The sequence below is a fragment of the Rhipicephalus sanguineus genome, chromosome 5, assembly GCF_013339695.2.
Source record: "Rhipicephalus sanguineus isolate Rsan-2018 chromosome 5, BIME_Rsan_1.4, whole genome shotgun sequence".
Lineage (NCBI taxonomy): Eukaryota > Metazoa > Arthropoda > Arachnida > Ixodida > Ixodidae > Rhipicephalus > Rhipicephalus sanguineus.
The window spans coordinates 27,804,267-27,926,162 of record NC_051180.1 but is presented as its reverse complement, the minus strand read 5'-3'; the positions used below and the strand labels follow the sequence as shown (position 1 = coordinate 27,926,162).

Sequence of the window (121,896 nt, the reverse complement as noted above, 5' to 3'; positions counted from 1 at the left end):
AGCATATTGAAAATCTAGGGACCACTTCCAAACGGACGTTGACTGTCTCTTGGCTAAGTCCAACCGTAACGGACCTTGAAAGGCAGCTTTGCCGCAATACGGGGGTGTGATGAGGTGAAGCATATTGAAAATCTAGGGACCACTTCCAAACGGACGTTGACTGTCTCTTGGCTAAGTCCAACCGTAACGGACCTTGAAAGGCAGCTTTGCCGCAATACGGGGGTGTGAGGAGGTGAAGCATATTGAAAATCTAGGGACCACTTCCAATCAGACGTTGACTGTCTCTTGCCCGAGTTCGACCGTAACGGAGCTTGAAAGGCAGCTTTGCCGCAATACGGGGGTGTGATGAGGTGAATTATATTGAAAATCTAGGGACCACTTCCAACCGGACTTTGTCTCTTGGCTAAGTTTGACCGCAACGGAGCTTGAAAGGCAGCTTTGCCGCAATACGAGAGTGTAATGAGGTGAAGCATATTGACAATCTGAAGGGGTCACTTTTAACCAGACGTTGACTGCATTTGTCTTTGGGAAGTTCGAATAGTTCGAATAGTAAAATTTCAGTGCGAATCGAATCGAATAGCAAACACTATTCGAAAAATATTCGAAATTTCGAATATTCGCACACCCCTGAATATTAGTATTGCGCAATGTGACTGGATGACGAACAGATATGAGAGGTCATGCATTGTAAACCAGAATATACGTTTCAGCAGCATGGTATAAAGCAGATTGTACATGCATGCATGCATGACAAACATGAGATAATGAACTACATGTCAGGGCATGAATGACTCCATTTGACTCAAAGACAAAGAAGGCGATGTATGCAGCTCCTTGCTAGCTGCTTCGCATTACACTGATTCCCACAGTATCACATGAAAATAATGATATGCATGTCACATACGGCATGATTTACATGCCACGCTCATGGTGCACTTGCGGCCGTTTCGCTAGTTTGATATGCACCAAAATTAGTATTGCGTGACATGACTGTATGACGAACATAAATGACAGGTGGTTACCGGTAGTGGGATCTGCCGGATTTTTTTTTCTGTGGTGCGGTTGGGGCAATTTTGCGGGATTATTTTTTTTTTTTCTGTTCATCAACTCACCTAGCTTGCAGTTTTTATCTAGTTTTGTGGCATATAAATAGTCCCTAACAAACAGGCAGAGTTGATAGATGTTCTAACATGATGCACCTCATCTCTTACATCACAAAAAAAATATTGCACTAACATATAAAAACACTATGAAAACTGGTCTTGGTAATGTGTGAGGCTCCTTTAAGCAGAACAGGATGGTTCAGAAAACAAATGGTTGAGGCAAAGAATTCAGTGCAGTCACCCCTCAAAATCATATAAGCTTTGTAACCCAACAATAAATTATAGGCTGTATGTGTCTAGGTGTCATGTAATAACAAATCTGAATTACAATTCCTAAATCTGCTCAAGTGTTTGACATAGGAAACTGCAGGTGCGACGGTGATGTTGTGTTCAGTGACGCTCTCAGTGAGAAAATTAAACAAACACACATTCTTCACTGGTACCAGCAATTAATTTGGTCTTTAATTACACATGCAGGATGGATGAATGTACAGCTGCTAGAGGTGGGTGTCATCACCACCGCCTTCCCTTGTCGATTCGATGCCGAGGCTCTCATTTGCCAGGAAACTGCACTCTTTTATTTCCAATATCCCACGGTATGTGTCCTCTAGAGTTACTACTGATGGTATCCTGTGAGTGAGTGAAGCAGTTGTTGGTCACTCCACCATAACTTCTTCAGAAATGCATTTCATAAATGTTCCTAATATGGCAATGACCATTTTCTCACTGTCACAACAAGTAAGTTTGGCCACCATGGTGTAGAAAGCAAAATTACTATATGTCAGGAATTGTGTCAAAGCAAACTGTCTGGCACTATCACTGTTATTTCTGCCCCCTCCCCCCCCAAAAAAAGAGACAAAAGCAGACAATTAGTTCAAAGCCCAATCCCAATCTCATTCCTGTTCCAGTGAAGCTGCTACAAACAGTCACTTACTGTCACTACTACATAGACATAGTTATAATTATGAATAAAACAGAGCTTGAAATGGCCAGAACGAAAATACAAGATGGACCCTGATGTTTCTTTTTATATTTCTTAATGTCACTTGAAGACCTCATTATTGGGATGAAACGTAAAGTTTATAAAAATATCTCATCACTTTGGTTGTCATCTTTTTGTGTACTTGATGAACCTTCTCAACCAAACCATACTATGTACATATTGACTTGTGCAGATACAAGGTGCTTGCACTTGACTGAATGACTTTTTGGCAAGTGTTTAGTTGTTAAACGTGCATTAAATAATTTAGCACGTTAAGCTACCAGTTGAAAACTACGGCAAAAAAATTACGATACTTGAAGTTGTAGGAAAGAGGAAGTGAAGTTTACAGCACCCAGAAACCACGATGGATGATCTCAGCAAAGAAACTGAGTATTACTGGGTAAATTACAGAACGAAATGGAAAGTACTTATCAGGAGGAGTCACCCTGTACAAAATAGGCAGACAGTTAGCGTAATAAGGCCACATTAACTGATACTGCCTGATGCAGACCAAAACTGGCTGCTGCTGTCATGACTACATTACATTCAGAAAGATTCCAAGCAGATGTAGAAGGACATTCAACTCTATTTCCATGCAATGATGGAGTACCAGGTAACATGCATATGTCCAGGCTTACGATTGGAATGCTCCTGTCCAATTGGAATGCTTTGATAGTGTCAGAACCGGCAATGACTGCTGGATGGATGATAACAGATACTACAAAACACTGCTTCAATTCATACACAACACAGTCCTTACAGCGCACATATGATACACACATCAAGAATTATGCCATAAGGGCAAGTCTTTATCGCAATAGAAATACTAAATGAATTCTGCCCCTGCCACTAGGGCTAACCTACTCACCTTTCATTAGAAACCCTGTTGAAGGCCATGTTCAGTGCACTCCTCATCAAATGTGTCGCAAAGTTTTTACAAGCCTGCAAGTCAAAAGTTATTCGTGTAAAGTTCGAAGCAATGAACAATCACCTTTACGTTCAGCCATCTGATTTCACCATCAAATACACAGTTGAGATGATACAAATGCCTGACACTCTTTATACGTTACGTATATAAAGTCCACATTAAAGACACAACAAAATTGTCTCATTTTCTGACGTCCTTGTTAGGAACAAGCTAATTTGAAATGAATCTGTTGTCCTTTTTTTTTTATAGACTTACTCAAATACTAATACAGCTACCAGAAACTCTTATCTTTTAACTAATTATATGCATATACATGAACTATGCGTTCATGTGTGCTTAGCATGTCATGTATGTCAACCATTCTTTTTTCTGCAAGTTCATAGAATGTAGTAGTAGTGGTAGTAGATGTAGTAGTTATAGTAGTAGTAGCAGTAGCAGCAGCAGCTTAAATCAGCTTTTTTATAAGTTCGGCACTTCCTATAAGTTTAGGATTAACGAGAAACACTGTAGTGAACTACTTCGCTTTTATGAGAATGGGTTATAGGCACACCAATTATGAATCTCATAAAAAAAATTCACCAAAAAGCACTGGACACACTTACGGAGACAATCATTTCCTCCACAACAGGTACATCGATTCGAGGCTCTAATTCACAACTGCTGAGGTGGACACCGACCTGTTGGAAATAGGGCACGCGCTTAGATTTTGCTGTATGCGAAGAAAACAGTGAAGGAAAGAGTGGCAGCAGTTCCACTGCTGAGCACATTTTCCTGGGGCCCATAATGGTGCATGCATACACAAAGACAGCACACCAAGTGCCTTAAAGGGGCGTTCAGATGCTAGGGTGTAAGTGTGAAATTCAAAAATGATATTTTGACCTTCATTTGCTCCTCCATTTATAAACCTATGACCGCTAACTTAATGACAACAGGGTTCTCAAAGAATAATTTATCAGCCTGAACTGGCATAGTGCCTCACTCAAGTGTCCGTTTTAGCTTTTAATGCTATTTAAATGGTGCTATATGAATAAGACGACAACATTCACTACCCAATGGTTTTGTTACCAACCATTTGCCCACAAAATACATATCCTCTTTCATGCAGTTCACAGGTCAAACACGATACTTATGCTGTGTTTGCCTTGTGAATTTTTATGCTGAATAATAATATGTCAAGTGAAAAAGTATGCTTTTGCTTAAGGCAAAGTGCAAAAGTGTTCATATACTTAAGATTTAGGTACACAGTAATGAATCCCAGGGTGAAATCAAAATTAATCCGGATTCCCCCACTACGGTGTGCTTCTTATTTAGACTGAGGTTATGGCCCTGTAAAACCCAAGAATTTAGGTGCAGTTGGGTACCTCAGAGGCAGCTTCTCGGACGAAAGCAGCTTTCGGAGACAGCGGTAAGTGAACTTTCGCTTTGCGTGGTAGGCACTTTTCTGGTGAAGAATCGTTGTGCAACGTGGTATTCTGTTTCAGTGAAGATGATCCAGCTTCCCTTGACCCGAGAGCACTGTCAACTTCATCAGCTCCATAGTGCCCCAAAATGTCCACATCTTCCTCAACATTGCATGAATCCTCGTGGGCACCTTCTGCAGCACTGGCAAGCTGGGAGATCAGCTCGCTTGGCTCCGAGTAGCTGTTGCGTGCACCAGCATCCACAGCTGTGGGCAAAGAGTCACAGTTGGGTCGATACTAGGGATGGGCGAATAGTAAATTTGAGGTTTGAAGCGAATAGTGATTCGGGTCAAATAAATTCGAATTGAATAGTTCTGATAGCATGTATCACATATAAATAAAAATGAGCATTTTTGTCACGACCCAACTAACTTGCACACTACGTTTAAGAACTGAAATGAGGCATGTGTCGATGTCCCTTTTTCGGTTCGAAGTGAAATGGAAGCCACTTTGAATACTAGCGAGATATGAATAGTAGTAGGGTGCAAGTTATAAGCAGTAAAATATATTACGGTTTAAAATTTGCTATACTTAGCGTATAAAAGCCCGTATAACAAGCTTTTAAACTAAAAAAGAATAATTAATTGAGGTAAAGGCAATATGTACAGGTGCTCCGAAAATAATTCGGAGCGCCGGAGCGGTGGCCGCTCGTTGGCGGAGCGCGCCGGCGAAAAAGTAGTGCCAGTGCCTGCGCGTGCGCGGTTTCCCTAGCAAGCGCGCCTCATTCCCCACAGCATCTAAATAGGTGTTGGTTTCCTCCAGAAGAATAGAGCTGGGTGCTTTCGGATGCGGATGCGGTCTCAACGCTCTGTGCGCGCGTATGCACGCCGTGGAGCATACGTGCGCGTGCATGCGCGTTAATGGGCACCAGTGCTTTTGAAAGTCAATAGTTTAACTGGCTCATTAGTTGCGGAATGTGACCATCCCGCCGCTCGTTTTCGACACCTGCGGTAGCAAAAATCAGAAAGCGGCATACTGCACCTCAACCGTTCAATAAAGCACGTAAAAGTGTATTAAGCACCAAGTAACTTCGAGTAATTCAAAAGTCCAAAGGCTAATCTTAAGTAATTAGGGTAATTAGGAAGACCACAACACGGACACCACACGAAACATTTATTACAGCTAGCTAATATGTTTTACTAGGCAAGTAAACGTAATTATTAATTAAATGTTTTTGACACGCGCACGATAATACAAAGAATGAAGCATAAATTCCAGACTGCGTGTTAATACTGGTCACGCCAAATTAAAAAAATATTACGAGTTCCACTAATTACAATCGATTCAAGGCTCCGCAACAGCGAGTCCGTAAATTCAACGATATGACGGTCAATCAATAGTCACAACTAATTAACCAGAATGAAGCAATTGGAAACAGAATGACAACGACGCGTAACGTTTTTGCCGTCAAAGTCGTTTTGAGAATCGATAAGAGGGCCTATACAGCTTTTTTTTTTCTTTTTTATTTTTGGCGATGGCACTTCCGTCTCTTCAGATACGCCTGCATGATACGTTACTATAGATTTGCCATGCGTGACTGTGTGTAGCGCGGCGAAAGGGGCACTTTCATCCGACGTATTCGTGAGCAATTTGCGCGCCCGATTGATAAGATGTGAAGATATAAAAACCATCGAACTGTCGCGAAATTTAGCCCTTTTCCTGTCGAGGCAGCATGCCGAAGAGAGTGCCAATCGATGAGCGGAGAAGGATAGTTGACCTATCCATTCAAGGTGTTTCTCAACGCGAGATATGCCGCCTCACACGGAGGTCTATGAGTGCCGTGAACAGAATTATTCAGGCCTACAGGTCTGAAGATGGCCGACTGAAAGATGCTGCTCGACCAGGACGCAGCCGATGCACATTGGAAGAGTCCGACCGCCTCATCGTTGCTGCAGCAGTTGCGGACCCTTTTCAGAGCGCCCAGCAAATTAAGACCGCTCTCGACCTTCAAGTCGGTGTAGAAACAATAAGAAGGCGCCTGCGAGAAGCCGGACTTCACGGGTTTATCGCCGCCCAAAAACCACACCTGACGGAGCGGCAAAGACGTCAGCGCCTTGAATTTGCTAGAGCGCATGAGCATTGGACGGTGGAAGATTGGAAGGAGGTGATCTTCTCAGATGAGAGCACATTTTGTTCAAGGTGGGACCAGGAGCTCCACGTTTGGAGGCCATACAAGTGCAGGTGTGTGTCTTTTGATGGTGTGGCCATATTTCTTCCAGACGTTTCCTACGTAGAGGCACACCTTTTTTTTTCGTTTTCTTTGTGCAGATACGACCCTGGATATATTTCCGAGGTCCACAGCAGCGGCCGGTGTGCTGTAAACGTCTGGGGAGCAGTAAGCAAAGATGGCCTCGGCCCGCTAGTGCGGTTGTCACGATCTTTCACAGCTGGGGCCTACTGCGAAATCCTCGACAGCCATCTGCTTCCGTATGCTCTGGACGGGCCATTTAAAGACGGGTGCTTCTGGTTTCAGCAAGACCTCAGCCCAGTGCACACCGCCAGAACTGTTCGGAATCTCCTGGAGGAACGTGCTGTTCCCACACTTCCGTGGCCTCCAAAAGGCGCTGACTTTAACATCATCGAGAACGTGTGGGGACAATTGAAGCAAACCATGTCCCGCATGAATCTAGGAGACGCCAGTGCTGACGAACTGTGGTTTGCCATAGCTGGCGAGTGGCAGCGCCTCGGCGAGAGAAAAGACTTTATAGAGTCACTCTACGAGTCACTTCCACGCCGTATGCAAGCTGCGATTCGCGTGGATGGTGCATGCACGCGATATTGATGTTGTCACCCAACGTGCCTATATTTGTCCATGGTGCAAGCATGGTATTAAACTGCATAGATAGGCCACCATATTGCCACGCGCAGTGCTTTTTGGTTTGTTGATTATGTGTTTACTTGCCAGCGTCTGGCAGCGCCCGTTTGCCTAATCAACGTTCAAAGCAAAGTCAGTGTTTCCAACTCTATTTGTAGCCGCGCGAACAATCTGATTTGATAGAGAGAGTGCTTCGCACTTTCTTCACTAGAGCCATGTTATCGGCACAATTATATGGTATCAAAAAGAATAGCGCCGAGGCATAAAAGCCCACCAGAAAAGCGCCATGGCCATCTTCTTCCCGCCGACGCTCGCCTACGCACGCCGCTCTGTCACCTTCTTCACCGCTTATTTTTGTCATTTTTGGTCTATTTCAGAGCACAAGTTTGTTTAAAGGGCCCCTCACCAGCCCGCGTTCAATGACGAGACAGTTTCCTCCTCGCCTCCGCTACCCTTTTTATAGGTGATATATCCCCCTCGCCACATTTTCTTTTAGTAGCACGGGAAACATGTCAGCACTAAGCGGTCGATCTCCGTTCTTTTGCTGCGCTAAAAATGTAACAGGGGACGACACGAGAACACAGAAGTGCGCACTTCTGTGTTCTCGTGTCGTCCCCTGTTACATTTTTAGCGCAGCAAAAGAACGATGCCGTACCAACTAGCCCCCATTGAATCCTTATTCGGTTGATCTTATCAGGATTCCGCGCTGCTCGCTACACGCTGTTATCGCAGATTGCGCAGACGGAAACACACAAACTGAAGTAAAATCAGTTGATCGCACACGATAGTCATGCGAGACAAGGAAGAACGGATGGGCGGCTGCATGGGATGTGTTGTCGCAGCGCTAACAGGGACAAAAGATATGCTTTTAACGCAAGGCAACGCCTATATACATAAACTAGGGAACGAATCTTGCTTGCCAGGGACGCCACGCATGCGCAGACCATGGCTGTATGTTTCCGCGCGTGTGCTCCGCCGACGAGCGGCCACCGCTCCGGCGCTCCGAATTATTTTGGGAGCACCTGTACATTTAACCTTGAAGTGTGGCTTCGCGGCAGCGTGGATTTCCCCTGGATAAATAGTTCCACGACATAGCGCCCTTAAGCTGCAGTGAAACCACCTTTACAGGGGGTTACATGCATTCAAATGTATGGCTATTCATTCATTTCAAATAATTTCAATTCGTGTCGAAGGGAATTTGAATACTGTAATATTCGTCAGAATATTCACCCATGCCTAGTCGATACCAGCTCATGGTAGTGGCATAGTTGAAGGTGTCACGACACCAAAGATTTGAACTTGAATCGTGCATTGTGCGCGAACCCATACATGTCCCACAGCAAGCTGGCAAAATTCGAGTGCATTCAGTGCGCCAGAAAATTCGTATTTGAATGCGGCAGTTGAACTCTGCAGCAGCGTGGCAACTACAAGCGGCGGTAAAGTGAACTGACATCTCTGAAAATGACTCTTTCAGTAACAAGCTATGGTCTCAGAGGCTGTGCTTTTGTTTTGTATGCTGTAAAGAAGCAAGAGCTGGAAATACGTCGTGGTCGCCGTGCACAGTTTTATGTTTTTGCGTTGCGCTTTGCTGCAGCGAAAAAACTGCGGGTACAATTCAATGGTGACACCCTTGCTGTGCTGTTGGACATCACAGTGTAAGAAGCAATACATCTAGCTTGGCACTGAACCGTTTCAGAGCTGATGATGCAGCAGTCACACAGACGTGCACCGTGTGACCTCATGAAACGAGGTCACACAGCACACACCAACACTGGTGGGAGGAGTTTAGAGGCAGCACTTTTGAATTGAGATCTCAAGTTAAAATGTGCCATCACAGCCAAGTTTTCTAGTGTGACTGACCATGCTGGCTCATCTACTCCCAGCTACAAGAATAAACTGAGAGTATGACTCATAGTAGTGTGAGTTGGGTCTGCCAGCAGCTCCTAGCAGACCCAACTTCGTCGGAGGGGCGCAAGGCAAAGAGAGTTCTACCTTCAATGAATTAAGTTGACTTAGAAACTGCCCTGATTTCAGTTCATGGTGTGCCTTCCATCGCATACCCTCATGCTCATCTTTCCCTCTGTTCCTTTATTCAGCATGAACTGTGCACTAAAACAACACAGGGCTCCCATACAGGCTGTGTTGCTGACCATGACGCCAGTCACCACTGCCACAACTGTACAATCTCCCTTGCCGACCTCCAACATGGAGAAAGTAAAATGGGATGTGAGGAAAAAAGCAAATTATGATTTACTGCCTGACAAATCTCTATAATTAAGTTGTCAAAGATCAAGTAACACTCACTGCTGATTTCAGCTTCTTCAATTTCACCACCAGCATCTGCAAAACACACAGATTTTGGAAAGCCTGTAAGTCACATTCAATATGGACATTGGCAAGGCTAATAGATGCTTCCATATGAATTTAAAAAAAAATTAATGATGAGTGAGTGACTGCTGAAGAACTACTGCAACAGACGTTCCCAAACAAAAACAAATGCCAGAGATTGTTGTTCTAGACAGACATCATGAAATATTGTGCGCAATGTTTGTGCAAGAATGAGCCAACAGTTTAGGTGAAAAATCTGTTTCGAGATGCATCGCTTTTTTTAATCAAAAACACTCAGTTTGACACCTCAGAATTCCGATTCAGACAGAGGATTAATGTAAAACACATAGTAGCATTCTCAATTCACTGAAGCCCACTCAGTAAATGACTCATTGTGATATGTAGTTAATTTTGGCTCAACAGGCATCTCAATGTGTCTTCATTTTGCATTAATGTTTGCATTTTGCATTACATGTTTACATTTTGCATTAATTAACAGAAAATGGAAATTGAGTGCCGTATATACTCGACTAAGGGCCGCTTCCCCCAACTTGGCAGTCCGAATCTTGAAAAAAAAAAAAATCTCGCTAGCGAACGGCAGCGTCGTTGCGTCTCGCGTACGGCACATTTCGCGGGAGCCATCAGATGGCAATAGCTGTCCGGCGGCTTCGGGCACACGGCACTATCTGGGAGATCTTTTCACTTTTCTCGCCAGCGCCATTGATCCTTTGTGCCGCCGTTCATTTTGATGACTGCCTATAGCACAACCACTTGCGATTGTGCTATAGGCAGATATATGGCACAATTAAATAGGTTCTTCCATACATGGATCGAAAATTGAAGAAAAATTTCACACTTCCGTGGAAGGGCCACACCCCATCAAAATCGCAAAAAAAAAAGTGCGGCCCTTACACGAGTGTATACGGTAAGTTATTTTATTTTCCTTGACGTGGAATGGTTTTTTGGGATATGTGGGGTTCAAGCAACATTTTTTGATGTCATTTTGATTGCTTACAAATATAAGACACCAAAACAACTGAACATGGAGTGTCCAAGGAATGTCTTCCTCAGACACCAGCCATTATGAACGCACTAGACCGGATAATTTCACTAGGAATTTTACATTCATCTCTCTGCTTCCTCCTTACCAGGGTGCAGGGGTGTGAAGCCAAAACGACGACAGAGCAGGACGATGGCTCGCCGAGATGGGAGACGCGACGAAAACCAGGATGGCTGCTGGCGTTCCACCAAGAGCTGAAGAGTCCGTCGAACATCACAAGCCCGCATCCACTGTCCAGTAAGATCCGCGAGGGGGGGGGGGAGTCGTGCAATTGGAGATTATAAAAAAAAACAGGCTAGCATAAATTGTGCGACGACAAATGTCCACAAAAGTATGCCATGCTACTATCATGGCCTGCGAGCTGTGAAATGTGGTGGATGTTTCGTAGCATGGCAGATGCCAAGATGATTGCAATGAAGTGAGAATGAGTGTATTTAGAAGGGAGTGGACTTTCGTTTCACTGCAATGTCTTTCACGTTAATTTTCTTGCATGCGTTATAATCATGTAAATTATCATCGTAGAAATAGTTTGGTTATTAATAGATATGAATCAGAGGCTAATACACAAAACTTTAGATGCAGCAAGTGACATCTTTCAAGTAAAAGCACGAAAGCAATCCGGGATCATAGCATCAAACATCAATGCGACTTAAATAAGCCTGTCACAGCAACTAATGTAAAATATAACAGCGAGAATAGGCCAAGCAAATTTCACAAGAAGTGGATTACGCTCACCTCTGAAGCACGCTGCTTGGGCAGAGGCCATGAAAAGTATGTTGCACCGTCAGTGGCAGCATATGGAAAGCAGTTAACCTCTGAAAGCACGAAAGGCACAAAATCGTGTTAAAAAAACTGAGAATAAATTCATTTAATTCAGTCTGACCATTGCTAGTGCACCACTGCTCCAACCTGGGAAATGTTTTGTAGTCTTTGGTAATATGAGATAGCATCTCTCATAATCATATCGTGATTTTGGGACGTTAAACCCCAGATATTATTATTATTAATATGAGATAATAGTAATTATTAGAGTATCAGTTGGGAAGTTTCCAAAATCAAAGTGACGTATTCTGATGATTGTGGTACAGTCTTAATGAAAAAAAAAAATGAATCCACAAGTGTTATGCCATTTGATTCGCTTCGACATGTTTCTTTGAAAACGGTGCTACAGAAATTAAAGCAAATTTCAAGTTGCCCAGTTAACTGCTTGTGCACAGTTAATGAGCCAAGTAAGAAAGAATACATCCATGTTTATTGCATTCCACTGATGTACCAGTGCTTATGCCTCGGCATGAAATCCACGAAATGAAAGCATGGCATTCAGTTTCTCTTCTAGTAGCCAACTTCTTTCTTACTGCAAAATCAATGAAAATAATTTAGAAAGACTATCTTATAAGTCTGTTGGTGATTCATCCACATAGGCCACTCTTCGGAGTGGTGCAACCATGTTGATCACGAATGTCTTAACATGCTCATGTTTCAAAGCAACCAGTCACAGATTGTCACAATTGGTCACTTTTGGTTGAAAAGCGCCTGTTTTGGCTCACTGCTTGATTTCACAGTCATGCGACTGCAAGACAAGCAGGGAGCGACTGATCCAAAACATTCGCTTTTCAACCAGCAGTGACCATTCGTGACTGTTAGTGACTGGATGCTTTGTAACATGAGTGTGTTAGAACATTTGTGACCAAACCTGTCACATGACCTAAAAGGCGCTGGTGTGAATGAGTCCTTAGTACTGCTCTTTAGCGTTCCCTTTAAGTGACAGTTTGCGAAAGCCATGAAGCCACCATGCAAGCACAGCCCCATGATTCTGAATTTGTCAAATAAGATACAAGTGAACCAGAAAAAAAATACATAACAATCAAGCTCTAGACATTGGCCACTTACTCTCGAACTCTGTGACACCGACTAGGGGAAAATGAGCAACCACCGCAAACAGAGCCTCTCTCATATCCTTGAAGTCAGAGAGCCTGCAGAGAAAAAAGAATGATACTATCAAAATCCATGTCTGCACCCTGCAGTCTGGTTCTCAAATCACAACAAGCATTGCACACATCTGAGGCAGAATGTTCTGTCTGTGCTGGACCACTTGCTTTGAGCCAACACGCCCAGGCTGCAAGGGAAAAAAGTCTTTGCGGCACCCAGTGGTTCTCAAAGTTTTTTCATGGTTCTACACTACATAAGCTTCTTGCTTTTTGAGTGAAGAATCTAAACCACAAATGTGATATTGCATGCAGTTTCACAAATGCCAGTTATATATATATATATATATATATATATATATATATATATATATATATATATATATATATATATATATATATATATATATATAGACACAAACACACAGTAAACACTCGTTAATTTGAATTTCACAGGACCGGTAAAAATGTCCAAATTAACCGAATGCCACATTATTGAAAGTATCAAGAAAACAATACACAAGCGTCAATCACATCAATGCATTTTCATTTTCATTATGAATACATAAATCCAGTACTTATTAACGGGAGTCGAATTAACGAGCTTTTACTGTGCGCGCGTGTGTGTGTGTGTGTGTGTGTGTGTGTGTGTGTGTGTGTGTGTGTGTGTATATATATATATATATATATATATATATATATATATATATATATATATGTAGAGATGCTCGGTATTCTTGATTCTTGCAAAGAACCAGCGGTGAAAGAGACTTGATAAAGGATTGAGGCAAATTGAGGCAAAGTACTCGCACTTATAAAGTAACACTGGTACTGTACAAGCTTATCACATAAGGGACCTGAGAGCAGATTTTAAATACTAAAATTAAGCCATATGAAATGGAAATGAAACACACAATCTGATCGTTAGCAAAGCAGCACCTTAGCCACTAACTATTACAATGGGTGAGATAAGCCCTGAATAGACCTCCAAACAAAAAGGGAGCTGAAGCAATATCTCTAACCTAATAGCATCCATCTTGTCTCGCAGCTCCTTCACAGGATCCACTTTTTCAGGCTGGGCCAACAAAGAGGCAGCAGGATATACAATCTTGTGCACACTCTGATTCCCCGGCGAAGCAGGTGGTTGAGTTGATTGCTTTTCTTGGGCAACTACTGGAGTTGGGACTGTCGGTGCCACAGACGCTGTTGGAAGCAAGACAACCTGGCCTTGACTACCCCCAGCACCGGGTAGCATGACTAACGTATAAGTCGATGTGCTCGGCGCAGATTTCACCTTAGAAGTAGACGGCATCACTGACTGTGCCACCTGCGGCACCACCACTGTAGTTCTTTCGGAGGCAGGTTTGCTACACATGACATTTGCTGCTGCGGGAGCAATAGCAACAAGCTGCTTCGACACACCGCGCGCAACGGGGACAGACGTGCTTGCACTAGCGACAGCCGGTTTATTACATATGATGCTGAGTAAATTTGTTCTGTTTGCCGCTGTTGACACCACTCCACTCTTGATGCTCGGGAGCACAGGCACCGCACACGCTGCACTGGAAGAAGTGTTAAGGAGCACCGCACCACTCGTACCTACTGCGGCGGGAGGAAAGGCAGCACGAAGGGTGCCGGCAGGCACGGCTGTCCTATTCACACCAACAGCAGAAAACGGCAGGGCAGGCCTGATCAGTCTCACCGCGGAAACAATCTTCTTCACACCGGCACTGCCAGCAGCACTAGGTGCAGCGGCGAGGCCGCGTTTGGGAAGTGGAAGAGTCACAACGTTTGAAAGAACATTCGTAGCTGCTGCACCTACCACCTGAGGCGTGCTAGATGGAACGACGGTGATTGTAGCAGCCTTCACCGGTGTTTTGGATAAAGACGAAGCCGTTTTCTCATGAACCACTCCAACGGCAGTGCCTCCTTTGGCCGTGGAAGCCCCTGATGTAGCCGCAACCGTAGTGACGTTCACTGACGATGCACTGGCAGCACAATTGCTGGTACTTGCCAGCATGAAGCCCAAAGGTTTTGGAACAGCCGCAGAAACTGCAGTGCCGATAGAAACATTTGCATCACTGACTACTGTTCCTACTCCAGCAGCACTACTGGGCCGTAGAAGTGATGACTGCTGTGACACCGTTGCCTGCTGTACAGGGGAAGTGGAAGCTGACAGGAGTGATGTTGCTGGGATGAGGAGCACCCTGCCGAGGGCATCGGTGCATTTCACGAATGTTGGTGAGATGACGCCATTCGATCTAACTGCCACAGAGGCCTTTGGCAGTACTGGCTTAGGTGCAATGCTGACAGGCGATGAAGCTGTTCCGGTCAATACGATCGGTGATGGCATTTGTATGACTGCACTAACAGTTGGCGTGCCAGCGCTGCCCTTTGCTTGTGGTAACTGCGAGGTATCAACTTCCGCTGATTGTGTTGTACACGAATCAGTGTCTGCAGGGTCAGTGCTGACTCCAGGCTCAATTTTCGTCAGTTCAGCCGAAATACGGGGCTGTTCAGTCGACAGGGCTGATGACACAGCGGGCGCATTTTCTGTCGTGCTGGAAGTTTCTGAATGATGCGATGCTGGTTCATCTGGCAAAATATCTTTGCAGTAACCCGTGCTAATTTTAGGCTCATTTTCCACTTTCTCGGCAACAATGGTTTCATTGCTTGATGTTGAAGCTGACTCCATTGCTTTCCTGTCTCTCCCTAGTCTTGTGTTATTCATGCCTTCGTTAGAAATACTGAGGTCATTCGCAGCAGTGGATGAGTTCTCGGGCCTTGTTGCTGAGGCAGGCAGCCAGAGATCAACAACCTGCAATATAAGAAAAATGCAAGAATTTCATGCGGCTTATTTGGTTACTCACTGTGAGCACTGAACTCTACCTGATTAAATTCAAGTGGGTGAGCACAGCAATGTCACTATGGTTGCAAACCACAGACAGAAGCACTCGAACAATGTAAGACAAAGTTTCCATCTATGCTTCAGAAATGTTTACGAGTGCTTACTGGAAGTTGGCAAACTGAGTTCTACGGGCAGAGAGAGCTGATATGACCGCACAAACTGGCAACATGTCAAGTCATAAAACGTACGACCTATGGGTTGCGATTCCATGGAGCATGTGACACTACATCAAGAGGTGTCACTTTTTACCTGCTCTTCAAAGCTGCTTTTGGCAGCTGTGGCTTGCACTGGACTAGTGATTATAACAGAGTTGTTTGTGAAGTGCTCCTTAGTCTTCAATGTGCACAATCTCACTGAACGTCAAGAGCAACAGCACCAAGGGGCCATCTAATGGGCCCATACAGGCTACATGTATATACAGGCATGTACACTCTTGTCTGCTGTTAAAAGGAATGCACCATTTCAATTCTGCCATCAGTTATTGCTAGGAAAGGCTGCAAGGAACCAAAGACAAATTCTTAATGTGTGTAGTCGGATGCAACTTAAGAAGTCCGAAGAGGCCCCCACCCATACGGCCGAAGCGCGGCAGCCGATCGCCTCCGTGACTGAAGAAATAGTCCCGCTCATGCTCTCGGCAATGTTCTTCGAAGGCGGGGTCACCGGCACTACGGCGCGTGATGTCAGTCTGGAGTGCGCGCCCATTGGTGCAGGCATGTGTGCACACGCCTTTGAGGAGAAAATGTTGCGGACTTCTACAGTTGTATACAACTATATAAACATATGTCTAATGAACTGTACCAAAGATCTTTTATATATAAGGGTATCAACAGTATTAAACTATGTTGCTTCTATTAATGTCTGAATGTTCCCTTTAACAGGGAACCAGACTGCATGTATGGTCTAAATTTAATGTTATTAATATGCAGGATGAAGAAACACGAGATTGCTTACTCAACATCTCGCCTTATTTCAATGAGGAGGTGTTTTAACCACACTATTTAGCATGTGTGCGCTTAATGTGCCTCATCATATTTCCACAGGCTCACCGTTTCTGCTCCAAGTGTTTGCAGACCTGTGTAAGTCTTGTCCAGCTATCAAACAAAAGGGAAAAAAGAGGAATGTAAGGGCAATGCATACATGTCATATATACAACAGCAAATTTCTTTTAGTTCTTGCCATTTCCTCACTGGTAATTTAGATTTGCCGCTACCGCAACTTTTCTAGCTGCAAAAAAAAAAATTTGGTAAACTGTGGCCAAAGACTGCAATTTACCAAATTTTTTCATGTAGATGTAGTTGCTACGGCTGATATTCAATCCATGACCTCGAGCTAAGCAGTGAAATGTCACAGCCACTAGGCTGCTGTGATTGGTAAAGAAAGAGAGAGAGTGAAAGGTCAATTACCTTGAGCTGGTGTATGATGTCGACATGCTTCGTCCAGCGGTCATGAAAATGCAGCTGCACTCGCAGTGGAAACTCGCCCCAGCCCTTGCGCTGAACTTGGAAAGGTGGCTCCCTAGAATACGCCCAGATGCGACCATCGTTAACAGGGTATTTTGATGGCCAACGGGAGAGAAGTACTCGAAGCACTGTAAAAGCTGTCAGATTCCTCAAACTAAGATGCATGCTCTGCACAAAAGTGCAGATGATGTAATGCACGTTTGCTATTATGACGTGTCATAACCTGTCGCCGTGCTATTACAGCCAGTTCACAGAAAAAAAAATACAGGGATGTCAAATTCCTGTCATCTATAAACTAAGCTCAGTTGAATACAATTCTGACCAAAATCTTGCGTGTTGCTACTACTTGCCTCCAGCCAATATCGCGTGACCATCCTACATATTGACGCACACTGTTTTTCAATGTGCTACTATACTCTGCTCCTGTTTCAGCACATGCAAAGCTAGTCGAAGGTGATAAGAGATCGTTAACGAACGACTATAAGTCCCTGGCTGCCTCGTAACGACAGCCTCAACTCCCTTAAAAGTTGTATGTCCAGGCACATAACTCCCTCAAGTTGTCTATGCAAGTGTATAGCCAATGGCTTATGCTCTCAAGTATACAGGGTGTCCCAGCTATCTTTAGCCAAGGGTTAAAAAATACTATATTAGAGGCAGGCGAGTGAAATCACTTCCAAATTAATGACATTCACCTTGCGCACTACAAACAATTTTTTGTTTGGTAATTAACTAGTTTGTTAATTAGGATTATTTAATTAAATTGCTAAATATTGACTGTAGGCAAGAAATGCGGCTTGCAAAGTTCGAGAGCGTCTTCAGAAGCCCCAATTCCATTATTTGCGATAAAGAAAGTTTCACATATACCATTTTTTCCAAGCTGCAAAGAAAGCCCGCGAAATACAAAAAGAACCATCTAGCGCATTCGGCCGCCGCGAGAATGCTGCCCTCAGCCATGGTTTGAGCGAACAAAATCAGCTGCGGCTGCGACTCGGCGGCTCTGTTGCAGCGGTATAGGCCGATAAGTTGACGGTGGTTTCTTGGCGCGCGCTCGCTACAACTTGCATCGTCACGCGCGCCAACTGGCTGACGTGGGCCAAAAAAACCACCGTCGACTTATCGGCCTACCGCTGCAACGGAGCCGGCAAGTCGCGGCCGCCGCTGATTTTGTTCGCTCGAACCACGGCTGAGGGCAGCATTGTCGAGGCACGCGAACGCGCTAGTCAAGTGGTTCTTTTTGTATCTCACGGGCTTTCTTTGCAGCTTGGAAAAAATGGTATACGTGAGACTTTCTTTATCGCAAATAATAGAATTGGGGTTTCTGAACACACTCTCGAACTTTGCAAGCCGCATTTCTTGCCTACAGTCAATATTTAGCAATTTAATTAAATAATCATAATTAACAATTTAGTTAATTACCAAACAAAAAAATTGTCTGTAGTGCGTAAGGTGACTGTCAGTAATTTGCAAATGATTTCAGTCGCCTGCCTCTAATATTGTATTTTTAAACCCTTGGCTAAACATAGCTGGGACACCCCAACGTTACTAGAACAAACTCAGTTTCAGAGCTCCGTATCTCCGCCAGCGGAGGAGGGTGGTCCGAACGGCGGTCGCGAGAACTAGCGGCGCTGCAGTTCCGTCTTGCTCCACTATCGGCGCGTCGTCTGCTGCCACGGCATAACGCTGCGGTCCGCCGCGCAGTTGCTCGCGGTAACTGCGCGGCAACTTTCTTATTGTACTAGTTAGGTGGATTACTTAGGTGGATATGAATAAGGTCGTCTGTATGCATTGGCCCGCGTGCGTTGTTCATTGATTGGCTAAGAATCAATGTTCGGTCTATATTGCCACGCCCACTTCTTGTTTTATTTTGATGTATTCGGGTTTGACCAGCAAGGACGGTTATCAACGCTCGACGCTGTCCGCGAAGCAGTGTTCGAGAAGCTTCGCGATTGTAGTAGATCGTTTTGTTAAGATTGCACGCCGCACGCGAATGTTCTAGCTTTGTCGAGAGATAACGCCGCCACCAGCGATATCGCTGGAAAGTTCGATAGCGCCTGTATAAAAGCCGACGCGCTTGACCGCTTGTCAATTGATCGACGGTCGACGCTCTGTTCGCCGCTATCAGTGAGTGTATTGCTGTAGTTTGACTTTGTTTCCCGGCCACAAGTTCGGCCAAATAAAGAGTTTCATCTCGGACCTGCTGACTGCTGCCTTCGTCGACGTCACGACCCTGTGACAATATTTGAGCTGTCTACATTGCGCTTAACTTCCAAGCATAGGAGTTTCTAAGCGAATGAGGGTTTTCAGCGTAATTTTTATAACTACCACCACAATTTTAGTACTTACTCGAGATACAAAAACGTTCTAGAAAAACAGTACTCATGTTTCTACAATTTATTGAAAAAAACTTTCTCGAAAAACATCACCAATGCTTTGCAATGTTTACAAGACACGTTTTCGCGACGGTTAAATGGATACTGACCCAAAATCGGAAAATTTTACGAGAACTCGGTAAATGAAATCTCAGTGTGCGATTACATCGAATAGATGTCGTCTCTGAGCAATTTTTTCAGCGGATAGTTGTATTTTCGGTGTCTCATCTTTCTACGTCGCATCCTTCTACGGTACCTTAAACAATTCGAACAGATCGACCGTGATGTGAGCACCGAGCAGTTATTCGCGCGTACTCTGTCGCTAGAAGAGTCGTCAGTATTCAACTGCAGTTTTTCAACTTCACCGAGCAGATGTTCCATGCCCGCAGCACTTCTTACACTGTACGACAGCCATTTGCGTTTCGTGCTGTAGCCGTTCACTACGCAGTTAAACTGCTCGTCAACTACAACTATCTTTTGCACAAGTAAGTCTCCATTCCCGAAGCAAAGTGTGGGATTGGGCTAGTTGGTGTTCCATCATTAAACTGCTCAACGCAAAAAAATTGACACGGTATACACATAGAAAAGATGAGGACCAGCGCTGGTCCTCGTCTTTTCTATGTGTACCGTGTCAAATTTTTGCGCTGAGCAGCCCGTTCCCGAGGCGGCGAGTGTAAAATATTTCGCACATCTTGTTCGATACCTCGTCGTAAAATCTCTCGAAAATCCACAGCTTTGAAGGCATAGCGACAGCTGACAACTGGCGGCTCCTCCAAACTGGGCACTGGGCTTTCGCGGGACGCCGTGCGTTTTGGGGGGGATTTGCGCCTAAACCCCGAACATTTGGGCTTTGAAATGTGGGGTGGAAGTGCTGGGAACAAGCGCGGCACGGCACCGGGCGCGAGTTCCCACTTTCCACGTGGGATCAAAACTTCTTGTCCCGCAACGACACGACGATAGTGCTTTACAATGTCATCACTCTCAAAATGAACGTCACAGACCTTGCATTTCGCAGTACGCTTTCTATCTTTGCGATGCGAAGCTTAAATGGCGTAGGATCTTTTGGAGGTCCGAAGAAGTGTCATGAAGCGGAGTCGTCGTTGCGGTAGCCGCTCTTGCAGCCCGGCGCAAAGCAAGTCGGCATACCGCACTGTGAATCTGTTCGCCCTCGTTACGCTTCGTACATCATGCACGTGTCTTCGTACAAGACGCTAAGCCTGGTCAAGAACAGTCGCAAAAATGACGAGCTAACAAAGCGCAGACGACGCTGTAACCAACGTGCGCTCGTACATCGGCGGCGCAGATCACAACAAGCGCCAGCCGCGGGTAGCCACCCTACCGCGGGAGCTAGACGAGCTAGACTAGGGTGCCTTGATGCCCGCGCGCTCCGCTGAGGGTGAGGACAGGCGCGTCGTCTGCTACGACGGCCGCCATTGCGAATCCCGCCGCAGCTCGGCAGCATGCGAAACGCGCTACACAAAGCGCTTGCGGTGCGCGGATACGTCCGGAAATAACTGCACGCTAGCGAGCTTTCTCTTTTTCTTTTCTTTTTTGAAGCTTGAGCAGCTTTTATTGCTGTTGTTGCCTAAATGTTTATTAAGGAAGCATGTAATTCATGTAAGCTGACGGCCTGTGCATGTGTTATGCGCTAGAGGTAGACGTACACTCTGTTATGTTGAAAACGAATCCTCTTCCTTACGCCGGAAACAGCAAAGTCTAAAGCCATACTTAATTTTCACGTAAGCTCTGCATTCCATATACACAAATAATCGTTTAAAGTATTTGTATACATGTCAGCACACAATTTAGTGTTGCGAAGCTACCTAAGCGCGATTAAGCTGGCTCATTTTGCTAAGTTTGCAAACAATTTTCTCGTTTATTATAAATGGCATCATACATATTGTACACAGAATAAAGGGTCGAGGGGCAGTACGGTGCGAATATCCTGCTAAAATGAAACGAAAGGTTCTTTATCATTATTATTGCTGACATTTCTTGCTCACAATCTGTAGCCGCTACTGTATCGGCACTCGAGTTGCACCTTGAGTTCTTATCAAAACGATGAATACGTTTTTGAGTAGTATGCCGTAAAACTTTGCATGCGCGCAGTATCAGTGCGTTTTCCCTTCTTTTTGTATCTGCAGTTTCTTTTTCTGCAGGTTTTCTCGCATGCCCAATTGCATTCACATTTTATTGAGTGTTTCCAATACTGTTTTACACTTTGTGCGGCAGATGCAGGGCGTCGTTTATTTGTCTCTTCTATTAATATCTGGGGTTTCACTTGCCAGAACCATGATATGATTATGAGGCACGCCGTAGTGGAAGGGTCCATGAATTTTGACCATCTGGTGTTCTTTAACCTGCACTGACATCGCACAGTACACGGGCTTCTAGCTCACGACGCTGCCCGAGAAATCGTCCACCGGGCGCGTCACCCGTCATCAGAGCAGCTACCCTCCCGACGAGCCGAGCAGGCTGAGGACGAAGAAATCGAATCCTGGTGCGGCCACGCGAAAGAAAGAATGGTCGCGTATGGTGAAATTGTCATGCATTACCGTAGGGCAAGATTGAAGTACCCACCCCCTGACAAGTCGCTAAATAAGCAACAGTCGACAACATGGCGATTATTACAGACGCGAACATTCCCTACACCCGCGCTGTACAGTCGCATATACCCGGACGTTTACACACCACAGTGCAAAGCTTGCGGGATGGCTCGCGCCAACCTCGACCACATTATCTGGGCATGTCCCGCAGCGACACACACCACCAAACACAGCAAGAACCCTACACTTAAGATTACCACGCCCGAGCAGTGGGAGGCTATGCTGCTCAGCGCGTGCCCGGATGACCAACTCTGGGCAGTCCGGCTGGCCGAAGACGCCGCCAAGACCCAAGGTCTGGCCGCCGCCTGAGGAAGGGGGGCTCCGGTAGGGCTAGTCTCCCGGCCCCCGCCTCCCTTGACCCCAGCAAGGACAAAATAAAGTTATGTCTCTCTCTCTCTAGCATTTCGCCTCCACCTAAGTGCGACCGCCGCGGCCGGGATCGAACCCGTGACTTTCGGGTCAGCAGCCGAGCTCCGTCACCACTATACCACCGTGGCGGACGTAATCTTTAAGGCGAAAGCCTTAAATGCCTCATCAAACGCGAAATTTGACCGTCGGCGTCCCGCGTCTACCGCGTCAGCGTATCACGACGTCGGGGACGAGGGATGCAAAAAGTCATTGTCACGTGATGACGTCACCATATGACGTCATCATGGCTTCACAAATTTTGGCGTGACGTCATATGATGCCGTTAACACATGACATCGTAGCTTGGTCAAAAGTGGGCAGATCACGGAGGCAGTGCAAAACCAGGTGAGGTGCGTCCAGTCTTGGAGGCAATGCAAAATCGCGCTAGGTGCGCAATAAACTAAGAAGAAGATGGCTTTCGCTTTCGAGCCGTCTTAAGCGAACGCATAAGGGACCCTGTGAGTTTTTATTTCATTAACTGGTTTTTCATGACGTACTCATTGTACAACTTGACTTTGTTTCTTGTATTTTTTTACTGACATAACTTGTCTACTGTAAACGATGCTTCCCCGTCTTCTTGTTGTTTTCATGCGTCTTCTTTGCATAGGCGCTTCGCGAGAACTGTTTGTATGCGCATTCCTGTATGAGCCTTCAGGGCTTACATTATTAATAAATAAATAAATTATACTTGCTCAAAGAAATAAAATACCGAATATATATATATGTGTGTGTGTGTGTGTGTGTGTGTGTGTGTGTGTGTGTGTGTGTGTCTGTGTGTGTGTGTGTGTGTGTGTGTGTGTGCGTGCGTGCGTGCGTGCGTGCGTTAATATCCAGTGTACAGGCCATTTATTTGTGCGCATTAATGCTGCGCTGACAGAAGTAATTACACAAATAAAACGCAAATTACACAATAAAACACAACTGCCACTAGTCGCTTCACAGTGATTGCAAATTATTAAAAAACAGGAACTGCGTAATGATTTAAGACAGGACGAAAATGTAACCTTGAAACACAGAAACAGGGAAGGATAAAAGGCATTTAACTGCAAACATACATATATGGGCATCAGACCAGCACAGAAGGCGGACTTGAAACACGGAAAGGAATGTAAAAAACAAGAACCCGCCGTGGTTTTCGTTATGGTGCTTGACTGGTGACCCGAAGGTTGCGGGATCGAATCCCGGCCGCAGCGGCCCCGTTTCGATGGAGGTGAAATGAAAGAGGCCCGCGTACTTAAATTTAGGTGTACGTTAAAGAACAATAGATGGTCAAAATTTCGGGAGCCTTCCACTATCTACGGCGCCTCTCATAATCATATCGGATTCTTGGGACGTAAATTCTCGCAAGTAATTATTATTAGGAAAAAAGAAGGATTCGATCTGCAGACAAACACGCATAGTATATTCCATGATACATTTCAAATCACAAAAATAGCGAAAGCAAAAGTCAAAGGCACATACAGGACCAACCAAATGCAGTATAGAATGTTTGCGAAGAAAAATGCAGGATTCATGCACACATGAACCAAAGCATTTTAAGCATGTAGCTGATATCACTATGTCCATTTATTACGCAATGTTAACACCGGCAGAAGTTATCCTTGCATGTGCATTCGAAATAACGGCCGGAAACTTACGCTGCAAGTGCATAATGTGTTCTTCGGATGCCGCTTGTCCCGTTTGATTTTTACTGTCCAAAGAAACCTCGTATCTTCTAAAACAATACAGCTCCCAGCGTTTCTGGAATGATTGGCGCACTGCGGCACGCAACACCCGGCCATGGTGACGGTAGCGAGCGCATAAAACTGGAGAGAAACGAGCGCCGACCTAAAAAAAGCACGCGCGCCACGCACAAGAGACCGGGCGGGGGATTCAAAATGGCGGCCACGCTGCCGCCAAGGCCGAGGAGGCGGCACCTGCCCTTTCAAAAGCTGACACCACTCTAAGCGGGGGCGCGCGCATCGAGGCACTCTAAGCTAGACGTGACTGCAGCGCCACTAGTTCTCGCGACCGCCACGGGGACCGCCTCTCCGGCGGAGCTTTTAAACTGAGTTTGTTCTAGTAACGTTGGGACACCCTGTATATATAGTAGCTAATTACAACCTAAGAATAAATGTAAGCTCCGCCCACAGCCATTGCTGTGCCACCCAGAGTAAATTTGCACAGGTACCCTATCCAATTGCATTTGCTCATTTCTATGATGTCAAGCACCCTTTGCGTATTTCAGTTGGGTGATTTTCCCATACAGCCTTGTATCCGTGTCGCACACTGTCCATTTTAAAAGTGGACAAACAGCAGGAACGGAAGGAAGGATGTTGACAGGTAATCTTTCCTTCCGTTCCTGCTGTTTGTCCGCTCTTACAATTTATTTACGATATGTTGCACCAACTGGCCTGGCATACCATCATCTTCGTGTCGCTGGTTTTCAGTCGCAAAACGTGAACTTCCTGGCAAGTTTCAGCAAAGATTCTGACATCACTCTAGGGGAAACATAATATTTTGAGTAGGGACGATGAACTTTTAATTATTAATACGTATGTATGCATAATATTTACATTAGCAGTGGAAAACTACTTATGGTTAGAACGAAAACCACATAGTACGGCTCTCTTGCACAGATGATTGGCAGGCGCACCGCAGTTCTGGGGGCAGAGCCTGTATTTATTCTTAGGTTGTAACCAACTATAGTATATTCACTAACATATCCAGTAAGGAAATAATGAAGGATGTGAAACCCCAGAGAAGAAGCAAGGAAAACCATTCAATATGGACCTGTTTCAGATTGAAGAAAACACCGTGCCAAGACACGAAGGCTTCTGGAGAGGAGAGCAAATGTGCCGACACTCACGTGATCTCGACCAGGTCGTGCGGCCGATAGCTGGGGTGCAGGAAGAAACGCACACGCTGCACCAGATCACCGATGGTACAGCGCTCCTCCGGTGCTGTTCGAACGTAGGCTAACCACTTGTGGGTCGCCTGATCCCCGCCACCGTCATCTCTTCTGTCGAGTGGAATGTACCTGCGCGTGCACAGAGCAGTTACTTGTTAGACTGAGAGGTACACTAACTATCGTTGCATGTGGATGTCAAACAACCCCAGGTGTTAAAAGTCAATGTAGACTCCCCCAATATGGTGTGCCTCATAATCACATTTTGATTTTGGCATGTAAAATCCCACAAGTTAGTTATTCATAATTTATCACCTTGAAAAAACAATGCTGATAAGTAGTTAGCAACACAGTACCAAACAACAAGGACAGGGAGAGAACTACACGAACGTAGCACTCTCCCTGTCTTTGTTTACACTGCATTGCAAGCTATGGAATACCAACATGCGCAATGTTTTAATAAACAATGGATATGAACAAATCAATGTTTGCTAGCAAAGAAAGAAGGGCTCTAGGTAGACACTGTTAGGATAGGGAGCAGGGAAGGGACTAGGATCAGCTGTACAGAGCTGCAGAACTTACTTGGAGACGTTTCCAACAATAACCCGGACTTTGTCCTTGCACCGAGGTCCCCTGCTTATTCTTGCAGTGGACGTATCTTTTCCTGTTTCCGCCTCTTTCCCAGAGAGCTGTGGGGGAGGGGGGGGGGGGGAGAATAATACTGTGACACGCAATAACTTCATTTTGTAGAGAATTTTGGCTTCTTTTACTCTGCATTTGCTGCACTGTTTCTGAAAAGGCCTAGCTCTTAACAGATTCAGTCATATGCTCTGCAAAGAAGCGTGTTATGCAGAGTATGCCATCATCAAACGCAACATTAAACTTCTTTATAGCGAAGCACAAATACGTTGCACACAAACACACACCTGGTCAGCCTTGCTGAGTGATACTAATGGCATTGTATTGTACAGCCTTACGTGATAACCTTGCAATGCTTATGAAATTATGGTGATAGTGAATTAGTGTCCTCCACAAACCTAAACAAGAGGTGTGATACCACTTTGCTTGTAGGTCTGCATTTTTCTTGGCTATGTTGAGAACGCTAGAGAGCTGAAAAAACAGACTCACAGATGCACGTCAGATGCATGTTAAATTATTGAAAAGTATGAAGAGATTAAACGAAAGGAAAACAAGAGAAGTTGCCACTGATAGAAATTGTGTATGTCTCTGCATGTAACCTCATCTATTATATCTATAACAAACACCTTAAATCTACCTCAACCATCCTTATGCAGAAAATCCTCATGCCTTAGTCTATTCCATAAATTCTATATTAAAATATCACCCATGTTCACCTCCTGACATTCGGTATTCTCAGAGTGATCACTGCTTCAAAGTGCACTTGCCAACTTGTCGCAGTAATCTCCGCACCGATATATTTTTTTTTGGTCAAAAACCACTGCTCAATGGAACTGCCTTCCTGCCTCTGTCGCCAACATCATTGACACAGGAAACTTTAAGATCGCATTGCAACATGTTTTGTAACACTTCACTACTGCATACTTCTGTTCAACAAACTGTCACTCCTTTCTTTAGTGCCTCCATGCTTTGAATTTGTGTTTAAATCAACCAAACAATCAACCTACCCAGGGTAGTGTTAGCCAGCATAACTCACTTTTTGCATGCACAAAGTGATAGGCAGACAATGGATATAAGCCCAATATACTGCTGAACAAGACTTGCCTTTGTGTCAAGCCTGGAAGCAGTTCCCTTCCCTTCCTTGAAGTCCTCAGTGACCAGCGTGAGTGAGGATCTCAATTCTGCATGATTCTGGTGTTGACCTTCGTCAGACTTGTTCGTGGTTTGCAAGTGGGCAGGTGGCGCCTTCCCCAGGAACTTGCGAACGGTCGGATGTACACTGGCCAGGGCTTGCTGGCTGTCCTCCCAACCTCGACGGTTTGGCGTTCCACACTAGGCGAGGCATGCATTGACAGGTGATCAGCATGAGAAGGCACACACTGGTAAATGCAAGAAAATCAAAAGAAAAAAACTATAGCTAAAAAATAATTCCCAAGATGAAGGCCAGTTTCAGTGGCAAGCTTGCCACCTGCTATCAGTGGGCTTCCGTGCTATGCAGACCGCTGAGAAGGTTTTCCAAAAGGTGCAAGCAAACAGTAGCTGAGGACAAGCAGAAGCCTGCTGTCATAACATAGATTCATACAATCTCACACAACATCATACTGTGCCAAGTATTTTAATGCTCTTGCCCTGTGTTTTTGCAGTGCACACTAAGATCAACTATACCAACAAACCCAGCTAAACACCATTTTGCTGCATGTTTGCACTCTACATGATTCCTACATTTCACCAATCATGTCAGACATGATGCTGACAGTACCTTCTGCAATTCAAGAGTCATGCACGGAGTGCCATGGTGGAGCTTCAAGTATTGCAAATGCGGCTGTAAATACCGAGAATACAGTTAGGCAAACAAGTAACGATGTCCGGCTCTTCTCTCACACTTTAAAGAAGTTCAGATTTAACACATGCTGTGCATAACAGAACTGTACAAGTGGACCATATGATATGGTCACACTGCAAAGATGTATGGATAGTAAGTACGCACACTTTCAGTGGCAGCCTGCCCACCGGTGGCATAGTATTTGGTGATGATGCCTACACGCAGACGATCCAGCATCATCTGGGCCTGGTAGATTCTCTGAAAGACCAACAGCAATACACATGACATTTGTATCCAAATGCATGGCCCCGCTGCCTGCTAAAGGTATTGTTTTATTTCTGCAAATAGTGTCATGTGCAGTGACTGACACCAATGGTAGGAGCGGACAATGCAGACTCCCTAAATGCACAGCCAGAGTATTCGCAAAGCTGTGCAAAGTGGTGAAGTGTGAATAAGCAATACCCAGCACGCCTAGAATTCACAGTGAATTTGTTTCAGAATTGACAGGCATGAACATAAGAATACCAAAACAATGGAATTCATTCCCAGACAGATAAGCTATACTGTTTTCCTGTAAATCCTTCAGTTACTGTATGCCTCATTGCCATCAGGAAAATTGTGTCTCTCAGCACTAAATCAAGTTCACTATGGATAAACAGCTCCCCAAAATCACCCCACTGCATTTCGGCGAAGTGGTGTGGTGAGGCAGCATAATGACTCTTGCAGTTCTGCAATCTGGGTTCTGATTGCATGCATTAATGGCGTGTTCTGTAGGTTGCTATGATCTACTTTAGTCTGTAGTTGACAGATTCCGAAGGCACTCAGTTTCCAAATAGGATATGTGTTGTACCAACCAAACAGCTGGCCGCATTACGGAGAAGTGGAAAGGCAAGTCAATAAGTATCATCATTCAGGTATGTTGGTATTGCATTTTGAACCATCTAGTTGTAGTCTGAACAATGCACATGGACAAGAGAGGGCATTACTAGCAACCATAACAGATTAAAGGGCTTAGAGCGAAAGCTGGTAAAGACATCCAGTGGATAAACCGACAATCCAAACACTACAAAGACTCCAAGGATAGCATCCCCAAAGCAGGAACTCTCACAACTAGCAGCTGTAAGCCAGAAAGTTCAAACCTTGTTGATGAGATCCAGTTCGGCCTCTCGGGCTGAAATTTCACTGCAGAACTGGTTTCGCACGATCTGCTCAATTTTCTTGACAGCGGCATCCTTGGCTGTGGAAGTAAAAATACAAACAGATGGTTGACATGGCTGCATGCATGTCAGCGTGACAATACATGAGGTCTGCAGATAATTAAAGATAATGTACGCTTCAGGTAAGGTTAAACAAGAGAACACTGTGTTTACCTCATGCGCAGGTTTATTGTAGTGGTGATATTATACGGACCCTGCCCGTATATTATTACCGATACGCAATACATTTCATGGATATAAGAACAGGCTTTCGCAGATGGGCCACCGCATGAACCCATGATCGTTCCCCACAATGCAAAATTTAGCGACAAAGCCAAACCACGGCACGAATGAGAAGCTGCAACAGCAAGCATTCCTTGCGAAGTTGACACCTCGATGTGACGTTGATATGCGCGTTGTCTTAGTCCGATGACGTTCCAGCCATTATGACATCGTCTTCACACAAAATATTGCGTTTCTGGACCACTAAACGCTAGCACAACACGCTGCCTCCTTTCTGATCGTCTCGCCAGAATACACTCAAGTAGTGCAACGACGTCGTACTTCAGCAGCATGTGATGCGCCGCTTAAGTCGATGTCACAAAGAAGCAATCAAGTGTATCCATCACAACTATCCTGCACGAATGATGTTGGCTTTTTTTAGCGCATCGCCTCATCGTTCCAGTAGCTGATCAACTCACCATCTTGTTCGTGCAACTTAAGTCTCTTCTGCTGTGCCTGTAGAGGAATAGACTCATAGTCTGGATCCTGATCGATGGCTCTCTTCTGCCCCTGTGACATGCTGCGATGACAGGAGACGAGAAGGAGAAAAGTAAAACATGAAAACAAACGCGATAGCGGTCCCTGTGTCACGGATCAAGAGCGGGGTGGGAGGCCTTTCGACTACGTTCTCTCGACAAAAAACACCTACAAACGCTGAGTCAGCTCACTAAATGTACATTAAAGGCTCATTTTTCTTGTCCATGTGACTTGAGGATACTTTGTCGAGCGAAGTAACAATAAAAAACCACTTTGAACGCTGCACTTTTTAATGTTCATTGAAGGAGTTGACATTGTGCTATGGGCGCCGCCATGTTTAAAACACACGCGATTGGTGCGCCATATGCGAAGCATTGACGCAACTAACACAAGCAAAAATTATAACACGCTTTTAATTCAAATAACGAAGGTTGCGTAAGTTTATTAAAATAATACAATTAACTAATCTTGAACATTACATAGACTTCGTGCGCTGTTTAAGCGCGTACTTGACGGTGCTGGCCCATAGTTGCTCGCGTCGGTTTACTTGCTCGAGCCTCGAGCAGCTCGTGAGGTGTAGGTGGCGCGGCGGGCGCTACGGGAGAAAATTTGCCACCGCGCCGACCATTATTCGTGTGCAGGTGTTTGTGGATTGTTTTATGTTGTCCGCGTTTTGTTTTCTTCCCCCCAACAATGTCCTGTTTAGCCTGAAGCAACGGTGTTTTGATTCTACGTCTCAGCACCGAGCCCCTTCCTCAGCAGCCCTCTGGCATGAGCCGCTGTGACCCTTAGCAAGTTACGCCACCGTGCTCGCCAAATCTCCCACCCCCATTTTCTTTTTTCTCCGTTCGACGACCCATCATCGGCGAGATCCCACATCAAATCATGTCCGGCAGTGGAATCGTGAGCGCGCAGGGCACCGTGGTTTTCGGTTTGCCGTCCGCTCCAGCGGACCCTGAGTTGCAGCCCGTGGCGCAAAGGTCTACGCTGTCTCCCGACGCGTCACCCTTCGTGCCCAAGAACTTCGCCGTGTCCGTGGTGGCAGCGGGAACTCCGCAGACGCCCTTCGCTGCTGCCTCAACGTCCCCAGCCGCTCCGACTGTGGCTGATAGCGACATGACGTACCCACCGCCGCTGCCTCCTCCGAATGTTCAAACCTTCTACATCACGTAAGCGTCTCTTCGCATTACCGACCATCGCGCTACTCCTCTGCCGAGGCGACCTTTCCCCGAATTACACCTTCTCCTTTGACCTGCTCGCTCAACCTAGCCCGCTTTTCCTCGTTGCCGACTGAATCTAGTGTAGAGAGCCGAGCGAGTCGTGAATTCGCGCTGAAACGCCAGCGTAACTGAGGGCAACGGCACGCTAGCAGCGCCCGCCGTTTTGTGGGTCGTTGCGCTGTGCTTGATGATGAATTCCTCTCTTTTTGTTGTTTTTTGCGGCGGCCCTTCAGAGCGTTTAAAGCAAATGCTCGCCCGTTTAACCGCTAGCGTGGGACACTCGCTCCTGTATCCGCACACGTGTGCGACGTGGCGTTTTTATGCATGGCGTCTTCTTAATGCGGTGGACGGTCGGGCGTCCGAGCGTAGTAACAAGCATGTCGATTCATTCGGCATATCGTTTACTGTCACCCCCCTCAGCCTCGTTATTTCACTGAGTGGCGTGGTGAGAGTTGTGTGGAATAGCAGCCGTAGTGGCCAGAAAGTATTATTCCGGAAAAAAAAGATTAAAGTGCGCGCACGCTTTCGGAGCCAGGAAGTGTGCGAGTTGTCGGCCACTTGTCTGTGACGGCAGCCAAGGCCTCACGTGCGCGTCGTGTGTCGTAACTACAGCTGATAAGGAAGCGAGCTTTTGCTGAAATCTTTGAAGGCTGCATCGCGACTTGCTTCGATTTCTGGCGCGTCAGCCTCACAACGACGTCTTGCGTCCGCGTGTAATCGTCGCGACAACAGAAGTTGCGAAACACTTCTAAACAAAACCTCAGCCCGCGCCATGCTTACTCTTGAAGGGTAACACGCAGTAGTGTTGCGATGTGTGCAAGCAACCGATGTCACGCGGTGCCCTTTCACTCGCGATCGGAATCGAGTTTCTCGATCGCGATTGGCTTAAACGCGTAAGACTCGAAAAGGAGCCCAATCGCGGTCGAGAAATTCGATCCAGATCGGGGTTCGTTCACAATCATAGTGCCCGTGTGACGCATTTATTCTGCCTTTTCTTTGTGTGTTCACAAAAAAATTCAGGCTGTGGAACTCTTCAGTTGTATGCACAGTAGTAAAGCTATGCAGCCCAAGATTGAGGAAATATATATTCGAGCATATTTTTTAGCAACCTTTTTCATCACTTCAAAGCATAAATTTTACAGCAAGCTTGGTCAGGATTAAAATTGCAAGTTCGAGGATATCAGCACTTGTGAATGAAACTAACCTGACCATGTCAAAACAGTATCAATTGCATAATAGGTATTACTGCACATTTTCCTGTGTGTCTTGTGTTAGGAGTAAATGCCAGTCTTCTTGATGCCTGTATACCATAAAAAGTGTCCCCCCCCCCCTCCTAATCGAGCCACAAACATTACTACTGTCCCCTTGAGGAGGTTTTTTGAAGCATGTGACAGTCATATTTTTTCCCGTCTTCTCTATGCTCAAAACGGTGTGATGATTTATGCATAATTTACACAACTAAAGGAAAGTCTCCTGAGGACATTTGAAGGCAGATCACTGTGAAGTTAGCTGCTGATGATGAAATAATGTAACTGTTTTTCAGTCACTGTTCATACAGTCACAGAAATTCCCCAACCATTGTTTTTAGATTTTCCACCAAATGATGTCACCTCTGTAATAAATGTCTATCATTTTTATCCGCCCCTGTATCTATGATTTTCTTTCCTTTACATCGACTGTCACTTTAGTTACTGTAATGGAGTACTGTTATGTAACCAGTAACAGTGTGAAAGCTACAAGTTAGTCGAATGACAGAGTAACAAGTTACGATAACAGGTTGCCTGAAAATGTCAGTAGTTGTGTTTACCACATAGTTTTACAGTAAGTGGTTGGGACAGGGAAAAAAAGCTGCATGAAAACAGCTTGACAGTGCCCCACGTCCCAGGTTCACTGTGGCAAACACGATGGCAAAAGCAAAGTAAATTTAAGCACAATTCAAACCAACACTGCACATGCTATACATTGAAAAAAAGAGTTGTACAAAAAGGAAATAATAGTACGGACATATTTAACAAAGCATATTTGAAATAGACGAATTAGAGAGAATACGTACATTTTCACGATTAATTTTGAAACTATTTAGAGTATTTGGCAAACAGTAACACAGTGCCTCAAAACCATAGTTAATGCGTGGCCTTGGAACATACCAATGTTCAGAGTGTTGGTTTAGGCGCTGGTGCTAAAGTTGCTGGTGACAAAAAGTAGTGGTAACTGCTTACTGCCTGAGAGTGCCTGGCACTATAAAGAATTGCAATTGTTAGCAAGCTGAATCGTGAGGAACTCGACTGCTAAATTTGGGCACTGCATTGCCTCTGATAAGTATGAACAAAACCATGAATTAAAAGAACGGCACTGTATTTGCCCACAGTTGCCACTTCACATTTTTAATTCCCCAATAAATGTAGTTGTGGTTTGTCGCATAGTCCTACAGCTATGTAGAATAAAACGTGCTGGTACTTTACACAGAGTAGCTACTGTGTGTAAGAGGCAGATATTTTGCATTATGAGCTGATTTCTTTATGCAGTATGTATGTTGGATTTATTATGGGATAATGACACTTCAATATGCACTCAAAAGAAATCTCAAAATTCACTGCCGCAAGTGCTGCTCTTACAATATGTTCGACATTGTCTCAAAGGTGTTCTGGCACGATGCACGAGGTCACAGGTTCGATTTCTCGGCTGTGCGACCACGTTTCAGGGTAGTATAACAGAAGGATACCTTTGCACCAGGGGCGTAGCCAGAAATTTTTTTCGGAGGGGGTTCAACCATACTTTATGTATGTTCGTGCGTGTGTTTGTATGTGTGCATGTATATATACACATGCAAAATTGAAAAATTTCGGGGGGGGGGGTTTGAACCCCCCCAACCCCCCCCCTTGGCTACGCCCCTGCTTTGCACCCATCCTTAGATGCATGTTAACGGATTTTATGAAGTAAAGGATGATTAATCCACAGCTGCTATATATTCTAGCCCATGTGCTGCTTATAGAGTAATGCCCACTCTACACCATATTTCTGACGTAAGCAAGGAGCATTAGCCTTCGTTTTATTGTTGTGAACAAGAGGCTCGTAGGGGCCTTGAAATGTTGGCATTTGCCTAATTTTTAACCTATTTTGGTGAGAGTGTTACTCCGGCTTTAGTATGTATCCTCGCCAAACGGTATTCCGTTGGGGTAATTGAAGACCCAAAGACTCTATGCTATCATTGAAGCAGCACACGTTACTTCTGTCAGTTTAGATGATTGATTTTTTTTATCAGATGCAGTGTCTGCGCAAGTCTATCATATCCGAGTTGTCGAATTGTTTTTTTTTCTGTTACATCTTCGTTTGCTGACAAGGTAACTGCTCTGTTGTGCGTACATGCAGGGGTCTGCCTGGATACTACGCCCCATATGTGCCGACACCAGCAGTGCCCTTCTACACCATGCAGTATCAGTGTCTATACCCACCCACGCCACCCATAGGTGTCTGCTGCCCTATGGAGGAGAGCATGCCAGCAGTTGCTGATGAGCCACCTATCACCACCATGGTCGCTCCTGCCACCGCAGCTGCTTCTGTGGTGAGCTCTTCACTTGGCTATGATGGGGCAGAGGGTTTTTACTGAATTAACCTGGACAACCAAAACTGTTGCAGGAACTAACTTTTTTTTTTGCTGCCAACATTGAAAAACTTTATATACATGGGAGTGCCCGCACCACACCTTGTGTACAATTACCTGCTTTTACAGCTTGGCAGCTAAGGCATTGTAATGCTAAGCACAAGGACATGGGTTCAATTCTTAGCCACAGCGGCCACATCTTGATGTGGGTAAACCACCAGTAGACTTATGTGCATGGTAAAGGACCTGTTTGTATGTGCACCCTACTGTAGTATTTTGGCACTTGCAAGCGTCAACCAGTACTCACTAGAATGTTGGTGACAACCAGGCTTCCTGGCTTATCCAGAGTGTAGAAGATGTCCTGTACCAAAATATTGTAAATAAAAACTGCACATTGCCATTTTTCTCTAATGCTGTCTGGGTGCCATTTTTGGAACAGGAAAAAAAAGGAATAGTTTGTTGCCTAAATGTGGACGTATGTAACATTTGTGGAAGTATGCAGATCAGTATTAAAAACATTCAAGTCTCTTTTCCTTTAGGTCAGTGTGTAAAGTTACCGTGTTCGGCGTATTGAATATGCGTTAGGGCACAGCACTTCATTACATGTCTGTTTATTGAGCATCACTGAGAGTACATAGTCAAGATTAGTTATAGTACTGTGCACACCCATCAAAACTTGGTGTCTTGCTTAATATCCAAAGAAAGTTTCTTTTTTTTTTAAATACTGGAATTGCGTTATGTGTATGTTTGTGTCAGTGATACTTCTTACTTGAAATTTAGAACTGAAGGAGTTATTTTGCCAGCAGCGCGCTTGACCCTGTGATGGTGGCAGGTCTACACCGTTGGCAGCTGCATTCCTTTGCTATCATCCTTTGTCTCCCTCTTGCGGCGCGGATGTATCAGCTTTCGGTGTGTCTGCTTACAGTGCTTCTGGTGTCTCCTTTCCTCAGGGTTCTTATGTCCTTGTGTCTGTTTTCAGCAGCAGCAGTCCTTGCAGCAGTTACAGCAGCCCATGATACAAAATGCCAGAAGAAACAAAAAGAAAAGCAGAAGTGGACGCCGGAGAGAAAGCGCCTCACACAGAGATCCTAGTAAGTGGGTTTCACTCTTTGTGTGTGTGTGCATGTGTCTTGTCTACACTTCAAATCGCCATACAAGGAATGATGCTGCAATCAATGTTTGGAATAGGGGGTCCTGTCCTCATGCGAAAAGATTTGGTAACTTTCATCACTCCACATACTTTTGAAGATTTTTACACCCTTAGGGATTTGTCTTGATCTCAAACGATAGCAGCGGTCATTACACTTTCAGTTCCCTTGTTCATCTCGATCTTCCTTATGTTTTCCGGTCTGAAAGGCTATATTGTGCAAATATATACAGTGCGGTCCGCTTTTGGAGGGAACAAATGAATGTGTGGTGCCTGCGTATTGCTGCCCTTGGGGAGCGGCGCGAATGTGACACAGCATGCACATATGCTGTAAGCGTCTCAGTGTGCTTATCCATGTCGTCTGGTACGGAGCTCTGTTGCCACTTGGCATGTCTTCGCTGCTTCGTGGGTGCACTTGCTTGGAAACCTTGTACAAAGAAAAGTTCCTTGCTTGGGAGCCTTCTTCTTGCTCCTCTGATGGTAGGCAGTTGGCAGTGCCTCAAACATAGTTGCGGTTATATATTCAATTACAATGTGCAGGCGATTACGGGGTCCATTTTATTAAGGGGAAAAAAACTCGGACGATGCTTAAGCTTCACCTTCAGGAGCGGAACGCGATAGTGTTATTGGGCCCTGTTTTGCATCGCTTGCTCATTTGCAAGCCATGCGTCGCTTCTTGGTCGACACCTCAAACATGTTGTGAGGGAAGGAATGTCTGTGCGCGTGACGTTGGCCGTTGCAAACTCTCCTAGGGTGACTACTGCAAGTGCAGTAGACTCTCGTTAAACAGAACCTGAAGGGACCAAGAACATATGTTCCATTTCCTGAGAGATGAACAGGGTTGCATTATTCAGGTACGAAACCAATCGTAGCGGGAGCAGTTGTTCCATTTAGGCAGCAATTCTGTTTAACTCTTTCATTACCATGCCTATTCAAATTGATCACCGGTGATCGATGCCTTGAATCGTCGATTTTGGCATGTTAAATTTGCCTCTCGTGTACCTAGCACCTCCTACTTAGTTAGTCCAGCCACTGAACTTTCAGAATCAGTTTGAATTTGGTTGTTTTGGCAACATTGTGATTTTTGACGGACCTTCGCGTGAACCAATGTGCATGTGTTGTTGGGAAAATACGCTTGGCTGACAAACGTGAAAGAAATATGTGCCGCTTGGGGTTATGCTTCAGTAACATCAAGGTTCTGTAATCAAAAGAACTTTTGCAAGTCAAATATCAAATTATGGTGTCAGCTTTGCAATCTGACAGTGTTGAGCGGTAATAATGGCCTAAAATTTATGCCAGCTGTTCACTAGAGAGCTGTTGTTTGAAGTCGAAGATTTATTCTACCAAAAATTATTTCCCTAGGTCCACCGCATGTATGACGTATCGACATGGCCTTTTCAGCCAGTTTCCAGCAGCTTCACTTTCGCTTCTATTGTTACATCAGACACAGGGCCGCATCCCGAGTCTCTAGTCGCTCCTATGGCACCTTTGTCAGCGCGCCATGGGTGCGCACCTGCACCGCGATAGACGTGCTCCGCTGGACGAGCTTTGGGTCCGAAGATGACAGCACCTCAGCTTCAAGCTCTGATGATGACGATATTTTGCATCAGCCTGGGACATCTGCGGCCATTCAGGGGTCGGTTTTGTTTACGGCCTCAAGTGGTCTCCTCCAGGGGTGCATGGGTAGCTGCTGACCTTTGTGCACAATCTTGAGCTGCTCTGGTTACGTGCCAGGTCCACACATCGCTGGGGCGCGATGTGCTGGTGCCGGCTGCGAAGCTTCTCCTCTCGACACGAAGGCCCCGGGAGTAGATCTTGGCCCCGCACTACAGAGCAGCGAGAGACGTTTTAGGACTGGACATAATTTAGTTCTTTTCTTTTATTGTGATAGCAATTATATGGACAGTCTCGGCTGAATTTTGCCGTCGCCGTCGCCCGTCATGCACTGTATATGTATAAGTATGTATATACAGTGGAACCCCGCTGTTACGTTCCTCACTGCTGCGTTTTCCCGGCTGTTACGTCGTTTTCCGCCGGTCCCGGCATAGCTCCCATAGGATACAATGTATTGGGAACCCCGCTGTTACGTCGTAACTGTCGGACCGTTCCCGTATGATACGTCGCGAAGTGCGCTCGGAGCCGACCGAGTGACTACCAAAGAGAGCGGCCATGGTGCATTTTCACGCAGCTTGGCCTCGTTTGACCGTAATATTAGCCGCATGAGAGGCGCAAGCAACAGAATCTTTCAATTGATGCAAACAAAAGCATGGCCTTCGAGATTCAAATTGCAAAGATGGCGTCTATGACGTAACTGCTCGCGAAAGCAAGGCCTTCGAGATTGGCATTTACTATTGACAAAAGCATAGCCTTTGAGATTTGTATTGCACAAACATGGCGTGTATGACGTAATTGCTTGCGAAAGCAAGGCCTTCGAGATTGGCATTCACTTCTGTCATCGCGTTGGCGTAGACTCATCATCATCGTTTTTTGTCGGAGAACGGGAGGAGTTCGCGCTGGTTGGAGCTCGCATGGTCGTGCGTGCGGTTCGCGGTCGGACTCGCAGCGCCGGTCGTGATTGCGTGTGCTTAGTTCTTTCATGCCTACAGCTGTTGGTGTTAAAAAAATCACATACGTTGATTACATTTCTGTGGATGAGGCAGTCCTTAGCTCCGCGTTTCTATCCATCGACTAGATCGCGGCTGAGCGCGCCAATTTTCGTGCTGCTCGTAAGAATTGAAATAAAATTCTGTACCACTAAATATTTTGCCGTTTTTCCTGTTTTTCGTCTCTTACGTTTATTTTCTACGGTCCCTTCAAAAACGTATCAGCGGGGTTCTACTGTATATATAAAAGCCCCAAAGAAAAATAATTCAGAAAAATGCTTCCGAAGCGCGGAATCGAACCAGGGACCTCTTGCTCCGCAGCGAGTGGCGCTATCCACTACGCCACGAAACACACATCCTCCACGTAGCTAATGGCGAGCGTTATATACACACCATTTACCGCTGGACGGACTCAGAGACGCGAGGCGCTTACAAGCGTTTCTTCATTACCAGCGAGATGGCGTTAGGAGCGCGACGGGTGGATTTAAAAGTCGTCGGCGAGCGCGCTCGCTTCTTGTTATGTTTGCGCAGGGAGAACCTTGCCCTTCCGCTGTCTGCTCGCGCGGTTTTCTCGTGCTGACAGGAAGAGGGATGTTTCACGCTTTCACCGTGATGTCCGCGCTCATGTTACGGAGCGTACGAAAGTCACTCGAGCTCAAGGGACGCCGCTAAACGAACAAACAGAAGATGAGCGCGAACTATCAAGTGTCACAGCTCGACACTTGAAGCACTCTAGTTTCCTTCGCTGCTTTGGCGGCCTTTGCAACAGGAGCGCTGTTCAAACTGAGAGTATCCATTGGCGAGCCTCACTTCGTATAGCATTAGTTTCTTGCTATCGCATTCATTGCTTCGCCCTTGCGGCGAAGCTGTGACTTTTTTTCAATACTGCAGTCGATCCTGGATATATCGAACTCGAAGGGGATCGCGAAATAGTTCGATATATAGATAATTCGAAATATAAAATATGCGTATTTAAGGCTTATATTAATGCATTGTAGGTCTCGAAACAGTTTCCGGAATTCGTAACAAGCGCTAACATGACGATTCCCTCACAACTAGTACGCTAAATAACAAGGTGGCAACTTCTTCTTTTGCAAGTTACCGCATTTTTTTTTCGCACGAAAAGAGTCCGTAAACTTGTCTTGCTTCTTGCGCGCCGTCAAGTTCATCAAGTCATCCTAAATATCATTGAAGCTTTCCAAATAAGCAAATTTGGCACCTTCCGCCACAACAGCGGTGACTGACGTTGAACGCCGATGCAAGCTCTGGAGCGCGGTAAGAGGTTGTTTAGCGGCAGCGTTGACTGAGCGGCGGTGTTGACATTTTCGTAACCGCACGGGTCCACTTCCGCGGCACCGGCAACGTCAGTCTTGATCGCGGCATCGATGCAGTCAGAAACAGCGATGTCATCTGCACCGATGAAGTCGCTTGCTGTACTCCCGTCAGAGAGCGCGCCCGGAAATGCTAAGTCGCAATATTCACTGAGGCACCGTAAGCCGTTGTCAGCGGTCATGACGAACCCAAAGTCGTCACCTGGCACCAAAGCCAGCAAGGAAACAGTTCATGACGGTGCTTTGCTTGACGTCGTTTCAAGCACCAGTCATCATTTTATCGCTACGAGCGGGTCAATGTTTAGTTCGACTCCCGAATGAGGATGTGTCAGGAACAAAGCGAGAAGTACACGGGTCTTCAAGCCGCAAGAGACAACGCAGCCCGCAGCCCACAAACAACGAAGGAACAACAAGTTGGCACCGTCGACATCTTGGCGATGGCGATGGCACTTGTAGCTATGTAGCAAGCAGCTGTGGCTTTGGCGCGAAAAGCAAGAAAAAGCGTAGCCTCCGAGATGTGTGTTTTATAACCGAAAACGCCAAAAATACGTCACGGTGTTGCAGATCTCGAAGGCCATGCTTTTCGGGCCCGCATGCCATCGTGCGCGAACAAACGGAAGAGAATGCGAACATTGCGACGAGGCTGCCGAGTATCTCCGCATTCATCTCATTTTGGTGCCTTCGGCAATCGGCCCCTTTGAAAAACACTGCGCACGCGTTACAACCTTACAGATTGCACATCAAACAAGCCGGTGCACTCTCAAGCGCTGCGGAACTAACCATATGAACTTTATGCGACGACACCGCCTTTTTGTCTCCTGCGCGCAAAGAGTGATCGGAACTTGACAGAACGCGGCCGAAAATGATCAACATTTGTTAGGAAAAATGCACTTCCTGGAGTTTGGCGCGGCGCAGTGTTCAATATACCGGATGTTTCGCTGTGCGGGAGTTCGATATAGTACGTGTGCACCAGCCCTACACTTTTGCACGGGAAATTCAAAGGGATTTCTCAACTGTTCGATACAGCCAATAATTCGATATATCCAAGTTTGATATATCCAGGATCGACTGTATCTGCAAAAATACGAATCAATATGCTTGGATGCATATTTTGGAACGCCAACCTATGCGGAGAGAGGTGGCTCATGGAAAGAGGTGACGCCAGACGAACTGGTGAAGTTCATTCCACATCTGATTTATATAGGTGTTGTTCACATCGTGGGAATCCTATATTGGAACACCAGCAGGCTATTCTCATAAAAAAAAAAAAAGAATTATGCCAAAAGTGCACCTGTGTCTCACGAAAACCAGGAAATGCTTCACCGCATTGCACGGGCAGCGAAGCAGTACCTCGGTTCAGATTTTTTAGTATATTTTAATAGAAACATTGTGTAGAACATTTATTATTTTTTATATTATCCCTGGGTCATTTATCTTCAAAATGTGTATTCTGAATTTTCTTTGTTCTGAGTGTTTTTGCATATATAGTGTTTTTATTGCTCTGTTTATCAGCCGGCAGGAAGAAGTTACACACTTTCAAATTTTTATGCATTCCACGATATTTTTGTTGCTTTACAACTTATATTTTTTGGGAAGACCATTTCATTATGCATAATTTGGTATGCTGCAATGTATGCTGGAATACTTTTCAAACTGGCAAAAAACTCTTCCCGAAACATATGAAAAATAACGATTTTCTCGCGGTAACGAAAGAGTTAAGATACCCTGCTTTAAATATATATTTCTTTATTTTTGAACAGATTTTGATGAAACTTTCACAGCTTATGTATTTTTAAGTCCTGATTTCAAATATAGAATTATCTTTCTAGTACAATTTGTAGTTTTTGAAGTATCGGACATTTCATGTACCTTGTTAGTAGCAAGATTTATTTCTAAACTGGCTTACTTATAACGCAAATCAACATATCACAATAACCTGGAATGAATACTGTATATGGTAAAACAAGAACGGGTGTTCTAGGCCCATTTGAACAAAAGTTAGGGTATATTGAACTTCCATGAGCAAAATCCCAGCTTGTCTCCAACTCACTTGCAAATGTTCAACGTACCATAACTTTTGTTCATATGGGTTTAGAACATCCATTTGTGTTTCACTGCATAGAGCATTCAAATATTCCAGGTTGTTGTGATATGCTGATTTGCTTTATAACTTTCTCACTTTAGAAGTAAATTTTTCTCCTAACGATACAAAAGCTATTTAATATTTCAAGAACTACATATTCTGTTAGAACAATAATAGCATGTTTGAAATCAGCAGATAAAAACACAGAAGATGTGAAAGTTTAATAAAAATCTACTTAAAAAATAAGCATGTTTTTGAAGCAGGGTCTCCCCTTAAATGGCAGTCTCATTCATTGTGCTGGTTGTGTGGCTATGACATTGTGCTGCTAATCAAAAGGATGCTTTTTCCTTGGCCATGACGGCAGCATTTCGATGGAGAGGAAAAGCAGAAATGTGAAAACTTTGGGTGTACATTGAAGAAGCCAAGGTGGTCAGAATCAAACCAGAGTCCCCTACTACGGCATGCCTCATAATCATGTGATTTGGAACATAATAGTACCCCATAATTTAATTTTATCTCATGACACTCGCAAATGTTACTTTCTTTTCTTTGTGCATTCACAGTGGTTGACGGAAACACCAGCATCGTGCCAGACTTTGGGCAAGCTTCAGGGAGGAATGGTGGTGCTGTTGCGGCGAGGGTCAATGCTGTCGACCAGGAAGAGTGGCAGGGAGGGCCGGCCAGCCCGGACTTTTCCAGCAGCTCAGAGTTCCCGTCGCTGCCCGTCCAGGACTTTCCGCAGCGGCAGTCGCCCTCGGGCATTAGCTACTCCACGGCGCTGCAGCAGCAGAAAGCACCCCGACCGCCTGCAGTTCCCTCAGGGGCCACAACAAACAGGGAAACAGAGGAGCTGGCATCATCATCCGCAGCGGGAGTAAACACGCGAAGCGGCATGCAGCAGCAAGGGCGTCGCGGTGGTGGCAACAACAGCGGCAACAGCCCGAATGATGTGAATAACAAGCATCACAAAAGAAGCAATGGGTCACGCAAGCACCGGCGTGGTGGTGGTGGGGGTGGCATGAGCGATGGGGTCAGGCGTGCGGAAGATGCAGAACCGTCGGCAAGGCTGCAGCATCACCAGCAAGAGAGGAGGGGTCCAAAGAGAAGCGGAGGAGGGAAGGCAAATATGCCGGCCATTGACGGAGGTGCCGAAAAGCACCAGTTTGAGGCCCCTGAAAAGGACAAATCGGAGCTGAGGCACGATACAGAGGCCATTGTAGCAAATGTACCTAGGTGAGCATGCCATCAGGTCTGCCTAAGATTTGACGTATGATTGGGAATTCGGTTGGTGGCTTCTGCGGTGTTGGCTGCGTGTAAATGTGCAGCACCAGCAGCATATAACACAGCATAATTACAGTAGACTCTCGTTAAACTGAACCTAAAGGGACCAAGAAAATATGTGTCATAGGAGTTCCATTTACTGAGAGATGAACAGGGTTGCATTATTTATTTACGAAACCAAGCACATTAAAGGCAGTTGTTCCATTTAAGCAGCAATTCAGTTTAAGAGATTTCCGTTTACTGAGAGTCTACTGTATATAACATTTGATAAACTGTCAGTATGTGAACATCTTGGTGCCTATTAGTCAATGCAGAATGGGTGCTATGTTTAATAGTGCCGCACAAGGTTATGTGTTCAATTCCTAGTCATGGCATGAGTGTTTCATTGTGAAATGAGAAATCACCAAAGTAATTAAATGTTGGTGCGTTGTTTCATACGAAGTGGTTCCAAGCTCTCATATTGTTTCAGTTGTTGTTCTTTTTCCTGCATCTCTACCTGAGCATGTATGTATTTTGCATTGACTTTGCTTTGCATGCACACTTGTGCAGCTTGACAGCACATTGAAATTTTGTAACAGCTAGTGAAGGGGAGCATAACTTTTACACACTATGGTTCTCACATTTGCCCTAATGCTAAAGATAAAAATGGAAATACTATAAGTCAAATTTAACAGTCTATTTAACACACTGGAAAAATATTGTTGGAGCAGGCCCAACTGTATTGTCAGTATCAAAAAACTGCATTTTTCACTTAAAAGTGGTCTTTGCTCTTTTAGAAAGGAAATTCCACATATTTTCTCTCATCTGGAGCAGCACTGTCATGCCTATTTCCGGTTAATTACTTTGACAGAAACCCTTCATGCTTATGTGACAAACATGCCAGAAAGCAATTGAGCGATGGCTGTTTAGCAGAATGTAGGAGACGTGTACGCTCATGCTCACAAACAATTGTGTAGTGTCTGTGGGTTGTCGTGCAGGCCTTTAACATAGGCAGGCCATAATAGCTGTTGGGGTAGTGGAAAGGTCTGTTACGCGAATTTGTGGGCTTCCTACAGCATGCAGCGGAATTTCTTACTCATGTTTACAGCAGCGTTGTCTACAGTGTGTGTTAGAAAACATAGCAGTGTTATTGTGTGTTCTAGTCAAGTTAGCTTAAAGCCGGTTTATAGGCAAATCGCAATAGTCGGCTGGACTAGGTTAGGGCACATTGTGGGGCTATAAACCATAGAGTTTCCTAAAATTAACTAGAGGGGACTCTGGTGCTGCGATCGTTCAGCTACCATGGGAATGATGGGTAGTACACAAATTTGCCTAGTCTTCGTGCTTGCGGCTTCAAGCGTACTTGTGGCTTTGGTTATTGTTGTGTTTTGGAGTTCGTTTCGGATAAAAGAATAGACCGTTGTGAACTTCGTGACCAGGTTTGATTTGGTTAGCCTAAAAAAGTTAAAGTGGTGAAGTGGAACTGCTGACTTTTGCTGAATTTAGTTTTGCGACAAAGCGGATGCAGCTGACGCGGAGCCAAACGGAGCCGAAAGAACGAAGTTTAGACAAATTTGTGTACTACCCATCATTCCCATGCTGGCTGAAGCGTCATGCGTTCCAGCTCCCATAGACACTAGCGCCAGAGTTCCCTCTAGTAAGTATTGTAGGAAACTCTATGCTATAAACTGGTTAGCTGTTCCTAGTCCAAGTGAGATGGGAAAGGTGGGAGGGAATGATCTGGGTATAGGAGCTGAGCTAGTTGGCATGTATTCATGTTAAAAGGCTGGGCGTACAAACATGTAACACACCACAAACGTCTGAGTTTGTGGTGTCTTGACTTCTCTCCTGTGTCTGCATTTGCACGCTTAGTCTTTTAACATGAATGACTTGGGACTTACTCGATTCTGTTATAGTAGTTTATTACTGCTTGTAGATGCTAGCACTAATCAACTCCTGCCTTGTGTAATACAGAGAACGGATTGGCAGTGGTCGTATGCCTCACCAAAATGGTGTGCGAGTGAACGCTGCACGAGGACGGCGGGAGACGCGCCACTCGTCACTGCTTCGTGGAGTCCTGAAGGGAGATGGGAGCAGGCAGCACCACCAGCAAGGCGGACGTGGCGGGGGAAGCCGCAAGGGATTGGACTCGGATCGCCACGTGCCAGTGTCGGAGGACGGCCAGCATGAAGTCGACAAGCCAGTACTGAGGAGGAGCTGGAACTCTGGAAGCCCTGCCAGGCAGAAGGATTCAGTGGATGAGTATCCGCCACTGGGCAGCAGAGGCACTGAAGACTCGTTGGAGCGCTCGCCAGAAGCACGGATGACAAAAGCGGACACCAAGGTGTGTTGTGGTTGGGACTGATGTGCATTTTTTCTGGACCTAGACCAGCTAGTTTAACACTCAGCAGTCTGAAAACTTTCCGTCGGGTCAGAAACTGGACAAAGCCACTCTCAAGTATAAGTGGACTTGTTTTTTTAAAAGATGGAGCATAATGCCGTGAAAAAATGCGTACCTGAATCAACCACGAAAGAGCTTGTCCAGCACTGCCCGACAGTAGACCTCTGCGGCCGCGTTGCATTGTCGGGAGGGACCCAACAATAGAGTGCAAAGGGTCAATCAGCTAGGCTTTAATAGTGTAGTCTAGTTCTGGCCTTGTTAGAATTACCCACTAGATCTATAGCTTGAAAAACGCTTGCCCTACCAGGGACTCCTCTAATGGTTCTCTACAGTCGACGACCGATAATTCGGACTCCACGGGGAACATAAATAAGTCCGAATTATCGAAAGTCCGAAGAACGAATGCGTCAGAAAAAAATACCTTTATTGACACTTCAGTGTCCCGGTGGCCGAAAAAAGTTATCTATGCATTGCTGCACGCACTTCCGCTTACGTGCAACCAAGTCCGCCTGAATCTCCGCCAGTGTGATATGGTCGCTGTATGAAGAAGAAAGAACAGCGAGGGCTCGAGACAGGTCTGCATGCGACGGCTCCGGAGCACACGGCGCGTCTTCATCATCAGAGTCAGAGTCGCTATTTGGCGGTTGCAGAACCTGCTCAATTATGTCGTCGTCGTTCAATTCGGCACACGACGACACCGCACTGTCGACGTTTGCAATCTTCAAACGTAACTGTGTCGGGAATCGGCACACCGCAGCCTCGAAGGTCGTCAATAACGTCCGCACTTGAGCTCGTTGCGCTGGGCGGCAGGTCCGGTTCTTCAGTTGCAGTGTCGGGTTCTTCAGCTTCAGTGTCGGGCTCACTACGGAACGTAAATCCAGCGTGCCGGAAACAGTTGCTGATGGTGCCTGCCGACACTGCCTTCCAGGCATCAGCAAGCATGCTCACGGCTGACATCAAGTCAACGTTGTATTTTATCTGGCTCTCTAGGCACAGCAACACGCGCTGCAGCATGCGTGAACGATACAGCACCTTCAAATTCTTGATGATACCTTGATCCATGGGCTGCAGAATACTAGTCGTATTCGGCGGCAGGTATTCTAGCTCGATGGCTTTGAGACAGCTGATCGGCGCATGGGCAGTACAGTTATCTACAAACAAAAGGACCTTGCACTTCTGCAATTCAAACTTTTGTCCAATTTTCGCACATACTCTTCCAACAGCTTTTGCGCGACCCACGCCTTCGTATTGGCTTCGTACCAGACAGGCAAATTTTTTTTTCCCCGTAAAACATCGAAAGTTTTTCGATTTCCCAATCACCAGCAGTGGGAGCTCTTCCGTGCCGGAAGCATTGCTGCCGACGACGACAGTGACTCGTTCCTTGCTGAGTTTTCCTCCGTGGCAAGGTTCTCCAGAACGGGCGAGTGTCTTCTCCGGTAGTAGCTTATAAAAAAAGCCCAGTTTCATCGAGGTTGAAGGTGTCATTCGCTGAGTAGCACCGAAGCAGCTCCGTCAACTTGCCACCACGGTAGTTCGCTACCAGTGTGCTATCCACGGCACCGCTCTCACCGCACATTTTTTTGAAAGCGAGGTCGTACCGCTTCTTGAAGTTCCGGAGCCAGCCATCACTGAACTTAAATCCATCAATGCCAAGGCGAAGTGCCAATGTCTCGGCTTTTTGCTTCAAGAGGTGGCCGGAAACGGGAACCTGTTGGGCGACGCTAGCGTTAAGCCAGATGCTCAATGCTTCTTCCAACTGCGGATGAAAACCTTGGCGCACCCTCTTTTGTTCACTTCCGGATGATCTCTCCGTCACGCTCAAAATCTTGTCCTTATTCTTCGTGTAGTCCGATATGGTTTGCTTCGAAATGTTGAACTCTCGAGCAACTTCGACTTGCGGACGACCACTGAGCACTTGCTGAATGATGGCGGCTTTCTTCGCCATGGTTAGCGTTGTATATCTGCCGCGTTTCGTCGTCGTCATCGGCGCGGCCTTCGGCGCTGGCTGTGAGGGCACCGTTGGTGCCATTTGACTCGGATCTTGTGAGACAGCAGGGCATAAAATAAAGAAAGTCTCAAAATAAAAATAAACGCGCGCAGAATTTAGCAAGACGCTGTACTGCAGACACATTCACAGAATGGCGGCGATAGCAGCGCAGCGCAGGGATACAGGCGTACAGGAACGGGAATGTAGGATGTTCTCGATGTCGATACGATCCCCCACAGTTGAGCAATGCCTCCAAGATTGGCATTTTCAATTACAGTACAAATCCCTGAGGCATGAAGTTGCGATCGAAATAAAGCCTCATAGATCCCCAATTAGCTTTCGTTTTGATCTCTGAGGCCATACTTTGCTTGGTATGGGTGCTCGAGGAGATAATGGCTGCCGATTCGGCGTGCGCGACAGTCTCGGACAGGGTCCGAATTATCGAATTTAGATCTGGCAGCTGTCCGAAATATCGGTCGTCTTTACTAATTACTTCTATGGGACCACCGGCGGTGCCGCGCGACGGTCCGAAATACCGAGCATGTCTGAATTATCGGTCGGCGACTGTACTTATAGAGGTCAATGTAAGGATTCGCTGGGATGGCTGAGTGACTACGTAACTGCACTGCTAAGCATGAAGGCGTGGATTCACCAGCCATGACAGCTCCATTTCGGTGTGGTCAAAATGCAAAGATTCCCATGCACATTGGTTTAGGTCCTCGTTAAAGGACCCCAGGTAGTCAAAATTAATCCATAGATTGCCACTTTGGCTTACCCCATAATATCATGGTCTTGGCTTGTAAAAGTGCAGAATTTCGGTCGTTTTATTCCATGCTAAAAATTTTACTACGTTGAACAAGAGCTTATCAGTTGGCACTGACACCAGATGAGGACTGGCCACAGGCCACAGTCTAGATAACGCTCAAGATTGCAAAGAATGCACTTGGAACAACCTGTGTGGAGACGTTTACAGTCAAACCCCGCTACAACGAAATTGATGGTGCTCGGAAAAAAGTTCATTGAAGCGAACATTTCGTTGTAGTGAAATCGAAAAAAATATGGCTGACCTGAGCTAGTAGAACAGTGAAACTTTTATTTCCAATATACAAAAAGTGTCTGCTGCTTCCTTTGCGTCCCCAGCAGCGTTACGACGCGATTCTCATATATGCATAGCGACGCCACGTTGAAAAGCACGCAGAAACAACGGCTTCCGCGAACTAATCAAACAAGCACAGGCGCACAACACGAACTGCACAGTTGCACCAACACGCCAACACTAGCTATTCGCCGACAACGGCGACATGCAGGCGTGCTATCGCGGAGCGATGACTTACGCCTTATTCTATGCTATTCTTATCCACCACTCGCGGCTGGCTGATCCCGTTGATAACGCGGACGAATTGTTGCTCCGACCACCAGTCGCACTGGCCAAGCGCGAAAAGCACGAAAAGCATTGGCATTGGAAAAGGCACCATTCCGCGACTGCACCCCAGGACTGCTCACGTTGATAACGCGGATGTGGTGGATGTACCGTCGCTCTGACCACTAGCGAAGCGTGAAAAGCACGAAAAGTATTGGAAAGGCATCGGAAAAGCTATCGTTTCGCGATTGCACCCCAGTGTCGCCAACTGAGCTTTGGCTTTGGATTGTCTGCGACTCGGAAGCAACTCAAGCCAGTTGCGAAACCAGGGCAGTCTGATCGCCGTCGCTATCAAGCAATGGCGGCCTCCATGCTCAGTCAACAACGGCGGTTTCTGGTGGTTCCAACACGCAATTCAGACTTTGAATTCGTATTTTTATGTTCTAAAATGCATCAAAATGTCAGAGATTGTGTTTATTGCACGGTAAATTAAATTTTTGAGCCCCGAATGACATCGTCAAATTTCGTTGAAGCGGAACGGCAGCAGAAAAAGTGTTCGTTGTGGCGAGCATATTTATGCATTGACTCCTATGGACTGTTGACGGGGAACCGAGAATTTTTCGTTGTACCGGAAATTTCGTTGAAGTGGAGTTCGTTGTAGCGGAGTTCAACTCTATTACCACTGGGCAGGCCCATGACTGTGCCATGTGGGAATTGCCTTGAAGGAACATGGTAGACCTTAGACTCAGATAATTCAATTTTTCAACTAATTCGGTCCCAGCTGATGGTGACTCTAACATGTAATAAAGGGTATCTTGTTTGCTGAAGCATTCATTTCAATTAAATTCTTGCAGTCATGTTAAATGAAAGCGACATCTCCTCCTCCCTTTTGCCTTGAATGGTTTTCATAGTTTTGACAAAAAGGCATTGCGGGAATGCCTGTCTGTGATGTACTCATCCAAAGTGTTTCATTGCACTTTTTTTGTTCTGCATCAGGATGCCATGGTTAAACAGGGAGACAACATTCCAAAGCAACAACCACAGACACCTTTCAGGGAGAAAGGTGAGAATTAACCGTTGATAAAATACCAGGTTGAATCCCTGAAGATCAGTAGAGGTTTTTGTTACAACTACAGTAGACTCTCGTTAAATGGAACCTGAAGGGATCAAGAAAATATGTTCCGTTTAGCAAGAGTTCCATTTACTGAGTGGTGAACAGGGTGCAAAATGGAAGTATGAAAGCAGTCGTATAGAGGCAGTTGTTCTGTTAAAGCAGCAGTCCCGTTCAAGACGTTTCCATTTATTGAGAGTCTACTGTAGTTGGTCACTCATGCTGTTCAACAATATTCAACATTTTTTTTATTGGTGTGTCGATTACTTCCACATGCCTTTAAGTGGTTCTCAGAAAGGCTCTGAACGACCTTTTTCAATGTTTCAAACGCTTTGGAGTGATTGGTGTGCATACCAAAAATACATTAACAAAATAACTTTTTTTAAAAAGACCCAGTATGAGCGTAAGTGCAAAATGTTTACCTTTGCCATCTGTGCTCAAGCCCCTCCGGAACGGAGAAGATTTTCTCATGTGGTAGCTCTCATTAGGAATCTGCCATCTGATATCGGTTGACTGCCACTGGTGGCCGTGCAACAGCGTTTCTAGTGTACACTTCACTTGTGAACTTCCTGCAAATGCAAACATTTGGCATGCTACAGTCAACTGCCGATTTTTCGGACGCCCGATTTTCCGGACATGCTAAATAATTCGGACACTTTTGCGGTACTGTCACCAGCCCCATAGACTGCAATGTATAAGAGCGTCTGAAATTTCGGACACTGAAACTCCTCAGCGTCCAATTTTTCGGACTTGCTGCCCAAATTGCAGGTCTTAAAGGAGTACTGACACGATTTTGAAGTGCAGCAAAACGGACGTTTTTGGTTTCCTTGGCATGTAGTGTTAACACTCTCCCCACACCACATCCGGGAAGCACGTATAAATATTTAAGTTTGATTTTAAAGTTTTCATCTCCCAGCATCTGCAAGGCAGCTTCACCGCATGGAGAGCCCTATGACGTTTCAAGTCAGCTTACTTGGTTTGCGAAATCTGGGTTTTGCATGCAGCCTAAATCACAGAAATGGCTGTTGGAGGCACTGGACGACAGTTCACTCATCATGAACCACGTTCGACTGACAGCAAAGGACAGCAGGTGCATATTTCGTGGGTTGCAGTCTGCCCGTGACGTCACGGGCAGACTTGACACGTCGCTATGAAGCCGCCCTCTTGAAACCGAAACCGAAACTGCTGGTTGAAAGACGCGGTATTAAAAATATATGCAATGCAGACCCAGGCACCAAGACACTTTTTTTAGGGTTCTCGACACCCGTGCTTTCATTTAGAGCAACAACCCGAAAAATTTTAAAATTCATGTCATTAATTGAAGCCCCACCTCTGCTACCTCTATCATTTTGTAGGTTTGAACCAGCGCTTTCGCGAGTCGATCTGCTTGCGACAGTAGCAGAGTCCTAAAGTCAGCTTTGCCGCAATGCTGAAGTGTTATGGGGTGAAGGAAACCAGAAATTCAAAAGGGCTGCTATCATGGCATCGTGCGGCGATGGCTTTACGGATAAGCAGCGGAAATGCAAGGAGGTATGATGGCGGCAGGTGGCATACACGCCAGTACAGCTTAATCGCTAACAACCCTTACTATAAGCATCTTCAGTTAACTGCTCAGCAGTGCATGTGGCCTAGAGCAGTTGCATGCATACTGCACGCATTTAATAGGCAAAAACCCAAATGCGCCGCGTCGCCATTCATGCTGTCTTTGTGCGAGACCGCTAAGTGCGAACGCACAGATGCATTGCCTTCGCGAACGAAATCAGCTCGCCATTGCCACGCCCTTCTGCTGTCAGGAACCGAGTGGGCATCATGAGCCCTTTCATGGCAAATGCGTGCGTATGGTACAGCAACAGTACAGTGACGGCATCAGTTTAGTTGGCAATGCGCTGCACACAACTAGAAACGATCGACTTCTCACGGTAGCAAATGCTGCGTATCGGCGGAGATTCGGCGATGTGTGTGCACATCGGTTACGTGCCCACAAGCCTCGAGGAAAGCTGGACGAGTCGTCCTCTCTTCCGCCACAGTTTTTGTGTTCTGCGTCATCATTTCCAAATGCTCCATGCTAGAGAGCCGTAATCTATTCTGCGCTTTGTTGGTATCAGTGGCGGTTGGCACGTAGTTAAGCGGGTTCGCGATAGGTACCAAATCTATTTGCGAGAGCTTGGGCACGCACCAAAGTGCCTGATAATGTACTCGGAAGGGTTAAAGCTATTTCAGACAGGGCTGTGACGATTTGATTGCTTGAGCGGAATAAAGAAACATGAATTCGTTTTTTCAGACGATTTTGTGGTCCTTAAAGAGTCCGAATGAACGGACGTTGACTGTATATTGTTTCACTGCTGCATGAAGCTGAGCGGTTTCTGGCTGCAGTGGCTGCAGTTTGATGAAAGTGTAATGCTAGCTTAGGTGCATGTTAAAACGTCCAGGTGGTTGAAACAACTTGGAGTCCCTGCTCTGGTATTTGTCATAGCTTCATTTTCACAAGTATATTTTTCTGATGTCTTAAACGAAAAATAAAAAAAACACAGGTCCCTGTGTTGATCAAGAGTGTTTGAACTATATGATTCTCACACACTGCCAATGCTTGCGGCCATGCAGGGAGCAAGCCTGTGAAGCCTCTGGCCTCGACCAATGGGGGCAGTGCTGGGCCCAAGCACAAGACAGCCATAAGCATGGCCATTGCAGATATCATGGTGCCCAAGCAGGTATGTGTACAGTTGTCTTTTTTTTTTTTTTTTGCGGAAATGTGGAAGGAAGCTTGAATGGTAACAAAGTAATCAAGTGAAGGATTTCTTTTTCTATTTTAGGTACTACAGGTCGCTCTATCAGTGCCTACATTTGGTGAATACATTTATGATGCTACCTTCTAGGCCTCTTTAAAGGGACACTAAAGGCAAATATTAAGTCGACGTTGATTGTTGAAATAGTGGTCCAGAAACCTCGTAGTGCTGCTTTTGTGCCAAGGAAGTGCTTATTTTGAAATAAAATCACGTTTTTAGTGATCCGCATCGCGTTAGCGTGCTTCAAATCTCCCGCCTGAAAATACGACTCTCATACGTCACTGCTGCCGTGCCCAACGTTGCCCGCTTTTACTGTGCGGCCGCCGACACTAGTAGCAGCAGAGCGGAAGTAGCGGGACCCACAGTAGCAACAATGGCCATCGAAGCCATCGAAGCTTGCCGCAATCGCCGCAATGGATGTGGACGGAGAAATTGACAACGAGACATTGTCTCGCGACGCTGGGCTCCAATTCAGCGACTTGAGCCCCGATGAACGCGGTATGCTGCTGAGGGCTCGTAGTGCCGCCGTCGTTGCGTACTACGATAGCAGCCTCGGCAGCGACTCGCCCGAGCCCGAAAGCAGCGAGGAAACCAGCAGTGCAGTGTCGGGCGACGAAGCTCATGCAGCATTTTGTCGAACTTTCTGTCGGAGCGACTTTCACGAGCGCGCAAAACACACGCGGGCAGTACGCGATCCCGAAACTACCACTGAGACGGGCGAGGCGCAGTTCGGCGAAAACGGAACCTTTGAACCACGCGCGCTGTTCCCCATGGCGACGCCACGGATGTTTTTTTTTTCATGAATCAAGCGGAAACGAACAAACAGCATTTTATTACGTCTTTTGATGCTCGGAAGGTTCTTTTTTTACTGCTGCTAGTTTGATTACTAGTGATTTATTGTAGGCCGACTTCCATACGTCATCGGGATCACTTCGAAAATGTCCCACTCGTGGCGCTCATCATGTGATACATTTAGCTTAATTTCTTGGTAAGTAGGGCACTGCTGTAGATAATATTGCTGTTTTAGAAGTTGTCATTCATTGGACTTTCACTCTGACATAAATTGTTATTTGCCTTTAGTGTCCCTTTAATCATATCTCTATATGTGGGTGGTGGTGAAATAAATGGGAGCATTGGTTATAACTTGCATTAAGTTCTGCAGAGTTATTTACAAAGGCTTTCGAAGGATCCTTACAAGGATCTTTGCTTGAAGTCTCAAATTCCTGGGAATGAATAAGATGTCTCGCAAAAATATGTTGAAAATTTTTGAAAAGAGAGCTAGTACAACTGAAGTAGTATGTTAAAGTACTATGTACACCTTCCCCATCTGCACTGAACTGCCTCCCGTTACAGAGAATAGGGACAGCGTCCTGGACCTTCATGATACTCTTAAGTCTTACATTTCGTCAGTGCATTTCATCCCTCTCAGATACCGTATTTACTCGATTCTACCGCGCCCTCGATTGTAACGCGCACCCGTTTTCCGCGACCAAAAAAAAAACAAAAAAAATTAAGACATCGATTGTAACGCGCACCCATGTTTCGCGAGAGAAAAAAACAAAAAAAGTCCGCAGGAGTCAACCTTCGCACATTCCGTAGAATAAGTATTTGGGTTTTAAAGAACTAAAGTTTCAAAAAATAAAACAGTCAAACAGCGGGCCTTGCCGCTAAAGCTGTCACCACTACGGCGGCGATACGAGTCGCGTAATGGATCAGTCCTCGTCGATGTTGGACCACTCCTTGTCGCTGTAAACGCTCTTCGATTTCGGGAAACCGGCCCTGCTTTGGTCCACTGAAACATTTTCGTGAAGCTTTGCTGTAAAAAATATTCTGCTTCTGTTTGCGACAGTCTCGCACGCACGTTTCGGGAACTCCGAACGACCGCGATGCGGCCCCATTTCCGTCCGTCTCTGCACATGTAATAACTTTTCTTTTAAATGCGGCATCGTGGTGCACTCGTCGAGTATTTGGAGTCGGCATTTCCATGCCGTCGATGTGAACGCAGAACGGGATGGCAAACTCCTCAGTGCACGTACGAACTGAAACAATGGCAGAAATAGCCGAGGTAGCCGAGGCGCGCCGCGCGTAGGAGGCGGCCATTTTGAAATGCCGATGGCAATATGATAACCGAGTTTTTTTTCGGTACTCGATTCTAACGCGCATGCGATTTTTGGACTCGTTTTACCGAAAAAAAGGTGCGCGTTAGATTCGAGTAAATACGGTAGGTGTGGTGAAACGTGATCAGATAAGATTTGAGTTTTCTCGAAATTTTGTTCTATAAAAACTGCGTATGCAGATTTTCCACTACTGCAACCTTCTTGTTTAATTGCATGCGTCAATTAATATACATGACAACAGTGGGAATCTCTCTGGTAATCTGCTTGGTGACATCGAGAAACTGCTGCATCGCAGCGGCGGGCGTCACGCAATACTTGTGTGGCCCCGTCATATGCTTTCCACATCAGTGCTTGCACGTGTTTCACCATTGGTCGGATGTTCTGCCACTAGCAAATTTTTCCAGCTGTTGCAGTCTTGATCACAACCGTGGGCACCGCTCAAGAAACTTCTCTTGGGGCTCATGCCCCAAGAGCACTGCGCCACTTTTGGAGCGAGATCGCTGTCATGTGAAATGGGCTTTATGCTGCAGTGGTTGCACTTAGTATTTGCACTCCATAGTGGCCAATTTGCTTTTGCATAGGGATTTGCATAGTGACCAACTTGCTAATCATTTTATATGCAGGAACTGCTTTGTGATCTTGTTTAGGTTCAGTATACCTGGCTTCAACTGCATATGTAATCTTGTTTAGGTCCAGTATACAGTGAAACCTCGGTGATACGATCGCAGCTCATACGAATTTCGGGGTGATACGAATTTTTCATTGGTCCCGGCTAAGACCCATTGGCCTGCAATGTAATGGAGTACGGGTGTTGCGAACCGATTTTCACCCAGCGACGTTTGATACGAACGTACGCCACCGCCCAGGTATGAAGAGGTGCTGTTCGCGCTGTCGCGGAAGACGCGCCAAGCACGTGCGAGCGCGGGAACACAAGCGTGGGCATGCGCACCGCACCACCAAATCATCAGTATGACGGTGTAAGAAAAACACTTTTCTTACAATCAGGATAAACCTTCAGAGACGCGTCACGGCCTCCAAGATCGTGTGTGCGAATCTTTGAGGCTCTTATGTGCCTCCGTGTGCCTTCGCTTTTAGATTACAGAGGACATTAGCGCCCTGCTTTTTTTTTTTCTAACGCGTCGACGCAGGATGCTGTCGTTGTACTGTGTTTACACGTGCCTGCCTCGCGCATCAGACATCCTATGAAAGGTGGACGAGAACCGAAAGAAGGCGAAGGCGGTCTTGTCGAAGGAGTCAGGCCTCACAACGTCAACATATGCGCGACCGTTGAGGTCGCACTTGTGCGGGCACGGCCGTAAATCTCCCAAAAAAACATCCCGAACACCTCTGCAATAACAAAATTATAACACAGGACCGTGGTTCTGTAATTTTGTGGCCTTGATCCATCGCGTCAAAGTGCTTCTTTTGTTACTTTCGCTGCAGTACTCTGGTGTCACGAAAAAACCATGCTAAACTTTGGAAGGGGCTTCTGCTGTCGCGGGTCACAACGCACCTGGTTCAATAATTAAATACGTGCGTGCGGGCCGTACATTTACGAGTGGTGGTATGATTGCCGACATATAAAAACTTAACTGACAATCATTCAGAGTTCTTCCTGACGTTGCTGCGGCCCTGAAAAACAATAAATGAAAATGTACGCCAGCTTTCTTTGGTCGCATGCTAATTTTCCATCCTTTCTGGTGATACGAATTTTGGATGATATGAATATTCTTGGTGGTCCCGTGAGATTTGTATCACCGAGGTTTCACTGTACCTAGCTTCAATTGCATATGTAATTTTGGCAGTAGCTTCAAGCAGTGGTTGTAGTACAGCAGATATTCTTTTTTGAGGCCCACCGACTGTGGGGAGGGATGCTTTGTGATCTTGTTTAGATTCAATACACCTAGCTTCAATGGTACATGTAATTGTGGCAGTAGCTACAAGTAGAGGTTGTAGTACTGCAGTTTTTTTTTTCTCACGAAGTGCAGTGACTGTTAGGAGGGCAGAAGTTTGAGGGTAATCATAGCTGTGACTGTCGGGTCACATGAGCTTGTGCTTGCTTGCGCGGTTTCAGGAGCCTTGTTTCGACTGCGTTCGTGGCCGTCGACCTGTTCCTGACAGAATCAAAAGTGTGTAACGCCTCGTCAATGCGTTCCTTGGCCATTTTCGTCGCATCCCGGACACTACTGCAATGACGACTGACCTGTGACTGCCCATGCTTGACAAAGAGCTGTTAAAAGTGCTCTCAAAGCATTCTTCTATCTAGAGACATTTTTAAAAAATTTTTTTTAAATGTTAACGTTTTCAAGTTACGACTTGGTCTCGCCACTTCCTTTCCTGTTTCCGATTGGCCCATTATAGCATTATGCTATTAGTCAATTTTATTGGTTGCCCCTGAAAAACTTTAAACTATGTCTATCCTATTGGCATTCCAGAAGTTCTGCTGTCGATTAGCTATGGTCGCCAGTCGTGTTACGCAACCTGGACTTTGACCCAAGTGGCCTGTCTGTGCAGTATATTCTGTGCCTGTTTTAGTCCGGGTTCATACAGCTGTCAAATGCTCCATCACGATGTCAGCGTCAATTACGATAGTGTTTTATCGTTTCATTATCCTTAAGCAAATCTGATGGTGGCAACATTCACATCAGTGGCATGTAATTATTTAGGATGGGCACCAGTGCCGTGATGGTGGGCTTGACGGCTATATGAATCAAGCCAAAGTTTCTTACAATCGCGTCATGTGTTAGCACATTGGAAATCTCGACACATGTCATCAATGCTGTGCTGGGCTCTGCTTTGAGCAGCGTTTGTTTGAATGGCATCGTTGTATTTTGCTCTCCTCTCCAGAGGCAGCCCAAGAAGCTTAAAGAGAAGGAGAACCTGCTCGAACGAAGCAGCAAGAAGCCCGAGGTAGGCAGCTGGCAGCCTTGAAAAAAAGTCCCACTCGATCATTCCAAGCAGCAGGGGCCGTACGTGTAGCGGGGCGCTTGCTTGTGTGTCGACCGCCGCTGCCACCCAGCATCGTCTGATGTCGAATACGCTTGTGATGCCAGCAGACGTGTGGCTGTGCCCCAACAGGCCATTAGTTGTGCCAACACGAGGCACAGCCATTGTACAGTTCTCTCTCTTTCTCTCTAGATGAATGACGCAAGGACAAGATGTTGAAGTGTGACGTGTGCTGTGCTTTGGCAGATAGCTTAGAAAGGGGGAAACAATGATTGTTTGGCTTTCTTTGTCCTGCAGTGACTGCAAAACAACTTGCCTTTTATTAGACCAGGCCGCTTTGTCCTGTATGCTATTGAGTGATGTGTTAATGTGTTTGTGCTCTATACACCAAGGTCATGCCAGTTTTGAAATGCGTTCTGAGGCGAGGCTCGTAGTTCTCAACATGCTCGGCCTCTTTTGCCGAGTCATGGAGCTTTCCTAGAGTTTTCAAAATTCATGCTGTATCAGTAGTGGCTCTTACATGAGCAACCTATTGATCATGTTTCTGAGAAGGCATGCCGTTTTGAAGTGAGATGAGTGTTTGCTTGCCTTGTGCAGATCCTTTATTGGTAACGTGAAAATTGAATGTTGTTGCTGTTGTCTGTAGCTCATGCTATATCCCTTGTTTTGCCTTTACTGCTGTTGCTCGGCATGCTTCCTTTTAGAATTTTTATTTATCTAAGCTGCAGTTGGCCGAGCGCAGCTAATGTTTCAGTCGCAACAGCGTGCTGTTCTCCCAGGCAACTATATCATGTCGGGTGTTGCAGGCCCACGTTCATTAGGTTTTCAATGTTTGGTCTGACTCTTCATGCAGGCTGTACACATTGCTTTACGAAATGGATTGACATGTTTTCACTAGACACTTTTTGCGCCGTCTTTTTCTTTCTTTTTATGATGAAATCATGAACTCGTTTGTCATGAATGCAGTGCTGTTGACCTCTCAACTCTAGGTCAGCAATTAAGTGTAATGTGTTGGTAGGATGCAAACAGTACCGAATTGTTGGTTGTTTGCTGCATAAAATTATCCAGTTCAAGCCTCGTTCGTTCTGTAATGTGTTTAGGTTATGTTGCTCTCAGTGTTTGTACAAAACAGCCTGAGCTGCTGCTTGCCACTTACCCATGCTTCCAAGGTAAACTGCTGACTCATTGTACTGAAATGCTCGCCACTACCTGATGGACATTTTTAATTGTGCCCTCCCCGTGGCGTTTGATCTGTGCCAATGAAGCATGTATGTTTTTGTATGCTGTCTCGTGCACTTGTTGCAGCTCTATAACCATTGCAGGAGTGTTTCAAAACATGCCATAGAAGGTACAACTCATTTCGTGCAAATGTAGTCATCACAGTAGTATTAGAAACTTATCTTTTGGAGAGACTTGCCATTATTGTGGGCAAAAAGATGCGCCGGCTGTCGAATTAGGTTTACAACATTCATGGCCACCCGTGTGTTATTGTGTGTTATTAAGCCTTTTTGGAAGAACATTTTGTACTTTATCGCCGTTTTTTAAGAATTGTACGTCCTTGTCCTCCTTACTTTTGCGGCATCGTTAAATCGCCAGTGTCAGCTGCGCATTGTAGTAAGCAGTGTGTTATGCTAGGCGACGTCTTTAGCTGACAATACTTAGTCCACAATACATATGGTTCATTACTGCGCCACTGATGTTCGAGAGATTCATTTGCCCGGCTGGGGCAGCGCTCGAGCTTGCTTCCAAGTACGCTGGGTATGCTTTGATACATGGCTTAGGAAACCGGATTTTGTAAACCAGCATACAATAGTTAAGCCATGTTGCATCGTCTTGCTGCTGCAACACCATTAGCAAGTATTACTAGTATTGGGTGTTGTTTGAGACTAGTCGTGTTGTGCCTGCCGTGACTGTATTTGTCTGTGTACATATGAACAGTTGTCTGTGTTCTTTGTTGACCATGCTTGCATGTAGAATGACACTGCTCTGTGGCACCCCAAAGACCTGTTGAATTAGTAAGCCTGTCTAGCCTGTTTGTAATAAAAAGAGCCCTATTTTTCGGGCACTCTCAGTCCCATGCAATAAAACGTATTTGGCAAATTCTAGATACGTCTGTTCGAGCTTCAGCCAATGCAGAAACTGCCCTGTTGGGGGTTCGGTGCGATTCTTGTTTGATGGCGTAATAGTGGATTAGTTACAAATTTATATTGCAATGGTCTTTGCCACATGTCATTCAGTGTTGCATTATTCTGGCTAGCAGATGGCTAGATTGAGCTATTTAGTATTCCCTAAAAGTTATTTATTGATCTAGCTTTATAATAGCCTTAGCTTTTGTTCTAACAGCTTTGAAATGGGATTTATTGCTTTCTACTGCTTCCTTTCTGCTGAAGTTTCACAAGTGCACAGTTTGGTCCAAGTCATCATTGTCGATAAACAATAGCCATCATTAATAGATGCTCCTTGTCATGTAGTTACCTCATTCATTCAGGATTTTCATTAAAGTGGCCGTGGCATTTTCAAATTGAACAGAGACCACTTCACTTCTGCAGCATTTAACTTCTGCTGTGATGATGAGTGCTAAGAGTGGCAACTTCTAATTTCCACTACAAATGGGCAAGCAAATTCTTGCACATTATTGAACAATGTTGACCAGAAAAGATGTTGTTAAACAAGAAGAAAGCATTGGTATGCTTGGAGCGTAGACTCATGAAATGAGCAACTCTACAATTCAGTGCAGTGCGCTTTTATATTCGTGAGACTTAGTGTGTGGCTGGAGGCTTGGAAGGTAATAATCCTTCGGATGCAATACGAAATTATGTAGCTTGCAAATCTGTACACATTTACATTTAGTCCTCTTTGGGTTTACAACAGGTTTTTAGTGCTTTCAACTTGTTCACCACAAAAAAGATCAGTAGATCTATGGCCTCTTTCATGTGGGAAAATGAAATTGGACACAGCGCAAGCACATGCGCTTTCCAATCGCCACCAAACTGGCTTTAAAAAAGCACGAACTGTTTTTACAAGTAGTTCGCTGCTGTTTTTGGGATGCCACTGTAGCACTGATAGTGTCGTTGGAAATTGTGCTCTCAAATCTATGCTGGTAGAGAGCTATATAAGGTATTGTGAGTTGCAATACTGGACAAAAGGCAGCATTTACACCTTTGTTTATTTTGCTTTGCCATGACAATTGTGGGCATCGCGCCGCTGTCGGCACTTCGACGTGAGTAATAACTGTGTCTCGACTTGTCCCATAGCAGCAATACTATGTGGAAAGATTATCTGCAATGCGGCTGCCACTGGTTTCCTGACCAGCAAGCGCGCCCTTACCCACTCCCTGGAAATGAAGGCGCGTCGTCTGTGTGTGATTGTGCGTGCACTTTCCTTGTACTCTGATTCAGTGATGGTGATCAACGTTTCGCACCGTGTGTCTTCTACGATGGACACCCTTTCCCTCCTTTTGCACGGCTGTGGTGTGTTTGTTCTGTGAAATATCAAAGACTGCGATTGGGAAAAGTGGTGCCACCATTTATTCTCTTTTTGACTCGAAAGCTGGACCGGGCACCTTGACTTCGATTTAGCCTGGAACCCCCACTGATTGTATGCGAGCTCTGACATCGTGACTCTCTTTTCATGCTTTATTTTTCGTTACCTCTGCACTCAGCTGCACTTAGACGTGTAACAGCAACATTGCACTGCAACTTTTCCACTTGTCAAAGCGATTGTTTTATGCAGTAAATAGTTTATTTTTCAGAGGCCATACTTGTAGCTGCAGACAGTAAGAGACTTTCGCTTAGTAGCATTTCCTCCGTTTCGCGTCAACTAGCTTGCTTCAGTTTCTGTGATTGTAAGATTTTATCGACGTGTTTCTGTGATTATCGGCAGCAACTACTGAGTTAGGCAACGCTGTTCAGAATATTTTGTTATCTTTCATACCATTACTTGCCCCTCCCCCATTTCTTTTGTCATTTGTACATGCCAACCGGTGAAACCTGAAGACTTACCCAGATTGCTGGGAGTTCGTGGTACTCTTGAGACTGCAAGGCTAGGAAGTGCAGTGAACTCGGCATCTTACATTTTCTTTCTTGGGGGAGGAGGCAGTTGAGCCATGAAATGCCATTCCACGGTCATTCTGACGTACCGGAGCAATCGCTTTTTTTTTTGTGTACAGGTGTGTAAGTGAAAACGTTTAGCACTGAAAGTGGGTATACTTAAGTTATTTGTACTGTTGGTACTCTCTGGCGAGAATGTGTCCGCATTGTGTGCTGATCTATGCACAGTTGAGTTGACCTGAATGTTTTCATCTCTTACATTTCATTTTCTATTGCCTTTTTTTTTCATATTTCTCAAAGTTTTGAAGTGTCTTTAGCTGCACGCGAATATCGCGCCAAGGCCATTTGCCTGTACAAACTTAGCAACAAGTCGAGACATTTTGCACTGCTTGTCGGGGTGTCTGCCTTCTACTGGCTAATACGACTGCCACCCAGACATTGTACATTACTTCCCTCAACTTTGATAGCTATTGTAGTTGGTCGTTTAGCAGACCTAGGTTTTTAATGGATCATAACTAGGAAGTAGTTTGTAGGTGTGCATTTTTACACGTTCAAAGACATTATGCATCGCGGAAATGACAGAACCTTGCGGGAGTCTTAGTCACTTTAGAAGTAGCGCGGCAACTTTTTTGGGCCGCTGGACTTGTAGCTGCAATGGCCGACATGCAACCAACAAGGTTTTCAATCGTTATTATGACACAGAAGTTGCTTTGCTTGGAGCCGCACTTGTTGACAAAGCATATAGCGTAACACACTGGCCGTAAGCTTTGCGGTGACCAAGCAGCCAATGGGCTTTGTCGTTCTGCGAGTTTGTCTCCCTATTAGCCTTGACTACCTAGATGGATACCATTACCTGAAATCGACACATGACTAGCTTCTCTGAAATGGAAAATGCGAGCTGCAAGAAATGAAACGTGGTAGTAACATTCAGTAGTTACACGAAGGCTTGTGGATGAATTACATACACATCCCGATGGCAGCTGCATACTAATACGATGCTCTAAGCAGAATATTACCAGAGTAGGAATTTCCACGGGCAAAGCCACGGCGATTGCCTAGTGCAGTCCATAAAAGGTTTCAATGCTGCTGCAAGCGATTTTTACTCTTCATTATGCCTATATGGTTAGGTAGCGCACTTTCGACGGGGACAAAAGAAAAAGAAAGGACACGACACTCGATTTTTACTCTGTTGAGGCTTGTACTGGTGCGTCTCCAATACTGAAGTTGTTGCACACAGCCTCAGGCTTTGGGGGGTAGTTCGTATTGACATATTTGGCACACTTCCGAAAGAAAAACATTACTGTTCCATTTAAAGAAGTCACTGTCACTTCATGAAGCAGCCAAGGCTGCTGTACAAAATTTACGAGTAGGGGCATAGACGCCTTGAAAGTTGTTTGAAAGTTCCAGCATGCACTCTCTTCGAATGCATTCTAGTTGTGGATATAAATGCTTGGCTTTTATGTTGTAAAGAGGCATTTGCCTGCACAGTCGGTCACCCACTTGGTTTGCATTTACTGTGGAGAATGATGCGGCAGGGTTGACAGTGCTTTGCAGCTTTTCCGAGCGTTGAAGTACTTTGCATGCTTACGGGGAGTTTGAGTACTCTAGATCTGCTGACTAATCCTTGTCACTTGCCCAGCTGCTTTGAAACTTTTTGGCGATGGGCCTTCCGTATCTTAGGCATTATTAACTGTGTCAATGGCAGGAGGGCAGAGTTTTGCATGCCCTTTAATATTGGCTTTGAAACTGCACTGGTGTGCATTGAACTTTGTGCACAGAGCGGCTATTTTTTAAAAAGCCTTGTGTTTGAATGTTTGCATATATATGAATTATGAATGTGGGGTTTAGCTTTCTTTATACACAAAATTGCTGTTGGATGGGCAGAGGGCTAGAGGCGACTAAATGTAATACAAATTTTATCCTTTTTTTTTTTTTGGTTGGCGAGAACAGCAATATTGCAAAGGATATATTTATATTTACAGGAACTGTCGCAATATTTAAATGCTATATAACTGTTGTTTCAGATTGATTATCGATGGATTGTGGCTATGTAGATGCATCGGTGGCTTGAGAGCTTTGCTGTAGTGAGAACTGTAGAAACCCTTGCATCTGAAAGAAGAGCTAACATATCCTCATATTACCTTTGGCTATAAAAGGAGTCATTCCATTTCTCTACATCCAAGATGGTAAAGTACTGTTTTTTTTTTCTTGGATATTATGTCATTCATTATATTAGATTTTTTTTTCCAAATTTGTAGCTTGCTTTGGTGAGAGCTGAACATCAGCACCGTAGCATGGCAAGGTTCCTCACAAAAATGAATAAAAAAAAATTAAAGAAAAGCTGATATGGTGTGAAACTGTCTGCTTTTTATGCAATTTTTTAATGTAATGTTTTGCACGAGTTGAGACTAGCATGTGATGTAAGTTTATATACATACATATTTGATCACCTGTATTGGATGTATGCTGTTGATTTGTCCTGTCTCTGCACTTTCCATGGTTTGTTTGAGGGTGCATTTAGTATATCTGTGTATTCCTACATGTCGATAGAGAGGCCCAAGTTATTGCTAACTGTGTCACTTCTTCACTTCAAGTGAAATTAATTAGTCATGAAAAAAATCAACAGTAAGAGCTTAATGTGACTGAAAATGCGCTAGGTTCTCTAAGAACGGACTTTCAAGTTGACGCAATAGTTGTTAAGTTGCCATGGGCTAACAGAGCTGGATTTAATATGTGCACACTAAGTTTCTAGGTGGCTGTAGATTGTGTTGTTAACTTTGTGGCTGCCCTTAGCGGTGTTATGAAATGAGTGGTTGCTTTTTGTTCGATTTGCACTTATTCTTTCTAATCGTGTTTGTCAACAGTTGCCTGTTTTTTTGTGTGCATATGCATGACGTGTTTTTGATGCGTGAATTTTTTAAGAAAGAAAATATCCAGTTTGTTCAAATACTGGCTCTGTCTCAATTGCAGCTGGCAATCTAGTTGCGGGCCCGTCATGCCGCAGACGCCTGCCAATCTTGTCGCAAAAGCTGTTCGGAATGCAAATAGCAAATTGCTGCAGGAATTGCTGACCACTATCTGTTTTGTGATTGGACCTATGGTAGCCTGAAGTTGTGTGTGGCAGCTGAGAGAAATGGATTTCACAATTTACCCAACACTGCTACAATTGTCTCGTGTATATTTCAAAATCTGCAGTGCAAAATAATAGTGTTGACATGGCAGGAGTGGTTCAGCAATGTCTTGTAGCATTAAATCTGTAGCAGTATGACACTTTGAAGAACACAGACCGTGGAGCACAAGGAAAACACCTCTGCAGTTGTGTGCAGTGACGTTCTGAAGCAGCTCTTTTACCCCTGTGTGCTTTACCTTTATCTTTTTCCCTACAGCTTCCTTGCGAGCTAAGCTACGGGATCTACGAAGGAAAGTTGACACAGTTATGAAAATCTGTGATAGTGATATTAATTTGCGTTCCAGTAGTTATATGTCTGCTTGCCCAGTTGTTTAGGCTTGTCTCTGAATGATGAGGAGGAGGTTTGGTTGAAAAAACATGGCTGCCAGGTTTTGCATTGGAGAGAGAGAGAGAGAGAAGGAATGTAGGAAAGGCAGGGAGGGAGGAAGTCTGAGATCTAGGACTGGTGGTGGCGGCGGTGGAACGCTCGATCTCTGGGATCTATGCCCCCTGCTTTAGTTTACGGCCCCTGCTGTAGTCGATGGCCTAGAGCGTGCTCTTTAATACCCTGTGTCAGTGTGAAAAATCTCGCAGTGCGAGACTGGTCTTTTGCTTTTTTTAAGTATAGCATTCATGCAGCCATACTTTCTTGTTTATTGTTTTGTAAATGTGGTCCTAAGAGGTGAGCTTGTAGCCAGTTATGGGCAATGTTAAGAAAGACTTCAAGCTAGGACTTGCACATCTGTTCAAAGAGAACTTGACAAATATTACTCTATTGCAGCAGTATGCTTTACAAGCAGGTAGTTTTGGGAAATTACTAACTGCAATCTGTGATGCTTCAACCAGAACAAGTTTAAAAAATGAAATGCCGGGGGGCATAACTGTATAAAAATAAAGCAGCTTTATGAAGGCTGTTTACGCACAAGCAAAGAAACATGTCTCAAGTAGGTTGCAAAATATTTCTGCTGATGAAACGTATGGAGGTGAGGACAAACTGGTGCCACTAGCAACTTTTTCAACAGTAAATTGTGGGCAGCGCTCAAGTTTTGATTCACATATTAGATGGTGTCTTGCTTGACACATGACTGGGCATCACGGCTTTTTTAGTTATAACACTGAAAACAAACTGGATAAAGTTCTTGTGTAGCTGTGCCAAAAGGAAAGCTTTTCGAGTGGTATGCTAGGGCTTGGCATAAGCAATTTAGTACGTTTCTTGGTTGAGCTTCAAAGCTTATCACTCGCTTCACAAGTAAACTGGTCAGCATGGCATAGTGCTATAGCCTTTTCACAAGCTGCCACTATGCTTCATCGCTGTTTTCAGCAACTGGCTAAAGGTCAGTGAAGCCCAAGTCGACAGCTCCGAACAAGCTTAAGCAGTGCCAACGACCCTGTGTGTGCATCATTTAATGTCATACTAGGAACAGACCAAAAGGGTTTGTGGCATTGTAATGTTGCTATAAACGCGTCACACTCCTCACTTGTCGCCCCATCTTTGACATTTAAACTTATTTAACTGCCGACCTTTGGCGCCAGGTCACTAATGTGTCTGTTCATTTAATTTCTAGGCATTTGCTATGCTTAAATTTCACGTCTGTATCTTAGGCATAAGTCTAGGAAAAGGTGGAGGCTTGAAGAGATGGACATTCTTGAATAGTGGTGTGGTGTTTCTGGAGCCAATCTTTCAACAAGTGGTCTTGTCTTCTTCAAGGCAGCAACTGCCTTCAAGAACTGTTGCCTTAAAGAGGACAAGACCACTTGTTGAAAGATTGGCTCCAGCAACCCCCTGTTTAAGAATATTCGTCACATCTGTAGCTTGTGTTATAGGGCTGTCGTGGTTGCTCGACGGAAATGCACTGTTTTGCGCTGATAGCGTGTTTCGCTGTCGACTCTTAATTTCAGGTGCCGAGGGTAACATCTCGGTTGATTCAGAACTTTCCAGTGTCTTAACTTGGTGGTGCTGATGGGCTGGCAGCGAATAGCTCTAATCGGAGCACGTCTTTATTGCTGGGGAGAAAAAGGACAAGATATGCCAGTCTTGTTCATGCAGCAGTGATGGCTAGTGAGATTGAGTCTTTGCAATTGAAAAAAAAAATGGCAAATTGAGTTTGCTGGAGCTCACTAACTACGCGTGTATCTCTAGTCAGTTGCAGCCTATGAAAAAAAAAAAATGTCAGCTCCGCTTACAGCCATCGTTGTCCCTGTCACACAGAATTTGCATAAATGCTCCATCCAATAGCGCTTACTCATTTTCGTGACGTCAAGCACATCTCGAGTGTTTCAGATAGTTACTTCCCCATACAGACGTACGACTGTGTCGTTGGTTTTAGGATGAAAACTTGAACGTCCTCGTAAATTTAGACACTGATTCTGGCATCGCTCTGAGCCGAACGTAATGGTTTAGGTAGCAACGACGAACCTTTATCTAATCATAAGCGTAGCAATTACATTAGCCGAGAAAGTATTTACGGTTTGAGCAGAAATAATTAGTACAGCTGTCACTGCTGAAAGGCAGGCGCACCGTGGTTCTATGGGCGGATCTTGAATTTTGTCTTAGGTTGTAACTAAAGTATAAAGCAAGAACTCTAACTGCGTCAGGCACCGGCACTGACGGTGGTTGCTTGCCGTGGCGGCGGCGGCGGCCCGTTTTCTCGTAGGTGGCCAGGTGTTGCGTGGTGGCGAACCGCCTGGATTCCTCTGCACCCAGCAAGAAGCGGGGCAAAGAGCGCGAAACTCCAGCCCGCAGAAAGCTGTCGGTCATGAAAAAAGTAGGCAAACGCTCCTCCTCATCACACTTGCTTTGTCACGAACATACCATAGCACGCATCAATGTTGTCTGCAACTTTGAATGTTGGCAATATTGGCGCAAGGCGTGCCCGCTGATCAGGCTTCATGCTGACCAGCTCAAGGGCAATTTTTCGGGCACGTGGGTAGCAGACCAAAGCCAGCGTTGGTGACTGCAGCACACGGACACGCACTGTGAGTGAGGCTTTCCGGTGAGCCAACACAATCTGCTACAACCACTTTTTTTTATGTATACGTCACGCGCACGCAGTGATGTGCAACACAGCCCTGCGGTCATCGTGCAACATGCGTGCTGCCAATGTTGACGCACTTGCTTATGAGTGCATATTTCTTATCATGGGCAGCAGCTTTCGTTTTCCCTCTCGCTCGTCTTGATACAACGAAATATCTGATGTAATTAGGGCTTTGCGGCATTTCTGGTGCCGTGAACAGCGGCATTGCTAACGGCAGCATAAAGAAGTCTTGTTCTGCTTGCGAATGTTTCGGCATAACCTGACTGACCCACATCAGCGCCTAGTCGAAATTCCCGAGCCTGGAAACCTGAAATCCGGTGAGTACGATTTAATGGCTCAATGAATGGCCTGGAGCTCTCGTGCACCGAATTTTTACAGCGGAATCCTGCAGTGACGGAAACTCGCGCCGTCGCCGTGCGGTCCCGACTTCGAATATGTGCTGTTGCAGGTCACGTGGTCTGTTGGGCCCGCCGTGGTTATCATGAGAGGGCGGTGGCCCTCGGCCTCGAGGGGTATCAAACCACATGATCACATTTGCAACCTAATGATTTCGCCACATTCAACCTCGGTGAAGGCACGTTCACACCAGGCGCGGATCCGGAAAGTGGAGAGGCGGATCCGGAAATCGGATGCGGATTATCCGCAAAAGCGGAAAACCCGCGGCCGCTTGCCCGGATCGCTCCCAGACCGGTTTTCTCCGCGCGGAAAAGTTGGCCGCAGCCAATCAGGGCCCGAGAAGCGCGCGCGCAGTATTGCGTAATTCCGCAAGATGGTAACACGTCCGCCGTGGATTGGTGGATTGCTCCATCCCCGCGGCTGAGCGGGCAGAAGGCAACGCGGTCGATCTGAACAGCCGCGCGGCCTCGCTGCCTCTCCGCCTTGAAAATCCGCTTGCGTGCTCCGCGTTCGTTGTGAACGTGCCTTGACGGTCACTAACGAGGTCCAGTACCGCATTTTTACACACAACCCACACATGCATGTAAGATGTTTTCCCAAATGGTTTTGTAATGAAGTCCGCTATGCCACCGAGTCAACTAAAACCACCGTGTAGCCGGCGTCGACGACACGCGGGCATCATTTTGGCGGCCGCGCACACAAAAATAGCGACACCACAATATAAATACCTAGGAATGCGGAATAAATGGAAGAATTAGGTGGAAATGCAGGAAGGAGCATTACTGCTGAAACCCAAGCTAAAATGCAGCCATTAATAAACATGGAGTCCTACAAAGGCCCGACATATCTGACGTAGTTAGAAATGAGTGTTAGAAGGTCCCTTAGAGTGAACGAGAAAAATGAGGCACTGTGCACAGACGTGGTTTGCTGTCCTTCGAAGTAAGTACGGGAGACCCCAGAAAAAGATGTAGTTCGAAAATAAAAAAAAAAAAACAAAGGTAAACACTAGGTACGTTTTGGGAACCCGTATATGGGCGCGGCGAGCAGCGTCATCCAAATTAAAGTAGTGTCGTGACTAGGGCGGCCAGACGTTTTAACGCGATAGCGTTACAGCTCACGCCCGTCTGCGTCAAAATTAGAAAGGAAGAAATACTCCATTTTTTGCTCGTTTATTTCCGGAAAAACAACTTCGTTAAATCGGGTCTAGTGCCGTGATAGCATCATTAATTCAAGTTGATAACATTTATTCCTCTGGGTACCTGCCGGGGAATCGAAATTCCTTCTTTAGATCGGGAAATTCGTAAAATCAGGTTTCGTTGTATCGAGTTTCAACTGCACTGTCAGCCCTTTTGGGTAATTATCACAGTCCGCCTCTTGACACTTTCTGAGGTGAGCGGGGGGTGGGAGGTGGCTCATGTTTAAACACCCCCCACCCCCCGGCCATCCTAGCTAGGCAACTGTTTCGTAATAGCGCGGAGAATGACAATATGAAGAAACTGTGTCACACATGCGCAACGATGCCAGCTGCAAGTTTCCAACTTACATGTTGCATCGCAAGTTCAGGTTCGCAGTCGCAAGTCAGTGTATTCTATACACTTCTGGCAACATAACAGAAAGCAGGGGCGCAGCCAGAAATTTTTTTCGGGGGGGGGAAGGGGGGTTCAACCATACTTTATGTATCTTCGTGCCAAGGGGGGGTGTTGCACCCCCCCCCCCTTTGGCTACGCCCCTGACAGAAAGCATCCTCTTCACGTGCGTGTACCGATTATGACGATTACATCATTTGAAGGCTGGATCTGGCGACGTGCCCACTCACGGCACTTCGCACAAGTGGCGTCACAGCACAAACGTTTCAGAAATGCAGGGTTACATTTACACTGCGGCACTCGCAGATAATTCTGAAGGAACGCGAGGATCGTCGTCAGCGTCGCGAGAAGCTGCGGCTCCTTGCGGCCGCCAGGAACAGTTGCCTGGCAAACTCAGCAGCTGAAGTGGTCGTCGAGCTGACACAGGACCCAGCAACGGAAGGCCATGAAGAGAGTGGCCTGGAGACGCCGCTTCCGCGGACTGTGCCGAACGTGGCAGCAGAGCCGCAAGCGAAGCAGTTGCACTCTACCAGATTCAGGGAGTAAGTAATGAATAATAATTTCTGAGGTTTTACGTGCCAAAACCACTTTATCATTGTCACGTACGCCGTGGTGGAGTGCTCCGGAAATTTATGCCATCGGGTGTTCTTTAAAGGGCCCCTAAACCATCTCCTATAGTTTAACATTTCAAGTAAACGCGCGCGTCGAGTTCAGAATGCCGTCGTGATCAACAATGCCAAACGTGACAGTTGTTGTGGGCGCGCCACAAATTCCAAGAAACAATCCCTTGTGTTCTCCGGGCCTTTCGGTATCCCCAGCATTGGTCGTGACGTCACCATTCGCGTCTAGTTATGTCATTCACGCAAAGAACCTGCTTTTCTGCTCGCAGGTACGTGTGCTCACCGCGCTTCCTCCTCGCCTTGCGAGGAGGAGCACTCGGCTAGGAAGGAAAACGAACCGATGAATGGAGCTTAGCGAAGGAAAGACCGAAGCGAGCGAGGGCCGCTTTTGAATACTCAGACGCGTGTGACTCCGCTATTACGGCACCGTTTTGAAAAATTTTCGCGACTACGTGTTTGTTGAAGACTCGCGACGACAACTGCAACGCCACAACTAAGTTTCGACCTCAGGGTGGTTTAGGGGGCCTTTAACGTGCACTTACATCGCACAGTACACGGGCTTCTAGCATTTCGATGAATGCGAAATGCTACCGCCGCGGCCGGGATCGAACCCGCTTCCAGCGGGTCGGCAGCCGAGCACCTTAGATTTGCATCGATGTGGGAAAAGGCATGTATGTACCTAACATAACGGTGCTTGTCATGATTAAAAACTTCAGCATAACGTGATTTCTTTGAACGTTCAGTGATACGAACTGTTGTTTTCCCGATGTTATTAGTGCAACGGACGCGGCTTAATGAATATTTCAGCTATATTGGAAAGAGCTACAGAATTGTCGAATTCTACACTGTCAAAAAAAAAAAAAATTCGTACCTTGACGGGCAATGTGTGCGTAAAATGATTTTTCTTTTCGAAGAAATATTGCGAAATCCACCGTGCGATTACGGAAGCTGCTCTTTTTTAAAGTATTACCAGTGCCTCCTCCAGGCACTGGTATTACGAAAATTTTATGCGTAATAATACAGCGACTCCTGTTCGTTATTTTTTAACTGACAGAAAGTAAAAAAAGAAATAGGGTGAAACTTTCCGAAAAAGTACGGAAAGGGGCTGATTTGGGATTTTATTGCTGACTTTGGGATTTTATTGTAAATCCCAGGCCGCGTGCTGCGCTATAATGTTTGGCTTGCGTGTTCTCGGGAGCCTCGACTAGCGATCGGCAGCGTTTCTGACCATGCTGAAAAAGTGTTGCAGGTCCCCTTTAATCTATCTTGTTAGAGACTTCTTTCCTTCCCGCGGGAGTCTATCCACACTAGAGCACTGCACGGGCCGCGATTTGCCGCCCGGGCCCGGCACTCGTTGAAGTTTAACCGCCCGTACCCGGCCCGATGACTCAAAGCGAGACCCGGGCATGGCCCGAACCCGAGAAAAGATTTCACCTACCCGGCCCGGCCGACCGCAGATTGGGTCCGATAGGGGCCCGAACCAGTAATCTACGTGGTGTTGCCCGAACATGATATCGACAGCAAGGCGTTTTAAGTAGCTAATTCCTACGTTTTTCCTGGCACATGCGTCGCCAACAAGTAGCCTTTAACCTGCGGTAATTCCTTGTACAAAAGGGCTTCACGGTGAAAATAGCTGAGTGGACATGCCGGGTACTACGAACGTTTGTTCGGCAGCGGCATACTGTACCCATGGGCGTTGGCAGGGGTGTGCAAAAAGGGCACGTGCCCCATCAAGCCACCCCAGGACTTGCCTCCCGCCCATGCCCCAACAGCGCTCTGCCCCTCCCCCAGCCGCGATGCAGCACGGGTTTTGCACACTCCAATACAAAAACCTGCCGACGCTCATGAATGTACCTATTTTTTCTGCAAATACAGATCAATCTCGTCAGGAGCGTTTTGTAGCAGATATTGTTGCAAGAAAGGTAACTTGCAGCATGACTTCAGTTTCAGTAGGGAGCGCAATGAAAACATAGGGTACGGAGAACAGAACGCTCTGTTCCCTTTCCGTTTTTGTCACGCTCTCTATTTAAAGATAAAACATTGTCTACCAACAAACCCAATCGTACGCACTTCTGGATTTGCAGCACTTGACTTCAGCGTAGTAGCACCTTGCCACAGCAAGAGAAATAGGAGGAGGAGGAGGAGGAGGAGGAGGAGGAATAAACTTTATTGTCAACCAGCAATTTAAGCGCCTTGGCCTAGGCCTCCCACGTGGGGACGTCGAGGTCTTGCCTCTTCGCCGCCTCGCGGGCTTTATTACCTTTACTGTAAATATGCTAACCTAGATAAAATTATTACGAACCGCGCGCACCACGTGCACTTTTCGAAAGACGTATGGACCGTCGGAAGAAAAAAAAAAAGCTATTTGTGATACCATTCTTTTGATGTATCACAACAGTGCTAGTAGTTAAGTATATGGCAGTGGTTCACAGACTGGGACCCCAGGGGGCCCGCGAAGCCATTTTTGGGGGTCCGTGAAACCCATCCTAAAAAAAAAAAAAACGCGTTTTTTGGACGCACACTGTCCCATGACAGCGGCCCCTTCTGATTTCTGGTATGCTTTACCGCATTCCATTGCGGCGGAGCTGATTTATGTTTCAACTCTCCATGAGATGGCTGTAAAGCTTTTGTTGCAGTATTCTACGACATATGCACGCGAGCATACTTTATCTAGGCATGCATATTTGAAGAGTAGACATAGCTCGAAACAGGTTGAATGTGCCTGCAGACCGCACAACTTATTGACAAGCTGTTGAGATCGAATTGACGTACTTTGCACTTTAGTTTGACCATTCTTTGCAAGTGAGAAAGAGCACCTATTTCACGCTGCATATTGTGTTATGACGTGAGGAGGCCACGAAAAAAGAATGTTATGTGGGGAAACACCGCGCAGACCTTTTGTTTTAGTGGACGGCTAGAACTTCCAAAAACGTTTCCCCGTTCTGGAGCTGTGTGATCGCTCTTGCGGTGATATGTTTAGGCTTAAATTCATCATATTACACTTAGTACCGCGGTTACAAAATAACATTTGGAATACAAAATAATAACGAATGCAAATAAAGCAGATATTAACGAGTTGCTCACTATGTAAGCATCGGGTCTATTTACTTTTTGCTCGCCCGTTTCACATAAATCATCTACCTGCATTCAATAAGTAAAAGAAGTTCAGTACGCGTCCTCATGAAACTTCTTCAAATAGCTTGCCCACGTAAAAACCGCGTTTCTTGAGAAAAAAAAATAGACTGAGCAAGGACCAAGCCTGACCCGAGCCCGCCGCCTCAAGCCCGGGCCCGGGCCCGACCTTAAGCCCGGAGCTTCAGGCCCGAGCCCGGCCCGGGCCCGCCGTGAACACTACTTTACCCGTCCGGCCCTGCCCCTGGGTCGGGCCGGGCCCGGGTTTTCGGGTAGGCCCGAGCCCGTGAAGTGTTCTAATCCACACATTTCACTCATGCGTGCGAAGTTCAGTGCTTGGTGGCGGCTGCATTCAATTATTTTTAAATTTTGGTCTGGTTGATTTCATCTGCTTAGTGAGTTATGTCAGTTGCATTTTTTGTATTGCTGTTGGACATTTTTCGCCTGTATGTTGCATAGTGCACTCTTGCGATGTGTTGCCTCAGTACTGGTATACTTTTAATTATTTTGCCTTGTACTCTTCTCCATGGCATAACTGCTTGCATTGCATATTTTTGTTCCTGTTTGCAATATCATGTGAAATCTTCAGTATGATGTTTTGTGAAAATTATGCAGTAACCTCAGCTGCACTGGCTAATCTACTTTTGTTGCTGTAGCTTGTAGCTTTTAGTTTTCCGACAATTCCAAGCTTGTAGCTTATAGTTGTAGCTTTTAAGTTTTTCATCATATATTTCATTTCCCTTTCCAACCACGAGCAGCTACTGCGACCACGTTCAGAGTCCCGAGATCAACAAGACCACCAGGACATTGCTCACCGACTTGGTGTTTTTCCAGGAGCGTCTGTACCAGAAGGACCCCATCAAGGTACGTAAGCGGAATTTTATTCACCTGCAGTTTTTATTACATTAGTACATACTTTGAGGGAAGATGAGGGTCTCGAAAAAAAAGTTTTTTTTTTAATTTAATGTCCTATCGTAATGAAAATTAGCCTGCATGTGTATCATTGAATGGAGACTTCAAATCTGAAAACAGATTTCAAATATCTAATTTGGAAAGAAAGTAATGGCAAATTTTCACACTGTAATTAAGCAATTTTTACAGGTAGTTATGGTAACTTACAGTTCAATAAAGCACTCATTTGGGCTAGTTGGTACAAGTTTAACATAGGTTGCGGAATATTGCGCTGCATGGGCGTAATAGGGGGACACTAACGGAGGCACAGTGTTTTTTTGTGCCTCCGTTAGCATCGCCCCTGTTACGCCCATGCAGCGCAATATTCCGCAACCTATGTTAAACTTACAATACAAAAAGTTACTTTTCAAAACTCATGGTTTTTCTAAAAGGTCCACCGCACAGGCTAAAGCAAATTAAATGTCAAAACACCTATTTCTTTGATCAGAAATAATTTTTGAAACTTGGAAGGTAAAAATTAGCTTCCAGTAATTAGCTGGTACTTATCAAATAATTACAACTGCGTCAAGGTTGAGAAAAAAATAAAAGCTTTAGCCAGTAGTTCAGGTGCTGCTGGGAAGAATGTTGCCAACTTTGTTTAAGTATGTTCACAGAAGCTTGCCGAAAACTTCCGTAAGGCAGATTCACCTCACAAAAATAGCAAAGCCGAGATAATCTCGTTTCATGTTTTAAAAACATTTGTAATTTAACCCGTTGAGCATGTAATAAAAATAATTCTATTTTGCCATAACATAATATTTTTCCATAGTGTAATTCGGACACTATATACTTCGAAATTGTGATTTCCGAAAATATACCTCTTTTACGATTTTTTGCTATTTCAAGACCCCCCCCCCTTTATTATGCATGATGACGGTTAACGCACCTTCATTTGTGGCAACGTATTCGTATCTTTAAGGCGCTAGCGTCTTGTAGGAGGCGCTCGCGGTCCATGTGTCTTTCAACTTAGAGAGCTGTGAACAACGTTATCATGAATTTCCCGACTCGGAACATTCATCCTAAGATGTGATGGATGTACCGATTTTTTCACTACATAGAACGCTCGCCCCTGTGGCCACTGGCCAACTAGGATTTCCAGGATTTGGGAACACACACGTGGCCGCGGCGCCGCACCGCTATTGAACAGGTGATCTGTGAAAAGAAGTTATATCTGACAAACAGAAATAGACTAATCGAAATTGACTCACGGTTCTATATAGTAGAGACCCACTGGAACATTCCGGTGGAATTCCGGTGCCGCACCATAGAAAGCGCACGTTCCCATGATCCCGCCTCATGGCCGCCCCATTGTAAAATAATATGTCCTGAGAACCTGCGTACTTTGTTCGAGGCTACTGGAATTTTACCAGAACGTTCCGGTGGTTCCCTTCTATAAAGAACCATCAGTCAATTTTGATAATTAGCTTTGTTCGTCAGAACATGGTCATCACTCTGTTCAGTCTCTACTGGAGGACGATAGCCCTTCCTAGAGATCTGCAATTTTGCCCGTCTTGCCCGAGCTGATTTGTGCCTACGAAGTCCTTTATGCCTACGAAGTCCTTAATTTCCTTAATTTCATCACCCTACCTAACTCTGCCGGCGTCGGCTGCGTTTCCTATCCACCGGTATCCATTCCGTAGTGCCCACTTACCGTCGATTATCCACCCTACGCATCACGTGATCCGCTCGTGTCCACTTTTCCCCTTGATGTGCACAAGGATGTCAGGTACCACTGTTTGTTCTCTGATCGACCCTGCTCTCTCACTATTTCTTATATGTTACGCCTATCAAATATGATATGTTATTCTATTTCCCATTCAGCTGCGGCGGGGCATCGCGGCCGTCGCCAAAAGGCGTCCCCCTAGGCGTGCGCATCGTTTTTTCGACCGGAGGGGGGGGGGGTTCAACCGTCCTTTTTGTATGTTCGTGCGTGTGTTTGTATGTGTGCGTGTATATATACACACGCAAGATCGAAAAATTTCAAGGGGGTGGAACCCCCCCCCCCAACCTCCCCCCCCCCCTCCGACTACGCCCCTGGAAGGGGGCGCCAATTCTTCCCTATACTTTTGCTCAGCTGGATCTTCCACGCCATTTTTAATTCGCAGAGTTATGGCTGAGCATGCGTTTGGCAACAATGGCGACCGTGGACCCCTGATGTTGCATTCAAAGAACTGTTTACTTCCCACTTTACCCCCGGGAAGACAGGGACGAATGGCAGAGCGTTGTGAGGAGCAAGTCATCGCTTCATTTTCATTTTTGCATCCATGGCGGAGCTTGTTTTCTTTCAGACTTGACCAACGGGCCAAAAGGAGGGGGGGGGTGATGTGAAATTTGCCCCCCCCCCCCTCTCCTATTGACCCTGCGCACGCCTATGCATGGCGCCACGTGTACATCTGCAACACGGTGACCGTGGTTGAAGGGGCCCCAAGCTTGAACGGTTACTTTAACAAACGGTAAATTGGTCTAGAGAATACCAGTAACTGAAAATGTGTGTACTTGAGTAATTTTGCTATGTCGGCACCGCCTTGTAGTGTTGGCGTTACTTTGAGCACTTGGGCGTGTTTGTACACGTCCCCCGAGTCCTGGTCACGAGGCTGTTGCGCGGGAAGAATGGTTGTTCTTTGCAGCTAGATTAAGCGCGAATAGTTAGTTGCACTTGTAAAGTTTTTTTAGAACCCACTGTCTCCTTTTGCTCTCTAGCTGTCCTTTTTTGTTTCTTCATTCTCTCGCATAGGCCCGATCTAAGCGGCGTTTAGTGTACGGACTGAAGGAAGTGCGCAAGTACCTGCTGCTCAACAAACTCAAGTGCATCGTCTTTGCCCCGGACATCGAGGAGGTGAAAGGTGCAGGTAAGAATCATAAGTGGGCAAAAAATGTGGAGCTCACTCAGACTCACTCATGAAATATATTTTGCCCTTCGTACTCGCTCGGACTCGCTCAGACTCACGGCTCGATCTGAGTCTGAGTGAGTCGACTCATAAGCGTGTTCGCCGACCTATGGTAAGAATCCATGCTGCCTGCCTGTCGACGTGTTGTGCTTTGTTAATAAGCCCGCCGCGCGCGCCGCGCTGCTACAGTGGTTGCTCGGCTGCTTACCCGAAGGTCGCGGGTTCGATCCCGGCAGCGGCACTCGCATTTCGATGTAGGCGAAATTCTAGAGACCCGTGTGCTATGTCAGTCAGCGCACGTTAAAGAACACCGGATGGTCAACATTTCTGGAGACCTCCAATACGGCGTGTCTCATAATATCTTGGTTTGGCACGTGAAGCATCGGATATTATTAATAAACCATCGCATCCATTCTCCTGCTGCTTCTATTGGCTTATCGCAAGACCTTACTGGCCAAGCCAGGTATGCTGCAATGCATTTTGTTCATTTCCTTGAATTTGTAATTCTGGTTTGCGAGAGGCTGAATTGCCGATTTGATTATAATCAGAACGCGTACATCTCGACCCTTACCAACACGTTTGTGGTTTATGGAAGGGTACACAGTGCACACATAAACAGGCCTACAATGTTGAGATAAGCCTGTAAGTAATATAAATGTAACCATATCTGAGTCTATAGTTGTACTAAGAAACTGCATTCTTGCACGAGCAGGGGGCCTGGACCACTCGCTACGCGACATGATCGAGTACGCACGCGCGCACTTCGTGCCCACGGTGTTCGCGCTGAGGCGCCGCCACCTGGGAACCCTTGCCAAGAAGAACGTGCCTGTCAGCTGCGTCGGAATCTTCGACTACAGCGCACGGGAGGTACGCATGCTGTCATTGTTCCTGTTCATGAAAAAAAATCAACAACAAAAATGCAAATAATAGTAACAACGAAGATGACACCTTGGCTCTTGCAAATGCCTTTTTTCTTCTTCTTCACAGTGCAGACTTAGTAGGTCGGTTGGGTGATTTGAAGGTCTTTAATTGCTTCCTCGACTACAGCTTCGATTTCCGAGATCCAAGACGATTGGCGTACGGGAGTTTGTAGCCACTTAAATGCGTGCACGCATTTTTCGTTTTTCGCAGCCTACAACAGCATGTTTCGAGAATGTTTGGTGACACTTGAGGCACAGAACCAGCCGAAGTGTGCGTATGCCAGCACGTGTATCGCTGTCAATGCCACGACCACCTGCTATTCATTTAATATGTAGCTTTCGTATAAGCCTTTAACTGGCTATTTGAACTTCGTAAACACGTTTGGGCAATGAGCTGACATCACAGTGCCCAGTGTAAGCAAAGGCGTTTGCGAAATACCGGTTGGCCGGACGATGGTATCGACATCTAGTCAGACTTCGTCTTACCGTAAATGTGCATACGTTTTCTTCTTGTTCGCTGTGTAAATTCTTTACGAAAAGAAAGTTCTAAAAATTAATATGTGCGCGATTGCGCCGCTGGTGGAAAAGCTTGCGCGCATAGTTAGCATTTTGTGGTTGACCAGATTACCGGAGCCGGTGTACAGCTCCGGTAATCTTTACGATCATTATTAGAAATTGCGTTGTAAAACACCGCTTATAAGCGTGATGTGTTGTGTGGAGCACTATCATTCAGGTTACACGAATCCTTGCTATTGAGTTTGTCGCCGATCTTGCTTGCGATTTGGGGCTTTGAATAATGCGAATATTTGAACTGCGCACACTCTCCCGTCTTTTTCTTCGTCCTATGCCCATCATACCATTTCCTGGCGCTCTCTGATCGTCACTGGACCTTGCGCCGTACAACACTATACATCATCATCATTCCTCACCTCACTCGAGTAACGTACACCCGTGTCCTTGTTTGCTCCCCATCGAATGTTTCTGCAGGTACTGTTCAAGGAGCTTCTCGAACTGGTGAGCGCGGCTAGGGAGACCTACGCGAAACTCAAACAAGGACTGGCCCGAGATGACTCTAGGTCGGGTGCTGGTCAAGTGGTCACCAGTGAGCCAGAGTCCGCCGGGAACGCACGCTGCGAGGCCGGCAGCACTTCTGCAGGCGTCGTCGTTGACGACGGCTGGGTGACCGCGAACGAGGAGTCCGAGCCGGAGGACCTCGAGAATCCGCTAACGACAACCAAGTTAAATACGTCGAAAAATGCCGACTCGCTCGCCCGGCTCCTGGCTATGACGCTAAGGTTGGCTGGCCGCGAATCGTAGTAGACGATGTGCTTGTCTCTCTTGTGAAGCGTACGTGTGGTCCTCTTTTGTGTGAACGCATCCGGACGACGTAAATGTGTTCGTGTGTGTGCGTGTGTGTTGTGGTGAGAAAGTGTTCCACAGACTTGCAACACTGTAAAATTTATAAACTAGTGCTTCCGGGGAGTACAAATGTACAAGTGACAGGGGATGCAAAGGAAGCCACGTAGCGTCATCGACATACTTTTAACATTGTAAACTCTAAAGATAGTGCTTCCGCTGAGTACAAGTGACTGGGAATGCAAAGGAATCCGCGTGAACGCGAGCATGCAGCGTCATATTTGAGCCGTTGTTCACTCTCGCAAAATTTCACACTAAGCGTGTACATTCTAGCAAGCGTTAGTTGGAATCTTAGACTTAATCCTTGTGTGTAGTCAATTTCTTTTGCGGATTATTCCATTGGTATGAATACGCGTATACTTCATGAAGATGTGACCTATCTTCTTGCCAAAATTACGTCGCTTTGTCTTGAAAACAGCAATCGTGAGTGAGCTCCCTTCTACCTGACTACCTGAGCGCACTTTTCACTCTTCGAGAACCACAAAACATGTGTGCTGCGTGAATGGGAGGTGTCGTGGGAAGCGTGCACACGCTGTATATTGGCAAAAAACCTCGTCAGCAATGACTGACTGCGAGTCGTGCGGGCCTCGTACCAACGACGGAATGTACGTGCAATCAAAATTGAATGGTAATTAAACCATGACATAGTGCAATAGGCATAATGTGCCGTCCTCTGCGAGCCCTTTTTTTATTTCTACTTTTTTTTTCTGTTCAACTGAAAGAGCTGCGTTCCACTTTTCACTGGGCATTGTACTGACAGCCACAGTGTTCTTTGCTCTGACGTGTTTGAACGCTAGAAATTGCCAAGTTCTTGCACCTTAAGGCGCACAGATTCTGACTTACGTTAAAGTTAGTTTGAAGATAAGTTTAACTAAGAATAATGATAAGATCCTCATGTGGCGACTAGTCGCTAAACAGGAACACCTAGGCGAAGTAGTTCTAACATTCAGGGTGTGACGTCCTGTTATACGGCAAAACAGGAGTTGTCTGCTATCAGAGGTTTATTCAGACGGTTCGTTATTTGACTCAAAATTAAGTTAAGCCCTTCTCGACAGACTATTTAAGTATCCTGGCCGCGTTGAAGTGTGCCGCATATATCAGGCAGTACCACATATAAGTGTATCTTGCGGGTCGTCACTAAAGAAACAAAATCTGAAGGCGACCCTAATCTGTGACTTAGGTGTCTGGTAGTGGCGCTCACACATCGGCGTTCGTGCGCACTGGTGTAATGGGTTAACGCTGGGTAAACGTTGTGCTTCGTCGCACTGCCGAAGCGGATCTCGGAGGCCACATAGAAGGAAGTGCGTGGTTGAGATCTTCTCCGCCAGGTTGCGCAACGATCCCAGCTGCTCATTATAAAACCGTATGCTAATTCAACGAACTCATTCAATTAATCTTCATTAATTTTATGACGGTTAATATGATCTTAAGTAAAGTTATGATACGACATTATGTGTATCCAATATAGCTCTTAAATGGAGCCATTGATTTCGTACGATTTTTATTTTCTAAACACATATTCGGAAAACCGGAAGTAACTGCTCGACCGGAAGTGCTTGGAAGAGAAGCAAGAGCGTCACTCGCTGCTCGGGCCACTGATAAGCATGATAACATTTGAAGCATGTTTGCGAATTGTTTTACTCGTGAAATGCTTTGTTAAAAGTACAATTCATTGTCGTTTGTTTACAGGGGCAGAGTTGTTCATACTGTTGGGGATTCATTGGTATATGCATGTGTAGGGTCTATTGTTTCGTCATGTGGTGATAAGGTTCTACTATGTATATAGCTTTATTATTGTAGTGTCTCATTACAAGTGCAATAACTTCAACCATCGCTTGTGATTGTTCGCATTGCCACTTTTGATACACTTAACTCTCATGATAGGAAACGTTTTTTTTTATAGTTTCTAGGTGACTTGAGCATTTTGAAAGTAAGTGCATTTACTTAATCGCACTTTTTCTGTCAAGTAGAGAGCTAGATGCGCCCACTCTTTGGTGCCGCTTTCACTTATGGACTAGTCTATGTAACGTCACCTTGTCTGGTCTTGTTGACATACTGTGTGTTCAGTGAAATTGTGAATAATCCGAGCATACCAAACTCGAAGGAGATCTCGAAATAGTTTAGCGTAGCGATATTTCGAAATATGCCTATCTGAAGATTCGCAGTTTTTTTTTTCTTCTTTTCCTTCAAGGCTGCATCGAGCGCGTAAAAGACAGCGTACTATTTATTAATTTCATTCGTCTTGTGGAACGCGTGTATCAGACCAGGAACCCGTTCGCATTCTTATAGAGCACAGTGCTACATTTTTGCATGCGATTTTTAAGGCGATGTTGCATCTCTAATGTGTAGGTAATAATACTGTATATCCGAGTTTGTGCTGCTACATGGTGCACACTCTTTAGAAGAAGGGGCTACAAAATGTTATTCTGGAACAAGAATGATGACGTTCGTCAAGTTACTCCGCAGACCTACTCCACCTTGCCCCCTTTTGGCCGAGAGTCCGAAAGAAAACAAGATTCGCAGTAGATGCAAAAATGAAAAATGAAAATTGGGTGGGAAATAAACGGTTCTTATTGTAATGCAACATCATGCAGTTCCTCACTCGCCGTTATTGTCAAAATCTTGCATGGGCATAACTCCGCGCTTCACACAATGACATGACAGCGTCTCGTCTGAGCAAAGATATGGGGGCAAACATGGCGCCCCCAATAGGTCACTACTAGGGGAGCCCCCCCCCCCCCCCCCCCCAACCGTTCCCCGCATTTGTGGTGACATTTCGAAGGAGAGATCAGGCGATTTTCGGTGCTTTTCGGCACGAAAGAGTAAATTTTCCGCTGCGTAGAGTGACTTGCATGTGCACAGGAGCCTTGCTACGGATCCGCAACTTTTTTTTTTTTTTACTATGTTAAAATTGTCGCTGTACGCATTTAAAATATTGAAGATATGCGCCTATTTCCTTGCTTAATGTCTACTCCTGATGTAACCCCTTTCTTTGAGTTTGAAACTTCTTCACTAATTAGTATTTGTCCCGCACTTTCGACGCCTATGACGTAACTTCGAAGTCTCTAAACACCGCTTTTCCATTGCGTAGGGCAACAGTCTGGTACATGTGTTGGCACAGATGTTCTTACGTCGATGTGGAGCAGAGTCAGACTTAAGTAATTGAAATAATGCAATAAATGTTTTATATCATGAAATATTTGCTGCAGTCGCATACGCGATACTTCATGCAAGTGAAATTCACCGCCAGTTTTATTGTATTCGTTAATTTTTGCTGACGCATTGCGGTGTCCAGAGTTTCGCACGCGAGGGCTCATCGAGCAAAGTGCAAACTGGGATTTACGAAGTATAACGTTGGAGCTGCTTGTTTTACGTGTTTATCGATGGCTTTCAAGGAATCGTTTGCCTATTTTTCTCTGCATATTTGTGGCGCCTTCCAGCAGTATCCAGAACTTCATTGGAAGATGGAGGCATGAAGTGATTAAAAATCGTGACGGAGGCTTGAAATTATATTTAAAAAATTGTGGTTAGACGTGACGAGATGAAGAGACGTTGTGGAGACGTTGGCTCCAGCAGTGTTTATTTCTACATGTGTAAATACAGACATTAAAGTTGAATTGTTGTTGAAATGTGTCATTGAAAAGAAAATGAAAGTGAAATAAACTTCGTTGTTACGTGGAACTCCCATGGCGCGGCCTGAAGCTCTTTTGGCCACCAAAACACAATTGGATGCTACTTGGACGACACGAACTTTTGTGAATGAGCGAATTTTGCGAATATTGTACTTCGTTTCCAGAGTTGCGTTACATGCATTCACTAGCTTGATGTGACAACTTTGAACACCTCCTATCCTACAGAATTAGTTTTACGCTACTGACTCGCAGTATAGCGGTGGGCGAATATTCGAAAATTTTGAATAAAAAATCGAATGCCGTTCCATTTTCGAATGGAATGGAGCGGCCGCCAGGCACTGGCGTAGCCAAGTGGGGGGAGGGGGGGGTGTCAAACCCCCTTTCCTATTTCTTAAAAATTTTTGTGTGTGTGCATACAAACACACACAAACGCACGCACGAACATACATAAAAGTATGGTTGAACACACCCCCCCCCCTCCCTCCGAATAGAATTTCTGGCTGCGCCGCTGGCGCCACGTATTCCCTGTCGGTCCCTACCAGTGTTGCGGAGTTGCCACTCCGGAATTGGAATGACTCCGCAATCATTCCACATTTTCGCGACCCCGGAATAGAATGGGAATGGTATGCGCGCAGCTTCCCTTTCCACATCTTCGCCTGGGGCCAACCTCGTTTTCCCTGCGTGGTTGTCCACTGCGCTCCACTAGCCCAACTTGCCCGTCATGGATGTGGCGAAGACGCGAAAACGAGCGCATCGCTACAGCCGTCGCACCCTCACGCATCTTTGCAACCCCGAAGAACGTTACCATAGACCAGTCGTCAGACCACGCAAGGCAGAGGCGGTTCTCCTGAGCCGCACTAAGTTGGTACGCTGCTCTCACCAGCGATGCTTCAGCTAATCAACCGGAATACCTGTTCGAGTGCCCAATGTCCAACTAGTCCGTCTAAAGCCAGAGCCGAACATCTATATACGGTCGTTCCCTGCATTTAAAGCCGCCCGGGAGAGGACGTTTCCTTCCCTCAGTGTGCAACGACCTCCGACATTACGCGACTGGACTTATTCTCTAAACCTTGGACCACCCGATGCTCAAAGGTATTGGGAGTCCTGTATGTAGTACTGCCGGGAACCATAGGGGTCCGGCCAGTATTTCGCCTATAGGACTGGGCCAACAAACATCGATGAAGACTGTGGTCCCTCTCCCCAACCACCCTAATTCCTATTCCCTAAATTTCTGCAGCAATGATTGTGCCTACCCGTTCAAGGCAGAAATAAACACGTATTAAAGAAAAAACAATGACGAGGTGAGAATGGTTGCAGAACACAGCACTCGTTGACAATGGTTGCCTATCTGTTTCATGACAGTCCTGCGGCGCTGCGATTTTCTTTCTTAAACGTAAAGCTTCGTTGTATCACGTTCTTACTATGCTGCAGCTACATTGCGCTAGTCAATTCTTTCTTCATCTCGTAATAACTGAAGATGGAGAATACGGCTGCATTCAGCTTCGGAAATTCAATTTTTGTACACGTTTACATAAATAACAGGCGTAAAGTGCAGCGCTTCTGTAGTGTTCTTGCCGGCCCAGTACTCGACAGGTTAACCCGCTTGCTCACCCGGTCGCCATGAAGATACGACACCCACCCCTCCCGGCAAACGGGGAACTCTACCTGATGGGGCTCTGTGGGCTATGTGGCTTCGGCTGCGTGCGTAGGAACGGTGACGACAGCCTGAATACGCTACGCTCGGGCGCAACGCCCATTCCTTTTCGAGGATGAACAAGAAAAACTTGAAAAAAAATCTAAGATGATTTTTGGCGCAGGCGATTGTTTTGGTCGGGCGGTGCACGACGGCAGGAAATACATTTCGGGCGGGAGGGGGTACGCTCACCGCGGTGGCACCGTAGCAGCCGAAGAGGGAGGTGCATGCGCACACCAATACAGCGTTACCTGAGACAGTAACGGTATGATATATAACTCTCGAATATGGAGAGACAGAGAGAGTGAGCTTTAATATGAAAGAAAAGCTGAGAGGTCGGCCTGAATCAATTTTCTGTGCTGCTACTCAGCGTTAGGAAAGGGGAAGGGGCAGAAAAGAGAAAGAGAAGATGATGAGGTTGAAGGTGGTGATGAAACAAAACATTCAATGTCCAAAAAATATTTAGTCTCTTGTCTAGTTCCGTATCGCGCAAAAACTTGTTCAGAGCTTTTAGAATATTGCGCTGATGACGAGGTGGAGGTCCCAATAAATTTTTTCCGATGCTTATTGCTTGACACACGAATATAGAGGAGTCTAAGGCTCCTGTTTGATACCAACACCAACAAAGGCTTGCAAGCCCCACGCCAGTACTTGATGCACGACCCATTCGGTGGACTAGAAAAGTTCGTCTAGTCCAGGGCTCTCAAGCTCGCGGGCCGCAGTCACGAAATTTAGTCCCGCGGGGGCTGGAACAGTGAAGAATGCTGGAGCAGGGGGGGGGGGGGGGGGGGGGGGGGGAGGGGCAGCTGGAACAAGATGCCAGCTAACGTTGCCATTTGAACGAAGGCCTTTCCCATGTCTCATTTCTTTCCCATATCTCTGAAGGGCGTTTCGCGTCAGGATTCAAGACACATAACGATACCGATTTCCAAGATGACTGAAATCTGTACGCCGATTCTGGAATATACAGTTCTTGTTACACGGTTGTTTCAACACATGGTGACCGCATGGTGTCTCTCACGAAATAAATGCTTGAAAGTAGGCATGTCTGGGTAGCTCGTGAACATACTTACTAAGAAAAAAAGACATGGGACGAACAGTCATGTGCGGGCCGCTAGCTAAAGGTCTGCGGGCCACGTGTTTGAGACCCCTGGTCTAGTCAGTGACAGTAAGGGTTGAGCGAAAGAAGTGCATCTCATTGAGTGCACGCGTCGTGAAAACTTATGGCATCTTCATGAAATCACCCCGGTGCGCACCGGGGCACCAAGCCGCTACGATGATTGGACGAAACGGCGCACCGGGGCGCCCCGGTGCGCACCGGTGCGATTTCATGAAGATGCCATCAAATTGATTTTATGTGCTCTACATCACGCTGCGAGATCTGCGGGAAGTTGTACATTCTATAAGAAAATGATAATGTAAACTTAATGCCGAGGCACGCACACAAGCAGACAATGCAAATAACGTTACTTCGGGAATGAACAAAAAAAAAAGTTTATTGCAAAAGCATCAATGACGCAGCTATCACAGTCAATGCATTCAAACGAAATTCAATCACAATAACAAGTATCGGATGGAACTTTAGTACAAGTATACAATGGGGCAACGAAAATCGAATTACAAGCTATGAAAACATGCAAAATAGAGCGAACTTGGGCATGTTGGTGTAGCATAGTGAAACACACAGCGCGAAACTACGACGCGGACACAGGAAGGGACACAGGTTAGCGATGTGTGTGTTTCCTTCCTGTGTCCCCGTCGTAGTTTCGCGCTGTGTGTTTCACTATGCAAAATAGGCAAGGAGTACCACACGTTAACCGAGTTGGGCGGTCTATGGGCTGAAAAAATGGGTACATTGTTCGGGCATGGCTACGCGCACGTACTGCTACGAGGTAACACTTCTATCCTTAAGAACTTGTACAAATTGCTATACCTGGTCAATCACCTCAATAGGTAACATTGATGTGAAGGCGTAAGGCACTGGACATTCTGAATTCATTTTAGAAAACTAGTGAGTGAGAATATTACGGGCGACACAATGTAATAAAAAAAGGTAATGTGTACGTAAACTACAGAGTTTTGAAGAATGAAATACAGCTGTGATGTCGATATCTGATTTAGTGATCGATAACAGTTTCAGGAGGGGTCCTCCTCCCTTCACACACACACACACACACACACACACACACACACACACACACACACACACACACACACACACACACACACACACACACACACACACACACAAACACACTTTTCGCATAGAGCAAAATTCTACTTAAGCGTCACTGCTCCTCACACGAGAAATATTAATGAGCGTATGCACCAATTAGCAGGATCTAGACAAATATCTGTCTAATTAGCTATCTGAGGGCACATAGCGCAACCTGCGACCTTAATATGCTTAGACCATGAACTCGCATCGCGCAAATTTTATGACAAGATATGACCAGTGTCACACTTGAAATTGTCCTGAAGTGACCGAAGCAACTTGTACAAAGAATTATTATAAATAAAAAAAAACTGTACAACGTGCAGTTTTTCTAGGGCTTAATTGCTTCAAAATCTGTTTTTTTTTTTCAGGCGTACATTGAGAAACCGCAGAAATGAATATTGCAGTCGCCGCATGTGCCTTAAGATATGTAATTAGTTCAAAAAAATCGTAAAATATTAATACCTAGGGTCGTGTACGTTTGCTGTATTTTCTCGACAAAACAATGTCCGCTACCTTAAGAAATCTGCTTAAGACAGTAGAACGGTGCTCCCTTCTGATTTGAAATGTTTGAAGACTACAAAAAAAAGAAGAAGAAAGAAAAGAAAGAAAAACCTAGGATGAAACCTGCTTTGTACACACAGTGTAAACGATAAAAATCGGTAATCAACGCTGCATCTCCTCTGTTTCTAGCTTTCACGCAGCTACAGATAAAATACAAAAGCACAGTCTCTAGCACATACTGGACTTGTCCTCCACGTCCGTGACACTCCGGTATCGCCGAATGGCCAGCCAACAGTCCGCAGGCAGTATGTCCAAGCGGGTCCGGCATTCTGTGTTCTATGCACACGTGACACTATCCCAGTCGATGGCGGTGATGCCCATGACGGCGTCAAGGTCCCTCAGCTTCCTGATTGTTCGTCGTATCATGTGTGCAGCTTCGCACTCGCTTACGGCTGCCATTTCGCTCACCCGCAACGGCAGCAGAGGGCTTGAAGCCACCAGCGCGAGATCTTCGGCGTCAACGATGTTAGTGGAAAGGCCTGAAACAAGTCGCGCTGCTCTCTCCAGGAAGGCGGCATTGCGCGTGGCCGCATTCTGGATGATCGCCCAGTTCTTACTGTTTTCTTTGCGCTCGTATGTGCGCACCGACACGAGGGTGTAGTTGCTTTGAATCGACGCGGATAGCCGAGAGACGAACGCTTTCTCTGGAACCTTGCTTTCACAATTGTAAGTCAAACTGTGATACCTCTTGCTGGAACAGACTAAGTCGGCAAGAATCTGCGCGCTCCATTGGCTCAGGCACCAATTCTCCACGCAGAGAATCGTCATGCTCGTGTTTCGCGCGATGGAATTGAGAAGGACCTTCTCCGAGTCGTGTTTTGCACGTAAGTTCAGCGTGGCCACTTTGAGACATCCCGTATTTTGAAGGTACGCGGCCAGAAGTTTAGCCGACGACAGCTGAATGATGTCTCCTGTCATCACTAAAGACAAGTTGCTTACGTGGTCGAGCGATCGCAGGTCTTCGAAGCATTTGTTTACCGGCGGTTTCTCGTTGCACAGGGGATTTGCTTGGACCATGAGGATTACCTCTTCGAGATGCGACCCTCTCGGTATAGCGGTAAAGCTTGTCTCGTCAGCGACAACAGGGGTTGAGCGAATCCGGCTGGCGGTGCCTGTTTCGTCGGCGATACGGAATAACTCGCTTGGACATCCACGATTTGGTGGCTTAACGTGCACGTCTTCGAGGAATTTGTTTGCAGCGAGAGCCTCAAGGAAGGCACGCTGGTCTTGTGTGGGGAAACGAAGCAGGTCGAGCTCAAGGCTTCGTAAGCAAAGAAGCTTTTGCAGAATGTAGATGTAAGGTTCAATGTGCGTGGACGTGCGTCCCCGTGGGCCATTAGCTTGTGTGTATATGTGCTCAGTTGGTAACGAAAAGTATGGCACGCTGCCGGCGAGGTGGAGATCTCGTACCGTTTGGGCATGAACCAAGTTCACCGCCAACATCCAGGCGTCTGAAGTGGGCAAATAAAAGCCAACCAGCTCCAGTTTCACGAGAGTCGTTGCGTTCTTGAGCGCATAAGAGACAATATTCACGGTGATATACCTTTGCTGCTCCTCAGCATCTAGGCATAGCGACTTCAACGTATTATTGCCATTCAGCATCTTCATGAAGATATCTGCTGCTTCTGCGTTGAAAGAGCTGACACATAGCGAGAGGTCGCTTAAGCTATGGCACCGTTGCAACGCCCGCATAATAGACGACGTGCCTTTAGACGCTGAGTCGAAACCACCAACCCCAAGCACTCTTAGCTTCTCATTGCATGATATCACATCCGCCAGGATGGCCATGTTCCTTGTATTCTCCGTATCGCAAATCTCCGGAAGAGAGAGCTCCTCTAGGTCCCGTAAGAAGCTGCACGCTGTTAACAGCTGTAGGTAGGAGTGGGCATCGTTGATTTCAACACCTATCCTCAAGGTTTTCAGTCGTCGGGACTCGCGAATGCCGTCGCAGAAAAGCGCGAACCACTCCCAGTTGTTCAACTCACCTAAGTTCTCCACTTCGACTGTCACCACACATACGTGTTTGACTAAAAGCCAGTGAAGGAGAAGCATCGCTCGTTGGATGCGGTCGGTCGTTTCCCGATGGTCAAAGCTCTTCTCGGGAGAGCGTACTTCCAGCTCCCTGGTGTCGAACAATTCTTTGATATGTATTTTGATGGCAGCCAGTATGCCATTCCAACCACTCAGGTTTTTCACCAAGTTGCAGTCCCGGCCCTGTTCCTTGCCGCATGGGTCCATGAAGTCAGCTCCGTTTATGGCCAGTTGCAGCCTGAGCTGCTGCAACCTTGCGAATGCACTTTTTGTAGATTGGAATATGCTTGGGCACACCTTGCTCAAACGACTCGAGTGCTCCCATAGTTGATCATCTTGCGGCGCCATCGCCTGCAGTAGTAGAAGAATTAACGTGTCAAACAAACACAACGATTTCTCTTTGTCAATTGTGCGTACGGTGTGATAGTCTCATTAACAATGTGCGATCACGAGGTTTTGCTGATCTCTGTAAAGACAGAGCCAGGCTGAAGCGCTGTCGGTCCGTTTGGAGCTGTTACCGTACGGCTATCTTTTCGACTGTCCAGGCTTTTAAAGTAAAGAGCGTGCAGGAAGTTTACAACGCGACACAATCTACCCGCTGTGAGTTTTTCCTGTCCCCCATTTCGACGAAATTACCTATATTTCTCATAATTTTGTTTTTTTTTTGCTTTTATCCAGTAAGACTGCACAACTCTGTAAATGAATGCGCCTGAGAATATTGACTTTTTTTTTTCATTTAAAATTTGTTCCACGCTATAGAGCTAACTACATTAAGTTTTTTGGCATCTGTTCCTTCTTTTATTAGCCGGGTCATACTCGTAACCAGACGACAGGATGGAGGCTTATATTCGCAACAAAAGACTGTTTTGAAAAGAGCACCCACAGTGTCAGTCGTGCTGTCGAAATTTATTTCGCTCTGAGTGGTCGGAGTGTCTATAAAACAGATTAAAGGGCAATGTTGTGTAGCGAAGCGCATAGTGAGGCCAGAAGTGCACGAAGGTAACGTTATCTTATATGGCCCCGAAAATTTCATGATAAGCATCACTTATTATTAATGTGGCCGTGAGGGCTGGACTGTATCCCGTATTTCTAAGGGCACAAAGTATATATTTTAAAATAATGTTTCCGAGGGAAAAAAAAACTGAATTTTTTCGAAAGTAAACTGTCAAGTGCGGTGAACGTCTGTCAAGGCTAAAATCACGCGAAGTTTAATGCGGTTGTCTATTGACTAAAATTCGTGAATTAATTTTTTTAGCCGCTGTTTACGGCATACATCGAAATCGAGAGGTTATTGGTGCATTCGCAAGGCGTGTCCACATTGAATTATTTTTTACTATGGTTAATTCGTAAAAAAGTGCGCTGCAGAATACATGGGTGATCCAGTTACTTTTGTACTTGTACTGCCGCATAGTACAATGCCGCATCAGCTTTTAAAGCAAAGAAAAAAATGTCGTTCTTGTGTAGCGATTGATCTAATTCCTGCTCTAAATTCAGCTCCACTACTGCGAAACCCGAGAAAAGTGCGTCGCACGGACCACCCAGCGATTCCCGTTCGTAGAGTTCCCACTGCTCCGTTTACCAAACGGTACTAGTAAGCATGTACGATTTCCCAGGCACGAGTAGAATCTTGTTAGGGAGATTCCCAAACCCGGTGTGCGACATGCGCTCTACTTTTTGATGCGCTTTATCGACTTCCTGCTTCTTACGGCAGTTGAGATACGTGTCGTCTGCAGCGAGTTTCGTCAGGTTGTTTGCCCCTTCAGATGTAGCGCCGGAGGAGTGCCGGTGAGAGGAGAAATCGTGCGCTCTGCGAGGCGGTGGCGCCCTCTCTTTCGCGGTGCAGGAGTCAACCGCACGTTTCCGAAGCGTTTTTAGCGTTTTTAAGTTAATAATTGCGATTACTTCGTGGTTATTTTTGTTAATTATATTATTTTAGACCTCGTTAGTTTATTTTAATCGTGTTTTGAGCGTTTCTAGCCTTGTTTTAGGCCTCTAACGACCACTTGATTTAGAGCGTGATCACGGCGCATGAGATCTGTGTGGATGGACGACACTCCGGGCCCCTAAAGTGCTATGCACTTAGAAGTCATTCTCTGAAGCCCTGCGGCCAGCGAAAATCTGGTGTTTTTTTCCGCATGAAACCGGATTTGAGCGCAATAAGAGCACCGGAAGTCTTGAGCAAACGCAATGTCCGCTGGTCACGTGTCGCAGTGACTGTGGCGGCGAATTCGAAATTTACAGTCGGCGTCAAACGTTTAGAGACCACCAGATCTGAGAAAGCTTTGAATTTCTCAGCAACTTGTGACGTATTCGGTCTCACAGCACAGTACATTTTGTTAGCGCGCTTTAGAACAGGCCGGATATCTAACATCGACGCTGCCTGCCAATTAACTAGTGGGAATATTCAGCTTTTTCTTGTGTCTCGTGGTCCCTAAACTTCTGACGTTGTCTGTACATGGGGTGGTCAAATGTTCGCCGGGTGGGATAGCGGACTGCGAACTGGCTGGGAAGCTTCGACGCTCAGCATAGGCATCATCCAGCGTAATGTCTTGCTTAGCAGGGCGCAAGATAGAGTTATCAGCGGTAGGAAGTTTTAAGCCAGCTAGGGAATATAGTATTTATATTTGAAATTCTTATTCAGCAGTACCGCCTGCTGTTCTACCTGCTCGGTACAGACATGCTTCGACATAATCGGCCTAGTAAAATGTGGCTATACACCACATCGCGATATATATACGGGTTGTTTCAGGTATCTTGCGCCTAGTAAAAAAAAAAAAAAAGGACATATGCGCTACGCGTGTCGAATTGGTCCAGTATTGTTCTGAGCTGCATGCAGCACGTCACGATATCTTTCCCAGTCCGCCATGCTGAGCAATTGAAAAAAGATTGCTTAATTAACTTTTTAATTAGTAACTCTGACGAAATATCTTCCTAGACAAAAGTTGTAGCACTTGCTTAGAAGCGTCAGAGTATCTGATCTATGCTAAGATAGCTCCAGATCCGCCATGATGGGTAATTAGCAAACATTGCTTAAGTAATCCCTAAAATATTAACCTTAGCCAAAAATCTTCAATACAAAAGTTGCAATGCTTATTCTGCAACGTCGGATTATTTCATCTACGTTAAGATAACTGCGCTGTTTGATTTTGTTCCAGTCTTTCTTTAGAGTGCGCAAAAGAAATGAGACTTTCAGTACTAGAACAGAGTAAAAAAAACATATATATCGGTCACTAGTGACTTAGAATGAAAAAAATAATATCAAACACTTACGATGCAGTCGTCGTCTTATGTCCGGTGATAGGCGTAGAGCTCCGAGGGCCGCTTCCGAAGTTGAGGTCGTCTGGAGTAGACGGTTCCCTTGAAGCTTTTTTATACCACCTCTGTCCTAAAGGAATGGAAAGGAGGCTATCGTTAGCAACCCTGGAGTGCATCGTTTAACTATTCACGAGAGAATCACTGACTAATCAGTGACGAAGCAGTGACAAATCACTGAGATAGGTGAGTGACGAATAGCCATGGGCTGATAACGGTGGGGTCCGTTGCCTTTGCGATTAGTTCCGGTTCCTCAGATGAATGCGAAAGAAAGAGGCGCGGCTCATTAAATAAGGGGGAGGAAAAACAGTTCAAAAAACCTCGCTGTTTGTTGTGCTCTTGTTGACAGTGGCCGCAGTGCAGACGCCGATGTATCACGCTATCGAGAAAGGAAACGATACTGCCAGAATGAAACATGGCGGCGCTAGCGCTGTGATGCGGGCGTACGAAGGGTGACATCGTTGCCTCGACCGCCTCGGCAGTGCATTTTTGGAGGGTCACGCATATTTACAACAGCCCTAGAGGGGGTTATAGCCGCACCTAAAGACCCTAGATGTTTCCCTGTGCTCCCTGCTCACCCAGGGAGCCTGTTGAAAGTCTGCATTGTTTATTTGTGCACGCTGTATGCACGCTGTACACTCACAGATGTAGAGGGAGTACTGCGAGGGTAGAGCGACTGTATTACTCTCGCCAGAGTTCTTTAACGCCGTGGGGGAGTGGTGGAGAGTTAGCCGCGAAACTTGCTCTTTCCTTGAAGGCAGAGTAAAAGAGACCCTGAACTCTTTGCTACTCAGATAGAGTTCCCAATCCACGGAACTCCCGCCCCGACGTAGCGTGAACAGGGTCGGGAACTCCGTCCTAAGCAGGCGGAGTAGAAACTAGCGCGAGCTTCTGGCCGACGCCGCACAGCTGTCTCTTAACCTATAACTGTCTCTTAATCATAATCCTCCGAGCGTAAACGCCGCAGATGTCACTTTAAGTGCAAGTTAATAGGATAGCTTTCAGTAATAACAAAACCTTTGGTTTCTGAAACGCCAACAGAGGCATGCTTCGAAGCCTCGAACATTGGCAACTTCTAACGCATCGCTAACTTAGTTTACGACACAAACTAATTGCCACTGGAATAAGGTAGACACTAAAGCATTATTGCAATAAAAAAAAAAGAGCCGTGAGAAAAAAAAAAGGACGTCCAACAGGAGGAATCGAACCTGCCGCCATCAGATTCTCAGCCGAGGTCTCTACCACTAATGCAGCACTCTTGCCGTAAAAAGACTAGTCAAGACAGAGTTCACCGCTCGACTTCATCTTTACGGGTCCCATACTGAAGATAGACGCGATCTTCCTTTTCAAATAAAATTCGCGTCTTCATAACGCACAAAACAGCTGACGACCACGAATGACATTCAATAACCTGTATTTTCTCGCGCTATCGACGATCACCCGCACAGCGCCTATGTCAGTGTACTGATATGCATCTGAATCGATAGGTGCAACTACATACATAACCGATCGCCAAGCACCAAATTGAACGTGCAAGAAAGTATGCCATCATTTTAGTTCAACAAGGCGCACTAATTGACAAGTCTCTGTCTGCGGGTGGGTGCCGGGGTGCGTTTGCTGAAAGCGGCGTCGTAACGATGCCCATCGCTTCTTGTACGAACACCGTACGCAACAGGGGCGTAACCAAAGGGGGGGGGGGTTCAACCCCACCCCCCCCCCGAAATTTTTCGGGGGGGGGGGTTCAACCCCACCCCCCCCCCCCGAAATTTTTCAGTTTTGCTTGCGTATATATACACGCACATATACAAACGCACGCACGAACATACACAAAGTATGGTTCAACCCCCCCCCCCCCCCCCCCCGAACAAAATTTCTGGCTACGCCCCTGATTGTATGTACTGTCGACCGCAAAAGTTTGCGGGATGTGCAGCGCGTGGCGGAGCGACAGAAAACTGCATTGCTGCGTCACCTACCGTGATGCGGTGGGTGCTGAGGCTATCGGCCTCAGCGATTAGAAACGGCGCGTTTAGACAACGTGCCGTTGCCGGATCTAATCGCTGAGGCTGCGGCCGATAGCCTCAACACCCGCGGCATCACGGTAGGTGACGCAGCAGTGCAGTTTTCCGTCGCTCCGCCACGCGCTGCACATCCCGCAAACTTTTGCGGCCGACAGTACATACGAAAACGATTTCACAGTCACAGACAGAAAAGAGGATTAAGAAAGCACTCACTGACGCTCGGATTACGCACAGCACCGACTAAACGTGCGAAGCCAGGGAAAGCCAGGGACAGGGTGTCAGCACCAAAGGCGCAAGAGCCAACGGTCACTTGGTTCGACAGAATTTAAACACGGCGGAGTAAACCGACAAGCATCAGGCCCCTCTTGTCCAGTCCCCGGGGTGCACGGGGACACTAGGCGCGATAGCACACGTGCGGCACATGTCGTTGTCTTGGCGAGACGCCGCGTTGTCGCACGCGCGAGGGCTGTAGGAGACAAGTCAAGCTCTTTTTCATCACCTGAGCTGGTGTACTGCACGTTTGCAGTCTCCTTCGTCTGAGGCTCCGAGCTAATCGTGTTTAGGTGGCAAATTGCTCTAGTTGGAACGTACTCGCCATGTGCAGCGCAAAAAAAAAAAGGAACACGAAAACACAAGGAAGTGCACGACACAAGCGCTGTCTAACAACTGAAATTTTAATGGAAGAAACGTGTCATATATAAGCACAAAAAACAAACAAACAAACAAAAAAAAAACCACAAAAACCAAACAGAAAATCTTATCCCCCACCAGGCATGTACTCACGTATGCTGTAGATAGGTAATCTCAGCTTCCGTGAGAGCGATTGAAGGCTGGCTCACGCATCTGTCTCTTGCTTTTCTAATTTCAAACGCTTCAGCTATTTCACGCGTGCGCTGGTCCCTGTGCCTCATCATCACGGTGGTTTTGTTTAGCTCGGCTGCGCATCCGCACTGCCGGCAATGGAGGGAAAGATGCGTAGATGGTGTGCCTTTCAGAGTGCTAGCGTGCTCCCTTAGACGAACGTTGAGACAACGACCCGTCTGCCCAATGTGCGCACCACCACATGACAAAGGGATGGCCTACACCACTCCGCTCGCGCATTCAGTGAAACGCTTAGAGTGCTTCATAGTGCAACCTTCAGTGCTGTCAGCGGCCTGCCTCTTCTGCGCTCTTTTTTCAACTCTCGCGCAAACGCTCCCTAGCTTCTTGCCGGCGCGAAAAACAACATTCACGTCATAATGACCACCAATCTTCTTCAAACGGTGGGATGCCGAGTGCAGATAAGGGATAACAACAAATTTTTCCCCCTATCCGAGGGCAGAGCCACTGGATCTACACCCTCTTCTTTTTCTTCTTTTTTCAAGCGATGAAGGAATCGCTGTGATGTGGAAGCTAGGACCAGGCGAGGGAAACCAGCCGCTTCCAATCTGTCAACCTGCCGTAAAAAACTCTCACGTACAGTGTGAGGACAGGACTTTTTTAAAGCCGAATTGAGACAAGACGTGGCCAATCCATTCTTTACAATTTTTGAATGAGCAGAGCGATAGCTTAACAATGGTTTTGCGGAACGGGGGGAATAAGACCAGCATACATGATCCCTCTGGAACTGTAATAAAAGATCTAAGAATTGCAAGACATTCTCTCTTGGCATTTCAGAGGTGAAGCACATAAGCTTTTATATGACACGTTTCTTCCATTAAAATTTCAGTTGTTAGACAGCGCTTGTGTCGTGCACTTCCTTGTGTTTTCGTGTTCCTTTTTTTGCGCTGAACATGGCGACTAATCGTGTTTGACAGGCGGCTAGAAAGCAGCAGAGTGCGAAACGGCTGAGAGCCAGAAATACCGTGAACTATCGACTCGATTTATTATAACTTCTTTGGAACTGGTTGTAAAGGATTTACTCCGACTTCACTCAACAACACCACTCTGATAGTCCTCAGGTGTGCGGACATGACGCAGCGCACAGGAAATATGGATGGACTTCACGACTGACGGTTGCTTCGACTTGGCGTTTCCGGCGCGGTTCTTGTCTACCATTTCATCTATCTTTCAGGGTGGGGGGCGGCAGATTGCCTTCCGTCAAACATGTTCGCCTGCTCCTCTTTGCTCTTCTTCCCACCCCTCACCCCCCTTGCTCAAGAGATCATAGTCAAAGCACAACGCATAGTTTCTCGGGAGTTGCTCGCAGGATTTCATGAAGAACGGTCGCGTCGTCCGCGATGCCCTGGATCTCTCCTCGTGCCTCTCGCTGATCGACGCCCGTGACGGCTGCCTCGTCCGCCATGCCGTGCGCCTTTCAGCGACGGGGCCTTCGTCGCCTCGTCACCGACGTGCATCGTGCCTCTAGCTGATCGTGGTTCCGTCCCTGAACTCTTGTGACCGGCTCCCCCACCTTTCCTGTCTTCTTCTCTCTTCGTCGTTCTTGCCGAACATCTATCACTTCTTTCCCTTTTTCTTTCTACTTTTCTTTTTATCCCCATCCCCCCTACTCCTATAGTGGTGTTCAGACGGGGGACAAATCTTCGGGGATAAAGGGGGATCCTAGTGACGTCAGCTCGCGAGGAGAAATCTCCACAAATGTCCCCTACTCACACGGACGAGGCGAACGGAGGGGGAGACCAGTGTTACTAGACTACTCTGGTGACTTGCACCACCCGTTTGACGAGCTGCAGACGACCATGCAGCTAATGCAGCTACCGTATATTCTAGGGATCGTAATGCAGCTGCAGACTGGACACCCACTGCCGCTCTCTGCAGGAGCAAGTGCAACAATGTGGCCAAACAAGAGCCCGAAATTCCGCCATATCCCCCACCGCCGAGGGATCTTTTGTCCTTTCGGGGAAAAGGTCCCCGTCTCCTCCGAGGAGTCGCGGGGGTGTCGCGCCGACTCACTAATCCGTGACGTCGCGGTCACGTGATCCGCAATTCTCCCGCGTCCCCCGCCGATAGTGACTCTACCGCACGACCTCCTCGTCCGAATAAAGCCTTTCAAGATTAAAAAAAAAAAACGAAAACAAAGCAAGTAGACAGTCAAGAAGTCTGAAGGACTTACTTGTGCAGTTGCCATCTTGCAGGCAAACGGGGCGGGCTTCTTGTACAATACGTGGGTCGTCGAGGTGCGCTCGTGCTCGCTGACTGGCTAGTGGACAGCGTGTGGGTCCGAGGAGAGCCTCGATGTCCCCGCGCAGTAGTAAAGGTTGAAGAGAGCATCGAAGTTCTTTAATCATTAGGATGAACTTGAGGAGCTGAACAGTAATTCCGGTGAGCTCGTTTAATGGTCCCGCGACCGCAGGACAAGGTGCCAAGAGAAATTAGCGCCCCACCGACGGCCCAGATACGACGACAGCGGCATGGTGTGCCAGGCTAAGAGCGAGTGGTTGCGGCGAACGATGCAAACAAAATTCGCGATCACGCATTCCGCAGTGTCGGACGCTGAAGTAAACTGTTCCCATCTTCTTACCCTCACGCAGTGTTGTAGGCGTTACTGAAAAAAAGTAACTAAATACGTTACTCGTTACACTATAAAAAAAGGAACGCGTTACCGCCCTACGTTACCTACAAAAAATGTAACGCGTTACCGTTACCGTTACCGAAAAAAGTAACGGACGTTACCTCTGCTGTTATTCCGCAATCATAAATTTCAATCAATGTGTCTTTGCTGTAGAAACCCACCCAGTAAGAATTTTTTAAATCTCAAATTTATGTTTCACATAACACTTCTAATCCAAACAACGATTATACCCAGAATGCTAATTTAACGAGAAATATTTGCACATATGTACCGGACCTTAGCAACGTTATAGTGGCTTAATGTTGCCTGTAGAGTTACATGTGATGGCTTCTGACTCTGGCACATGAAGCCATTTTTCACAATGTGACATCATACACAATATGAGATTCAATCATCAACGCTATCCGCAAAGAAAGCATCACTGAACTCTCAAGATATTTAGAGTAATTCTGACGGCATGCTTTTACTAGCAAAATAGATGCGCAAATTTTCTAGTAGGAAAGAAATGCTTTAATGGCCTAGTCAAGGAAAAAAATTTGTGCATAAACTTTTTTGTTCACTTCAACCTGCATAATTACCGCAAAAATTGCGAGCGTTTATGTGAGGGTGTTCAAGATCAGCCTCGCTCGTTCAGGAGTTCAATAACAAGAAACTTAGCTGCAGTAGCAGATAGGAAGAAGCAAATTTTATTTTCAAAACGAAGTTGATAAGCCTTATCAACTTTGTACAATCTATTATGTAGCAACTATAACAAAAGATCTCATATTAAGACATTTTTTCAAAAATAGTTTCCTTCGTTCTACAAGTTTCAATGTTACTTTACTCTTTGTTGCGCATACATTTCATACACAAAATGTTATCTTTTTAACGGTAATATTTGTGTTGTACATCATCGTGAAGTTTCGAGAAAAACAGGTAATTAAATCGGTTCCTCCGTATAGAATATGTTCGATATTTCTTTCTTTACTGGGTGGTATGTGCATAAGATATAAAATACTCAATCAAATCTAAAATATCCATTTTCGGATCCGTGTCGATCTCTCGTGGAATCACCCGTTTGCGATAACCACGGTTAGGACACTAACTGCGGTTATGTCTACAGTGTAGCTGCCTGGAACCGTGGTTAGCCGTAACCGTAGTTAGCTTACCCGCGGTTAGGGCTATTCGTGTGACAGCGGTATTAATGGGCTTTGGTTGGAAGAGGGACGCCAACCAAGATAGTGAGTAAAAAGAGTTTCTTTTTTTTTTCAACAAGAAAAAATTCGACGTTTCGCGTCCCACTCGCATTCTTTTTCAGGGTTTTCTTCCTGCCATGGTGTCACGCCTATTCTCCATGATGTGCAGAATTCCGTTGAGGCAGACTCTCGATCGGCAGCGTACCTGTAGAACTAAAGTTCCTAGATTTTTCCTTTTTACTTAAAGGGGCCCTCTAACACTCTTCAACCCCCCATTTTTTACTCGTGGATTGCGTAGACTGAAGTACGGACGAACTAGTGCAGCAAGAACGGCAGCGATAGCGGCACGCAGTACGAAGTTATTCAATTTAGAAAATTCAAAATACAAGAAAAAAAAATGCCTGCCCTCAACTCAATTTTCGCGGGGTCACGTGACCACATTTCACTCTCTGCTGTGACGTCGGATGGCGCTCCAATGAAATGGGCTGAAAGCTCTTACGTAGGGGAAGCTCGCACACCATTGTTGCTTCTCCTTTCCAACGTATTGTTGACGTCGTTGCCATAGTAACAAACGTGGTTCCTCCTGACTTGTCAGAACTTGAGCGGGCGCTACTGCTTCGTAGCGAGGCTGGGGAGGCTTTGTCTGCTGTTCCTTACAACGACATTCCATGTCATTCCCTCTTCTCATTCTGAGAAGGGAATTTGTGGAGCGGCATGGGCGGTTAAACACGGTCGCCCCTACGCGGGTTGTTCGGTGAGCAGCCCGACGAGTTACAAGTGTGCAGAGACAACAATTCAACGAAGAGGATTACTTGCACCGTTTCAACAACAATCATGAGCCTACCGCACATGCGGAAAGAGGCAGGCAAACAGACGCAAAAAGAAGGAAGAGGGGCAAGCGTTTCATATGGACATCCGACCGGCGCAGGCAAAAAAAAAAAAAAGAAAGCCAGAGCAACCAGAGGCGAAATGGCAACCGGCGCCTCTGTCGTACTTTGTGGTTGTAGTGATATTTTTTGTTGCGACGGCGGCCATTTGGAGTTCATTGAAAAAGCACAGAAAAGAAAAACGAAATACAATAGTAATCTCAACTTTGATGCAACGCCGTTATTACTTCTAACGTTACATTTATCCAATCATAGGCCAGCGCCCATCTTCGTCATTTCCGCCCGCAATAGTTCTGGCAAGCGCCACTACGCGCTGATGCGGTCAGCAGCGATGTAGCGACTTCAACGCGTGATTAAAATACTAAATAATTTGATATCGGTGCCTAAACTTATGCTAAAATTATCCCCAGCCATCAGTCTACGCAACCCGCAAGTAAAAAATGGGGGGTTGAATAGTGTTGGAGGGCCCCTTTAAGTACCGACAACTGCCTCCTTTCACGGCCCTCTGTCACGCGCAGCTGGCGTCCGACGCCATTTTCTTCCGAACTTGGAAGATTTACAAAGCCATGTGCGTATAAGTACATTAGCCACGCATCTTTCAGCGGACAATAAGCCACCGCGACGCGCCTTTCTCCTCTCGTCAACCCCCTGTCATTAGTGAATGGGGGACGCGTTTCACCAGGTGCTGGAAAAGAGTTAGGAAGAACATGGCTACCGAAAACGAGCGTTAGCCAATGAGATTCGTCGCCGGCGCTTCAATGGTTGTCGGTACTTAAGAAAGAACAGGGAAAAATCTAAGGACTTTATGTAGAACGGTTGACGTTACAGGCTGTCGCCTGGATGGGACAGGATTCCACAAGAAGTCGCTTATTGCGATCGGCCTCTAAGTAGACGACGCGGGAGTTGTCAAATTCGATGCGGTGGTCGTTCACCACGCTGTGCTCAGCGAGTGTTCTCCTTTGTCACTCGAACTTGCGGACGTCGGTTTTATGTTGTCAAAGCCTCCCAAGGAAGTGTTTTGTTTCCCCCGTGTACGAAGTCTCACGATCAGCACATTGTATGGAGTAAACCAGCCCTTGCGCTTTCTGTTCGGGCGGCCTGTCTTTTGGGCACGAAAACGCGCAGGTGCCAGCAATCCACCTGCTACAATTCAAAAAGCATGTCCGTACAGTTTCTCATGGCGAATTGCGCGGCTTTCCTCAAGCTTAGTGTGGCGATGGCCCAAACCTCCCCACAGGGAGTTCCACAAACAAAAGCGATTCCGCCCGCGCTTTCTTTATCAATGCCTGGCAGGCAGACGGCAGTCCGACGCTGCCACAAAAGAATTCATCGGGATGAGCACTGGGAAAATGGCACCTACAGGATTAAAAAGTAACGAGTAACGTGACACCACACATTACCAAAAAATAGTAACGTAAGTACGTTACCCGTTACAGTTCCGAAATTGTAACGAGCACGTTACTAAGTTACCGAAAAAAGTAACGCGTTACCGGTAACGCCGTTACTTGTAACGCGTTACCGCCAACACTGCCCTCACGTGCCTTCTACAGCTTCTTAACGTCGCAAGGGTTCCTGTCTGCGCTGCGGAAGAAACAAGAAAAGGCCCATTCGTATGCATCCACACGGCCTCATTAAAGCAGAGATCGGACGACATAGTGCGGTGGCAATGGTTCGAAAACGATAAACTGTATGAAGGGTGTGGGTGTACGGCCGCGACGATGCTACGGCTCACCAGTTCTATGCAGCACTGTGAAGGCTATGGCTCGCTCCCACCAATAAGGAACAAGAAAGAGCTGTGCATCTTAAAGGGAAAGAGAAATGAGGTCATTGCTGAGCCGTCACTAATTCTTCAATTCAGCCGTTCGCGCCGCGCTACGGTGATCAGCTATGGCTAATGCGCGACCTGCTCTCGCTCTTCTCATAACAACCTACACGACACACACGTCTCGCTACGTGCACTGCACGAAGAGACGGTGCTACAGTGCAAATATATAGGAAACACGTCTCCCATGCTATAGGTTAACCTTTCGCTGGCCCACGTTCTTGCTTGCGCTCGAATCGTTTCGTGACGTCAGCGGCGAAACTGTATAATGTTCCACGGCTATAAAATTCCGCTCAGTTGCCAGCGGCAGAAAATTATGCGAGACCTGCGTCGCCCTTACATATGACAGAGCCGATATATTAGGCATGCGGCGATGCCCGAGAGGAGGTTCGAGTTTGACCTGTGCGCGTGCGTCGCTGCGCCTGCAGGTCTTCTGAAAAATGTTCTGTCTTGCGAAGACAGAAAAAAAAAAAGGTAGTCAAGGTATAAAGAAGGCCCGTCATTAGACGCGGAACATTAATTAGCATATTCGTGGCAAGGGTCACGGCTCTCGAACTTGCAAGACGAGCCGGCTCCGTCGCGAAGTCGTCCTGAAGCTGGGTGAATTCCAACTTTAAATGTTATCGTGTTGTATTCTTTCCTTATATTGTTTTATTTTGAGGGGGGGGAGGGTTAATAAATAAATGAAGAAGTGACTAAGTGAGCGAGCACAAACGTAGGAAAGGCACGCAGGTCTTATGGCTGAAAGAAAAAACACAATATATTGTTGACATACACTGCAGGGGCGTAGCCAGAAATCTTTTTTTTTTTTTTAGGGGGGGGGGGTTAAACTATACTTTATGTATGTTCGTGCGTGGGTTTGTACGTCTGGGTGTATATATGCACATACAAAATTAAAAATTTTGAATGTGTTTGCTACGCCAGTGATACAGGATTACAAGCAAGAAACAATGCTTAGATTACGTACATACTGCTCCTCAGATACAGTAAAACCTCACGTGACATATTCGTTAATCACTTTGAAAGTGCTGCGAAAGAAGGAAATTTTTAACAGTTGAACAAGAAATTACTCCAACAGATAAAGAGTCCGGCACTCCATGGACTGATGTGTGAGTCATGTCGCCACAATGCTGATATCTCGTTTTCCTTTTTCCACCCACTTTCACCTCTCTATCTCAATCTCCCGTCTTACCATAACGCGCCGTGAGTGCGTGAGTGACACTCATGAGTCACGGTAATGGGTGAGTCATCCGTCACTTAGTGAATTGTGAACAGTGAAAGGCGCGCTTCAGCTGGTAGCATTGTGTCCCTAACTACCGCGTTTAAAAACGAGGGTTTAAAAAGGAAAGGATATTGGGGGTTCTCCTCGAGTCGCAAGTCACCGTACCGATCAGCCGACCTCGACGAATGATCTAGACGGACGAATCACCGATCTGGACGAACGAAGGGCACGGTAAAGACGCATAGGCTTCCTCGGAGAATCGTGCAGAAGCTGCATAGGTAAGTTTTCATGTTCCTTCACAGCGGGTAGATTTTGTTCTGTTCTGTTCGTTTTTTTTCTTATTCCCGAAGTTCTCAATTCTGACCAAACTCGTGAATTCGAAGCTACGAAGCATTTAATATCTCTCTTCTTCAAAGTCTAACTGAGCGCGCGTAAACGAAAAAAAAAAAAAAAAGAAGTATATCTAGTAACTAGCGTATAGACTTGTGTAAACATAACAAATGCTAGGAATTTCAAACAACTGTATTTCGTTTACGCAGTAATATTATTAATTTCAATACTACTTGCAATACTAGTTGCTACAGCAAAGCTTAGTGCTGGTTTCACGTATTGGGCTCCCTCAGAACAAAAAAGAAAAAAAAAAGTTGGTTGTTAATGTTTCTTTCATCTCACCCGTAATTATTGCCCAATCTTGAATCTTTGCCGGCACATCACAGTCAACATACGCTTGTGATCGTTTATTTTAAACTGTGTGCATAATTATTGGTCAGTGTTCAACGATTAGGGCTACAAAACACGTTTTTGGGCATTTCTAGTTGCACTATATCTGCTTCGGTGTCTGTTCGCGTTCTTCAGACATTTCAAGGTACAGAGCCTCAGATTACTGAGAGGCACCACACTTGCATAGTCTGTTGACAGTGATATACCCATGGGCAAATATTGACCCCAGTAATGAAAAAATAAAAAGTGAGATAACGCAACATAAGCGGCAATGATGTGTGAGGCATAAGTTTATTGAAACGAAAGGCCGAAAGGTAGCAAGCGCATTTGTTCAGAGAGATGTATTTTCTTTTTGAGAAAGGTGAACAGGGAAATCACAGAAAGATGAGTAATGGTTGGTGAAGGGAGAAGAGGACAGCGCGTAGCCTGTTAAACCTATAAAGTTCACGCTTGATCCCCATTTAAAAAGGCCTTTACAGCCTGAAACCATGTTTTGTATGTACGCGCCAGCCTAGGATGTGTTGCCAAGGATCACCAAATTTTTGCCGATCTTACATCTGTTCATGACTTTTACAGAGCCGCTCTGCATTTCTTGCCGCAGGCGATGGCGCCACAAGACTGGGGCCTGTGGATGCACGCGAAATACCTGGGCAAGGTGTGTCCCTACAAGTTCAGTTCCACACAAGACGCTTACGAGAGGTTGCAACAGATCAAGCACATCTTTGCCAACAAAGGAGCCGACTTCATGGTGCCTTGTGGCAAGGAAAACAACCGGGACTGTCACCTGCTCAAGCATCTGAGCGTGTGGAACGACTTGCTGGTCGCCGTCAACGTGCGCATCAAAGAAGCGGTCGCCACCAAGGAGCTGGAACTCTACTTTCCTAAGACGTTCTACGTCGAAATGCAACCGAGAAAACGCATTGAACGAGCGGTTATTCTCCTACATTTGATCTTGATCAAGCACACCTGTGTGGCGAAGATCGAATTGGAGAAGCTGGGTGAGTTCAGCGAGCCGGATTGGTTTGCGCTTTTCTGCGACGGCATCAACGACTGCCGGCGCCTGAAGACATTGAGGGTGAGTGCAGACATCAAGGATGCCCCTATCTACAGACAGCTGCTGAAATCGTGCAACTCCTTACGGCGCCTCGAAGAGCTATCTTTAGAGAACATCTGCGATGTAGGGGATGCAAGGATCATGACCATCTTGACGACTGTGATTGCGCGCAACACGAAGCTAATGCGGTTTAAGGTCGACGGATTCGACGCCGTGACCCAAGGCAAGTCGATTCTTTTGCTGGCGTTGCAACGCAGTCCGTGCTTATATCAGCTCTCGCTGGACGTCACTACATTCAGCGCAGAGGAAGCAAACACCTTACTGCGGATACTAAATGGGAAGAATGGGCTGAAGTCGTTGCGCCTAAAGGGTAACGGGCTGAACAGATATATAACCGTGCAAAGTCTCGCATCTGCGCTCTCGAATGCAACGACTCTCGTTGAATTGAAGCTGGATGGCTTTTTCATGCACACATACGACGCGTGGATTTTGGCAATGACCTTGATCCGGGCCCAGACGGTGCAGAATCTCGTTCTGGATGGATGCATGCCGGTGTTTTCGTCGCCGGTCGAACTTACAGGTGTAGAAGCCAACGACTCACCGGGGCGCATTTCAGGACGCATTGAACCTTACGTTCACATTCTGAAAGAGCTTACGTGCTTACGAAGGCTTGCTTTAGACCTGTTTCGTTTCCCCGCACAAGATCAGCGTGCGTTCCTCGAGGCTCTTTCTGGAAACGACTTCCTGGAACACGTATTTGTTGCTCCACCAAACAGAGGGTACCCGAATGAGTTGTCTCGCATTGCGATTGAAACTGGCACGGCCACCCGCATCTATTCTAGCCCTATTGTCACGCATGAGACAAATTTTGCCAGTCTGCCGATGGGATCCAATATTGAAGAATTGATCGTCGAGGCCCGTGCACACGTTCAGAGAAAGGAGGATCTCTCGGTGACAGCACACTTCACGGACCTGAGAGCACTCGATCGTGTAACGGACCTGTATTTCTGCAAAATAGGAGGCCGCATTGATGTCAGCACTGCGAAAGTCCTGGCGCTTTACCTGCAAAACACGAAGTCCCTCCGGACAGTCACGCTGAACGTCTGCGCGGGGAGGGAACCGAGCATTCTTCTGCTCGATGCCCTTTCTCGCAACACGGGCATCACGAGTCTCGGCGTGGAGAGGTGGTGCTGTAACAGGTGGAGTGCGGTTGCACTTGCGGACATTGTTCGTTCGAGCATGATTCACACAGTGACCTATAACGAGAAATGCCTGTTTCCTTCTCGGGCCTTCTTCTCACGGCTCGCTGGGTCAATTGAAAGCAACTTCACCATCGTGTCGGTCAATACGCTAGAGCGCAAAGAGTACGCTAAGAACTGGGAGGTCATCAAAAGTGTTGCGGCGAGAAACGCCGCCCTTTTGGAGAGAGCGGCGCAGTTCGTCACGGAGCTGTCCTTTGACAAGAGTGACGCCAAAGCTCTGGAGCTGGTGGCTTCGAGCCCTCTGCTGCCGTTGCGGGTGCAGGAACTAGCGGCCGTAGGTGAGTGCGAAGCTGCGGCGAAGGTACGTCGAGCGATCTGGAATCTGAGGGACTTAGACGTCTTCATGAGCATCACCGGCGTCGTGAAGGAAAGTGTCGTCTGTGAAGAGAGCAGTGACGGTCGGGCCCGCCTCGACGCGCTGCCGGCGGACTGCTGGCTGGCCATTCGACGGTACCTGAGCTTCACAGACGTGGTGGGCAATGCGTCAAATGGGTGATAGAAGCTATCTTTCTTTATTTTAACTGCATCAGTGTTTAAACAAGAAATAGAGGAGATGCGGCATAGAATAACTGATTTTGGATGTTAAGAGTCTTCATGCATACCAGTTGTTAATCTTAACAGAACTTCTAAAAATGGGAGTTAGGACAACTTTAAGGCCTGAGGAAGATTTCTTCAGCAAGGGGATATTGTTTGCAAGAGAAACATTAGTAAACGTGTGCTAAGGTAGCAATACTTTATTAGTGAGCTTTAAGCTAATCAAGCATTTTAGAGAACATGCTGGGATGGTAAAATTCACATTTTAGAACAGCTATAGGACTTGCGAGGAAGAGGTGGGCAATATTTTTTTTAATCAGAGACACTGTTCTTTCCAAGAGAAAATCATGTTTAACTCTGATGTTGTTTTGTTGCACAATTTCCGCGGTGCACTTCAAAAAATAAGCGGAACCAGTTTGTATGGTGCGCAATGGGCCCTTATATGATTACTTTATTCACTGCTTCTTTTTTTCTAATCGGTGTGTCAGCGTATTGAGGTTTGTCATGCAAGTAATGTCCACCTCTTTGAGAATTCGAGCTATAGGTGTAAAATTTTGCTTTATGCCACCTATAATTTTTCTTTTGGAAAGATTCAGATGGAACACATGTCGGCAGGTATTTAAACAGTGTTCGCATTTTTATACTTTATGCAGGTTTTGAATTTCTATTAATCACGCGCTTGTCAGCTACCTGGGATTGTCTATTTATCAATTCTATCTCGACTCTGCCACAGTTCGTAAAAATGCAGAGCCCCGACCCCAATCTCTACTGCTTCTTTTCCCCCCTGAAAGTGTCATCCTTGTCAGTGCAGTATTTCATTCTTCTTCGAAACTCTTTTTCGTACGTCTACACTACGTTTCTTTTGTTAGTTTACAATGTGCATAAAATTTTTGCGTTTTTTTGTATAATACATGAAATGTTTAATGTACCCACTGTCGCTCATGCTTTCCATTGTGTTAAATTCTTGACCTCTGCGATCAGTTTTATGGGTGCTGTGTGGGTGGTCATGTCTTGTGAATGGTACTGCAGATAGTTATGTGGGAATACTTTATCCAGATGCTCAGCTCTGGCTATATATCTCTTTACTGATGCTCAGCAGACTGGCTTTTACAATGTTACTCTTTTAACCGGTGTCGTTCGTTTTAGCCACATTCGCATAATTTATATTTGTATTTTGTGTGTCTCTTGCAATGCAACATGACAATGCAACAAAGCACGAATTTTCTGCATATGCATGTGTACATCAAGAATATCTCTCCCGTTATTTTTAGCTGTGTGTAAATTCGCATGACAGCAATCATGTTGTTTTAAACATTCATTCGTTGTGGAAGCAGTATTTTCTGTCGCTCATCTGTCCGTTATCGTCAGTTTTTTGACTCAGCCAAAGAACGCTAGTCTTGTAAATGTTATTTCTTTGCTCGATTGTACACTTGATGTATTCTATCCGCTGATCTCTATTGACGTTTCTTTTTTTTTTTTTTTGTCTTCGTGAACTGTGATCACTACAGCAGCGGTGTTTCCGAAATAAAGCTTTCTCATGCCCAAGCAACCTCGTTTTAATTGCCTTTTAGTTAGGTGCTTCGACATTCGACATTAGTTTGGTCCTACCTTCCGTACTGCAACAGATGTTATGACATATCTCGGCAATGACGTTAACACCACAATGATTAAATTAAGGATTTATACGTGGCGTAACCATGATATTAAATTCTCCGATATAATTATAGCCATGTGTTAACTTCGAATATCACTTTCTCCGACTATGGTGCCATACGCCGAGCTTGACGTATAACAGCACAGAGAGACTGAAAATTTGGTGACCGAATGGCCAAGTTTCGGCTATTGTTTCCGTGTGCTCTTTAGCGAATTCCAGTACCTTAGTTTTTCTCAAGGTGCACTCAATGCGTTCTTGGTTTGCAATGGTTGTGGATCAGCCGTATGTCTTGCAACGCCTTCCTGGAATGCGTTTCAGACACAAGACTAAACTATTGGAGAGTTATAGTATACCCCCATCTAGGACCATCTCTGTCGATCAGCCAGCCCTTTCGGTGGGTGCATGGGACCTTATTATAAAGGCGCTAGGAGCAGCCACGGCGAGCCAGCTGCGCATGCGCGAACTCCCTCCTACCGTTCCACTCCCACCTTCTGACCGTGAGCCCTAGCATTTCCCACTTAGCATCAGCTTTTCTGTTGCAGACATGTAGTTCACTGTTGGAATGAAGCTTTTATATCGATCACAACAAAAATGGATTGATTTTTAGCCTTCCATCAACGTCCAGTTATTTCGGCTCATGTGGCAAAGTATTTAGACGTCGTATCGCATCGCAAAACGGTGCCTACCAACAGATTATCTGTGAACCGATGCCAAAAAATAGTTAGCTCAGCAATATCGATTGCAAACGCACTGAAAACTAGATAACTTTATTTTAAACCCTTAACAAATTATCGCTATAAAAGGAGAGAAAATAGGACTTCCACAGAGAGCAAAAAAAAAAGGAAAAAAAAAGGTGTAAAGTCACGATATATCGTAAGGCAGGGCTCTGCTGCAACTGGGTCATGCATAGAACGACGTATCAAGTTCCTACTGCCGCTTTACACAAAGCGAACGCGCGAGCTTTGTGAAAGAGCCCCATCTGATTCACGCTTGCTGGGTGACACAGAGCGCAAAATTGACTACAAACCTCATCTTGTAAATCTTCGATGCTGCATGAATAGTTGCTATCAGCGGCTCCTTCTGCAGGGACAGCTGACAATACGACTTCAAAGACAGACCAAGGGTTATCATCGGAGGGGTCTCCTATTGAAATACGGTTGCGAAGAACATCGATAAATGAGACGCGCAGAAAATGGGCTCAGCATCGTAATTTTGATGGCACATCAGATAGCGCGTACCAAGTCATTAAATCAACGAAAGATATAGACAAGTGTTTCTTGCTAACAAGAGCCTAGAACTAAAGTCCTTTAACAACCACAAAATATGAGAATTTCTCGCTAACAAGCAAGCAAGCAAGCAAGCAAGCAAGCAAGCAAGCAAGCAAGCAAGCAAGCAAGCAAGCAAGCAAGCAAACAAACAAACAAGTAAATAAATAAATAAATAAAATGACTCAGTGAGCGATCAAGAACGAAGGAAAAGCACGGTGGGATACAAGACAGGCCAGAAAGAGACTGAGATGAACAACCAAGACCGTGTTGCATTGAAAAACAAGGTGCAATAACTGATCCCATACAGCCCCAATTTCTCAGACCATGCACAACCTGAGCTTTCTGCCTCAGGTAAACTTTTAAAAAATCGAAACTGGCAGTTCCTCTGGGCTTAGCAGGTTTATAAAAAAGTATTCCGGGTACTTAAATGCACATGGTGCAGTTTTTTTTTATATGCGTGGCATTTACCGAGTCCATTTGCCTTGTGTGTGTGTGAGATCCGCATGGAGACGGGGTCTTCATGCATTTATTTTGAGTTTAGCTGCGTCTTTGTTGATTTTGTTGTGGCGGCAAAATATATTCTTGTGTTGACAAATCGAGGAATCTGTTTAGAAAGAGCAGTATAATAGAAAATCGGCACGCTTTGGCTACTAACAGAAACGAGACCTGGAGAAGTCGTGCGAGCACTTCCGCAAGTAAGCTTTGTCCTCATTCAGCATCGCCGTAAGGAAAAAAAAAAACATGTTACCTGTAGTGGCAACGGCTACGCTTTGACTCGTGTAGACCTTCTACAATCCGTGATTACGAGGTACTGTGTCTGCACAGAATGCGGAGGAACTGAGGCACTCGTAGAGAACACAATAGATCGTGTTCCTTGGAACGTAAAGCAACCTTCGGTAGCATTATCACAGGCGGAAGTGTCATTTTTCAGGGATAGTTTGCCTCATGTTCATGTCTAATCAGCCACATAGGTTGTTTTTTTTTTTGCGTTACTTTGTTACCTTGTGCATGCGTGATGGTTGTCTGATATCATTCTTTTCCAGATGCTATTTATTCTGTTCGTTTCGAAATAAAATTTTAGTTGCGAGTCAACGCCGTTGTCTATCGCTTCTTTTGTTCGATCTCGTTCTTTCGCACTGTTTGTTCGTTCAAGAATGAAAACCCTCGGAACTGCCACCTTTTAAACTGCTCTAACTTTCAAAAAGGCATGCATGGCCCGAGGAAACTTTCTCAACGCCGTTTGACGGATCACCGAGGCGCAGCACTGCGATTTGGTTGGGTGAGATCGACTGCCATCGAAAGTATTTGCCCAATAGAGACACATATATAAGATATGACAAAACAAGCCAGGAAATCAAGAAAAGAAGCGAAAAACTGATTCGTGTGATGACTATATGGCACGTTGCTATTAATTAAATTGTTAAGCACATCTTCTTTTTCAACAAAAGATGAAATAAACTTCTTTTCCCTCTAACTCATGCACAGTATTTCGAAATCAACTTTTTTGGTTACATTTGACCCATTATCAAAACAACTTGAAAAAGAAGATAGCTGATTTTTAACCATAATAAACGAAGCATCAATACGAAGCTACTGAGTTAGAATAGTGCACGTATGTGGAATACTTTCTATTTTTTTGGCAGTTTTATTTAAAAAATAATGGCAATAACTACCTGCTTTGCTAAAAAATGGCGAAAACGTCAACCATTGAAATACAATTGTAATTGTAGATCAATTGCAAGAAGAGACGCCGACGAATGAAATGAAACAAATCGAACGCTTTATATATAGTAGTTCCTGACAAAATTGGTCTTAAATAGCGGTGCGAATATTCGAAAATTTCAAATAACGAATCGAATAGCGTTCTGTTCGATTCGGTACTCAAATCGAATAGCGCATATTCGAACTGCCGAATATTTTTCGAATACTTTTCGAATAATCAGCACCGACGGGGAATTTCCAGAGGGACAACACGTTGAAAGAGCAAATGAACATTTTTTGTTTTAATTAGTTAATTTCAAGATGCACGCAGTTCACATTTTTACGCGACTATCGGAGCTTTACTCATCACCGGATGAACGACTTTTTGCTTCAAACTCCAGTCTTGCCGAAGCGAATGTATCCTCAGTCCACTATCATTACCATGAGATTCATTATGTTCATTCGTGAAATCTTATCAAAATTTTAAGTCTTAGTGTTATTTAAAAGCATGTGGCAAAGGACCACCTGGAATACTGAAATAACTGCTGTATTCATCCTATACAGTTAAAAAATACCTCGGAGGCTCTAGTCGCTACTGTATACGAGCTTAAATCAGTTTGCATAATGGCGGTTTTCTTTGTCGGTTAAATGTAACGGTAATGCTACTTCGTTGAAGTTTTGAATATTTGTTTGAAATAAAAAGTTGCAGAATGCTAGGCCTGTCCTGAAAATGGTTGCCTTACTATTCGGAAACTATTTGAATAGTATTCGATTCGGTTGTAAACTTCACCATTCGCACACCCCTAGTCTTAAAGAAGCCTGAAAATACATGGGAGGTATAGGGCCTACCCTGCTCCCTTAATGAATCGGGCTCAGTTTGATTTAGACAGGTGCCGGATTCGGCTCATGTTTTATTCCAAACTGTTTTGAGTTCACATTACAATTGAAATTGCCTCATTTTTATTACAAATGTTTTAAAAATAAGAGATACTTAGGCGTGCTTCAGAATCCCCTGAAAATTAGCTCAGTTTCGGTTTCTGGATTTGGCTCACTTAGGAAAAAAAAACCACATCTATAGTCACACTTGAAACGCTGCGTGTATAGGAAAGGCAGTAAAACACGAATACGTCGCACCAGAGTGATCAGTGGATCATGATATATCGCTATACCGTTGATGTCTCGTTTTTTCCTCTTTTCCACTAACTTTATTATCTGCCTATCGCTATCCCGTCTTACGCCAAAGCACCCGGTCAGTGCTTGAGTCACCTGACTGAATCACAGTGACTAGTGAATCATCTGTCATTCAGTGCGCGGTGAACATTGATAGGCGCGCTGCTGATTAAGCTGATAAGCCTCATATGCCTTGGTGCGGCGAACGACGTTTTAAAAAGAAAAAGCGAGGGTCTCATCAAAGACGCAGGCGGTTAACTCGCAAGTCAACGGATGCTGGCCTACCTCAACAGCCAAATTAGCTACAAGGAGCAGGCTTCGTGTAAAGACCTTGCCTGCAACTGTACACGTAAGTATTCGATATTTATTTATTAATAACCGTCTTCGGTCCCTTTTTGTTTTTCATTCTTGAAATCCGCGATTCTGTCGAAACTGAAGAATTCGAAGCTATGAGCCATTTCATCTACTTCTTGTTCGAAGCGTCACCACGTCTCGATAAAAAAAAAAACATATATAGACTTGCATATAGAAATTCAATGATTTCCAGCAATTTCTAGCAATCACGTTTATTGCTAGTAGTTACATTAGTAATCTTCTTACTGTCCGCTTCAAGGATACCCATAATTAGGTTGGAGCCATGTGCCCCGCCACGGTGGTCTAGTGGTTATGGCGCTCGACTGCTGACCCGAAGGTCGCGGGATCGAATCCCGGCCTCGGCGGCTGCATTTTCGATGGAGGCGAAAATGTTTGAGGCCCGTGTACTTAGATTTAGGTGCACGTTAAAGAACCCCAGGTGGTCGAAATTTCCGGAGCCCTCCACTACGGCGTCTCTCATAATCATATGGTGGTTTTGGGACGTTAAACCCCAGATATTATTATTAGGTTGGAGCCATGTTTGTTGTGATACGCGCGTGATTTCCAAAAGTACTAAACATACCGTCAGACTTCGTTATGTCAAGGCTTCTGTCAAGGCGCTGGTAAACTTACGTGCGCTTAAAAAAAAAACTACCATTACACGCTCGCATTTTCTTTCATCTCGCCTATTTTTCACCGAAAAGCTTGAATGTTTGCCAGTTAGATTGTTAGAGAGTTAGATGTGAGTTAGATTGAAGAGCTCCGTACCCTTAGGGGCTCTTCAACATTAAATTGTGCATCATTCAGTTTTCCACAATATTACAGAAACACACGTTTTCGGACGCTTTAGGCCAACTATATCTGCTTCGCTGTAAAACTGTTTCCATCACACGAAGTCGACTATAGTAAATCTTCGGTCATTGAGAGTGAAAAATAATTGCACACCAATTTAGACACCGCCGTTGGCCTATTCAGAACAGTATTTTGTTAGCAGAGATACCCGCAATGTATGGCCGACTCAGCAATTGTCACGAAAACAAAAACCCTCGACAATCTAATTATAGTCGTATTTACAGAGAAAACAACAACAACAAAACTTACTGAAAAGAACAACAAAGAGGCCTGACGCAAATTCCACAAAATAGTTAGTCTGGAGAAAGGAGAACAGAGAGAGAGGAGAAAGATAACTAATAGTCAGTAAAGGCAGGGCAGCAAAAAACATAGAAGGAAGGCTTAGCCACGCCGTAGAGTTCATGCTTGATATTCCTTTCAAATTTTTGTCTATGTTACCTGCGTTAATGACACCAGAGTTGCACGTAACGCGTTGCACGTAAATGATTACTTGTAATCAGTTACATTTTCCTGTAATATTGTGATATAACCGATTACTTTTTCGAAACTTTAGCGTTCTGGGTAATTCAAGTACATTTTCTTGTAAGTGATTACCGGTAATCAATATTTTTTTTTCAAAGTGAAGGTGAAGTTTTTTACGGCAGTTTACGTCCCCCAAAATATGCGTCTGCTCTCTAGGGAACCCCCTTCCTGTCAGACGGGGGGTCCCTACAGAGCCTATTTTTTCGCCATTTCCTTGGCCTTACCTCCAGTGCCTTACCCGAGCGCCATCAACAGAGAAGCGCGATGCTTCATTGAGGACATGGACACTAACATCGAAGCACTGCGCAACTATACGAGCTGGTGCGCAAGATGTTCCTACGTTATAATACCGCCCTTCCCTCCAGCGCATGCACTGAGAGAGTGTTCAGTGTAGCGGCTGACCTCTTAACGAGGAAACGCGGAAGAATCAGCGACGACCACTTTGAAAAACAACTCCTGTTGAAAGTTAACAACATGTGACACTGTGTCACAGAAACCACAGTAAGCCTCCCAGCCTTCACGCAAGCCTCCAGCCTTCTCTTTACCATGCGAGCCACAGTAGTTTGTTGCAGTTCGAGTAAACTTGTTTTATTTTGTTACGGCAACGAAGTTTTGAAGGAAAGTAACGCAATAGTAAACGATTGCACTTCTGTAATTGCTCCGTTACTTTTCTGGGGCTGTAATTGACCACTGTAATCAATTATATTTTAAAGGAAGTAATTGTAATCGGTTACTTATTTTCTGTAATGTGTACAAGTCTGAATGACACTCACTCACCGTGCGCAGGATCTACAAAAAGAAATCATGGTGTTTGTTTGACACGTTACTTCATTTACTGCCGCAGGCGATGGCACCGCAAGATGAGGGACTATGGACGTACTCGACTCATCTGGTGGAGATATGTCCAAGCATATTCCACTCGACACAAGACACTTACGCGAGGTTGCAGCAGATCAAGCACATCCTTGCCAACAAAGGGGCCGACTTCATGGTGCCCTGTGGCAAGGAAAACAACCGGGACTGCGACTTGCTCAAACACCTGAGCGCGTGGAACGACATAGCGTCTGCCATAAAGGTAGAGATCAGCGAACTGGTCGCCACCAGGGAGTTGGCACTTTGCTTTTCTGTCAAGACTTCCAACCAACGTGAAATGGAAGGGCGCATTCAGCGAGCGGTACTTCTCTTGCACTGGCTATTAATCAAACACACTTGCGTGACGACAATCGAATTGGAGGACTTGACGCAATTCAACGACCCAGAGTGTTTCACCCTTTTCTGTGACGGCATCCGCAATTGTCGGCGTCTGAGGGTCTTCAACGCCAGCGCAGACATCGGAGAAGCCTCCTACTACCGACAGCTTTTGACAGCGTGTAAGTCCTCACGGCACCTCCAGATGCTACATTTTCAAAGGATTAGCGATGCTGAAAATCTAGGAAACATGGCAATCCTTGCGGATGTGATTGCACGCAACCCGAATCTCGTGGTGTTCCATGTCGACGAGTTCTCCGCCACGCCCGGAGACACATCTGCTGTATTGCAGGCTTTGCAACGGTGCCAGAGTTTAAGCCATCTCTCGCTCGAGGTCACCTCCTTCAACGCAGACGAAGCAAGGGTGTTACTGGAGATGTTAAATGGGAATAATGTGCTCAAGTCCTTGCACATAGAAGGTAAAACGCTGCCCAGACATATACGCGTGAACAGTGTTGCGTCTGCGCTTTCTAGCGCGACCGCGCTCGTAGAATTGGAGCTGGTCGGCTTTCGTATGCAGACTCGCGACGCGTCCATTCTAGCGATGTCCTTGGTTCATGCCCAGACTGTGCAGAATCTCGTCCTCATCGACTGCGTGCCGCTCTTTTCGTCAACGTACGAACACAATAGTGCAGAAGCTAATTACGCGTTGGGACGCAATTCTAGCCCCATTGATCCTTACCTTTACATTTTGCAAGGACTCCGTTGCTTACGAAGCCTGGCGTTCGATTTGCTTCGTTTCACCTCGGCAGACCAGCGTGCATTCCTAGAGGTCCTGGCTGGAAACGAATCCCTAAAATACGTCTTCTTCGATGTACCATATGTCGGCTACCCAAAGGAGTTATTTCGTATTGCCACTCAAACAGGCACTGCCAGCCGTCTCTGCTGTAAACCCATTGCAATGGACGCGACAGATTTTGCCAACCTGCCAATGGGGTTTTGTGTCGAGGAAGTCGTTTTGAACGTCCATGCAAACGCCTGCAACAACAATATGCCAACCGTTAACGCACGTTTCGCTGACCCGCGCACGCTCGACCACGTGACGGACATGACTGTATGCATTGCAGGAGGCATCATTGATCCCAGCACAGCTAAACTCCTGGCGCTTTACCTGCAGAATTCGAAACGCCTCAATACGTTAACTCTGGACTTCAGTGCAAAGAAGGAATCGAACCTGCTCCTGCTCGATGCCATATCGCGCAACACAAGCATAACGACCCTTGGCGTGGAAAAATGGTGCCTCAGCAAGCGAAGCGCCACAGTTCTTGCGGACATTGTCCACTCAAGCAGGATGATTCACACGCTGACCTACAATCAGGAAAGCAGAGTACCCGCAAAAGCCTTTTTCTCACGGCTCTCCGATTCGATTGGCAGCAACTGCACGCTCGTGTCGGTGAACACGTTCGAGCGCCAAAGAAACGCCAAAAGCTGGGCGCTTATTCAGAATGTTGTGATGCGGAATGCCGTCTTCCTGATTAGAGCCGCGCGATTTGTCGCTAAGCTCTCGTCTTGCAAGGGGGACGCCGAAGTTCTTGAATTGGTGGCTTCGAGCCCTCTCCTGCCATTGCGTGTGCAGCTACTGGCATCAGTAGACGAATGCGAAGCAGCTAGGGCGATACGGCAAGCGACGTGGAATCTGAGGGACCTCGACGGCTTCATGAGAATCACTGGCGTCGTCAGAGAGAGTGTCGTCTGCGAAGAGAGCAGCGACTGTCGGCCCCGCCTGGACACGCTGCCCGCGGACTGCTGGCTGGCTATTCGACAATACCTGAGCGTCGCGGATGTGGTGGACAATGGGTCCAGTGGGTGCTAGAAATTCCATTCCTTTATTTCAGCTATAGCGGCATTGAAACAGTGAACAGTGGCAATGCAGCTTTGACGGAAGAAAGGGTCCTGGCCGAGTCGGTCCTCAGCACAGAAGGCGCTGAAAGCGTTGTTGCGCTTTGTTGGAGACAGACTTTAAACGATTATATAATCTACTTTCGTGTACTTTATTTGTGTTTGTTTGTTTGTTTTTCTCCCCCCCCCTTTTTTTTTATAGCGTCTGCTTTCTATTCTCTCTCATTCCCCTTTCCCCAGCTCAGAGTAGCTAGACGGTCTAAGAACTGGCTAAGCACCTGTCTTTCCGCTTGTTTCTTCCTTCCTTCTTCTTTTTGTCGTTAAACATGTGCGCGCATACCGGTTGTTATCTTGTTCTATTGCAAAAGAGAGCTTGAAGATGTACGAGGCAGAGCAATTGTACTACCTGAGCGAGATATCTCGAAGTGGAACCTCACGGGCATAGTCGGAAATTTTTTTCTGAGGTACTTCAACCATACTTTATGTAGGTACGTGCGTGCGTTTATATGTGTGCGTGTGTATATATATATATATATATATATATATATATATATATATATATATATATATATATATATATATATATGTGTGTAAGTTATCCCCCCCCCCCCTCCCTGGCTGCGCCAGTGTGGAACTTGCCTGCACGAGAACCCTTATTAAACGTGCACGAAACTTCGCTGTTTATCTTATTAACTTTAGTGCCCTTAGTGTGACTGTGAAATTCATGACTCGCAGCAAAGCGCAGTGCAATAATTTTGTTGTTTTGTCGCCTAGGGAAACTGATCCATATAGCCACGAGGGAGACTGGCCACAGCATCGATTATAAAGGGAAATGAGTGAAAAGCATTAAATAAGGCAATAATAAATGCTACTCAACATTTCAATACAAGCTGGATTCTTTTCAAGGTAACTTTAAATGTATCATTGGGGCTATTTTTTCGCACATTTTCCGCGATGTGCTTTAAAAAGCAAACGATGCAGTTCGGTGGTTGAATAGCGCGTCCTAAAATGATTAGTTGTATGGTTATTAACGATTATTTTAATTGTTACGGTGACGGAATAATATTTCCCGTGTAAATGATGTCGACCTCCACGAGCAATCCAGTTCGAGGATTACAGCTGTGTTCTACGCCACTCAATTTTTTTAAACACGAAAGTGTTTTATGCAGTGGTTCACCAAGACTTCAGTGACGTATTTCCGTCACGGAAATGACGTCGAAAATATTTACACGTTCAGATGGCAAAGAAAAAAAGTTCCGTCGACGGGCATCGAATTCACGACCGCTCGGCCCGCAACAACAGATGCCGGGCACGCTATCCACTGCGCCACGGTCACAGACTCTGGAGGCTTTACAAACGCACCTTTTATATCTACCACTCTCCCGGTCGGCGGGCTGGTGCTGCCCTTTGGGAGCGGTAAAGTAAAGTAATTCGTCATCACTGTGGCCTCCGCGATTAACACCTGCAACGCTTTACACGTCCGTCCCATTCGGTGCGTTCTCAATTTTGTCAATGCCTTAACACACCGCGAGGTGGCGATCTTAAACCAAGCGTCGTAAAAGCGTCGGCCTCGCTCATAACATCGCGCTAATACAAACCAAAAAAAAAATTGGCCGCGTATCTGCGTGCTTCGCTGCAAATGTCGTGTAAAGACGATAGAAGAGGCGCTGCGTGAGATATGAACGCCATCTGGCAATACGTCGGGAAACGTGAATGCTGTGTTGCGGGCTGGTAGTCCCGGCGCAGCAGCGGGGGGGGGGGGGGGGGGGGGGGGGGGGGCACGACGCGCTTTGCGTTTCCCTCTAGTCTGGCCGTGGTGTTCAATCACATTTTACCAATCACATGCCGCGGGATGGCGACCAAGTTCTGCGTCCAATATGCGACGCTCTTCTGGCTATCACACCTAGTTCTCTGATTATGCTTTGCACCGTTTGCTACCACAGCTACCACAAGGTTTTGTGTAATCATTTAACATGAACGTTAGTCGTCGGGATGGAGATGTACCACCAATCATCAAAGGGGGTGCATCCATATTAAACGGTGCTATAGCTGCCAGACATCAATATACATTGTGAAAACTCTCTTATATCAATTAACAGTAAACATTCAGTTACTTCTGTAAGGGCACGCTTTAATTTCGTGTTATTCCGATTCCTATGACGGAGGGATCAACCATCTTTCTTCTTCTGAAAGGACTCAAGAAGAAAATAAGTTTGAAATCGGTATGCACTGGAGAATCAGTATTCGCATACTTGTTTCATATGTGAGTGTTGAAAATAGATTAATCATGTACTTAGCGTTGTGTATTGTATGTTTCCTGATTTTGTCTCGATTGATCCATAGTTAATAAAAATGCTTCGTCACTATCCCAAATTCATGTGAATCCTTCTGTTCCCTATGTAGCGTATCATCCATGTCAGCGTAGTATTTTATGCTTCTTCGCAACCATGTGATGCGTTTCCATGTTATATGATTTCTTATCTTACATTTGCGTAACACTTTTTTGTTTTATGTTGTACGTACATGCATCTTGGACGGCTTACAATGCTAAACAGACGAGGACGGATAAGAAGAAGAACGCGGCACGAGCCCTGACTCAGAGCTAATTAGAAGAACCGGCGCGAATATATTATACACAATGGCTGACCAGGCTACAACGAAGTCACCGCACATGCGCAGGAGAGTCATCCAGGTGATGCAAACACGCCAGAACACGTGGAGGATACACGTGCGTCAGAACAAGCCAAAAAGCAGGCAAAGAAAAACGAACATAGTAGTAGTAGTGAAAACATTCATTGCCTATATGACGTTTCTGGGCAAGTGGGTGGGGTCCTCAGTCCAGGGCTCCACTGGCCTTTGCGGCTCGCTGGGCTTGGTCGAGCAGAGCCAGCTGGCTCTCCCGATCCTTGCTAGCAAGCCAGCTCTCCCACTGCCTTGATCGAGATTGTGTTCCCAAAAGGGGAGAATTGACGTTTGGGGGCCGCGATTGGCACTCCCACGTAATGTGGGCGAGAGTTGTCCGTTCTCCACACCACGGACAGCTGCGCGCGTACATTGTGGGGTGTATGTTGTGTTGTCTTTGTAAGTGAGTGTAAGTGTTAGTTTGCACTCGACACCAATCTCGCGCCTGTTCTCCGGTAAGATCCGGATGGGGATAACTGTATTTTCGCCGTTCTCCTCTTTGATTTTCGAGGATGTCGCGTGGAGTTGTTGGGGGTTCCTCGAGGGTTGCGACCGGTGCTTGGATGCTTAATTCACGAGCAAGCCGGTCGGCCCTTTCGTTGCCCTCAAGTCCCGCATGCGCAGGGCACCAAAGTATTGCATGTGAATTGAGGAGTTGTTCACCTAGGATTCTTATCCCCGTCCTTGACCGACTCTCAATCAACTTGCCGTATGTTTCAAAAACAAACATAGTGGTCGAAAGAAACCGTTCCCGCGATAACCTAACCGGACGCGCTCATATTTAAGAAACGCGCTTCTTTGTCATTTAAGGCAACAGATGGTTGACTTACACATCGTTATCCTTCACTATTAATGCATGAGACTTTCATTGTTTTTGTGTTTTGGCGCTTCTGCAAGAACAGACAACCAGTTCACTGCTATTACACTCTTCCTAACCTTCATTCCAGTTTTGTGGAAAGACCGTAACGGTATTGAAGGCTCAATCGCGGCGGCTACATTAAAAAAAAAAAAACTTTTTTTTCATGTAGCGGCTGTGGCTCAATTCACACAAAAAAATAAAAGAAAAAAAAAACTCACCCGTTGTTAAACTACCGCCTTTGACAAAGCTAAGATGTTTGATGACGTCATGCCTAGATGTCTTCATGACGTCGCAAATTTCGGTGATCTGTGACGTCAAGATGGCGTCA

At 45.8% G+C, this 121,896-nt stretch overlaps 2 protein-coding genes across 3 annotated transcripts; one reads left to right on the top strand and one right to left on the bottom strand.

Annotated features, from left to right (window-relative positions):
* Positions 1–1,532: 1,532 nt before the first annotated feature.
* LOC119394057 (YEATS domain-containing protein 2) lies at positions 1,533–29,978 on the bottom strand. The gene is made up of 17 exons (XM_049415903.1): positions 29,598–29,978; positions 28,840–28,937; positions 27,866–27,958; positions 26,983–27,210; positions 25,822–25,928; positions 25,201–25,371; positions 16,913–17,024; positions 16,556–16,600; positions 13,624–15,419; positions 12,567–12,649; positions 11,412–11,491; positions 10,765–10,906; positions 9,593–9,628; positions 4,375–4,679; positions 3,616–3,690; positions 2,954–3,027; positions 1,533–1,733 (listed from the first exon to the last, which is right to left on the bottom strand). The coding sequence occupies exons 1-17, from the start codon at positions 29,695–29,697 to the stop codon at positions 1,601–1,603; spliced, it is 3,678 nt and encodes a 1,225-aa protein (XP_049271860.1). The 5' UTR covers positions 29,698–29,978; the 3' UTR covers positions 1,533–1,600.
* Positions 29,979–30,229: 251 nt separating this feature from the next.
* Positions 30,230–83,448, top strand: LOC119393403 (uncharacterized). 2 transcript variants are annotated; one of them, XM_037660396.2, is made up of 14 exons: positions 30,230–30,824; positions 34,245–34,437; positions 35,459–35,567; positions 42,204–42,873; positions 44,875–45,244; positions 49,645–49,711; positions 52,361–52,467; positions 57,507–57,569; positions 67,478–67,588; positions 70,147–70,382; positions 74,351–74,456; positions 77,278–77,392; positions 78,144–78,298; positions 79,339–83,448. In XM_037660396.2, the coding sequence occupies exons 1-14, from the start codon at positions 30,541–30,543 to the stop codon at positions 79,666–79,668; spliced, it is 2,916 nt and encodes a 971-aa protein (XP_037516324.1). In that variant the 5' UTR covers positions 30,230–30,540; the 3' UTR covers positions 79,669–83,448. The 2 variants fall into 2 exon arrangements, with proteins under 2 accessions (XP_037516324.1, XP_037516323.1); XM_037660395.2 differs by having other exon boundaries at positions 35,456–35,567.
* Positions 83,449–121,896: the final 38,448 nt, after the last annotated feature.

What these genes read in the sequence shown, in the direction of transcription:
- LOC119393403 (XM_037660395.2), top strand. Translation starts at nt 30,541, where the DNA reads ATGTCCGGCAGTGGAATCGTGAGCGCGCAGGGCACCGTGGTTTTCGGT. An exon ending in CGCCTCACACAGAGATCCTA is followed by an intron (nt 35,568 to 42,203) that starts GTAAGTGGGTTT and finishes GTGCATTCACAG; the next exon opens with TGGTTGACGGAAACACCAGC. An exon ending in GAAGCAGCAAGAAGCCCGAG is followed by an intron (nt 57,570 to 67,477) that starts GTAGGCAGCTGG and finishes GTTTTCTCGTAG; the next exon opens with GTGGCCAGGTGTTGCGTGGT.
- LOC119394057 (XM_049415903.1), bottom strand. Translation starts at nt 29,697, where the DNA reads ATGTCACAGGGGCAGAAGAGAGCCATCGATCAGGATCCAGACTATGAG. An exon ending in GGCAGGCTGCCACTGAAAGT is followed by an intron (nt 27,211 to 27,865) that starts GTGCGTACTTAC and finishes TGCCTCGCCTAG; the next exon opens with TGTGGAACGCCAAACCGTCG. An exon ending in GACAAGATGGATGCTATTAG is followed by an intron (nt 12,650 to 13,623) that starts GTTAGAGATATT and finishes TTTTCTCTGCAG; the next exon opens with GCTCTCTGACTTCAAGGATA.